This window comes from Chaetodon auriga, chromosome 16 (genome assembly GCF_051107435.1).
Source record: "Chaetodon auriga isolate fChaAug3 chromosome 16, fChaAug3.hap1, whole genome shotgun sequence".
NCBI classification, from domain to species: Eukaryota; Metazoa; Chordata; class Actinopteri; order Chaetodontiformes; family Chaetodontidae; genus Chaetodon; species Chaetodon auriga.
In genome coordinates, this window is record NC_135089.1 from 19,232,423 (window position 1) to 19,338,611 (window position 106,189).

At 43.1% G+C, this 106,189-nt stretch overlaps 10 protein-coding genes across 10 annotated transcripts; 6 read left to right on the forward strand and 4 right to left on the reverse strand.

Annotated features, from left to right (window-relative positions):
- Window positions 1-780: 780 nt before the first annotated feature.
- On the reverse strand, window positions 781-8,376 carry naa60 (N-alpha-acetyltransferase 60, NatF catalytic subunit). The gene is made up of 7 exons (XM_076753194.1): window positions 8,122-8,376; window positions 6,367-6,482; window positions 5,647-5,776; window positions 4,874-4,970; window positions 4,092-4,326; window positions 3,714-3,879; window positions 781-3,601 (listed from the first exon to the last, which is right to left on the reverse strand). Exons 2-6 carry the CDS (start codon window positions 6,474-6,476, stop codon window positions 3,723-3,725), a joined length of 729 nt encoding a protein of 242 aa, XP_076609309.1. The 5' UTR covers window positions 6,477-6,482; window positions 8,122-8,376; the 3' UTR covers window positions 781-3,601; window positions 3,714-3,722.
- Window positions 8,377-12,403: 4,027 nt separating this feature from the next.
- Window positions 12,404-16,159, forward strand: LOC143334328 (deoxyribonuclease-1-like). The gene is made up of 8 exons (XM_076753083.1): window positions 12,404-12,541; window positions 13,165-13,253; window positions 13,415-13,495; window positions 13,963-14,078; window positions 14,497-14,609; window positions 14,768-14,922; window positions 14,992-15,085; window positions 16,112-16,159. Exons 1-8 carry the CDS (start codon window positions 12,404-12,406, stop codon window positions 16,157-16,159), a joined length of 834 nt encoding a protein of 277 aa, XP_076609198.1.
- A 9,394-nt stretch (window positions 16,160-25,553) lies between these two features.
- On the forward strand, window positions 25,554-29,302 carry LOC143334355 (deoxyribonuclease-1-like). The gene is made up of 8 exons (XM_076753124.1): window positions 25,554-25,691; window positions 26,340-26,428; window positions 26,590-26,670; window positions 27,138-27,232; window positions 27,641-27,753; window positions 27,899-28,053; window positions 28,135-28,228; window positions 29,255-29,302. The coding sequence occupies exons 1-8, from the start codon at window positions 25,554-25,556 to the stop codon at window positions 29,300-29,302; spliced, it is 813 nt and encodes a 270-aa protein (XP_076609239.1).
- A 658-nt stretch (window positions 29,303-29,960) lies between these two features.
- On the reverse strand, window positions 29,961-34,140 carry eci1 (enoyl-CoA delta isomerase 1). The gene is made up of 7 exons (XM_076753635.1): window positions 34,044-34,140; window positions 33,073-33,198; window positions 32,826-32,953; window positions 32,566-32,712; window positions 32,359-32,480; window positions 32,095-32,273; window positions 29,961-31,347 (listed from the first exon to the last, which is right to left on the reverse strand). Exons 1-7 carry the CDS (start codon window positions 34,084-34,086, stop codon window positions 31,181-31,183), a joined length of 912 nt encoding a protein of 303 aa, XP_076609750.1. The 5' UTR covers window positions 34,087-34,140; the 3' UTR covers window positions 29,961-31,180.
- A 3,579-nt stretch (window positions 34,141-37,719) lies between these two features.
- On the forward strand, window positions 37,720-49,787 carry LOC143333897 (uncharacterized). The gene is made up of 10 exons (XM_076752271.1): window positions 37,720-37,843; window positions 39,023-39,198; window positions 39,994-40,822; window positions 42,342-42,593; window positions 47,420-47,495; window positions 47,619-47,793; window positions 48,407-48,601; window positions 48,783-48,917; window positions 49,099-49,254; window positions 49,530-49,787. Exons 1-10 carry the CDS (start codon window positions 37,720-37,722, stop codon window positions 49,785-49,787), a joined length of 2,376 nt encoding a protein of 791 aa, XP_076608386.1.
- A 1,794-nt stretch (window positions 49,788-51,581) lies between these two features.
- Window positions 51,582-55,784, reverse strand: clpp (caseinolytic mitochondrial matrix peptidase proteolytic subunit). The gene is made up of 7 exons (XM_076752626.1): window positions 55,691-55,784; window positions 54,620-54,721; window positions 53,825-53,896; window positions 53,626-53,722; window positions 52,760-52,947; window positions 52,538-52,643; window positions 51,582-52,357 (listed from the first exon to the last, which is right to left on the reverse strand). The coding sequence occupies exons 1-7, from the start codon at window positions 55,700-55,702 to the stop codon at window positions 52,131-52,133; spliced, it is 804 nt and encodes a 267-aa protein (XP_076608741.1). The 5' UTR covers window positions 55,703-55,784; the 3' UTR covers window positions 51,582-52,130.
- Window positions 55,785-63,695: 7,911 nt separating this feature from the next.
- On the forward strand, window positions 63,696-67,083 carry LOC143334149 (guanine nucleotide-binding protein G(I)/G(S)/G(O) subunit gamma-5). The gene is made up of 3 exons (XM_076752707.1): window positions 63,696-63,804; window positions 65,765-65,891; window positions 66,062-67,083. The coding sequence occupies exons 1-2, from the start codon at window positions 63,712-63,714 to the stop codon at window positions 65,888-65,890; spliced, it is 219 nt and encodes a 72-aa protein (XP_076608822.1). The 5' UTR covers window positions 63,696-63,711; the 3' UTR covers window position 65,891; window positions 66,062-67,083.
- Window positions 67,084-67,998: 915 nt separating this feature from the next.
- Window positions 67,999-88,137, forward strand: carm1 (coactivator-associated arginine methyltransferase 1). Its single transcript, XM_076752355.1, has 16 exons — window positions 67,999-68,189; window positions 75,464-75,589; window positions 76,221-76,327; window positions 76,933-77,037; window positions 77,474-77,584; window positions 77,719-77,896; window positions 78,181-78,271; window positions 79,819-79,900; window positions 80,199-80,284; window positions 80,408-80,497; window positions 80,607-80,744; window positions 81,126-81,215; window positions 81,329-81,441; window positions 82,702-82,779; window positions 84,490-84,558; window positions 84,695-88,137. The coding sequence occupies exons 1-16, from the start codon at window positions 68,048-68,050 to the stop codon at window positions 84,832-84,834; spliced, it is 1,746 nt and encodes a 581-aa protein (XP_076608470.1). The 5' UTR covers window positions 67,999-68,047; the 3' UTR covers window positions 84,835-88,137.
- Window positions 88,138-93,648: 5,511 nt separating this feature from the next.
- yipf2 (Yip1 domain family, member 2) lies at window positions 93,649-99,319 on the reverse strand. The gene is made up of 9 exons (XM_076753453.1): window positions 99,063-99,319; window positions 98,738-98,853; window positions 98,109-98,287; window positions 97,945-98,025; window positions 97,705-97,792; window positions 97,056-97,172; window positions 96,785-96,951; window positions 95,673-95,855; window positions 93,649-95,582 (listed from the first exon to the last, which is right to left on the reverse strand). The coding sequence occupies exons 2-9, from the start codon at window positions 98,766-98,768 to the stop codon at window positions 95,493-95,495; spliced, it is 936 nt and encodes a 311-aa protein (XP_076609568.1). The 5' UTR covers window positions 98,769-98,853; window positions 99,063-99,319; the 3' UTR covers window positions 93,649-95,492.
- Window positions 99,320-99,575: 256 nt separating this feature from the next.
- Window positions 99,576-101,368, forward strand: timm29 (translocase of inner mitochondrial membrane 29). The gene is made up of 2 exons (XM_076752835.1): window positions 99,576-99,780; window positions 100,396-101,368. The coding sequence occupies exons 1-2, from the start codon at window positions 99,675-99,677 to the stop codon at window positions 101,070-101,072; spliced, it is 783 nt and encodes a 260-aa protein (XP_076608950.1). The 5' UTR covers window positions 99,576-99,674; the 3' UTR covers window positions 101,073-101,368.
- Window positions 101,369-106,189: the final 4,821 nt, after the last annotated feature.

The following is a 106,189-nucleotide window of genomic DNA, read 5'->3' on the forward strand; positions in this document are numbered from 1 at the left end:
CATCATGTTAGCATGCTGATATTAGCATTTAGCTCAAAGCACTAGCTCCCGCGCTTATGAATGGAGCTTCACAGACATGCTTATATGACTGGAGGCTCTTAGCCTTCTTTCCTAAAATATGGTCAGCAAAGAATATTATTATTTGCACCTTTTTTTTTTTTTTTGCATTCAATAATAATAATATAATAATTTGTACCAATCAGGAAGATTACATCTGTCTTCATTTTTTGTCAGTGGCTCTAAAATCCTCATAAGCATGAAGCGGCCTGAGCACGAGGAGTTAAATGGCTCACTGCACACACATTTTCCGGACATTTGGTAGTAAAAGACCGCGGCCGAGAACATACAGTGTGTCGAATGGAATTATCTGATCACCGTCTCCTGTTGTCTCCTTCATCAAACATTGAGCCCAAGGGAGAATTTTAGTGGTGCAGCGTGAAACAGGCTGACTGAAATCGGTACAGTTGGATGCTGGCTAGCAATGTTTTCGTCTGACACAAATTGTAAAATTAGTTAATAAATCTATGATCTGTTTCATCAATTCTATGCTGATTGTGGATTAATGATGATCTTAGATGCTTATGATTGTTGGTCAGCAACAACAGCTACTGCAGTCATGTACTACCAATGATGATGATGAGGAATCTCTTGGCCTGTAAAACAAATTGGTACAGGAAAATGTAAATCCAGTCTGAGCTCTTCATGAATGAAAACAGCTCAGAAAGTCTTAAAGGGCTGTCATCAATGTGTAACTGCTTTGGAAACAAATACCCCACTCCGATGTACAGGTTGGATGATGGACTTTTCCCATACGATAAGACATTTTAATTTTGTGGTTGCACACGTACAAAATATACACAGATTTACCACAAAGTAGAGACCTTCTTTTTATTTCTGTGTAGTAGATGATCAATTTTCTAACTAAATGTGGATCTTTGGGGAATCCGATATTTCAGATTGAAGCATAAACCTAAGTCTGGCTGACGGTCTGTTTTGTCTTTTCAGGGCTGCTAAACATCACAAGTTGACTGCTGCATACAGTTAATGGTGAGCGACATTACAAAAGGCTCAAAGGTTTGAGCCCCACTGGAGAAACAAGTCCTGAATCATCCTTCAGTCACAAACTCTTCTTGCCCCCAACAGCAGCTCAATAACAAAATGTACGACATTGAGTAGAAGACCCAGACAGGTAGTGTACAGGAACATGACCCCGCTGTAGAATCATCACACAAAAACTTTCCTCTTTTTTTAAAAAACCAATTAATGAAACCACATCATGTGCAGAAAAGCTCCAGGACCAAGCAAAGCCACTTTGTATGCACTCAATATTAAAAATGAATGAGGCTTAATGAGAAAATCAACCAATTTTCTTCCGTTCCATTATGATCTTGAGATGCACGGTTTTGGCAGGATGCTAATGCTGCTATTGCACTTGTGTGGCACCAGAAGTTTTAGGTAGTTGGTAGACAGTTGATGCTTTTTTACAATGTATTTAAAGGGGAACTCCATTGCTATTACACATCAAGGTGATGTCATCGGGGTTCTATCTTGGAGATTAGAAAGAGAAAGCCCCAACACTGGGAGTCTGACAGACACACTTAACAGTCAGGGTGGGGCTAACAAAGACGCTATCAAGTTGCATGAGTCATACTTGGTACTAAAAGTGAGGATATCTGAGCCTCTGCTGGTTTTGATCTCTCAAGTCCCACCAAATTAACAGAAGTGCAATAGTAAATCACTGGAGTGCCCCTTTAAGACAAACGATTGATATCATGGCATAGAGTGAATGACAGCAAGGCTCAGGTTTCTAACACCATGAAAATGTTTCAACAATGTGAAACAGTCATACAGCAGGGCTGCTCACACTGACTCAGTCTTTACAATCAATCAAATGAAACAAGTTTATTGCATACACGATGTTTGAAATTGATTTTTGAGCTAGCTGTCCAGGGCGAGTAAACTGAGAAATGTTCACCTGGTAACAATGACTGCACACAAAGGTACCCTTACCCTTACCTTTTTCAGTGCTGTCATGTATAAAATCTAAGAATTGCTCACAGATGCATTGAGACTGATACACTGGATCAGGCTTGTGATTCGTTATGAAGTGCAACAGAATGCAATCAAATTGAGAAACTACAATATTACTCACTGACAAAATGACCAGTCGACATGTTTGAGTGAACTCAATCATTTGTCTTCCACTCACAGATCAGACCAACACTTGGCACTTACTGGGTGCTAAAATCTGACCATGTGTGCATACATACACACACAGAGACACACACGCATGAATGCAGGCAGGTGTATGACGTGTGTGTGTGTGTGTCTGGGAGCATTACTTCCTTTTTCTTATTTCTTCTACAGGCCAACATAAAAATCTAATCTGGGCCATATTTTAAAATCTGGACAAACAAATAGACATTTCTCTACATTAGCAGCAATTTTACAGCCATAGAGCAGACACACAGGGCTGCAGCCATTTAAAAACTCTAAAATAAGGACCTCGAGCACCTCCCCTTCCCCCTGGATGAATTATACATGGGAAACATTTGGAAACAGTGTAGAAAGGCCATGTTGCTTAGAGTTCTGATCATATTTTTATGTAAGACAAACAGCACTGCATCATGTGTGAGGTGTCTGTAAGCTTTGTGTTGCAGTAAGTACTGAGTAACACACTGATGTCACACGTATAATTACTGCAGACAGAAAATCAGACACCCTTTCTGAATGCTACTAAATATATCAGCCATCTACATTGTCTCAAGGTTTCCAGTGTATAATTAGCTTAATTCTACCCTATTAGCCTATTAACAGCTAGATTCACAGTCCAATTCAATTCAACTTGTTTTTGAGTCTCTATTTTACAAACTGGAATTGACTCTGGATTCATTCTATAGTCGAAAACGGGACAGGATGGGTTATCTACCGACAGCATAAAATAGACATACATATTGAGGGAAATTCATATATTAGCATAGTATATATAATATACAAACAGTATACATAGTCTCTGTGACAGTGATGGACAGGATGAAGAGAAAAATAGGCAGGGTTGAACCTTTAGTCTCTGTAGGGTTCCCCGTGTGTGTGAGCTTGTGTATGTGTGTTTCACACCAAAACTATGACCTGTGTTTCTGCCGTCCTCCGCTTTGCTCTGCTGCTTGGGTAGAAACCGGGTCTGATACTGCGTGACTTTGGTATGACTGGTTAAACACAGGTTACTATAGTAAGTATGGGACAGTGAAGTATACATGGGATCGTATAGTAACTGAATAATTCAAAGAAATCCCACGGTTTTACCAGCTCACACCATCCGTCAGTGTAAAAACCAACGCTTTGAGTGACGTCGCAGTGAAAAAAACCCTGTTGAGCGGTGGGCGCAGAACTACAGCCGCAAACCTGGATCTTGGGTGCACGGTGCCAGATGTGTATTGGATCTGGAATGATATTCTAGTGTGTGAACGGTCAAACGCAGGTCGAACCTGAGTCCTGCGTCAAACACAGGGGGGTGGAAAGCCGTACGCGATGGAGAATGTGAGTGTGCGTGTACATCTCGGTGTGTACAGGGGAAGACTGATGAGAAGAGGAAGATGCACTCCTAAAAACAAAAAAGGAGAGAGAGAGAGAGAGAGAGAGAGAGAGAGGAAAAAAAATCAGACATCAAGAAAAAGTGGGAAAAGTATGTTCCTGTCACCACAGCTGCCACCCACCATGTTGTGTCACATTGTTCTGCTGTACTGTATGCCGGTCTTGGAGGCGATGTTGGACCAGGGCAGCAGCGAGCGCAGCAGGGACTGGGCCTGTCGGTACAGCCTCTGAGGGATGGAGCAGGGGCTCAAGCTGGCCAGGGTTGAACCGATGTGCTGGATATAGTCAGTGCGGCAGGAGTTAAGGTGAAAAATACCACATTTATGTTTGGTTTATCTGAAAATACAAAGATCTGAGCATCTCCTCTAATCAAGATGCTGTAGTTTGTACTTATTGGAGCAAGTAAGTTTCTGGTTTAAGAGTGAAATATAAACACACACTCTCCAATAAACAAATAGTGAGTAAGTGTCTTTTTGTTTCCTGCCTCAAATAAAGGATATAATATTGTCCAGGGCGGATGACCCCCATTGATGTAGAGCACGTATGTGAATCCATCTTTGAGGACGCCTCGTATGGAGTAGTAGTAGGGCAGGTAGTGGTGCTGCCTGAAGTCCCTGTTCTCGTAGAAGTGGATGGCAGTGTTGTTGGTGGTGAGGACGTGTAGGTAGATGGCCTTACAATGGTCCTGGGCTGTCGTTGAGATGTGCTCCTTCAAACTGTCCAGCAGTAGGGAGCCTGGATGGTGGAGAGGGGAGAGAGAGCTCAGTGAGCGAGAGGGAGAAATGGTGTCCTCGGTCATGGTTAGATTTGCTTATCTCCTCGGCTCTGCAACAACTGTAGTGATTCAACCGTAATAACATCAATGACACAAACACCATCGTAATATTTTTAGGAGCGTCTTTTTGTTCTACGACTGTCTGTGTGCTCACATTTGACTGAGGTATGACTCAGAGAATGTGTGTGATACTTGACACACAGTGTGGTAATGGTGGGCTCAGCACTTTAAAGTACCTTAATTGCTTCTGTGATCTGTGTGTCACGGCCACTGCTGCAGCAACTGCTGTGTTGATAAGTGGTCCAAACTACAATGACATCAGCATGCATTGTCCCTTTCACCTCACACAGTATCTTTTCCTCACCGCCCTCCCACTGATGCACCCTCCCACCAGGGAATGGACGTGAGCAAAGTGATGTCTTTGAAAGTGACAAAGCCACATTTGTGTGTGTGTGTGTGTGTGTGTGAGTGTGTGTGTGTGAGAGCTACTGCAGAGGAGAGCAGTACCTATGCCATGTTTCCTGAACTCCTTGACCACTCCCAGGCTGAGGATGTAGGCTACCTGTGTGTCCACAGGGAAACTGGAGGCCAGGATGTCTCCATCCTAACACAGACACACAGACACACACACAGATAAAGATGGAGAGAAACTTATGGATTAAGTCACACCAATCTCTAAAAATATAAAATAGATTTTGAGAATTTGGAATAAAAACTACATTTAATTAAGTGCTGCATTAAGAAATGTCACTTAAAATTATCTTTCAGTTTGGTGATTTGAAGTCACTCGAGGGGTTTCGCGGAATAGTCAAAACCGTTAGTCGACACTGTACATTGTTGTATAATAATCATTCATCATGATTGTAGAGCAGTTGGACTAAACCTGCTGGGTGCTTAGTCCAACCAGATCGCAGCTCATTTGTAAACAAATGACACTCTGAACATGGTCTGTATGCTCGCTCTGGGACTCACCCATTACATCGTCTTCATCTTTGTCTAGGCAAATAACCAACTGGAAAATCTCAAGTGCCGCACTAATATGCCTCCAGCATGCTGTTGTCTATTCAAATCATGGCGACTATTGTTGCTAAAATCGTATGGCTCCACCTCCACTATGTTCCACTAAAGACATTTTGAAAAAATCCACTGAGTGACTGGATAAACTGACCTAACAAAACACTCAAGGAGACCATCTCCACAAAATACAAGTGCAAAGAACACACTTTGTAAGAGCCTTGTGCTTCATGCAAGTGGCTGTATAACAGGGCTGAGCGTCACACCTCTTTGTGAACTTTGGTCCGGCCTTTGATCTCAGCCACAATCATTCCCACGATGCCTCCTCTGAAGGTGGCAGCGAGGGAGAAGAACTTTTTGTTGGAGGTGATATCCTGATACCATGAGTCTGGGTACCTGCAGGCAAACAAGATTAGCAATGTACCAGTTAAATCATTCTGCATATATGTGTGTCTCCCCAAATACTGAACTATTCCACAAGCATGGGGGGTTGATTTCAAAATCACAGATTCTGTACAAGATAGAGCGGTACAATCTTTTCTCGGGGGTTCACTGATTTGCTCCCAACCTGGCAGTTCACCGAGCACATGGGTTGGGTGCCTGTGGTCTGTGGTGCCTTGCAAGCCCATGCAGGCCATGTTCATAACACAAAAACAAAAACTTATTTCACTACCAAACACATTTCCAGTGGCCGCTGACTTTGAATGAACTAAAGTGGAATTTTCTGGAATTTCCCCTCGTGGGACAAATAAAGGAATACTGATCTTGTGGATCCATGTTTGTGCAGTGAATGAGGGCTTTATCAATGCAAATCAGAAAAAAATGTTTGATAGCCTCTTTACATGTTTGCCCATTCAAATCATGAACACGTGTTCAATAACAGATTTGAAAGGGTACAAATATAATTCCCAAATTCACAGCTGAATGCATTGTATACAAAATGCTTCAAACCCTGACAGGTGCCACACACTGAGCATGGTCCTTACTCGATTGGGAACCAATCGCCGCAGAGCAGCTTGACATTCTCTATGTCATCGTGGCAGAGGAAGCGGAGCTGGACTTCACTGAGAGCTGTGGGAGGCACCACGTCACTCATTCACACCTGCAGGGACCAACAGAGAGCGCAGACAGGTTTGGTGAGTCACAGTGCCAGTAATGCCCACTTAAACCAACAATGAACGAAACATCGGTTTTTAAAAACAGTGGCAGAGTGACAGTACGTCCTAACCAGTGAGGAGCGGTCATTGTCACTCACACCCAACAGAATCAAATGTAGATAAAACTTCAGACGTTTATTAAATCTTTGTGCACAGTACATACAGGTTGGAGACAATGAGGGCTTTGCAGCACCACCAAGAATTTATTTTACAGCCAATGCCGGAGTTAATGGCGTCTAAGGAATCAGGAGTCACACCTGATAACAAACCTCATGAACAAAACTTTAAACACATCAAAACAGGGTTGACTAGTTTAGATGATTGAGAAAAACCACAACACAAAAGCACCTTGCATCCATTATTGTGTGGGATGAAGGCGGCTGGTCAGTGTGTTTCTGTTTTCAGACTTCTTTTGTTTAAGAACATAAAACTGAATTGAATTCAAGTTTAAAAAAATAAAAAATAAAAAAATAAATGATCAAACCCAGAACCACTTTCATACAGTATGAAAGCTGTGAAATTATTAATTATTAAAAGGCCAAATCATAAATAAATAAAAACAGACATGGAAACTGAATGCTGAAATGATTGAAGGGAAATTAATTGGTCATTCTCCTCATAAAGGATTAATCATTTCTTCTGCAAACTGCATATTCACTGGTTCTAGGCTGTCCAGTATGAATACTGGCTGGTTTTCATGGTCTTCTATGATGGTGAACGGAGTGCGTTTGAGATTTGGACTGCTGGGCAGACAAAACATCTCATCTACAGAGGTCACCTCAGGTTGCAGGGAACTGTGCTGAGCAATTTAACTTGTTAATAATCGCTAGTTGCAGCCTCAATTAAGCTGAGTATCTTGCACATATGTTTTCGATTAATAGATGAATTGTGTGGTCTACAAAACTTCAAAAAGCGACGGCAAAATTCACTATAATACAGGACAAGGACAGTAATGAATTCTCACATTTGACGTACAGAAAAAAACATTTATGGCCTGACATGTTATTTATGCAACAGTTTCACTGAGTAGATGAAGTAAACTACTGACAAGTGCTTGCTGTACAGAACAGACAGCCTCAGGAGCGACGGATCTCCTCTTTACGCTATTAGCTGCACGACAATGAATGAAAGTCTACCGGGATCATATTAAACACAGCTAACGTTACACGTTTTTAGAGATGCAGAGGCTGCACGGTGTACGTCTTGTGTTGATAACTAGCTGACAATTCATTTCATGACAATTTCATTGTTTTTCGATCACATTAATTTTTATACAGCAGCAACACAAGTTATTAATAAACCCATGTGATTGTTAGACGTTAACAGAAATATCTGTTTGTACTCTCTGTGGTTGGTGTTGTTGGACCCTGCTACTGCTTGTATATATATATATAAAAAAACCCTCTTCTCTCAGAAGGTTCTACTAATATTATAAAATACTACTAATACGGTCAAAAGATAACAGACGAAAACGTGGTGAAGTAGGCTCCTCCAAGTATAACAGCTGGTTGCTACTAATTAGCATACAGGCTAACCTTAGCTGCCGCTAGCTAACGTTCTGTTGCTAAGCCGCGTAACAGTTACCTTGTTTCAACACTCAGACCGGAGGAAAGTCAAGGAGAAACGTGTTCCTTTAGTATCAATCGATTCAGTCACTACTCCGGACACAGCATGACAAAACACCAGTCTATTCCCAACTCACAACACCGTTTCATTACTGTGCCAATGCTACACAGGCAGCTAAGCTAGCCAGAGCTCTCTCTGTTCGTTAACAGCTGGATGTTTTCTTCCTGTTTGTGGCTGCTAACGCGATGACGTCACGCTAAAGCGTCTTCTTCTAATGATAGGTCGGCTGGCATCAAATATATTACTACTTTATCGCCACCTACTGGACTGAGGTGTGACTAGAAAGTATAAGAAAAGCGAACCAGCATTGTCACCCTGGTGCCACTCACACTACTCAATAATTTGACGATGAAATAAATGATATCTGATTAAAAGGATCCCTTCAGTAATTGTTTAGGACATTTTCCACAAAAAGCTTAATTACTGTACCTCATTACAATCATTATAAATTCCTCTGAGGTTCTCCTTCTCCATCATTGTGAAATCCAGAATCTGTGAATATACAAGTATCTGTTTCTGAAGTTAAAAATGGCCTTTCATGCTCAACATTCTGAAATAACTTAATAACTTAATAAATGTATGTTTTTCTTTTTTTTTTTTTTTCCTTGCATGCAACATCAACAGCAAAGTAGTGGACCAGACCTCCCCAAGCCATTACAACGACAATGGTAAGTGCTGTGCTTAATAGCACAGGAAAGCACAAAAAAACATTGCTGCAGCAATAAATTCTGTGTATTTTTTCTGACTTCTTCATAATCTTCTTTTTTAACTACTGTTTTTGAACTGGCCACCACGCACAGATATTTCCAACCTGTGATGAGGGATTGCAGGTAGGCAAAGCTTTACTAACAAATATCCCAAGCTAAAATGTTTTGGAGCCAGTGACATAAAGTACTGAGCTGTATTTCAGCTAGAATATTAAAATATTGAAAAAAAATCCAAAAACTTGACTGCACCGAAACTGATTTAAAATGTCATAGAGTTCCATCAGAAGTCTATGCATTTAATTTTGTGAAAATATAATTTGGACTTTCCCTGAAGACATCTTTATGTTTTGAAACTCACGTTTGAATCGGTTCACGGCTGCCTGATTGATGGAGTTGATGAGAACGAAGCCTAACTCCCACACAAACTGCACACACCACAAAGTGATATTACTGCAGAAAACCCACGGTGTGACAAAAAGATTTAATATGTGTGTGATGTTGTGGCAGAGTAGGATTTTTAAAGAATCACACACAAAAAGGAGGAGAAAATGGAACAAAGAGAGAGTTTTATAAACTGCAAATACTGAACTCACGGTCATGTCAATAAAGCAATTTGAATTAACTGAAGAACAATGATACGATTCAATAAGATTACAAAAAAAGCTGAGGTGTGAATTTAATCAGGCTATTGAAGAGTCACTGCATGTGCTCACTGCTTCTTGTTTCCGTCACACACTGGCTTACCTGCACATGCCCTGCAGAGTGTTTGCTGATCCCTCTGCACCACACAGTGCACAAAGCTGCTGTGGGTTTGAAGAAGGCTCATCAGCTGTATTCACATGCAAAAGCAGAACAAGAATGTAAATAATTTATCAGTATTTAATTTAAGGACATTTAATGTGATTCTAAATGACTCGGAAGCAGGAACATCTGGCTGTGGATGTTTTGTGTGTTAATGGTGTTTTTGACATTTTATGATTCTTTGATTTCTTCTTTGTTTTCCTCTTAAATCGTTTTCATTTTATGTCTGCAACTGTCTGATTATTCTGCCTGTCTTGGCTAGGACAATCTTGAAAAGGAGAGTTTTTATCCCAGTGAGAGTTACTCCTAGTTAAAGAAAAACAAGAAGAAACACATACATCATTCAGTCAACATATATGCAGTTTTGTTACTTACTCCTTCTGTCCAAATCGGCTGCGTCTGTCTTTTATATAGATCACAAAAGAAATGAGTTGATAATAAAAAATAAAGTCGAATTTTCCACTTTCTAAATCCATTGTCATCATTGTTTGAGACAAAGTCATGTTACATTTTAGTTTGAAAACCATCTAAGAGGAGATCGGGTTTGCATCCCACATGATCCTAAATGAACTCTCTTTATCTTGTAGTCATGCCAGCTGTTGCCTTCTCATTGCTACTGCAAACACTGCAGGTAAAAATAACCTCGATTAATCAGATTCATTAAGCACACGACTGTGCTTTGATCAAACATATGGAAGAATAAGTAACCAAAGTTAGCATCGTCACACACTGCAATGTTTTTAAGGTGCATGTTTGAAAGTGAATTTCTGTTATATTTTTGGAAATGTGATGCATTTGTCGTTTTTTAAGGCATTACAGGTGTTTCTCAACCTCCAAATATTGTCATTTTACATTGTTTTTATTTCGAAAAGTTAGTTATTTCCAATACAAATCTTACTTTTCTTAACATGTCAGTACACGCTGTAAACGCCACACAGTGCGACTGTCGTTACCCTACAATAAAACACTTGCTGTCTGTGGTCAGTGGATAAATGTGCACATTTGCATCGCAAAGTTGCACTTGAAGTTGTTCCTGACTTCTGGCTCTGAATGGATCTGCTGTTGCCACTGTGGCAGCTCTACATCCAGATCTGGCAGCTCTTCAGTTCTCAGTGGTAGCTTTCATCTCGTTATCAGAATCAGCTTTATTGGCCAAGTATGTGTACACACACACACACACACACACACACACACACACACACACACAAACACACACACCAGGAATGGAACTGGTTTGAAGCTGCTCTCAATGTTGCACAGAGTTCCAGTAGAACCAGAGATACAGCTGAAGGACAAGAACAACAGAACTGAATAAAGAAAGAAACAGAGAACCATCATATACATACAAGAAGAAAAAAAAAGTATATATACACCCACATTATACACATATAAGCATGTCTGTATGCAGTATATACAGCATGCAGGATGTATTTTTGACAGTGACAGACGATATGTGTTGAAAACAGTGTGTAGTACACAGTGAATATATGATCTATAATTTGCAGGCAGGTGGATGTTTTAGTCTTGCAGGGTTATTGGCTCATTTAACGGTTCATCAGTGTGCAAAGAAACTGTTCTCGTGTCTGGTTGTTATGGCGTGCTCTGTGGCGCCCACCAGAGGGTGAGCAACATATTTCCACTGTAAAGACGAAGTGAACACACTGATGCTGACTCTTCTGTCCAGCTGGTGCAGATGGGCACAGTGCAGCCCCTCCATGACACTTCAGATTTCAGCCCGCAAATGACAGTGCAGATGTTTTTCATATACAGGGTGCCACTGAAACAGCTATCAGGAGGATACAGGGTTAACAAATTTACCTGGGAATAAATGACACTTTAAAATACTCAGTGCATATTATATAACTACACAAATTGAAAACCCCACACCCCTGTCACAACACCCCCCCTCTCCTCACCCCTCCCCAGCCTGATCCAGTCACATGCACCTGCAGCAGGTAAATAAAAACCGCACGAGAGACGCCGTCTGCGGTTCTGCTCAGAAGTTGTAGCGGATTCACACAAGCAAGCCTCTGTGCTCTGCTGACAACAGGCCTCCTCCTTCCCCACACAGCCTCACAGAAACAGGTAGATATGCACCTCTGACTCTCACAGCTCAGCGCAACAAAGCTTCCACTGTGAGGCATGATGGATACCTTTGTTGGATGCATTACTCAGTATAATAATGCTACAACCTGTTTGTTGTTGAGAATGACTGTTTTTGCAGGCTGTGTAACACTGTACACAGTAACTAAAGGCAAATATGGTACTTTATGTTACAGTAATACAAGATATGTTTGCACTCTGGCCGACTAACACACAGCAGCAGTGTGGTTTACCATAAGAAAAAGTCACCACACCAGAACTGCTGCTTTCAGCTTCCAAAAGTTACGACCTTTGCCCACTTCCACACCAGTGTCACCAGGGCAACAGGATAATATATTCTATGACTGGAGTATTATTTTACCCAGCGTCCCGACATGAATTCGGCCTCTGCAAACAGCAGCACATCAAATACTAAGTTGCCGACCGGCAGTTAGATAAACTGGAGTAGGGAGCATGTGAGCATGTGTCCAGGTGTCACGGCTGTCTCCCACTCCCACGGTAAGGCTAGGTAATAAAGACGAAGCTTTCAGGGTCCCGCGACGTGAAGCATGAGTGCACTGTAATCTATTACATGATTTGGATTTCTAAAAAGAAGTCTTTTTTTGAATATCTGACCTCTTTAGCCCAGGATGCGTTTGGTGTGTGCTCTGGGGCTCTTTTCGGCCCTGCTGCATCTCTCTGCCTCCCTGCTGCTGGGAGCCTTCAACATCAAGTCATTTGGAGACACGAAAGCCTCCAATCAGGAGGTGATGAACATCATCAGCAAGGTCTGAAACTGCATTATGCATCCACTCTTCCTTTATTCTTGGACGGTATCTCATCACAAATACCCACATGTGAAATATATGTAAAATACCTCAAGGTTCAGCCTGCATCTGGTCTCTATTGTCATAATATGGGAGCATGTTAAGAAGATAAGAAAGTCATTATATTTAGTTTGCATACTATAAAGTTGGAGAAGTCACAAGATACAGATTTTAAAGAGAAAAAAGAAAAAAGTAAGCTGTATATGTTAAGATATTATCAATTTCAGTCCCTAGTACTGCAAGGGTATGGATCCTACATTTCCCATAATGCAATCATTAGCATTTCATCATGTCTTTAAACCCTGGTGAATGCCCATGGCCCTCAGCTTGTAATGCAGGGTTTTGTGCTATAAATTTGTTTTGTCCAATTCAAGCTCATACAACCCTGATGACATCACTATGACATCATTGGGGTTATTTTCACCTCCAGTTACAGAAAAAACCAACCAAGCTTTGTTGGTTCACCTATTGTTTGAATTAGGGGAACCGTATTTTAAAGATCTATAAATCAAAAATATAAAAAAAGCCTCTTTGTCAGCAGCACTTTAAGAGGAAATTTGGCATTTTGTGTTTCTGTTTTTCAGATTATCCACCGCTATGACATCATTCTGATCCAGGAGGTCAGAGACAGCGATCTGTCTGCAACCAAAAAACTCATGGAGCACGTCAACAAGTTAGACCAGCTACACACCTTCCACAGAGCATGCACAGTGTTATTACACAGAATGTGTATGGTTTGTAGTCTGTAGTGAGGTGAACTGCTCTTAAACTCACATTATGATATATGAGAAACAAAATGATGCTCTTCATCTCTGTCTGTGTGTGTTTCCCCAGAGGTTCTCCTCAGTACAAGTACATCGTCAGTGAGCCTCTGGGTCGCAGCACCTACAAGGAGAGATATCTCTTCCTCTACAGGTACACAGACAGGCAAGAAACAAAGCCATCGCAGCTGTAAAATTATCTTGTGTATAAATCATCTGACCTCACATCAGTGAACAGCAACAGGAATATTTCTGTTTTAATGTGTTATTTACTTCAGGCCTGCAGTGTGTGTGTGTGACTCTATGTCTCTGTCTCACCACATTGTATTTTTGGGTGCAAAATGCTCAAAAATGTGTTTGGAAATTAAAATGCTTTTAAAATTTCAGCAGAAAATGTTGATGAATACAAAATGCATATGAGTGACTTTTGGAAATGCTCCAGTCATGCTGTGAATAGCTGATGAGACAGAGCTGATGAGCCTCACCCACTGAAGTTTACCAAAGTAAAGTTTCAGAGGCAACACTTCCACCACGGAAGAAGCTGAACTACTGTGAATCTTAAGGAGCAACTGCACGCTGTCAGAAGGACAAAGCACACAGCACAGTGTCTTTCCTCTGCAGGGAGCAGATGGTGTCCATGGCTAAAAGCTACACCTACGATGACGGCTGTGAGTCCTGTGGCACAGACACCTTCAGCAGGGAGCCCTTCGTCGTCATGTTCTCCTCTCAATACACTGGTAGGCTCTTGTAGAGGGCTGCTGCTTTTTCACCATCTGACACCAGTGATGTAGATTTTCCCATTTGTCGGGTGATCAACTGATAGCTAAACTTGTGTGGGATGAGATCCTGAGGTCCTGTCGTCCTCCAGCAGGTGAATGTGAAAACAGGCTTCAAGAGTCAAACTGTGCACATACATCATTGTGCACAGTGAAGCTCAAACAACCAAGTGCAGGAACAATAAGTAAATCACATTCTTGAGTGGAGGGGGACTTTAAACTTACCTCAGCTGAACTCTGCTTACAACCATAGAGATTTATGTCAGCCAACAGGTTGGTTAGCTCTGTCCTGCCAAATTCAAAAGGCAGTAAGGCTCTTGCCCCTCCTCCTTCAAGCATGTCTCTCTTCACCCACTCCTTCCTCTTTCTTGTCTCCTAGATGTGAAGAGCTTTGCTCTGGTCCCCCAGCACACCTCTCCAGAATCCGCTGTGAAGGAAGTAGACGCTCTCTACGATGTGGTGACTGATGTCCGCAACCGCTGGAACATCAAGGTGAATGATTTCACCAAACACCCACACACAAAGTCAATCATTTAGTGGCATTGTGTAAAAAAAAGAAGAAAAAAAAAAGGTGGAGCGTACAGGCTGATTAATGTGGTTAAAGATGAGATGGGGGTGAGAGTGGTTGAACCATTACAGTCTCCCTGCAGGACGTAGCGCTGCTGGGTGACTTCAACGCAGGCTGCAGTTATGTAAAAGGCTCCGACTGGCAGAAGATCCGCCTCTTCACCGACAAGTACTTCCACTGGCTGATCCCTGATGAGGCAGATTCTACAGTGTCAAGCACTCATTGCCCTTACGACAGGTAGACACAGACATTTGCATGCACACACACACATGCACACCGATTCTTACGTCCTGCCTGTGCTTGCAGGATCGTGGTCACCAATGACATGATGAGGGGAGTGGTGAAGGGCAGCGCCAAGGTCTACAACTTCATGACGGAGCTGAATCTCAGCCAGACTGAGGTAAAAACTTTTGTTCCTCCTCCTCACGGGGGCATCGCTGTTGGTGAAACACTGCTTTTCATAAGGTGTTCCGTTACTTTTTAAAGTACTGGTTTGACATTTTAGGGAATATGCTTCTGCTTTCTGGTGGTGACATAGATGAGAAGATTGATACCACTATTGTGCCCGTTCAGCCAATAGGAAGCTATGCCTGTTAGCTTAGCTTAGCATGAAGACTGGAAACGAGGGGAAACAGGTGGCCTGGCTCTGTCCAGAGGTAGCAGCACCTCTGAAGCTCACAAACTAACATGTTTGTTTAAAGTGTTACGAAGTTTGTGTAAAGTGTAGAGAAGACAATTCATCACTTTACAGAGGGTTACATGCTGGACTATTTCAGCAAGGATGCTCATTACAGAAGATGTTTTTGGTTGGTGGGCTAAAATAAGGAGAACACCAGTATACTGTATGTACAGCTCAGTGTGAGGCCAAAGTGTGTAACTGATCCTATGATCCACCAGAAGATAGCTGTCAGTGTCAGATTTTGCCTCGCCTAGACATGAACAGTACACATGTATGAAGGTGCAGGGGACAATAATGACAGGGGCAAAGGATGAACACAGCAAAAAGAGGGCAAAGCCCACGTATGGAGGAGATTAGGGTGGATGACGATTTTCACGCAGGATGCTGAAGTACATGTGAAACCAATAGCCAGCCTTTACTTTTTTTAAACCTACGTAAGTTAACTGACAACACATCAAATACATGCAAAACTGTACCTACTTTAACCCAAACCATGATCTTTCCCTAAACCTAACCAAGCAGTGTTGGTGCTTAAACCAAAGCAAGCTGCAATCGTCACCTGAAAGATTTCCCATCAAGCTTTATTTTGAAATACTAACTGGGCATTGCCCATTTATTATTGCTAACTTGACCACGTCTATGTTTCACGTCTAGGCCAGGCAAAACATGACACTGACACAGTTGACTGCCTGACACATAATTAGCGATTCCTACTACGGTGAAGTGACAGTATTTGCTCTTTCTCAGGCACTGGACGTCAGCGACCATTTCCCTGTGGAGGTGGAGCTGAGCTAGACTCCTGCTGTCTGAATCCCAGCTCCCACAACTCTTCTACAGGCCTCTGGGCTAAGTCTGAATTCTGACTACTCAGTGCGGGAACTCTCGCCAACCATGTGGTGATGAATTACACGACTGAAATAAAGAAATACTCCACATTATTTCACTGCAAACTTGCTTCTTGGAACCAAAAAATATAAGTCAAGTTTTTTACTTGAACAATTACAATTAGTCATTTGGCAGATGCTTTTATCCAAGGTGACGTACATATGAATTCACACACAGATGGCACAGCATCGGGGGCAGTTTTGGGGTTCAGTATCTTGCCCAAGGATACTTCGGCATGTGGACTGCCAAGACCAGAGATCGAACCACCGACCTCCTGATCGGTGGACTACCACTCTACCTCCTGTGCCACAGCCGCCTAAATAAAAGGAGCCTTAATGAAAAGAAAGCTTCTTGTTAAGATTTACTAATAGATCCATTTTTACAGATGGAACCACTGAACACAGTTTTTGACTAGACAGTGATTCTCAAACCGATAGTACTGCTAGCCAACTTTTTAGAGTTTCTGGATTTCCAAAAGTGAGACTTTATTTCCCAATGAGACCATGAGACTTAAAGACTCCTGAGCAGGGGCGGCTGGCCCATAGTGTGCACCGCCCTCCTTAAGCCACACGAAAAGAGAAAAAGAGTTTATTTTGCCGGTCTAAGTCTTAATATTATTGTCCATTCAACAGCCTGAATATCACGTTCCAACCAAAAGCCCCACCCCCTTGGGGCAATTTCAGTCAGATTCAAAAGCTCTCATTTATTTATTTAAAATTTTGGACGCTACAATTCATTTCCATGGGCTCCGGGAGGGCTTGCCCCAATGTGATTTCGTCATACGTACTGATGTGTGCTCAGACGATACGCACAACCCGCGAAAAAAAAAGAAAAAACATACAGCGCGCACAGGCATCGAGACATGGGAGAATGCACGGACATGGCTAGCAACTGCAACTCCATCATTTCATTAAGGGAACTACCGTTCAGTCGTCGAAGTAATGTTGATAAAGTGGCTACTAAAGAATTGGGACCACCCAGACCAAATTTAAATATCAAGCAGGTGTCAACAAAAGCGGGGAAAACATGTAGTCGCGGATTTTCCCGGAGCTGGTACGAGCAGAAAACATGGCTAGCAGGGTGTGACGTAGCTAACGCTCTGTTCTGCTACCCCTGTGTCCTAATTCACCCCGATGCCAACACGGACACCGCCTGGACAAGGACAGGCGTCACTGATATGCACCATCTCTCGGAAAAGGTGAAGAAACATTAAGCATCGAAGATGCATATGGACAGCTGCTTAAAACCTTCGGCCTTTGGGAGAGTAAACATTGCAACACAGTTGGATGAGAGCTACAGGATCGCTGTGCGTCATCACAATGATGGGGTGAGCAAGAACCGGCATATCCTAGACTGCTTTATTGACTGTGTAAAATTCTGCGGCGTGTTTGAATTAGCTTTGCGAGGCAAGGATGAAAGCGAAGGGTCCAGCAACCCTGGGATTTTTCGTTGACTGGTCGACTTAGTGACGTCGCTGGACAAGGTGTTTGAGGAGCACCTAAGAACGGCCACAGTCTTTAAGGGCACGTCAAAGACAGTGCAGAATGAGCTGCTGGATTGCATGGCATCTGTCAACAGAGAACGTATCGTGGAGGTTAAATCGGCTAGATTCGTGCCAATCCAAGCAGATGAAACCACAGACGTCTCTACACAGACTCAGTTGGTGCTTGTTCTGAGATACATTGACGGAAAACATGCTGTGCAAGAACGGTTCTTTGAATTTGTCCCCATCTTGTCAACAACGGCCGACTTCATTGCCGATGCAATTTTGGAGAGACTGAACAGCATTTTCACTGTAAACTCATTGTGCAAGCTTACGACGGTGCCAGTGTGATGAGAGGAGAGAGGGCCGGTGTGCAGCAAAAGGTACGCGAAGAGTACAAAAATGCCCATTACTTGCATTGTTATGCACACCAGCTGAATATAATCATGCAGCAGGCCACTTTGCACATCCCAGCAGTGAGAGTTTTTTTTTTCTCTGACTTGGGTGGGATTTTCAGTTTTTTTACCCGGTTACCCAAACGCACTGCCTTTTTCGACCAGATTGTTGGACGACGGCTGCCTAGAGCATCATCCGCAAGATGGAACTTCAACAGCAGGATCATGAGTACTGTCTATGAGAACCTGGGTGACCTCATAGAGTGTTTTGAGACAGGTCACACAGCTCATTTGACAGCACCACAGTGAGGGAGGCATCTGGCTTCCTAAGGATGCTGCAGGATGAAGATTTCCGTTTTTTCCTGCAGCTGTTTCATCAAATCATGCCTCATGTTGACATGTATCAACAGCTGCAGATGAGGGACATTGACATGGTGTTCATCAAACATGCCCTGCAGAACTTCACCAGCAGTGTTCAGGCCATCAAGTAAGATAATACAATATAGTAATTATAATAATAATTATGTGCATGCTCATTACTAAATGTCTGCATGCAGGCCTGGAGTGGCTAATCGGGAGGACCGTGACAATTCCCGGTGGGACGGTCTGATGTTTGGGCCACGAGGGCCGGTGTTGACTATTGTTTTTTTTTTGGGCCGGTGTTCAGTCATGGCATTGGGTTGATCATGTATGCTGCTACCGCTGTCCCTGGGCCACCTTCGCCTCCACTGGCAGCTCTTTTTCTTTTTTATTGCAAACGCACCCTGATGTAACATGTCCATGCACTCGGTCAGTGGTGTTTGAAAGATGGACAATAGGAAGAGCAAGGGTGGCGTGGAGAAGGCAAGAATTAAAAAGAGGAAAGTTCTGGAAACGGACGCAGCCAAATGTGTTAAAATGTTAAAATTGGCAACTTTTTCACTAAAACGAGCTTGCGGTTGGAAACGACAAATGAGGATGATGAAACGGGTACGGCAAGATGTTGAACTTTGCCTGCAAACCACCGTTCAAGTTAATTAATTATCATGTCAATGAATTGTGTATCGTTGTGGCATATAACATAACGTTATATAATTTAAATAATACTATGATGCGACGCCACATAACTGGGAAACTTTGTCTTGTAGCCCCTCAGAGTCAGAAGCAAGATCCAGCTCCAAGCACCAGCCATGAGCCCACAAGTCCAGAGTGGGCAGGTAGGATTGCTCGTTGAGTGAATATTATTACAATTAATAGAATGAAGAATATGGTGTAGACCTGCTCTATATGAAAAGTGCCCTGAGATGCTAGATGATTATGAATTATGACCATTTTTAAAATTATAAATGTGATTTAGTGTCGGAGGCAGAGCCAGGAGCCAGTAGTGATGTTGGGATTGCTCCTGTCAGTATGGAAGGAACACTTATTTGAATAGAATATGGATTCGGATATTGTTGAAAAGGATGCGTTGTAAAGAATAATGTTGAGGTTGTGCACTCATGTTGAAATAAATCTACATTGTGAAGCAACCCTTACTTGCACGGAATTGGAAATATCTTAGAAAATACACTGAATTACAAGGCTTTACATAACAGTGCGCTATTGTAAACTGAACATATAAGGTTACAATTACATGATTTTAATAATAATAGGTCATGATCTAAAGTGGGCCGGTCTGAGGCATGAAACTCCAGGGCTGAAAATGAGTCCCACTCCGGCCCTGGGGCGCACTGTGTGTATCATCCGAGCACGCATCAGTGCGTATGACGAAATCACGTTGGGGCAAGCCCTCCCGGACCCCATGGAAATAAATTGTAGGGTCCAAAATTTGAAGGAAAAAAAAAAAAAAAAATCTCAACATGTAAGTCTATGAGAGCGCCTGGGGCGATTTTGAATCTGACTGAAATCGCCCCAAGGGGGCGGGGCTTCTGATTGGAACGTGATATTCAGGCTGCTGATCGGACAGTAAGATTAAGACTTAGACCAGCAAAATAGACTCTTTTCTCTCTCTTTTTCGTGTGGCTTAAGGAGGGCGGTGCCCACTATGGGCCAGCCGCCCCTGCTGTAACAACTCCTAAATTTCTGGTCAGAAGGTGCACACGGTATGCGATTGTAATTTATTTTGAAAAGATGTTTTGTTTAAGTTTGTGGATTTTATTTTGTGCTGACAAAATGCTTGTGTTTGTATTGTTTATTTTTACTTAGTTTTTCATGGTGTTTGCTGGTGAAAGAAGACAATAAATGCTGGTCAAACATCAGTTGGAGTGTGGCTTATCTGCATCAGAAGAAAACTTTGGGAGCAGTTATACAAATTGAAATAACTGAAAAACAATGATAACCTTTAGTTTCATTGTTGGTCTAGTTTCTTTGAGATTACAAAAACAAATAAACAAACAAAAAAACTAAAAGTCACTGTGTGTGCTCACTGCTTCTTGTTTCCTTCACACATACACTGCAGTGCTTGCTGATCCCTCTGCACCACAAAATGCACAAAGCTGCTGTGGGTTTGAAGAAAGCTCATCAACTGTATTCACATGCAAAAGAACATGAATGGAAAAACTAAACAAAAAACAATAACGTAAATCATCAGTATTTATTTTAGGACATTTAATGTGATAAATGTATTAAACATTTTGGCTTGAAAACCATACAAGTGGGGCTCAATATGGCAAAAGTCTGTATCACACATTATCTTAAATCAACTCTCTTTATTTTGCAGTCATGCCAGCTGTTGCTTTCTCATTGCTACTGCAAATACTGCAGATAAAAACAACCTTAATTAATCAAATTCATTAAGCACACAATTGTGCTTTGATCAGTTACAATTCTAAATGGAAAAATAAAAAATAAAATAAAGTTAACATTGTGATTTGGTTGTGAAAGCCTTTTAATTTGTATTTTTAAATGCAAATGTAATATCCTGGTATTACCCGGATCCAATAGCAGCACCATCTGAACCCGGAAGAACGTGAGTCTCTTGATTGGAGCTGGTTTGATGCTCCGTTCAGAGGAAACAATGGCTTTGGGATTTGTTTGGTATGCCAAACAGCAAACAGTCTCACAGAGTCTCAGATTCAGGGAGAGCAAGGCAAAAGACGTAGTCAGAGTCACAAAGCTGAGGTAGTTACCAGGGGTCAGGAGAGGACGTGAGGTCATCTTCTTCATCAGATTCTGACAAGGGGTCTTCTTTGTCTGTGATTCCAAATTCATCTGAGGAAAACTCCTCTTCATTGAGTGGCAATGCACCCTGGTTGTCTGATCCCTCACCTGAAGACCCCGGCGACGTGAACATAGTTGGCGGGGTACAAAGTAGACGGGGCCTCCATCAATGATCTGAGGAGGTGGAGGTGGTGGCTCAGTAGGCATGAGAGGACTCTCTTTTACTGGCTTGATCCAGGAAACATGGAAAGTAGGGTGGACTCTCATAGAGCGGGGAAGGCTCAACCTTACCATGATGGGGCTGATGATTCTCTGGATGAGGGAGGGTCCTATAAACCTGGGTGCCATCTTCCTGGACTCCATCCTGAGGAGGAGGTCCTGAGCCAAACCCTCTGACCCTCATGATATGTTGGGGCTTGGGACTGATGATGGTTGGCAGTGGTGGTGGAGCAACCCATGGTGTGGAGGAGTGAGAGCTCGGGACCAAGTGTAGCGGCATTGGCGGATGAACCTCTGAATGGAGGGACAGGAGACCTCCCTCTCCAGTGCTGGGAAGAGCAGGGGCTGGAAGCCATACGTACACTGGAAGGGTGATAGACCTTCGGCGGAGATGGCGAGTTGTGGTAGTTCTCTCCTTCACTTGAAAATGATAAGAAAGGGCATCGGGTTTGATGATCCAGGCCGGTAGGAGAGAGAGAAGTTGAATCGTGTAAAGAACAACGACCACTGAGCCTGTCTGGAGTTGAGACCTTGGGCTGTACGGATGTAATCCAGATTTTTATGGTTGGTCCAGACCTGGAAAGGTGTCTTGGTCCCCTCTGGCCAGTGTCGCCACTCCAATGCTATCTTGACTGCCAATAGTTCTCGGTTATTAGTTTCTTGCAGGGGACAGATGTCAACTGAGGTGGGCACATGGGTGGAGCTTCTGGTTGTTGGCTGAACATTAGGACAACATGGCCCCCACTCCTATGTCTACTGCATCCATCTCCATGATGAACTGGCGTTCTGGGTCGGGGATTTGGAGGATGGGTACTGACATGAATTGTGCTTTGAGGGTCTTGAAGGCTGTCTCTGCTGTTGGGGTCCACTGGAACGTCACTTTGGAGGATGTGAGACCCATAAGGGGAGCAGTTATAGAACTGTAGTTTCGAATGAAATGTCTGTAGAAGTTGGCGAACCCAAGGAAACGTTGCAACTGTTTGCGTGTCTCAGGAGCAGGCCAGGAGGTGATGGTAGAGACTTTCACTGGATCCATCTGGTGGTGAGGATGATGGTTGGATATTGACTGCCACCCAAGAGTCATTTATGTAACTCTCCATGGCTGTTCACTCAGGTGCGGACAGGGAGTACAGGCGCCCCTTGGGTGGGAACAAACTGGGCTGTATTTCAATGACACCTCTTTGTAGTCGTGGTATTTGGGTGGCACAGAGGACAGTTTGGGGGCAGAGCTTGAGATGGCAGGGTGTTGAGGACTGGTGGCCTGTCTGAGGCAAACCTGGTGGCAGGAGGTGCTCCATCCCAGGATGGTTCCAGTTGTCCAGTCTATATAAGGGTTGTGATGTTGAAGCCAAGGGAAGCCCGGGGTGAGGGGTATGCGTGTTGACCTCAGGTTGTGAAACTGGATTGTCTCGTGATCGTGGCCACAGTACATGCAGAGGTTAGCATGCCAGCGTCTCTCCCTTCCCTCTGGTGTCAACTTGGTGCATCCCAGTTGCATAGGCTCTGGACGCTCCTGTTGGGGAGTGCCAAGGGCTGAGGACGAGGTGGAGGTGAGTGTGGCCCGAAGTCGAATCAAAGGCCGACAAACTGGTGTTCCCCAACACCTCTCCTGTCACCGAGTCTGGATGCGGAGGTACACTCGGATAGCCAGTGCGATTACCCCACCCAGGGGTGATGGCAGTTTGTACGAAACCAGTTCATCTTTGATATATTCTGCCAACCCATGCATGATGGCATCATGAGGAGCAGCCGCATTCCAGTCACTTTGTCAGGCCTTGGTGCAGAAGTCAATGGAGTAGTCTACCACAGACTGCTCCCCCTGCTGGAGATTTAGGAGGCCCTGGGCTGTGACAGCCCCCTGTGCCCCCAGGCTGAACACTTTGCGGAGCTCTGCTGCAAGGCAAAAGACGTAGTCAGTCACAAAGCTGAGGGAGTTACCCGGGGACAGGAGAACAGGCAAGGTCAAAGGCAGGCTGGGTCGATACTGGGAAATCCGTCCGAGGATAAATGTTGGAGAGTCTTGCATGAATTGTGCTCATATAGTGATGAGTCCCAGGTGTCTGTCAGGTGATTGAGCAGATGGGTGTGTCTGACTGCTGAAGAGTGCTGGCAGAGCAGGTGAGCAGATGAGAGGGAGAGTGGCAGCAGGTAAGAAGTCAACGGATGTGATAGCAAACATATGTAAGAGTAAGTAACCAATGTTAGCATCCTTGTACAGTGGAATATTTTTAAGATGCATGTTTGAAAGTGAATTTCTATTATGTTTTTGGAAATGCGGTGCATTTGTTATTTTTAAAGCATTACAGATGTTTCTCAAAGCATCAGGTGTACTGCTAAAGCATAAACATCTGTTTTCCTTTCAGAAAGTACACTGCAAATATTGTCATTTTACATTGTTTATTTATTTGAAAAAAGATATTTCAGATACATATTTTTCTCAACACATCATAGCAGTACACTCAGTACTCAGCAGTAAATGTCACACAGTACTACTGTTACCATATTAGTCATTACCACCAGCTACATGTGGTCAGAGGATAAATGTGTACATTTGCATTGCAAACTTGCACTTGAAGTTGTTCCTGACTTCTGGCTCTGAATGGATCTGCTGTTGCCACCGTGGCAGTTCTACATCCAGATCTGGCAGCTCTTCAGTTCTCAGTGATAGCTTTCATCTCATTATCAGAGTCAGCTTTATTGCAGACACACACCAGGAATGGAACTGGTTTGAAGTCGTTCTCAATGTTGCAAAGAGTTCCAGTAGAACCAGAGATACAGCCGACAGGACGACAAAGCTGAATAAAGAAAGGTAAAAGAAACAGAGAACCATCATATACATACAAGAAAGTGAAGAAAAAATAGGTGTGTATATATACATAAAAACCAATAATGAGTCACATTACACAATGCCTATATAAGTCAAGTGTTTCTGTAAATTGTAAACAACATAAATAACACATTATATGCATATAAAACATGTCTGTATGCGGTATATACAACCTGCAGGATGTATTTTTGACAGAGACAGACGATATGTGTTGAAAACAGTGTGTAGTACACAGTGAATATATGATCTATAATTTGTAGGCAGGTGGATGTTTTAGTCTTGCAGGGTTATTGGCTCATTTAACGGTTCATCAGTGTGGAAGGAAACTGCTCTCGTGTCTGGTTGTTATGGCGTGCTCTGTGGCACCCACCAGAGGGTGAGCAACATATTTCCACTGTGAAAACAAAGTGAACACACTGACGCCGACTCCTCTGTCCAGCTGGTGCAGATGGGCACAGTGCAGCCCCTCCATGACACTTCAGATTTCAGCCTGCAAATGACAGTGCAGATGTTTTTCATATACAGGGTGCCACTGAAACAGCTATCAGGAGGATACATGGTTAACAAATTTAACTGAGAATAAATGACACTCTAAAATGTGTTCTAAACTGTGCTCTGCTGACAACAGGCCTCCTCCTTCCCCACACAGCCTCACAGAAACAGGTAGATATGCACCTCTGACTCTCACAGCTCAGCACAACAAAGCTTCCACTGTGAGGCATGATGGATACCTTTGTTGGATGCATTACTCAGTATAATAATGCTACAATCTGTTTGCTGTTTAGAATAATACTTTATGTTACAGTAACGCAAGGTATGGTTGCGCTCTGGCTGATTAACACACAGCAGCAGTGTGGTTTACCATAAGAAAAGGTCACCACACCAGAACTGCTGCTTTCAGCTTCCAGATGTTAGAACCTTTGCCCACTTCCACACCAGTGTTACCAGGGCAACAGGATGATATATTCTGTGACTGGATTGTTATTTTACCCAGCGTCCCGACATGAATTCGGCCTCTGCAAAAAGCAGCACATCAAACACTAAGTTGCCAACTTGCAGTTAGATAAACTGGAGTAGGGAGCATGTGAGCATGTGTCCAGGTGTCATGTCTGACTCCCACGGTAAGGCTAGGTAATAAAGACGAAGCTTTCAGGGTCCCGTGATGTGAAGCATGACTGCACTGTAATCTGTTGCATGATTTCTAAAGTCTTTTTTTTGAATATCTGACCTCTTTAGCCCAGGATGCGTTTGGTGTGTGCTCTGGGGCTCTTTTCGGCCCTGCTGCATCTCTCTGCCTCCCTGCTGCTGGGAGCCTTCAACATCAAGTCATTTGGACGCACAAAAGCCTCCAATCAGGAGGTGATGAACATCATCAGCAAGGTCTGAAACTGCATTATGCATCCACTCTTCCTTTATTCTCGGACGGTATCTCATCACAAATACCCACATGTGAAATATATGTAAAATACCTCAAGGTTCAGCCTGCATCTGGCCTCCATTGTCATAATATGGGAGCATGTTAAGAAGATAAGAAAGTCATTATATTTAGTTTGCATACTGTAAAGTTGGAGAACTCAAAAGATACAGATTTTAAAGAGAAAAAAAATAAGTCCCATAATTCCCATAATGCAATCATTAGCATTTCATCATGTCTTTAAACCCTGGTGAATGCCCATGGCCCTCAGCAGGGTTTTGTGCTATAAATGTGGATTGAACAATTCAAGCCCATGCAACCCTGATGACATCACTATGACATCTTTGTGGTTATTTTCACCTCCAGTTACAGAAAAAACATATACAACCTTGTTTCACAGTATGAGCTGTATTTCACATTGCTACGTAACTTATATGTGTAAAATTAGTGAAGTGACCTTTTCTACCCAGATCAATAACCAACACAGTTTGAGTCACCTGTTGTGTGTTTTAGGGGAACCGTATTTTAAAGATCTACAAATCAAAAATATAAAAAAGCCCCTTGGCAGCAGCAGTTTAAGAGGAAATTTGGCATTTTGTGTTTCTGTTTTTCAGATTATCCACCGCTATGACATCATTCTGATCCAGGAGGTCAGAGACAGCGATCTGTCTGCAACCGAAAAACTCATGGAGCACGTCAACAAGTTAGACCAGCTACACCCCTTCCACAGAGCATGCACAGTGTTATTACACAGAATGTGTATGGTTTGTAGTCTGTAGTGAGGTGAACTGCTCTTAAACTCACATTATGATATATGAGAAACAAAATGATGCTCTTCATCTCTGTCTGTGTGTGTTTCCCCAGAGATTCTCCTCAGTACAAGTACATCGTCAGTGAGCCTCTGGGTCGCAGCACCTACAAGGAGAGATATCTCTTCCTCTACAGGTACACAGACAGGCAAGAAACAAAGCCATCGCAGCTGTAAAATGATCTTGCGTATAAATCATCTGACCTCACATCAGTGAACAGCAACAGGAATATTTCTGTTTTAATGTGTTATTTACTTCAGGCCTGCAGTGTGTGTGTGTGACTCTATGTCTCTGTCTCACCACATTGTATTTTTGGGTGCAAAATGCTCAAAAATGTGTTTGGAAATTAAAATGCTTTTAAAATTTCAGCAGAAAATGTTGATGAATACAAAATGCATATGAGTGACTTCTGGAAATGCTCCAGTCATGCTGTGAATAGCTGATGAGACAGAGCTGATGAGCCTCACCCACTGAAGTTTACCAAAGTAAAGTTTCAGAGGCAACACTTCCACCACGGAAGAAGCTGAACTACTGTGAATCTTAAGGAGCAACTGCACGCTGTCAGAAGGACAAAGCACACAGCACAGTGTCTTTCCTCTCCAGGGAGCAGATGGTGTCCGTGGCTAAAAACTACACCTGTGGTACAGGCACCTTCAGCAGGGAGCCCTTCGTCGTCATGTTCTCCTCTCAATACACTGGTAGGCTCTTGAAGAGGGATCCTGCTTTTTCACCATCTGACACCAGTGATGTAGATTTTCCCATTTGTCGGGTGATCAACTGATAGCTAAACTTGTGTGGGATGAGATCCTGAGGTCCTGTCGTCCTCCAGCAGATGAATGTGAAAACAGGCTTCAAGAGTCAAACTGTGCACATACATCATTGTGCACAGTGAAGCTCAAACAACCAAGCGCAGGAACAATAAGTAAATCAGATTCTTGAGTGGAGGGGGACTTTAAACTTACCTCAGTTGAACTCTGCTTACAACCATAGAGATTTATGTCAGCCAACAGGGTGTCCTGCCAAATTCAAAAGGCAGTAAGGCTCTTGCCCCTCCTCCTTCAAGCATGTCTCTCTTCACCCACTCCTTCCTCTTTCTTGTCTCCTAGCTGTGAAGAGCTTTGCTCTGGTCCCCCAGCACACCTCTCCAGAATTCGCTGTGAGGGAAGTGGACGCTCTCTACGATGTGGTGACTGATGTCCACAACCGCTGGAACATCAACGTGAATGATTTCACCAAACACCCACACACAAAATCAATCATTTAGTGGCATTGTGTAAAAAAAAAGGTGGAGCATACAGGCTGATTAATGTGGTTAAAGATGAGATGGGGGTGAGAGTGGTTGAACCATTACAGTCTCCCTGCAGGACATCGCCCTGCTGGGCGACTTCAACGCAGACTGCAGTTATGTAAAAGGCTCCGACTGGCAGAAGATCCGCCTCTTCACCGACAAGTACTTCCACTGGCTGATCCCTGATGTGGCAGATTCTACAGTGTCAAGCAGGAACTGCCTTTACGACAGGTAGACACACAGACATTTGCATGCATGCACACACACACACGCACACGCACACTGATTCTTACGTCCTGCCTATGCTTGCAGGATCGTGGTCACCAATGACATGATGAGGGGAGTGGTGAAGGGCAGCGCCAAGGTCTACAACTTCAAGATAGAGCTGAATCTCAGCCAGAATCAGGTAAAAATTTTTGTTCCTCCTCCTCATGGGGACATCGCTGTTGGTGAAACACTGCTTTTCATAAGGTATTCAGTTACTTTTTAAAGTACTGGTTTGACATTTTAGGGAATATGCTTCTGCTTTCTGGTGGTGACATAGATGAGAAGATTGATACCACTATTGTGCCCGTTCAGCCAATAGGAAGCTACGCCTGTTAGCTCAGTTAATCATAAAGAGTGGAAACGAGGGGAAACAGGTGGCCTGGCTCTGTCCAGAGGTAGCAGCACCTCTGAAGCTCACAAACTAACATTTTTGTTTAAAGTGTTACAAAGTTTGTGTAAAGTGTAGAGAAGACAATTCATCACTTTACAGAGGGTTACATGCTGGACTATTTCAGCAAGGATGCTCATTACAGAAGATGTTTTTGGTTGGTGGGCTAAAATAAGGAGAACACCAGTATACTGTATGTACAGCTCAGTGTGAGGCTAAAGTGTGTAACTGATCCTATGATCCACCAGAAGATAGCTGTCAGTGTCAGATTTTGCCTCGCCTAGATGTGAACAGTACACATGTATGAAGGTGCAGGGGGCAATAATGACAGGGGCAAAGGATGAACACAGCAAAAAGAGGGCAAAGCCCACGTATGGAGGAGATTAGGGTGGATGACGATTTTCACACAGGGTGCTGAAGTACATGTGAAACCAATAGCCAGCCTTTACTTTTTTTAAACCTACGTAAGTTAACTGACAACACATCAAATACATGCAAAACTGTACCTACTTTAACCCAAACCATGATCTTTCCCTAAACCTAACCAAGCAGTGTTGGTGCTTAAACCAAAGCAAGCTGCAATCGTCACCTGAAAGATTTCCCATCGAGCTTTATTTTGAAATACTAACTGGGCATTGCCCATTTATTATTGCTAACTTGACCACGTCTATGTTTCACGTCTAGGCCAGGCAAAACATGGCACTGACACAGTTGACTGCCTGACACATAATTAGCGATTCCTACTACGGTGAAGTGACAGTATTTGCTCTTTCTCAGGCACTGGCCGTCAGCGACCATTTCCCTGTGGAGGTGGAGCTGAGCTAGACTCCTGCTGTCTGAATCCCAGCTCCCACAACTCTTCTACAGGCCTCTGGGCTAAGTCTGAATTCTAACTACTCAGTGCGGGAACTCTCGCCGACCATGTGGTGATGAATTACACGACTGAAATAAAGAAATATTCCACATTATTTCACTGCAAACTTGCTTCTTGGAAGCAAAAAACATAAGTCAAGTTTTTTACAATTAGTCATTTGGCAGATGCTTTTATCCAAGGTGACGTACATATGAATTCACACACAGATGGCGCAGCATCAGGGGCAGTTTTGGGGTTCAGTATCTTGCCCAAGGATACTTCGGCATGTGGACTGCCAAGGCCAGGGATCGAACCACTGACCTCCTGATCGGTGGACTACCACTCTACCTCCTGAGCCACAGCCGCCCCTAAATAAAAGGAGCCTTAATGAAAGTTAGCCTTATTAAGATTTACTTATAGATCCATTTTTAATTTGGAAACCACTGAAGAAACCACAGTTTTACCTAGGCAGTGATTCTCAAACCGATTGTAGTGCTAGCCAACTTTTTAGAGTTTCTGGATATCCAAAAGTAAGACTTTATTTCCCAGTGAGACCATGAGGTTCACTTAAAGACTCCTGAGACAAAGTACTGTGAAAAAATTAAAATATGAATGAGAACAATGCCAAAATTTTTACATTTCAATTCATTTTTTAATCAATCCATGGACCACATTAATAACTCATTAACTTCTGGTTAAAATGCAATTAAGAGAATCAAACGTGGATAAATCTGTGAGAGAGGACAAAGGCGTCGCCCACTGTGGGCTGTTCAAATGCACCCAAGCTTACTGTCATTCGATGTTATGGCTCTTGAAGGTACAGTAAGGTTAGGCACTTAAATGATGAAGACCTGTCTGTGATGATAACTGACCATTCTCCAAACCCCTCCCCCAAAAGAGCAATCGTCCTATCATGGCTTAGCAACCTAAACTCGGCACGGCAGGTATGTCGAGCTTGGGATTGGATTGTGTGTCTTTCTTTTGCTTTCCCCAAACCAACAACACATGAACAAACGTGGAAAGAACGGATTTAACGGGGAGGCTTATCTGCTTTAAATGTTAGCATCTCCAGCTAACTAGCTTACTAACTGCAGCTGTAAGCTAATGATACCAACATTAATGACGAGGCGAGGAGCGTATCATTAGATGATACGTTATTTTGTGGGGTCACAGGTTACAATAATAATAGTAAAAAAAATGGCTCCGGAGTGGAACATGTACCAATATGCTAACAGAGTGTAAGCTAACAGGCTACGGGTCTTTGTTGGTTTGGGGTGTTAAATACTGTTACTTTTGCTGAACATGGTGGGCATTCCTCATCCTCAAATCAAGTTAACTGACCATCATGTGCACATAAATAACCAATTTATGGGGTGCTCATTTCAAAATGAGTCAGTTTCAATGAACAGTTTTGCCGTTGGCATTAGCTTACTTTAGCTATCCGCAGCTGATAACATCTGCTCGCAACACTTGTCATTTTAAGCCAACATTTTCCACTGTTCTTGGCCAGAAATGAACATGTGTGCCTGTTTACTTCTGTGCCTACTTGGAGACTCACTGTTTTAAAAATTTACTGCAAATTTTAATGTGCCACAGTTGTAGTAAACTGCGTATATGCCGTGTGAGAAAGGAAGCTTGATAGGCTTTGCAGCAGTCGGGGTCAGGGCCTAGTGTACGGTCAATTTAAACAGTTATAGTGTTACAGTTAACAGTCGTATTCAAAGACACTGAAGGCAGATGTGTTTTCAACTGGTGTCATTAAGTCCCTCTGATGTGTGTGTGTGTGTGTGTGTGTGTGTGTGTGTGTGTGTGTGTTAGTGTGTATCATTCTATATGTTTCCCGCTGCCCTCTAGCTCTTTCTTTTCTTGAGCATCTCTAGATACATGCCGAGAGACTTCTGAATGGACTCTTTGGTGATGAAGCTGACAAAGTGGTGAATATCAGCCTCTCTGTTGGACATCAGCTTGTCGATGACTGGCTTCCTCATCATGGACTTGGTGATCTGTCTGGCGTGGTCTGTAAAGAGAACAGGTGCACAGTGAGCTCACCCACAGACCTCCAGTGGCCTTAAAACTAATTCGGTATAGTTCTCAGTGACCTGACTTAAGCTTAAGATAATTTTATAGACAATAATATGCTATGAATTTCATGCCTGCTTGTCAAGCAGCAGCACAACTAACAGTGTGTCTGCGTGTCTTTTCATTCTATTATCTTTACTATTTTGAATCTTTACTGACATGATTTGACTTGTCTACTTTGTTGAGCAAATTTTCACTTTCCCTGAAGCTGACAGCAGCGTGCTGGCCACACTATGGGAGGTCACTCCAGAGTTGTTGGAGAATCACTAAGCCTGTCTACTGGACACAAGGTTTAGGCACTTTTAGGTTTAGGTTTATTTTTCTTTGCCAACACAAGAGTATCTTCGTTTGCTTCCTGGGTTCCTGAAGAGGAGTTTTTGCTGAGACTCACTCTTTGGCAGTTTTGTAAGGAGCACTGACTGCCTCCTTGGTGGAGGACATTTTCTAGTTCAGTATCTAGTTATCATTATGGATTTTCTGTGTATTTCGCCTGTTCACACTGATAAAGACTCTTAAAAATAACATTGAGTGTTATTTGTTTTCGCCAGTTGATCTAGACTTCTGACACTAAACAAAAATCAGATGTGAATTACATTCTTAATGTATCCTTTTCAATGTGATCATGTTATGGTATGCTATAACCTAAACCTCCTATTCTTAAAGAGCTATATAGTGTGTTTTATACCTGGAATACTCAACCACTTGGTCATTGTCTGTGTGGCTGTGGTGAGGACCTGGTCTTCAGGTACCAGCTGGTCCACCAGTCCTACCGTCAGGGCTTCTGAAGGCTTGTAGAGCAGCCCCAACTCCAGAGCGATCTCTGTGGTTCGGTGGCCCACTGTGTTAATCATGGTGTCCTTAAACCTGCAGACAGCAGCAGTAATTGAATCCTACGATCATCATGAACATAACCACAACGACAGTCACAGGCGTTGTCATAACTCCTCACCAAAAGGGCGCTACGATGCCGAGCTGCGTCTCATTAAGGCCGATCGTGTAACGAGGGTTGTCCGCCATTATCCTGTAGTCACACGTCAGAGACATCAGACAGCCACCTGCTGGACTGGAACCCTGTGGAAGCAGTGACGAGGTGGGCTAAGGGCTAATCTGCAAGACGTTTGAGCCTCTTATTTCTCTGTTTGTGTTTAATCCGTACATTGATGGCAGCTATGGTGACCATGTTGGAGCCGTAGAGCTTCAGCCACATCTCCTGAACGGCTTTCCAGAACTCTCCACAGTGCTCTGGACTCTTCCTGTACATCTCCATGATGTCCAGCCCGGCAGAGAACACCTTGGGCTGGCTCTGGATTGAAGCAACATACGCACACACGCAGATTAGAAGCATTTTTATAATACACTTCAACTTATAATAATATAAACAAAGCCAACATCATCTTAATGATCAGGAGACGGCACCGAGGTGATGATGAGGCCTCGGCAGCTCTTATCCATCTCCAGCTTTTCCACAGCGATGCTGATCTCTGTGAGGAAATCTAAGCTGAGGCTGTTGACCGGTGGACTCTGCAGGCACATCACAGCCACACCTACATGGAGACAGACATGATGATCTTTTAGCTGAATGCTCCAGTGTCTGGATTAAAGAACCCTGCGATATAACGGGTTCCAGGAGAGAGAGTGATGGTGACGATGGCTAAATCGTTACCCGTGCTTTGGTCAAAATCCACTTTGAGTTTAGGCGAGGTGGAATTATTCCTCTGCTGAGCGACGAGGACGGGAGACACACACACTCTGCCATGACTGCTGCAGGAGGACCACTGGGAAAGAAGACCTGCATGCACGCACACACACGTGCGCGCACACACACACACACAAACACACACACACACACACACACACACACACACACAAAGTAAAAGTAAATGCACCATCCAGTTTCACTCAGGGACCTCAGGTTAATTACTTTACTTTTGATTGAGCTTATCTGTATTGCCAGCTTCCTGGTTGTTGTTGTTGTAATGAGTCATAAGTGTCCTCCTGTTAATCATTAGTCTGGCACCATTAATATCCCACCCTCCAACCACACACACACACACACACACACACACACACACACACTCAATCAGTTACAACCACTCCGTTCTGTTTTGTACACTTTTGTTCATTTGGGCTGCATCTAACCATTATTTTCATTGTCAATATAATTAGATGACTTAAACCGCTTGATCAACTAGAGTGCTGCTGTGCTATTGATCATGACTGACATTATTTTCAATAACTGCCCCTCGGAGATCTTCTCTAATTCAATCTCTCGTCTTTTAAATAACATTTTAGGTCATTTGAGTGCGGTTTGTCCTTAACGCTGCATCACAGTCAGGGGACATCATTCAAGTTGTGAACTCAGTCAGTAACTTACATCACATTAACTACAACCTGACCTGCTAAGACAATGACAGGTGCCTGTAGGTGTAAAAGCATTTACAGGCTTTTTGTATGACTGATGGTTAAGTTGAAGAGCATCGGTGTCCTGTGACCTTTGCTCCAGTTTCTGCAGACTGCAGCTAACACGGCTAACTCGGCTCTAGCAGGCGAGGTGGCAGTTGTCAATATTATTGAAAAAAACGACGCAGACAATCAAATCACCTCTTCACAATGTCCCTACATAGTCAGACATACCTGACAAGCCGCACTTGTTCCTCAATGAAGCTCTCAAAGCCATTTTGACTCGGTCAGCTGCCTCGATGGAGAGCCGCACTGACAAGACTGGACTAACCCTGAGGTGGTTTCCAGGGCAACAGCGCCCCCTTCTGCTTCGGAGTGTGAAGCGCAGACTGCGCTAATAAAGCTGTTATCAGGAGGCAGCGACACTCCCACCAGGTGTGTATATGCGTGCGTGCGCGCGCGCGTGTGGTTACCACATCATATAACGCCTGCGTTCTTCTTTAATCTGTCATCTTGACTGTTCACATACAGCATGTGATGGTTCATAATTACAATCTGCTGACTCTACTTGGCAATGATCACATAGACCGACTGGATGCCTACTAACAATCTTAAGTGCGCTGTTTAAATTAATGCAACACAGTCTTGTTCTGTTAAATAATACTTCCTCTTTCTGACATCTGCCCATATTTCTGAATGTTTAGTTGACTTTGTTTTGCAAAGAAACCTTCCAGTTGTCCAGTCTTCCACTGCTCTTGCCACTTTCCTCTTGACTTATGCTCTTGATCTGTTTGGCTACTTATTGGAACTTCTAGATCTATTGTGTCACATTACAAAGTCTGTTTAACAAGTCCATCCACCTCTGTGATTGGTAGCATCTAGAAATGTAGATTTAGAGCAGAAGAGCAATGCAGACAGTCATATTATTATAATTCTGTTGATGAATGATATTATTATTTCTTTTTTGCTATGAGGCAGAAGATATTATAGCTTTTCCACCACTACATTTATTTGACAGCTGTAGTTGCTAGTTTATTTTGAGTTTTCCTGTTTGCAAGCTTTGTGCAAAGCTAAACCAACTGGCTGCTAGCTATAGCTTCATATTCACTTCACAAATGTGACAGTGGCATCAGTCTTCTCAACTAACTAACTCTCAGCATGAAAGTGTATTTCCCAATATGTTGAACTATTCCTTTAAATTTTCACGGGCTGACTGGTGCAGTTAACATGGTACGATAAAATTGTGTACATTTGTGAAATACATTGGTGGTTCTGATGAAACATATTAATATTTCATGTGCTAGTGTCTGTGACTGTCATCTGCATTCTACTGATGCTCTTCGGCCTTCTGGGAAATATACTGACAATTCTGGTGGTTTGGCTCCGACCGCACATGAGAAGCTCTACATACCTCTACCTGAGCAGCATGGCTGTGAGTGATCTGCTGATACTGCTGCTGCTGCCTCTGGATCTGTATAAGGTACACACACACACACACACACACACACAGACACACACACACACACACACACACACCCAAGGTGCACCTTTCTACATGCATGCATATACGGTGATATAAATCATACTGATGTTTTGGCTAAAGGTGCATCACACCACAAATTACAGAGCACTGATGTGAATGAAGGCGGGGACATGATGCATTTGCTTCCTTATGAGAACTGTGGTCCAAAAGTGGTTTAAACAAGCCATCGCTGTCTTCCCCTGAGGGGAATCCCTGCTGCCAAATTAAGTTTGCTTCTATTACACTCAAGAGTCATGTCATACCCAGAGTTTTCTGACATGATTCTGTGGTCATTTCCTCTGCACAATGGCAATGGAGGATGAGACTGTACTGTATGTGTGAGAAAATACAAATTATTTTAATAATTATTGTAAAATTTGCAATTCTTTATTCCTCAGCTGTTTTTTATTTTTTATATATTTGTACTTAACCAGTCAGTGTTGACTGATGTACCATTAACATCCTTTGCAGCTGACATAGAAGCTGTGGTAACAGCTGCTTGGAGCAGTTCACTCTTACAGTTGAGAGACTTTTGACTTCTGTGAGGATTTCTGTACATGACTCTGTACAGCTGTGTCAGACACATCAATGCTTGTTGCCATTTCTGGAGTTATTTTTGTGTCTGAAATCAGTGTTCCTGTTCATAGGAAGAACATTTGTGTGAAACCAGCAATTTGGATGGATCTTGAGCAGATGATTTCTGTGAATATTGCATCAGCAATGAGTTTTCCTAATATTTTTTAGTAACATTTTATGCAAATCTCTGGCTGTATTTTGTATTTAAAAAATTTAAAAATCATACATAATTAATAGGCTTCTGTTTTGACAGTTTCACTGTTTTCTTCTCCCTGACACTTTGCCTTTGTTCTGTTAGCTCTTTGGTTGTTTTAACTGCTTGTGTTGAGGTCCTCCAACGTTATTCCAAGTTTTTTATTAGTTTATATGTTAAATAATAATCTAACCTTTAAAAGAAACGGCTTCATTTGGTTTTCTAAGAAAGTAAATAGTGTGGCTATAAAAGGTGTATTATTCAAAATGCTAATGGAAACTAGGCAGTCGTGCTACTTTTATCATCTTGTTCTTATTCATGCTCATTCTCACCTTTGTGGAAATCAGTTTCAGTTGGCAAATGCATCATCAGTCTTTCTCTCTGGTTGACACACATGTAATTTTTCACTTACAGGGGCCATTATTGTGAAGACTGACTGCTTTTACTTTGATACTTTAAGTGCATTTAGCTGAAAATACTGCTTCCTTTGGTGGGAAATTGAATGCAGGACTTTTACTTGTAATGAGGTGTTTTTACATTGTGATCTGACGCTTGTACTTCAATAAAGGATCTTAATACTTCCTGCACCACTGCCTATTGCTATACAGATCATTTTGAGTGTTTCACTATATCCTGGTCTTGAATCTATTATTACATTGAAATTACTCTGCAAGCTATAAAGTACTGAAAATGTCATAATGGGAATATTTTTTATTTTAATTCCTACAGAGTGGCATAATGTAAAACAGCTAAACTGTACAGGGTCGTTCAGACAGTCAAAGATGAGTCAAGAGGAGGAGAGAGGAAGCAATAAGAGCAGAGAATGAGTGAAGGGAGGGATAGATGTGTGTGTGTGAGTGTGTGTGTGCATAAGTCTTGTTCAAAGCACAAGAGAGCGACCGCAGCAGGTGATACACCAGGAACTGAAGCTCCTCTCAGTCAGTGAGTACATCACAATATTTCATCTTAAGTTAAAGGTACATGTTTTGTGTGTGTGTGTGTGTGTGTGTGTGTGTGTGTGTGTGTGAATGACTGTAATTTTCCTGTAGCCATATACACTAATGTAGAGTTTTAGGTACGGGTTGGTTTGTGGGTGGATGCAGAAGTGATACGTTGATTCTTTACCTGGTTCATCTTCACTGTATGGATGACTTCAGTGATAAAAGGATGAGTGTATATGCTGATATTGAAGGTGTGTGTGCCGATGGTCATACAGTAATTTTCTGTGTTAATAAAAGCTGATCTTTTAGGGATTTTGAAGTAATAAGTAACATAAACATAATGTACACAGTGGCATGCAGTGTTGATTTAAACCCTGGGTTGAGCTGTCTCAAAGTGCACATCGTCCATGCATGTGTGTGTTCACATACAGCAACATCACATGATTACTGTGGGCGATTTCTTACAAATGTGGTCATATGTGTTTTTGTTTTGTTTCGTTCAGAATAGACAGCAGTTGTCCACCCTGACCACCACCTTCAGTGTTGGCTGTGATCGAGTGTCATAGGAAATCCATCGGTGTGCGTCACCTCTGCGCCTTGTAACCTGGGGGACACACACCTCTCCCCCGCTGCTTTCTCCGCTTTCACTTTTTCTGTTCAGCCCCATCCTGCGTCATCATGGATCTTTTGGATTTGGGTGGCTGTGAAGATGAAAACTGTAACCTCCCTTCAGGCTTCCCAGAGAACTGCTCGAACCAAGAGTGCCTGTGGGACGAGCCTGTGTTTGGACTGATCGAGTTAGGTGGGTAAAGAACAAAAGCAAAAAAGTGCTACTGCATGATGTTTTAGAAATGGAAATTTAAAGCTACACCAGCCAAGACTTTTTGGGGAAACAAAACAAAATAAAACCAAAAAAAAAAAAAACAATCACAAAGTGGGGCTGCATCTGATATAGTGTCCCATCCTCTTTGGCTTTCATGTTTATCTTGTTTGACTTAAGCAGATGGTGTTATCTGGGTAGCACAATTCTAAACTCGCCCCCATCAGATCAATTCTGTCTTGCCTTTGATATTAGACTAATAGTTCATCGTTTTGGGAAATATGCTCATTTGCTGCTGAGAGTTACATGAGAGATTGCTACCGCTCCCCTGTCTGTGCAGTAAAGCTCCCACCAGCAGCTGGTCAGCTTAGCTTAGCTTAGCATTAAAGGCCCTGAAAACCTTTTTTTTTTTTTTTTAATTAGCTACTCTTAAGTGAAAGGGGTCCCACATGAAGATTCTATTTTAATGGCAATGTTTGGACAATCCCAGTCATTTCACAGATTTCCTGGACTTTTCTGTTTTTCTACCAGGTTTCACACAAGCTCAGCTTAATGGCAACACATACGTCTGTGTACCCATCAGGACTCACTATTGTATATATTATATATTAGTATTCGGCCTTTGACAGTCAATGTCAAAAATATGGAAATATGGCTGAGAGAGAAGGGCATGACACGCAAGAAAGGTTCCCAGCCAGGAGGTGGATGTTGGAGTTATGTGGTATCCACCTTAACTATTAGGCTACAGGAGCACTAAAACGTATCAGTATTTGAAACAAAACGTAATGACAGTTATGGGGTTGTTTGCTTATGTAGCCAGACATGATTTATTGTGAGGAAAATTGTTGTGCAGCAGCTGCAGTGCAGGACTGAAGTTTTTACCCAGTCTTTTGTGCTAAGCTATGCTAATCTGGCAGTAGATTCGTATTTAGTTCACATACATTAGAGTGGTATCAGTCTCCTCATCGAGTAAGAAAGCAAAGCAGATTTTCCAATATGTTGAACTATTCCTTTAAATTTTCACAGGCTGACTGGTGCAGTTCACATGGTACAGTAAAATTCAAAGTATTCCTCATTTTCCGTTCATGTCTGACAGTGTGTACAGTTGTGAAATGAATACAAAGTGGTTCTGATGAAACATGTCAATATTTCATGTTCTAGTGTCTGTGACTGTCATCTGCATTCTACTGATGCTCTTCGGCCTTCTGGGAAATATACTGACAATTCTGGTGGTTTGGCTCCGACCGCACATGAGAAGCTCTACATACCTCTACCTGAGCAGCATGGCTGTGAGTGATCTGCTGATACTGCTGCTGCTGCCTCTGGATCTGTATAAGGTACACACACACACACACACACACACACACACACACACACACACACACACACAAGGTGCACCTTTCTACGTGCATGCATATACGGTGATATAAATCATACTGATGTTTTGGCTAAAGGTGCATCACACCACAAATTACAGAGTACTGATGTGAATGAAGGTGGGGACATGATGCATTTGCTTCCTTATGAGAACTGTGGTCCAAAAGTGGTTTAAACAAGCCATCGCTGTCTTCCCCTGAGGGGAATCCCTGCTGCCAAATTAAGTTTGCTTCTATTACACTCAAGAGTCATGTCATACCCAGAGTTTTCTGACATGATTCTGTGGTCATTTCCTCTGCACAATGGCAATGGAGGATGAGACTGTACTGTATGTGTGAGAAAATACAAATTATTTTAATAATTATTGTAAAATTTGCAATTCTTTATTCCTCAGCTGTTTTTTATTTTTTATATATTTGTACTTAACCAGTCAGTGTTGACTGATGCAATGGAGGATGAGACTGTACTGTATGTTCTCAACTTTGTGGAAATCAGTTACAGTTGGCACGTGTATCATCAGTCTTTCTCTTGCGTTGATACACACATTTTAATTGGTTCTTGGTTAAATCCACTGTCTTGTTGCAAAACATCACTGTTCTTGTCTGAAACATGTTCTTCCTCCCAATAAAGCATTCCAGGCTGTGCCCTTTAAACAAGGCCAGTGCACATCTGAGTGGAACAGCTATGTTGCCATGAAGTGGAGTAAAGGTGAAAATGAAGATGTCAGGGTAAAATCACTGTTCTCTCTCTCCCAGCTGTGGAAGCCCTGGCCCTGGCCCTTTGGAGAGCTAACCTGCAAGCTGACGATGTTCCTCTCAGAGTGCTGCACCTTCTGCACCATCCTCCACATCACCTTTCTTTCCCTGGAGAGGTATGTGGCGGTCTGCTGGCCAATCACCGCCAAGACCCTGGTGACAAGGAGCAGAACCAGGGCTCTCATTGGCTGCCTCTGGCTGGGTGCGGCCGTCAGTGCAGCACCGGTGTTGGTCATGGTTGGAGTGGTGGAAGTTGGGGGAGAGGAGCCAGGGGTCAGCCAATGGAGGGAGGGTGGAGGGTGGACAGGCAGGGAAGGAGAAAAAGGAGGGTTCATGATAGGTGGAAGGGAACAAGGAAGTGGACATATAACCTTGATGGATGGAGGGCTAGAGGGGATAAACTGGGAAGAAAAAGATAAAAAGGAACTGAGTGAAAGACTCATGGAGCTAAAATGGTTTGGAGATAAAGAAGAGAGAAATCTGGCAATAGGCGAAAAAGATGAGAGGATACATGGAGATCAGGTAGGAGGTGAAGGACACGGGAAGAATGAAGTTGAGGGAGAACGGCAAAATAAGATGAAAGAAGATGAGGGAGGAGGAAGGGAAGAAGGACGCTACAGAGGAGAGACCGACAAGAGAGAATGCCGCTGCACGCACTACGCCATCTCCTCTGGACTGCTGTCGGCCATGACGATTCTTTCCAACTTGTACTTCCTGGTTCCCTTCTGCATCCTGGGCCTGGTCTACAGCCTGATTGGACGGACGCTGTGGCTCCGTCCACAGAGCAGCCGTAGAGAGCAGAGTCACCGGCACACTGTCAAAATGCTGGGTGAGAAACAGTCACTCGCCACCACACACCCTTTGGCACTTCCTTTACTGTAACAAGTGCTTAAGCAGAGATTCATTTTGACCAAATTTTTACACTTATTACACTAACTGAACTCACTGACCACCAGCAGTGGCTGATGGTTATTGACCTGGGTGCGACTACAAGCATTGAGAGACATGCAAACCTCTAAATTCAAGAGAAATGCTGAATGTGCATTAATTCCTGTTTCTCAGCCTCCCTTGTCTGGGCTGTTGATTGGCTACTCAGCCATTCACTCATGAATGCCAACGTTTAATGGTTTCATTGCACCCTACACGTCTTCACTCATATTGGATGGAGGCAGGATCAGGAGGAAGTCAGTGCTGAATTAGTGCGACTGCACAGCTGGGACAGCTCCCGTTAGAATAACAGGGCGTGATTCATGCACCCTGCGGACCAACCACGACTGCTGACAGAGCTAACGTTAGCCTGCTAACACATGAAGTGTCTAAACTGAAGTGTGGAAGAGTCGACACAGCTGACCTGACACTTTCAAAATGTTTTTTTAATAACGATGTGAACAGGGAAATACGGAGCCCGGGACCTGACACGGGGAAAAAAATAAATAAATTGTGGCCACGATATAGCTATAACGTGGGCACGAAATATTAATTCGTTCCCACGAAACACTAATTTGTTCCCACGAAGTACTAATTCGTTCCCACGAAATACTAATTTGTGGCCACGAAATAAACATAACGTGCGCACGAAATACTTATTTGTGGCCACGAAATAGGTATAACGTGCGCACGAAATATTGAATGATAAAAATATTATTCCTGGACAGCTGGGTAAGCAAATCGAGCGGACCTTCTCTGACAGAGGCGCTAAACAACGATGGACAGGGATACAGCGATTGAGTTTTACTTTAGGCTGGGGATGAGCATAGTAACAGGATGATACAAAGTCGGGTGAGACGGCAGCTACCCATTGTAGTAGATAAAATAACTGTCTAAATGTGGGACATATCGACAAGATATTAACAAAAACATAATAAGAAACTTACCTTGAAGATATCCCGTAGGCTACTGAAGTTTAGGTGCGCTCGATTTGCTTACCCAGCTGTCCAAGAATAATATTATTATCATTTAATATTTCGTGCGCACGTTATACCTATTTCGTGGCCACAAATAAGTATTTCGTGCGCACGTTATGTTTATTTCGTGGCCACAAATTAGTATTTCGTGGGAACGAATTAGTACTTCGTGGGAACAAATTAGTGTTTCGTGGGAACAAATTAATATTTCGTGCGCACGTTATAGCTATATCGTGGCCACAATTTATTTATTTTTTCCCCGTGTCAGGTCCCGGGCTCCGTAGTAAAATGTTTGACACAGCTTAAAAATAAAGTTGGTTAGGTTAGCATGATTGGGTATTTCAGAGATATCTTCTACCACCTTTGCTTCAGGCATTAATGGTTCTGATGTCTTCCCCCTGTGCTTTCTCCCTCCCTGCCCGTCTGTCCCCTCACCCTCTCCAGGAGTGATTGTCTTGGCGTTTGTCCTGTGCTGGCTGCCCTTCCATGTGGGTCGGACCATTTTCTCCTTCACTCTGGGTTCGGACAGACAGGACGCAAACACAGACGCAAGCTCACACTTAGGCGTTAGCTCTCTCCCTGATATGAACAGACACACTGTTGCTACACCCGTTAGCCACTCAGACTCAGACATGGACGTCAAGACTGGGAAGACGAGCGCGCAGGTTCACACAGAGAGAGATGAAATACGCTGTGGTATCTGTGCAAAACCCAGACTCAAAAGCAACACACACGCTCACGTAGACACAGAAACTGAGACACACACTGACGTGGACACACAGTCGGATGACATCAGCGCAGACAAACACTCTCTTCACACTGGCACTAGCACACATCATCTGGATCCTGGCATTCAATTAGATACACATAAGACTACACTGACTGAAACACACAGTGATGCAGCACATGATGACGTGAAACTTGACACTAGTTTCCATAGTGGCACAAACACCAACACACACGGCAACAGGAAGTGCTGCAGAGACGTACACACACTCAGTAGCGTGCAAAACTGGGCATCACAAAACACACCGAATCACACACCTCCCACCGCAAACGTATATGCTGTGACACCATCCGAACTGTACAATGGTAATACACACAATGACAGACCCTTCAACGACACGTACCCACACCCCGACACACACTTACACCATGTTTTATACTATCTCTCTCAGTATTTCAACCTGGTGTCCTCTGTCCTCTTCTACCTCAGCGCTGCCGTCAATCCTTTACTGTACAACTTGATGTCTGCGCGATACAGACACGCCGTACACACCCTCATACACACACACTCTCACACACGATCTCACCGCCTGCACACAGTCACGGCACGCCACTCCACAACCACTTTATAAGGGCAAATAGAGTATACGGAGAGGAAAGGACGCACACGCTGCATGCAAAAAAAGGGGAAACAATCAAGCAAACACACTGCAGCCTCTCTTTAACCTTAACTGTGTTCTAATTAAAAATGTCTTGGTGTGAGTAAATAATGTATTGTCGTCATTAGTTTTACAGAAAGAGTTTGATGTATAGATATAAAGGGCATTTTTGTGTTTGTCTTAATTGATGTTTTACTGCCGTGTTTACCAATGTTACTGATCTGAAGTAAGATACAGTCACTCAGTTTATCACAAGAATGATGTGTAACCTGAGATCTAACAGCTGGTTTAAATTTTCCACTTTGAGATTTGATATCAGAGCTACCCTGTTATATATTTTTGGACCAAAGATTGTGCCTTTAAAGCACAGCAACTGTTTTGACCTGTAAAAAGTCGGCTGTGGTGTCCCAGTGCCAGGGTCCTGGTGTCATGAAGCCGGACACTGGCATCAATGAATGGAACATTCATTGTGCATTAATGTTATTCTGTTGCTTTTCCTGCAACGACTGCTCAAAATGACAATGAAAAGCTGAAAGTATTTGCTAACTTAAAGGATATGTTTTGCATTTTTAGGTCTGGTCTGTATATTTCTGTAATCATTCTTTCTGGCTATGAAAATGTGCCTTTTCATTGAAGACATTTTGACATGTCACAGTCGGAAAAGCACTGGTTTAAAGGACCAGTGTGTAGGATTTGGGAGGATCTATCAGCAAAAATGGAATAAAAAAAATAATTGTTATGTTTTCATTAGTGTAAACTCACCTGAAAATAAGAATTGTTGTTTTTTCACACATAGACTGAGATCTTCATAACTACAGAGGGAGCGGGAGTGGGACACTAAGAGAAATAGACATAGAGAATGGATCAGTTAATTAACGCTCGTGCTTTTCCTGCTAAGACAAGTCAAAATGTCCGTTAGGCGTAGCCCTTTATAATGTCACTCCACTGTAAAGGGTGGGGGACAATATGTAGTCCTTGTTTGTGCAAAAATGCATTCTGAAGTTCAGCAAAACTAATATGAGGCTTTAAGAGTCTGAGTTAAACAAATCAAGAAGGTGTCTTCGAAAATGAAATTCTTTTCTGTATGAAATGCCTTCTTTTTGTTTCCTTGCTGAGACACAGCTGTAAGAATATGTCATGGTACTAAAACTTAACATTTGCAATACACCTACAGTACATGACATGCTGGGACAAATCCAGACTAACATCAGTCTGGTATATAACAAAATCTACCAACTCATAGGCATGTGGTATCATGAAAGTAGCAGAAATAAGTATGTGGAGTATTTAAGTCAAAATGTTAAACACTAGGTTGTCTATCAATCAAACTGCAGCAGCGGGTCTTAAAGTCTGCAGGTAGCCATGCAGGACTAACATCCACAGGCCAGCGAGCACTGAGCGTGCTGTCTGACTGCTGCATGAACAAATCTGCCGAACCTCGAAGCTCCCAAGAAGCCTCTTCGGTATTCTTTGGCATGTTGACTGTCATTCTGCTTGTCCAGGAGTGACAAAGACAGCGAGTAAGAGAGAGAGCTGGTATCAGCTGCAGCATCACTAACTGAAGAAGTCTCATGTTAGATTTAGTTGAACTTAATAATGGATTTTTGCAGAACAAGGAATGGGAGGTTTGTCGCTCATTTCCTGCACTGTAGTTGCACCAGGAAAGGATTGCTTCACAGTCAGTATAGACAGGAGGGATGACTGCAGCAGCCAGTGACTCTGTCAGTCTATACACAGCATCTATACTGTCCTCGGAATTAAAGGACATACGAAATCGAACCAAACGTGAGCTAAAAATGAACAGTTTCTATAAACATACAGCATCTCAGCAAGAATCTTACTGTTTTTTTTTTTTTTTAAAGTAGGGCTAACTGACTTTAAAAGCATTTTAAATGAGCTACTTGTATATATGTATATTTTCACAGAGGAAATTTGATGTGCACGTAAGTTTAATTACGGTAACTGTGGCCCGCTCAAAATATGCTCTCCCATCCGCAGATGCACACGCACAGCGCAGGGCTATCATTGTGATTCATGGAGTTTCATACAGGCTGGCGTGCTTTGATGTAATATATATTGCATTACGTGTCCTGATGTGTCAGATACTGATATAAATGCTTTTATTTGAGGCACAGTTGAGGTTTTATCACCTCTGTGAAGGACGTTATATTTTCGCCCGTGTTCGTCTCTCTGTGTGTCAGCGGGGAACACTTCAGAATGGATTTCCTGAAGTTTGGTGGACAGATTGGCCTCGGGCTTAGGGACAATTGATTAGACTGTCGGTAAGCCGGGCCATTTCTCCCATGAGATCAGTTCTTTCTTTCAGAACGCTGCATGTATGAAGTAGAGACTTGATTCTAAATTAGTATGAGAAAATCTGTTGTTTACTCAGACTGTATAATATAAAGAATCAATACCTTCCACTCAGTAATTTTCTTTCTAGTTATGTCTCACATCTTGGTCATTTATTTCTGCTTGTATCTGGCACACAAGGCATTCCCTGGCATCAATATCAGTACAGTTATCTTTAAGAACTGTTTCATATGAGATGTAAAACTGTTTCTGTTCAGTTTTTGTTATGCTGGTTTATTCAAGGCCTTGCTTGCTATGTATTAATGTAAAATATTACCACCTTACCAACTGTTTTGTACAGCCTCACGTCTTCTGTTAAAAGTTGCACTTGAACACACCGCAAAAGCTGCAGCTGACAGCCCACAGATCACTGACGTGTGTGTGTGTGTGTGTGTGTGTGTGTGTGTGTGTGTGTGCTGAAAGAGTGACAGATGGGAGCATGACAGTGTTTTCTGGTTAAAGTCTGGAGACAGATTGATGCGTTTCTTCTTCCTAACAAAAAAATCATAAACACATGAGTCATAAGTCGTGTTTTGATAGCAGCCCTTCATATTTCAAACATTTTAAAATAAGTTCAGCATCTGTCACTATTTCATGTTCTGAGAGACACCGGCTGAAACCATTGTCTGATTCATATCCTCCTGACTACCAGGAAGAAAATATTATCCAATCACATTTTTTTTTTTTTTTAATTCCCCAATCTTTGTAAGGTAATTTAGAATACTGAAAACATTAAAAAAAAAATAATTAAACACTGAAATACTATGCTAAAGTTCGAATAATTCAGACAATGTTTTAATGTGTTGTTAAGAGACTTATACAAAATATGCCAACAACAAGCCAAAATGTGCTCAATATAAAGTATTATGCGCTTACTTTTCCTCTTCCCATAAAATGCACTTGCACTGATGGCGACATTTCTTTAATGAGAAAGAGAAAGGTACCAAAGCCCCACCCCCTTCACATTTGGTATCATTGAAAAGCCCTAAATATTTTCTGTAGATAGCAAAAGGAGTCAATTCAATAGTATGCAGTGGGTGGGAGATGTTCAGGTCCTCCACAGAGGACAAATTTGACCTACTGGTAGTCAGGAGGATGTGCAGATATCTCCATTCTTGCATCTCAAGCTGCTAATCGGACTATGAACAATGCTAAGTGGAAGTCTTGCTCCGGATATCTGCTGTCTACACCGAAAGCCCAGAAACACTGACCGCTGACCTCAGAGGATAAACTGTCTCAAGATGATGCTGATGGGTTCTGAGATTGGCGCTCAAGTAAAGTGTTTTGTTGTTTCATTGCAGAAGCAACAATGCAATGTTCCAGCTGCTTTGTTGCTCTAACACCAATATTTTGGAGCAATTTCAATCTCCACGTTCCCTCTCTGCCTGGTTCTGAGTTTACACCAGGACCTGTGTATCTGCCATCATTAAAAAAAAAACCTACAACATGATGAAAGTTGTGATAAGCACAATATATGCTTTCTACCTGCACATTTATTATCATAGCCGAGCTAACATTTCAGATATTTAGACATTATAAAGACTTAGTGTCTCATTAATGTCCCAGTAAACCTTATGGACTGAACAGAATTCTTCTCTAAACCTAAAACCTATGATCTGTGGTGTATTTGATCAGTGTGTTTGCTGTGTGCGTGTGTGTGCACGCGCTCAGACTTTGTACCCAGTGGCTGAAGCTTGTACACAAACTGTTGACTTCCTGCTGAATGATCAGCGACACTGCTGAGGTTTTACATTGTCACATCGGTTTCTGTGTGGTTGTTTCCAGTCACTCTGGATGCTGAGATGGGAATAAACTGCAGTACTACTCCAAAGACCCTAGACTGTCTATACGACACCGCCAGGTATGCAAAGAGCCAGCAGAGTCAAATGAATTTAAACTGTCCACATACAGACAGCTGAGTCACAACATAATGTTCTGAAAATTTGACTGTATCAGTCCCACCCAGAATGATATAACTCTCCAGCCATGCAGGCCTGTTTCCTGATGCTTCCATGGACGCCTCGCTGGCCTCTTTGCTGTCTCTGAACTCCTCTTGGGCTCTGGAGCAGCAGTACTCCACCTTGCAGAGTGGCATGACCCAGCAACAGAGGTTTGCCTTCAACCGTGACCTCTTCACCCTCTTCAGAGGAAACAGCAAGGTCAGATCACACTGCTGTTTGCTTTTACAGTTATGCAGGTTCCCAACCATTCAGTACAGTGCATTTAGCTCGGTACGCCACCTCCATAGTCAAAATAGTCTTTCATGTCAGTGTACTCACACAAGAGCAAAGGGACATGCTTTTTAGCTGCAGAATCAATTTGATATCTAACAGTGAGCCAGCGTAGGGATTCAAGCACAGAGGGTAATTAACTAATAAAACACAGGTGATGCAGAGAACAGGAGAGGAAACACACATACAAAACATGACACATGAAGAGAGTATCCTTCAAAATAAAACAGGAAACAGCCTAAGCAAAACTCCAAATACATAAGACTTGAAATACTGTGGAAATTTGGAGGGTTTGCTACCAAACTATAAAATCAGGAAAGTGTATTATTTATCTGGACAAAGTCTGAGAATACCAGGATTCTTTGCAATAGAAATGAAAGTCTAGACCAGAGAGCAATAAAAGTCTATACAATGCTAAATACTAAATAAATGATAATGGATTTAGCATTTAGATTAGCAACTGCCATATTCTACATGCAGAGTGTGTCTAACTGTAATTTTCTTTGTGTTCTGTGTTTGTGTGTGTGTGTTACTTCTGTAGGTGAGTTATGGAGGTGTGGGTGTTGTTGCTCTTGCCCTCTCAGTCCTGTTTGAGATGCTGGCCCATCATCAGACTACTCAGTTGGGCTCATCTAGCCCTGGAGCCCACCCCCCACCTCCAGACCCCATTCACAGAATGTTCGGGGCTGACACCTGGTCGGACATCAGCTCGATTGCCAGCGAGTTTCTCAAAAAGGTGGCTGGATTTTAGATAGAATAATAATATTTTATCATAAGAGCCTCAAAGCAAGACTACGTTAAGTTCTAACATATGAAGTGGAGAAGAATCACAAAGCCTAACCCAATCCAGTATATTTCATAATGAACTAAAGTCTGAAGACATGATGACTCAATGTAAAAATCATCCACCATGGCAGATTCCTGGTGCAGCCAATGACCAGCACAAGATGGCGGCACTGCTGGAGAGCTACGAGAGACAGCTGCGAGCCGAGCTGACGGAGCTCTACGAGAGGATGGTGTTGGAGGAGAGGAGCGCTCTCAGCTCTACTGGGGTTGGCTTTGTCACTGACACAAAATACAGAATGAAATAATATGAACAGTGGTGCTCGTACATCTCTTATTACCGCTTCTTTCACAACTGCTAGCATGATTGCTGTCAGTCCTCAAGGGGCTAAAAAGAGCGAGCATTAGATTGAGGGTGCATCATGACATCCTTGTACCTTTCATGTTCAGGTGAAGCAATGGATGAACGGAGCTGCTCTCCATGTCCACACCTTCCTCCACTGGAAGCGTCTGACCAACTCATCGGGAGGAGAAGCCTTAAGCCTGGACTACCTGCATCGTGTCGACCCTCTGCTGAAGATCTACAGAGAGTATCTGCTCAAAATGGTACTGATCTCCTCTGAGAACAACCGGGGGAGAATTAAGGATTCTATTATCACTGTGCAGAGATTTACTACCTACTAGACAAGGGAAAAGCTGTAAATATTGCAGGGTTGTGGTACTGAACTGCATTATTTTTTTTTTAGCATCATTAACAGCATACACATTCTTATTTTGTTCAGGTTTTGTTTTAAGGTCTTCAGACTTTTTCTGGTTAATTTCTGATCCTGGAAACATATCAAACATGAGCATCAGCCCGCGATCTCTCCCTCTGTCAACAGGTTAAAGTGTTTCCGGCCTCAAGCCCCGGCCCCAGCGGGATGCTGATAGTGGAGCCTCTGAGAAACGTGAGCCACGGGATTCGCTTCAGGGTCTGTGAGCGTAAGGCCATACAACAGACTCTGGCGGAGCGCTTCCTGTCAGACCAGAACCTGCAGATGGGGAAGGAGTTCTTCCAGAGCTCCCACAAGCACCATGATGCTCTGATGGCACAGCTCGGACACTTTCAGCTGAGCGTGGTTGGAGAACAAAAAGACTGACTGGCTGATGGCCTGGGCCCAGATGTTGAGAGAATACATTCTCATACATAACCTTACTGGGTTATGTCAGTGTTCACCAACTTTTGTTTATCTTCTGTCTGAATCAAGGAACCAAAATTTGCTTTAAATCTTTCAAAATATGACAATATTCCAAATTTTATAATGTAAACAACCAGGTCTTATTCCCAATTCAGCATTTTGAGATTAGGACACGCGGGATGTGATGATGTTATTCAGGTTTCAGGAGCATTCTTTGGACGTGTATACAGTGCATTCAGAATATGTTTTACCTGAGGTTTTTACTGCAGTTACAGGGCCTCTTGCCTGTTCATGGTCAGCTCTGTGCATTAAGTAGACAACAGTTTGCAAGGCAAAGTTTTGATTGACAGTAGCATCATCATTGAGGGTCTTTGGGGCAAAAGCTCAGTCAAGAAGGTATGTGGTTTTTCACTTTCACCTGAAAAATGTAGTATTTTCCAAGTACATTCAATCCAAAAATTGAACCTGAGTGATTGAGAAATGTACATTAATGGTGAGAAATGATTTATTACAGGAATCCTTCTTTTTGTATTGATGTTCTTGCTGTGCTGCTCCTTTTTGAATGAGAGGTGACAGTGACAGTTAAGATGGGATGAAAACATAGACACTCTGGTAAAATAGATCCAAGCAAGTGGGAAAAAATGCTTCCAATAACAAAGGATATTAAAGCAGGCAATATCCTTCTATACAAGTATTTATACTGAAGAGTGAAAAGGGTGTTTGCAGCATAACTGGAGAATTTGGAAGATGACTTGCTCTGTAGCTGACCTCGAAATCCTGACCTCCCACTGGATGAGGACAACTGGGATAAATCAGTGGTGTCATTATTTCTGTTCTAGGTTTCTTAAAGTGGCTGGAGCTACGGCTCTACACAGTCCAGTTTTGAACTTTCATGAATTCCCTGACCTGTTTTTCAGTGGCTTATTAAGTCCACTAGATGGAGCTCTTGAGCCAAGATCATTTGACTGAGGACTTTTCTTACTTTTTGAAGACTAACAGTACAGTAAAACATGGACAGTCTTAGTTTTCAAATGTAGAGTTAAAAGATGAAGAGACCTTGTCCTGTACTTCATCCCCTTTGAAACAGACACGTCTCCCTACAACAAAACACAACACTGAATCCTGTAAGAGGAAAATACTTTCAGGATAATGTTTGTATTTCTTCTTCTGTAGCCTCTCACTCATTCATATTGCAGTGATGCAGATAGACAGTATGATTCATTTGATGCTAAATTTCCCTCAGAAACTGTGAGAAGACAATTCTGCTTTCCTCTCCTGCTGTCATGTAACGTGGTCTTTGGGGGTGCCCCAGATTTCTGTTGTATAAGTACACACGTCCTTTTTTTTGCAGTGATGTACAAAGTGTGTTGTTGTACTGAAGGTTAAATTGTTCTTGTTCTAAAATTAATTTAGGAAATTGTTGCAACATTTTGCCGTGGCTTTTCTGTCTTTTTTTAAACTCTGCACAGTGAGTAGAGCAATAGCAATACTGCTGTTATACCCAATCATTGCATGGCAACAGAGCTCTCTGCAGGCTGAATATGGTGCCTGAGTTCCACCAGTTTAAAGTCAGTGCAGGAGTCTGTCGGGGTGCTGGTGTCTGTAATGGAGGCAGGAGTTCAGGATGAAAGGTACTGCATGTAGTGTGGAAGTGTAACTACAGCAATTCAGATACTGTGGATGTGAAGATCTTTACATAACAGGATGAAACTGAGACAATTATGGATGAAGAACAAGACGTCCATGTTCGTGAACTGTGGTCAAAGTGATCATATTTATTACAAAGATGCATATTGAATACAGGTCATACATGTCCTCTCTGCTCTTCATCTCTGCAGCAAGGAAGAACACAACAAGATGGTTCCACGGTCTTAACAGGCCTCCCCCTCCCCTGAATAAACTCACAGTACAGCATCTTATCTATCTGTGCTGTCACTCTGCGAGCACAAAGATGAGCTTAATACTACCGTTTCCTTCACAGCTGAGTAATGAACAACTTGTGTGGGAGTCAAAAAGATGACTGCCCACTGCTGACGACTTTTCAGCCATCACTTCTTTGACTTATATTTTATAAACCAGGATCAACTAAATAATTTAAAAGGACCTGTACCAGACATCGGATTCACTCTACATGAAGACGTTACTTTCTGCTCACTGAACATGATGCCTGCGCCGGTGGAGACTGCAGAGTGTTGGTTAAGGGGAAGAAAGAGGCCACTTAAAGACAAGACAAGCAAACCACAGAGGCTCGGCCTTGTTCTCAGGAACTGTCGGGTATCACATCCAGACAGCTCTGTGCTGGGTTCATGGCTCAGGTTTGTATGAGGAGGGGGGATTCGTCCCCGTGGAGGTCTGCTCGGGGGCCTGGGTCTCCGGCTGTGGAGGGGGACTGGCTGCCGCTGGTGGCTCTTTCTGCACCAGCTCAGGCTCATCCTGGCCTGCCTGGGGCGGATGGACCAGGACCCGGTCGATGAGACCAAAGTCCTGCGCCTCCATAGGGCTCATGTAGCGGTCCCTTTCCATCACACCCTCTGAGACAGGCAGGAAAGGTGGAGAGGAATGAGCATCTATTCAGGAAAGGTCAATCTTTGTTTCTGATTGGCTGCTCTTTAGGAAAACCACTACTGACAGCACTGGACCATCTGTCGCTGACGTTTACTGTGCAGGAAAACGTGTGTGTGGGAAAAATACAAAGAGCTGGCCAAACCTACCGATGGTTTCCAGTGGCTGCCCAGTGTGTTTGGCATAGATGTTATTGATCTGCCTCTTCAGCTTCAGGATCTCCTCAGCCTGGATGGCGATGTCTGTGGCCTGACCCTGAACACACAGCACTGATTAGTACTTCCCTGCTTCAGGGAACATTCAGACTTTGTAATCACCCCCCCATGCTTGATTTCGGATCAGCAATAAAGGACCTGGAGAGACCACCTTACCCTGGCGCCTCCTGAAGGCTGGTGAACCATGATGCGGGCATTGGGCAGTGAATGCCTCATGCCTGACGTCCCCGCTGCCAGGAGCAGGCTGCCCATACTGGCAGCCTGGCCAACACACCAGGTGGAGATGGGATTAAGGATGTACTGCATGGTGTCGTAAATGGCCAGGCCTGCTGTCACCACACCACCTGAGGGACAGGAAGGATTGAAAAAATAAAAAAATGTGGGATTTGTTTTGTTTTGTTTTTTTTGTTTTTCACCCAGAATCAAAATTAAAAGGGAATTTGATCATCAGCAGACAGACTGTTATTGTATTGTTCTACTCAGGATAATTAGATCAGGATTAAATACTAAAAGAAAATGGAGATTTAAAAATGGAATGGGAAATTCCACCTCATGAAATGAAAAGTACAAAAGCTTAAATATAAAATCTTCAATTGAAATGTTGAAGGAAAACAAACACATATAAGATAAGTGAAAAGGGAAAGTGATTATTTCGATTTGAAATGACCTTTTGCTTCCTCTCCTTCATGCATTTGCCCCATTCAATTTAATGAATGTGGGGCTAAATGGAAAAACTAAAAGAGAACTTTATGTCTTAATAGTTCATTTCACTATCCAATTTTCTTTTTTTTTTTAATGTTTTGCATTACAAAAAGATATTCAGTTTACAACCAGAAAAGAAAAGAAAAGAAAATCAGCAGATCTGCACGTTTGATTTGTTTTGGTTATAGACTTCATGACTGCACATCTTTCCATGGAAGCCACAGGTTGTGACAACCAATCAAAGAGCGGACATGGCTGTTCTTTATCTCATCAAAAAAACAGTAAATGACAGAATGAGCAAAATACACTGAGGGTCCTACCAGGACTGTTGATGTACATGTGGATGGGTTTGTTGTTGCTTTCTGACTGCAGGAAGAGCAGCTGGGCAATAACCAGACTGGCTACAGAGTCATCAATCTGAGAAGAGCAGAAAGAGCAAGAATATGAATCACCTTGAAAACACACAGGAATGAAAAACAGTCACTCAGTCTGAGTCTGATCATCCTGGGAGACACTTACAGGACCCATTACACAAATGATTCTCTCTCTGAGGAGGCGAGAATAGATGTCATAGGCTCTCTCTCCTCTCCCCTGGAAAAAAAAAAAACACACAAAAAAAGGCAGAATTGTTTTTAAGTTAAAGAATACGAACAAAACAATTTAACAATCAACTGCTGTGACAGATAATTTTAGTTAAATTATGATCTAGTGATGACGCACACGTGAGCAGTGACTTTAAAAGTTTGAAAACTGTCTGTTTTTCCCGAGCTGTGAGAAGCTCTTCCTTGTCTTTCATACACAGCTTTGTGAGGCAATGAAGTTCATTGAAAGCACACTCAAAAACCACGCGGTTTTCAGTCTGTTACTGACAGTTTGAGTACACACTGGTCATTTATATGAAGACATATAATCAAAACCTGATTCACTAGACGATTCTGCGGGAGGTGTTCTTTTCATTATTCTTTCCCTCACTCTTCTTTCTTTGTAACTCATCAGTCCTTCCTCTGTTTGTTCCAAGCAAACACCAGAGCTCGTTTCCCAGTACAAATCTACTTCAGACCAGCATCATGTAAAAAGCCTGCCGGGATTTGCAGACATTATTGTTTGTTTAAGAAAACAGAGCTGTGTTTTTTTGAGTTGTGAAAGGGCTCTTCTTGTGTGTTCATTCCCCACCAGGAATATATTATCAGCAAACCTGACCGACAGACCGACTTCATGAGGGTGTGCGTCTGCAGAGAGAAGCCATTCACGGTGCAGCATTGACACACACAGCAGCTTTGAACACAGCTCAGCACGCAAAGTCATCTCACTCACCGTCTGCTCCACGACGATGGGTATGAGAGGACTCCTCCATACAGGACTGTGGTGGATGGACCTGCTGTGTTTCAGCGTCAAGCCTCCGATGTGCAACACTCGCTGAAAGACACGCAGAAAATACACAATACTAATAGTAAATACTAAAATATGCAGACACGGATGGGAATGATATGCACATCAAAAAGCAGACTACAGCTAATTCCATAAATAAATAAAAGGGGTGGTGGACTGGGATGTGTTTGCCTCAAACAGCAATCAACATTACAAGCAAAAGCACGACATTAAGAACGTACAGCCTAAATTAAATAGGTTATTTCTAAAAGTTGGTAATAAAAAAATTAAGTTTAGCACTGTTCTACATATTTGTGTACATTTTGATATGCTGGTTCATAATAGCTATTCAGGTCAGGGACTGGCCATATGTTTCTTTACACCCATCTGAATAAAACAAGCATTTATGTGAAATGTGTGAAATATATCAAATGTTCAATGTTGAGTCTTATGACAACTTGTGATACAACAGAATTTGCGTATGGGCTTCCGACAATGTGATGGGGAGATTAACATGATGAAATGTCAAACTTCTGGTGTCAAACCCACCAGATTAACTGAACGTTTCATGGAACATAGTATCGTTTCAGCTGATTCACTTTTAGTGTTCATTTTAAACAATAAAGGAAAATACAATGGATTCTCTGACGTCAGGTCACTCTTCTGTCTACATTAACAGCACTACACTCAGCTACAGGCTTCACTGTTATGTCATCCCAAAACCAACAGAGAGTGAAAAAGACACGGATTTATTTTTGACTGGTTTGCTGTTTGCTGTCTTTTGAGGAAGAAACCCTGACACTTCATGTCTTCGTTGCGGAAAGCATATCGTTAAAGTTACAGTATGGAGCTGACAGGTTTGGAGGTGATGCCATGAAGCAGCGTTGCACAAGCTGTTAGCTAACAGGCTCAACACGACGAGCGGCGGTAACGACACTCACCGCCGATTTTACACACGAATGATTTACGCTATGACACACGCTGAGAGGAAGGTTTACCAAAACTTATTCTACTCACTCGTAACAGCATTTTGAAGTCTTTATGTTTCACTCCCCCTCTGTGTGACCCCCAGCTACACCGGAACCAGTTTCAGCTTGACCCTTGAACCGCTTTCTTCTTCTTCGTTGGATTAACAGGCGCTTGGTATCTCGTTTGACTCATTAGCTCCCTCTACAGGACGGTGCCTTTTCACTCACGATCAAACTGCCCTACAAATCATTACCATTCTACTATGTCTAAATGCACGGATAGTTATACTACTACACATCATTAACCAGGCAATTATCCCTTGAGTTACGCAATTTACACACCATTGTCTTTACTTTTGTGTTTGCCAGGACTGAGTTTGAAAATAAAATGTGCTGGTGAAAGATAAATGGAGCTGTACATTAAATTAAGTTTCATGAATTTTACCAAGGTATTGGAGTTTAAAGGACAAGTATAATACTTTGCATTTCTTTTTACACTCCATTTTAAGTAATTGGCCTTTGACTAGCAGTATTATATATTGATGTTCTCAGTTTTATGCTTTGTTTGATATCTTGTACTTCATATTATCAGCTTCAGGAATGCGCATGTTCACTCCTATTATACTTTACTATTTAAATGAGCTTTAAAAAAAATGTATGGTGTGGTTAAAAGTACATTTTAAGAGTAAAAAAAATGGGGATCTCACCATAGAAAATGTTTCTATACTCTCAAACAAAACAGCACAGGCACAGTTATATAGATTCAGACATGTTTTTTGTATAAATTGGACAGAATTTTTCACAGTATCTGATCCCCTCCTGCTGCTTTTCATCAGTTTAAACAGTTTAAACATGGACGTATAACAGGATATTTGTTTCAGAGAGATTTCAGAGAGAGCCAAACAGTGTTGTTTCGCACAGACAAGAAAATGTTAGATTTGGATCATTTTATTTCAGCCAACTTGTTTCCGACAGTTACAAACTACAATTCTGCACACATACGGAAGCTCAACATAATGTCTATACAATAACCATACACTAACAATTAAACATGAGTCCAATCACAACATAGTCAGTACTCATAACCATTATTAGTCATTCACATTAATCCAAATTTGATTTCGCATTTGATAATTTAATCTCATTCTTGTTTCATCTCCTTGAAGTACTTCTTCAATGCCTGCCTTATTGTTTATATAAGGCTCTAAAATGACTAAACAAAGCAAATACAAAAGTAATGTTTCTTTTAAAAATTGTGTAAATGATAATATGGCACTCAAAATTTGCACCCATTGTCTGATTACATTAATTACTGTTCTGAACATCTGCAATTTGCCCATTGATTTATTTACATATTTATTTTAATAAAGCCAGGTTACTGTTTTGGGTGCAAACTATACGGTATTATATACTATATTAAATGGTTTGGTTAGTATATCCATGTCATTCTACTTTATTCTCGTACTCCACTACAGCTCAGAGGGAAATTTCGTCCTATTTACTACAATACAATTATGTAACAGGTATAGTTACTTGTTAATTTATAGACTAAAATTTAGAACACATACAATGATCTTATAAAACATGATGCACAATTATGTCTTTAACTACCCAGAATAGTTAGCTCCATCTCAAGTACAACAGTAAAAGTCTAGTCATACATCAATGCATCACTAATAATAATTGTGGGTTGCGGGTGGAGGAAGTAAAACAAAGTGAGTTAAAGGGCTTTTTATTTCGAAGAATCTCACCAGATAATTTGCTTTCATTACAGCAGACTCCGTAAATGTGACATACTTGGTCCCCAGTGCAGTAGGGTCTCTTGGGCCTCCAGGCAAGAAATCCCTGGGGCCCATACACCACCCTATCACGCCGCAAAAATTTGGTTGTTGCACACATAAATACATAATTTCCGGGACATTTGAGATGAATACTGAACAAAATAGATTAGTGCTTCTCAAAGTGGGGTCCAGGGACGAACAGAGGTCCCTGAGAGCCCAGGCCTATCAATAATCGTTGTTGTATATACGTGGCCGGGGCCCCCCTAGTGGCCGGGGGCTCCAAGCAACTGCCTGGCGTGCCTGTCCACGAGCCCCGCCCCTACCTGTCTCATACCATGTATGCGGAACCCATGTTTGACATACATATGGTGCTTGACTGGCGAGGAGGAACGCGGCGGGCTCCCCTGTGTCCTCATGCTCCCCGAGGCTTCCGCCGTGGAGACACAAACTCTCGATCGCTCTCATGTCGCCTATGTCCTCGTCGCGGACAACGACGGAATGCTCTGTGTGAGCAGTCTGCCTGTGGCTGGCTGTCTGAACCTGAGACTGCGACAACCAGTCCGTTCTGCCAGCCACAGGCAGCCAGCCCTAACCCAAATCGACAGAAAACCCCGTCAGACAAAACACATGAGAACTGGGAGGGAAAGAAGTTCGGGAGCATGTCTGAAGAGAGGTGTGCCAGTGTAAAGTCAACCACCACCAGTGTGCCAGGCGGCAGAGCTGTGACATTCTCCCGTTGATTAACACGCTGGAAAACACCTGCGCGTAAATCCGCAGCGCCTACTTTTACGCACGGTCCACAGGATGTCTGATAGGGCGAGTTAGGAACGAAGGTCCAAACACAAGAGAGAATGCAACGCAATCTCAGGCCAACACACCAGATAACACAGCATTTCATCTGCTAGTCGTTTGTGGAATTTGTTGTTTTGCTTGTTTGGCGCCGTGCGCCTCTGTGCCATCCAGAGCGCGCACAGACTCACATTCCGTCATGTGCTGGAGACGCTGTCGGAGGAGAGTTTCCTCTGTCACTGCAGCGTTTTCTCTCTTGTAAAAACTTACGATTTTAACGGTAAAAAAAACAACATTAACGTATTAATAATTGATTTAGTATTTATTTCTTTCGTAAGTGACCATGGTAAAAGCGGGATAATGCCCTTCGAGGTGTCCATTATCAGAAATGAATGGAAGACGCGGAGGCGTGAACCGTCCGACACGAAGCTGTGAAGATATTCACATCAGGTCAATTTGTAAGTTGTATAATAGGCTACATTTCGCGCCTCTTACAAGCGATAGGAGCTGTACGGGCGCATCTCCGCACCCCGTACGTGTGTTTTTCCCGGGTTAGGAGGGAAGAAGTTATGACGTCGTGACGCAATCACTAAATGCTCCGAAGACTAGACCGTCCCATTTAACGATGGTTGATACGGCCGACGGAGGATCCTCCGAAGGACCCAGCCTCCGGAGACCGCGTAGGCTGGGTCCTCCGAAGGATGCAGCCGCTGAATTGGGACACAGCTGTAGTGTATTAAAGAAAAAATAAATAAAATAAAAAAAAATAAAATAATATATATATATATAAATAAAATCGACAGAAAACCCCGTCAGACAAAACACATGAGAACTGGGAGGGAAAGAAGTTCGGGAACATGTCTGAAGAGAAATGTGCCAATGGAAAATCAACCATCAATGTGCCAAGCGGCACACCTGTGACATTCTCCCGTTGATTCAGCCGAAATTTAAGATCTTTATTAACGCGGCGCTCAACACTCATTTATTCCAAAACCCCATCTGATCTTTAATTATGGGTGCAGTCAGCGGAAGAATGATGGAGACGCTGCGTCACAGACTGATGCCTCTCCGATGCGTCATCTCTCGCTTTGATATGCGAATCAGTTACGAGGAACACCGCGGGACGGTACTTGCCATCGACTTTGACGGGCAGGGGCTTGCTTCGATATCCCTCCCTACAGTACTGGCGATTATATCAGCGACGCTGAACTTCAACGTAGCAGAGTGTGGTCACAGCGCTCGGTCCGTGCGGGCTGCGAGAGCCGCCCTTCAGCAAAACGAAACTCAGCGGAGTCGAGGGACGAAACAATCACCGTGTTGGAATGGAAGAACCCGGAGGACTGGCCAAGCTCATAGACACACACAGAAGAAGCACAAGTCAAAGCGCAGTGGACATGGGCCACGGAGAAGCCTCGGCAAGCATGAAGACACAGGGGAGAGCGACGCGCTCCTCCTCGTCAGTCAAAATGGGTTCCGCACTGCCGCACCTGCCCTATAACACAGAACGGACTGGCTGGACCACAATAAGACCAAACCGTTTCAGTGCTGCGGATGACCCCAAGAAATGAAGACAACTCAAATACATAAATAAATTCTGTCGCTCTTTCAGTGAAAGCATTAAACCATTGTTGCTCCGTTGTCTCTCTTTTTTCTTGCTTTTAAAATGTTGTATTTTACTTGATTTTATGCATTCTATGTATGCGGAACCCATGTTTGACATACGTACGGTGCTTGACTGCCGAGGAGGAGCGCGACGGGCTCCCCAGTGTCGTTATGCTCTCCGTGGCTTCTGCCGTGGAGACTCTCGATCGCTCTCATGTCGCCTATGTCCTCGTCGCGGACAACGACGGAATGCTCGACGACATGCTCTGGCTGTGGCTGGCCGTCTGAACCACTGCGACAACCAGTCCGTTCTGTGGGATAGCATGTAGTGCAGACAGTGTAGACAATTGGTATTCATTCATTCATCTTCTATACCGACTATCCCTTTCGGGGTTGCGGGGGGGCTGGAGCCTATCACAGCTGCCAAGGGGCAAGAGGCGGGCTGCACCCTGAACCGGTCGCCATTCGATTGCAGGGCAACATATAGAGACAGACAAACAAACTTTCCTGAAGAGAGTCTTCAAGCACCTGTATTATAATGCTGGCTGTCTGAACCTGAGACTGCGACAACCAGTCCGTTCTGTGGGATAGCATGCGTACTGTAGTGCAGAACCGATGTTTGACAGACAATTAGTGTATTAAAGAAAATATATATACATAAAAAAAAATCGACAGAAAACCCCGTCAGACAAAACACATGAGAACTGGGAGGGAAAGAAGTTCGGGAGCATGTCTGAAGAGAAATGTGCCAATGGAAAATCAACCATCAATGTGCCAAGCGGCAGAGCTGCGACATTCTCCCGTTGATTCACACGCTGGAAAACACCTGCGCGTAAATCCGCAGCGCCTACTTTTACGCACGGTCCACAGGATGTTTGATAGGGCGAGTTAGGAACGAAGGTCCCAACACAAGAGAGAATGCAACGCAATCTCAGGCCAACACACCAGATAACACAGCATTTCATCTGCTAGTCGTTTGTGGAATTTGTTGTTTTGCTTGTTTGGCGCTGTGCGCCTCTGTGCCATCCAGAGCGCACACAGACTCACATTCAGAATCAGAATCAGAATCAGATGCCTTTATTAGTCTCCCGAAGGAGAAATTCCATTTCAGTTACATCCCGTCCAAGAAACACAAAAAAAGACAGTGACACAACAGGGGAGGACAGGAGCGGGAGAACTGTGGGTCGCACACATGGAGAGCGCCCCGTTTACTTAGATGTGACATTCCGTCATGTGCTGGAGACGCTGTCGGAGGAGAGTTTCCTCTGTCACTGCAGCGTTTTCTCTCTTGTCAGTCATTTTATTCTGAATGAATATGGACGACACTTAAAAATCAAACACGACTCTTTCACTACACTTTCAGGTTTTAGAAGCCGGTTGTCATTCAGTAAGATAAAGTTAAAGGGCTGACAGTGGCTTCTCTCATCTACTGGGATTCCAGCAAATCACGGCCCACTACTGAAGTGACTGCTTAAATCACACACAGTCCAGAGTTTCCAGTGAAGAGAACTTCATTTCTGAACCGACGCAACAGGGTGTGTTTTGTTTACTGTGTACAATCAAATTCCAGCTATGTGCCTCACAAGTGACATCAAGTATGTGAACAAACTAGAAATACAGCCAGTGCTGACAGTGTGCTCAGATTCAATGTGAACATATAACTGCAGCAAGCTTTCATATATGAAATAATAAACATAATGGACATAAAACCAAAATCAAAAATAAATTTAAAATAAGATAGAGAGAAGGTTGACAATGATGAGAAAAGACAATGCATAAAACTCACACAACAAAATATTAAAATCTAGAAAAAATAGAGTAGAATGAGAATAAAAATCTGAAAAAGACTATTAAGACGACGCTCTGAAAGAACTTTTTGTCTGGTGTCTCTGCTTTCTGTGGTTCTCAGACACAACAGAATCTTTTCCTTCTCTACAGACACTGATTCACCCCAGGTCTTGATTACACTGAAGCAGGCATTTCACAGCCGCCTCAGGACGTCTTCTCATGGATGTAATCTCACTGTGGGTCTTATCTGCCAATAGGGCACAACCCAGTATTGCCCCAGACATCACCGTTCAACAGAATGGACATAAAACAGATTAAAAAATGAATTATGATTAAAATGAAAATAAAGACAATGCATAAAACCACACAATAAAGTCTAAAAAAGTCAAGGTAAAAATAGAGTAAGGCAAATCACAGGTTAAAACCATAAAATGCAGGTTGAAGTACATTACATAGAAGGCATAAAATCAAGTAAAGCGCGCCGGTCTCCCCTGTGTCCAGTGGCGTTGCTAGGGTCTCTGGGGCTCCAAGCAAGAAATCCCTGGGACCCCCACCCCACCTGTTCACGCCGCAAAAATTTATTTTTTTGCATCCATAAATACACAAAAATCATGAAAAGCTTTGAGCACCTGGTCATGGACTACATAAAGGACACCGTAGGCAGCAATATGGACCCTCATCAGTATGCATACAGGAAGAACAGGTCTGTGTCTGATACAGTATCAGCTGCTGTCCACTCTGCTCTCACCCACCTGGAGAACAGGGACACCTATGCCAGACTGCTCTTCCTTGACTTCAGTTCTGTGTGCAACACCATCATTCCGCAGACACTGGCAATAAACTGCTGCTCCTGGGACTCAGACTGTCTCTTTGCAAAAGGGTCCTTGACTTCCTGACAAACAGGCCGCAGTCTGTTAAGGTCCATGGCATCTCATCATCCACCATTGCGCTCAACATCGGCTAACGTCAGGGGTGCGTACTGAGCCCCCTCCCCTACACGCTCCTTACACATGACTGCAGTGCCAGATATCAGGGCAGTCATATGGTAAAGTTTGCTGATGACACGGCCATCTTTGGGCTAATCTCCAAAGGCGACAAGTCTGTGTATAGGCAGAAGTTGAGTGACCTGGTGGACTGGTGCAGAGGAAATAACATTTGTATCAATGTGGATAAGACTAAAGAGATAGTTGTGGATTTTAGGAGGGGGAGGCATACCCCACCGCCTCTCATCATCGGAGGAGCTGAGGTGGAGATGGTGTCTTCACTTAAGTACCTGGGGATTCACATCTCCAGCAACCTGACATGGAGAACTAACACATCCGACATCCTCAAGAAGGCTCACCAGCGCCTGTACTTCTTGAGGAGGCTGAAGCAGGCTGGCCTTAGTCCTGCTGTCCTCACCTCCTTTTACAGGTGTGTGGTGGAAAGCACAATGACATCCCCCATCTCTGTCTGCTATGGGAACTGCTCTGCAGCAGATAAGGCAGCCCTGCAGAGAGTAGTTAAATCTGCTCAAAGAATTACAAACTGCAGTCTCCCTTCCCTGGACGACATCTACATCAGCAGATGCAGGAGCTGTGCCTCTAACATCATGAGAGATCCCTCTCACCCACCACACAACCTGCTTAACCCCCTCCCCTCGGGCAAAAGGCTGGGCAGCCTCAATGCTAGGACCACAAGACTGCCACATGAATGCCTTGGTATACTTACTGCTTTGATAGCTTTTAAAGAACTGATTCTTTGATTTTATTATCCTATTTATATATATTACTTATTATTATTCTTCTTTGTTTAAATCTTATTTTTCTAAATGAGGTTACTGCCACTGTCTTATTGCTTGTCCTGAGAGCGAATTTCAAAAATGAACTTGAACTTGAATTTCCGGGACATTTGAGATGAATACTGAACAAATATATTCGTGGTTCTCAAAGTGAGGACCAGGGACCAACAGAGGTCCCTGAAAGCCCAGGCTTATCAATAATCGTTGTTGTAAATAAGTGGCTGGGGCCCCCTAGTGGCCGGAGGCTCCAAGCAACTGTCTGGCTTGCCTGTCCGCGAGCCCCGCCCCTGCCTGTGTTGGTCCCTCGCTCTGTTCAACTTCAACTCAGTCATGTCAAACAACAGCGCCGCCAACAGCAGTCTAGCCATCGCCCAGAAGGCCGTAAAACAGCTTCGTCTAGAGGCCAGTGTCCGTCGGATAAAGGTATGTCCAACAGCTCAAAAGCGCCATTAACTACACCGCAGCCCTGTCCTGCGCGCGTGACTCCAGACGCGCATCACCAGCTTTAATTTTCCCTGCAACTAATTACCGGCTCAATTAAGTGTCGCATTTTACACGAATCTATTAACGAAAACTCATTGCTATTTCATAAACAGCATACTGTCATATTTCCTTAAATAGAATATGTTGTGATGCCTATCAAAAGAATTAACTGTGGTTGTGTAGTAGCTCTGTGATTGGCTCAACAGCTGTTCAGTTGAGGGAAAATGCTCCCTTTAAGTTTCTTTTTCTGTGGTTATTGCAAACTTATTTTAAACCTTCATACTGAGGGAATATTTTCCCCTTCAGGTTCATGTTAGCAGTCACTCAGGGGCCATGTGAGTGTGATTTCCTGCCGGGCAGTGTACAGTGACATGGTAGCAAACAGACAGTGATAGCTTTGTTGACTGTGCTGCTGTGTGACTGCTGTGATTGTTGGGAGGCTGCTTATTATAGAACACAAGTCAGGCTACATTCAAGTGAAGTGCCGGGGGAGAATAAAGAAGTCAGAGAGTTTCACTCGGTTAGTTTCAGTCCAAGCAGCAGTGTTTTTAAACCAAAAAAGGTCAAACTTTATCAATCCCATGCTGGGGAGTTTAAGTTGTTACAGACAAGGAGAATAAAAGGAGCCTGAGAAAAAGAAGGAAATAAACAATAGGAATAGATACAGAATAAAATCAACTGTAAATATGTACATTATATGCAAGGAAAGTGTAAAAGTCACATTGCTTCAAGAGGGATGGTTCAGTTCCTCAATGGAAACATTTTTAATTGGACATGAGTAAGATATGGATAATAGATACAGTGTTTTGTAGTGTTGCAAAGGTAAAAAAAAAAGTATAACTTTAAAATAAAATGTAATATTGCACAAGATATTTGCACAGATGTAATGAAAGCAGTGTCTGTGTCGTAGAGTCTGTGGTGCTCTCCTTTCCTGATCGATCATATTGAAACAGCATTAAGGGGAGGCTGTGTCACGCAGTCTTCCTCTTACAAATGAAAAGTCAAATTCATAAAACAAACCCTTGATCGGATCAGTCCACCCAGAGATTTTGTTGCTGCAAACCTAACCCAGAATTATGTGGGCATACTGTTGGACAGATTGTGAGAATTGCACTTCATACATATCACAACAATCAGTGCTTTGAATCAGTGATGTCACAAACGCACTGCTTTGCCATCAAGGTCACAGACAGCAGCACAGTAGTTGTGGAACCCATTAGATTTCACACTTTGACGTATGTAGTTGTGAAATTGGACTCACCAACAATCACTTAAAGCAGTCCTCCAGGGATACAGTGAAGCATTTTCTTAAAGTGATTAAAAGATTAAGAAAAGAATGGTCAAACTGGAAGTCAGCAAAGGCTGAAACAGCCTGACTTTTAGTCTCTAATGTTGGTCAAACCCTGAAAACACTTTGGCTGCATAGGGTACAATATGGGATCCTACGCTTCCCACAATGCAACTGGATGAGATCTGTCATAGACCTACACTTCTTCGTAAGCTGCTCCTTTCTTTCAAACACCACGCTCACAGTTTGTAATGCATGCCTTCTATTATAAATGTACAGTCTCCAAGCCAAGATAACAAGACTTTAGTCCAGAGTGTGGAGCAAGCTCCAAAAACACTGCATCCTACACTTCCCATAATGCAACCCGACAGTGTCTGGAAGTGGAGGAAACTGTGCCGTCGCTTTGAAGATCAGGATTTTAGGATTCTCTGTAGGATATTCTGAGTTAATGGCCATGACAATACTGGGGTCTTAGCACTATGAACAGTGTAATGCAGCTGGCTTTAGTTCTCTATCTGAAATGCAAATATATGTGCTGCGACTTGGAGGAAGACTGACCATGAACACCGTCCTTGCTCAAACCAATGATATGATATATGGAATATTATACAGGTTTCTCAGGCTGCTGCAGAACTGAAGACCTTCTGTTTGCAAAATGCTCACAAAGACCCTCTCCTCACCGGGGTGCCCTCCAGTGATAACCCATTCAGGCCTCCCAAGTCATGTGTCCTCCTCTGAGGTGTGAGTGCAGCTCTTCTTCTCTGTGCCTCAACTGATCAGTTGTTTTTAAGTTCTTAAATTCTTTTCTCCTCCTCTCCTCTAATACTTCCTATATTGTGCCTCTTTGAGCTGTTATCTTTTAGAGCACAAGACACATCCCTCCAAGCTAAATCTTTCTTTTCCTTTTAGGGCCATGAAGGAGAGCAAAGCACTGAAACAGACGCCTGATCATTCCAGTGTGGACCTCTGTCATGTGCCCCTCTGCTTCTGAAGATAAAGAAGACCGCACACAAACACCCACAGGTGTACTTAGGCCACTTCTGAGGACATTACACAGATTTGCATTCATTTCCTGGAGACTGTCCCGAACCATAACATTGATCTAGCCTGAACCACTCTCCCAAAAATCAGCTTTTTCCTAACTGGGGATGCAACTTTCGTCCCCGCTTGGACAAGCTGTGCCCCAGGTACCTGGCCTTTTTGTCCCTGAACGTTGCCTGTGTGGGAAACACACACACACAGACTCACAGGAGCAGCTTACAGAATGATGCTGACAGCTTCAGCTGAGAAATGTAGTAAATGCTCTGTTTTCACTGGATGTGTGTTTATTATGTTTTGCTCTTTTCAAGGCTCCTAAGTCTTAGCTTTACACAGCAGGCCTTAAGACCAATCCTGTCTTTATGAGCATGTCCAATATTTTGAACACTTGTTAACGCCTACTTTTACAGTAGAACTGCACTTTTTGACAGTGGTTGTTATTGGATAACAACAACCCTGGAGCTGATGACAACATGAGGAGAAAAAAGCATGAAAGTCACATTAGCAGACACCAGATTCCTATCTGATTTGTTTCTATTTATGAACAGGTCTGAACCCCTCCCCCCCTCCCCCACTGCAGTGGGATGTCCTAACATACAGTGAGCAAGAGACAATTTAAAAGGACTTTATTTACCAAGAGCTGTTTTTGAGCTGTTGATTCCTGTCATTTATTTTGGAGCCTTTAAAACTCTAGAACCATTCTGCACCTGTACGTCATTTATAAAACAAAAGAAACCTTTGTTTGAATCAAGGGGAATTCTGGAACCCTGATAAAATGGGTGTGAAGTGATGGGTATTTGCTGATCTTGGACGGTTCATACAGTTCAAAAATCTCCCTCATGGTGTGTGCACTGTCATTATTATTTGCCATTAAAATTCACCTTTCACCCATTACCATGTGTTTGTTTTTGTCATCCAGCTGTGTCCAGCATGAATTGTGCATCCTATAGTTTTTAACTATACTGAACTTCATGGATGAAAAACTATTGCACAATAAAGTGCAGAGGAATTGGACATAAATAATGTGTTTCTCACTTTCTGGTAACATCAGATAACATAAATCATGATTTTTGTTGGAATTGCAGGACTTTCAATCACTCACTTTTCATTATCTGATGTCACAGAAACATAGCAGCATACTTTGAGCTTCGTGTTTGAAACATAATGCTGCACTTATAACTGGTAAGCTGACCTTGCCAAGTACCAAAATCTTCAGGATGTCCATGTTCTTTGAGTGGCATGGAGCATAAATAAATATACAGTTACTGTAGGCTGTGTTGTCTTACAATCACATGCTGAAAAGTGGATAGTTAGGAGCAGATACAAGTGAAAGACTAACATATTCTCTTAACAGAAAACCTGCATTGCTGTCATGAATGCACATAATACAATGTAAAGAATTCAGCATATGTTTTATGATGGATAGTTTATAATGTCATGTTATAAAAACTGCCAAGACATAGCTTTTCTTACTTACTGTTGTTTAAATTACCACAGTAAATTTATTGCGGTTCTGATGTTTGCTTGGGGCAGTGATTCTATAGTATATGTAAATATGATGGATCCATTACACTAACAGAATTTATTCTTATTTTTTATGTTTTCTGAATTTTGTATTGCACTAATGTAACAATCGTTTATTTGTCAAAGGTTTTCTGTAAAATGAAATCTTTAAGAGCTGCAGGACTATATGAAGTCATGACGTATGCCATCTTGTGTTTACGCAATGCCCGCTTTAATCCGCCAGGTGGCACCGTTGGGCCGTCTTATCATGTGGATGCCCAGTCTGCCTCCAGCAGAGAGCAGTGCGTAGTTGGATGTGAGCGCCACCGACCTGTCTCTACTTCCAGATCGAAGATGGCGGTCTCGGTGTTCCCCGGCGTGCGGCTCCTCTCCATCGGAGACGCGAATGGAGACATACAGCGACACTCAGAGCAGCAGCCCCTGCGGTTAGAAGTCAAAAGCACACAAGATGCTGCCCTCATCAATCTCTCCAATGGTGAGTTGACCTTTTGCGGAGCTGCTCCTCCGATGTTCGGCCTGTCTTAACTGCCAATGCTAATGCTATGCAGTGCTAATGCTTATACAGCTAATCTGGCAATATGTAGCATTAGCCACCACGAAGCTAACGCGTCTTGAGAGACCACGTCGCCTCCCCCTGCTTATCACGAGGGAGCCCTTAAAAGTCCAAATTTTTCGTCGTCCTGTGGGGTCTTAAGGCTTGATAACCTCAGGCTTTCAGCTTCCAAACAAGTTCACGGCTCTGGAGACCTGGACAAAAATACAGCGCAACACATGCAGCGTAGCTTAGTTAGTGCCATCAATAAGCGGGCAGCTAAGTGTGTAACGTTAGTTTAATGCTAGTTAAACAATGCCACTAGCCAGGTTCCAGCGGGGATGCGCTAACGTGCAGCTGACCCTCCAACATATTTTGCCCTTGATGTTTCACCATTTTGTCACGTAAATATGCTCAATGGGTTTTTTAAAGACCCTTTATGTCCCCTGGAGAACCAGGTAGTGTGATTTGTCCGTTTAGCTTGTGAATTAGCTTGTGTGGATTGTTTCGGAGCCGAGAGCAGAGGGCATCGGTTCTGACCCGCCGCTGTGCTTCGCGGTCCAGGCGGCTGCCGCTGCCGCCATAGCACCGCGTGTAGCCACCGGCCCGTTCACCAACACGGCGGTAACCACGTAAACTTTTGAAGCTTTTACTTTTGGGGGAAATCGGTCTTGGCGTTTTGGGTGGCGAAGCGAGACCGGGCCCTCATTACTTATGCAGTCATCTTTGTTCTCATTGGAACAATAGCCGGGTCCCCGCCGCCTCCTTCCCTCAGCGTCGGAGCCGCTCTCTCCTCCACTGCTTTTCTCATTCAATGGGATGTCCCGCTGAAAAGAAACAGACGCTCAGGCCTCCCTTTACTGTGATGCTCTAGTGAAAGAAAAGCACCCAGAAATCTATTGTAGACCTTTGAGCAGCTCTGCATCCACACATCTTGCAACAAGATTAAGTTTAATGTGTCCTTTTGGGAATTTAGGTCCCAAATTAAGTAAAAGTAATATGATTCAGACAGGTAAAACAATGTAGAGGATGAGCATGCAAATGTAGTCGAAAGTAACCACTAACAAGTACATATACATGACAAAGAGGCTATGTGAAGGGTTTGGACATGTCTTCTGAATGCCATTGAAAACGATGTTAATATGAAGGTGAAGATGTCTGCTTTCCATTGAGTTAAATATATTGATGGATAAACAGTGTAAATGAACAACATTCAAAATCAATTATAGGATTGTTATTACAAAACATGTAGTATACAAAGTCACTAAGTATAGTAAACAACTTGGTGTTTTACACATCAAAGTGTGTTTACAGGGCTTGAAAGGAATCATCCACGTGTGAAGAAAGCTGAAGCCTTTGTGGTTCCAGGAGCTTTGTGAAGTCTGATAAATTGCGTTGGTCAGAGCCAGAGATGTCGACAGTCAAGTGTTAATCGGTTAACCACCGTTAATATTTTTGACGGGTTCTGTGTATTGGTCTGTAGGTTAATACACGCACATAGTGTGATTCACAGCGAGCTGAGGCTGTCACCTAGTTGGTGTGCTCAGTGATTGAGACCATTATGCTGCCATTCACTGTGTGAGGGCAGACGAGCTAACTCTGACCTCCGCCTGCTGGACAGCTCCCTGGTTCAGTTACCCGACAATTTTTACCAGGAGAATCCATTAAAGTCCAGCATATCTAAGTGTCTCTCGTCATAACCGCCTAGCTAGATGTGAAAATACTCTGGCTGTACGGGCTGTTCACCGCCGCTGCTTTGCTCATGTCTGCCCTCTCAGAGATGTCTGGCTTTGGTGAGAGCAATATAGTGGCTGTTTTTGGTGAAATAAAAAGGATACTCTTTAACAAAACGGTCTGTCTCTGTAGGCATCCTTTCCATAATGTTGTCAGATCCTTAGAATAACATTGGCAAAAACAAACCCATTTAGGGGACAGATGCCTGTTTGACGACTGCTGGCTGCGGCGCTCTCGCTCAATACTTAACCGATTTCAAAAAATGTTTTCTCTGTCAGTCACTTGGACACAAAAACATGGGAAAATAGGGTTCATGAACATGAATCACATTTGAGTGGAATTTCTCCCATTTATCCAGGACATGTGGACCGACCGGTACCAATTATTTCTAACGGAAACCCTGACAGGGAGATGCTGTTCAGTGTGCTCGTCGGCTCAAAATTAACTGCTTCCTTACCGGTTGTTGGCCTATCAAAGGTGAAATTAACTGAAACTGACATTCCAAGTCAGGGCTGAAGACTCGCTCTTGATCATCGGACATAAAAACAGACAGATATCTGGTGATCAGTGATTTACCACAAATCCAGCTTTGGTCAGTCTCTTTCAAACGTCGGGTGAGTTTGTCAGGCAGATGGTTTTGTGAGCTCAGGCTGACGGCCAAATAGCGCTGGAGTCGCCTTTTGTTTTGATGGCTACTTTTTATGCCATGGTGAAGTCACATCTTGAGGGAGGTGCAGGGGAGTCCAAATGTTGACAGAACATGATGTTAATCAGTGCAGGCCATTTTGAATAGTTTAACCAAGTTTAATTAATCAATCCTGGAAGTGTGCTATGTGCAAACAAAAGCTACCAAGTCAGACTTCTGCGCACTGAATGAAGTTAACAGTATAGACAATCACTGGTTCTGCTTATATAACATGAAATTCCTACACGACTCTAAATAATTTATCATGTCGCTGTCATTTCACAGTCTATTTAGGGCTGCCCTGCATGTACTGAGAGTCACTGTGGGCTCAAATCCAGGGTGTCTCAGAGTGGGTGCCATGGTACGCTGGGGTGCCCTGAGGTTGGCCCAAGGGTGCAGTGAGATTTATTCACTTTCATTCTCTATTGTACATTAGTAATGTTTCACCACATAAAAGACAAGGTGACATTTGTTTGACCTGCGTTTGACTTTTAGAAACATTTGGAGCTGGAAGAAGTAAACAGTGAAGTCACCACACTAAAACCTCTTGTAAACTTACGCCACAGCGAAGCTCAGAGACATGACAGCTCATAGTTGCCAGTTGTTATAGTAACATAAGAAGCTTTCCAGATTCACAGCAGTCACGAATACTGACTGTCAGAGCAAGTGATGGAAAGATTTGTCACTAAATAGAGCTTGAAGAAATGATTATTCATCTCATCCCTCAATTCAATTCAAGATGACCGTTGTTTATTTTAAACCTATTATTTATCACTTGTCTGTCGACACAGCAACATAGCTTTTTGACCAGAGGTCTGTATCATTTTGCATTTAACATTCATGTCATATATGACTCATAAATAACATCAATCTTATTTGTTTTGTCAGGTTGTTAAAATAAATTCTTTATCCATCGTCACAGCAGCTCCTGCCTCCAGCACTCTGCCATGTTCAGGTCATTATTTCTTCCATTAAAGCACAAACCTACAGCTGTCTGTTCAGACCATTGTTAAGCTTTCAGCAGCAGGCTAGCACGCAGTCACTCTTGTTGCATCCTGTCCAATCATGCACATGTATATTGATGATGTAGAGCCGCAGAACCAATCACAGCATCTGTCTGTCTGTCTGTGTGACTGATGAGCTGTGCCAGTCACAGTTTGGTTGAGACGACAAGAGAAGCAGTAATGACAAAACAGCTTAGTGAAAAATAAGCGAAGCCGATCCTGTTCAAACACAAACAGCTGCACCAACTCATTGAGTCACGGTTCAAAATATTGTCAGGACAGACGGCTTCTGTCTCTCACTGAATTGCAGAAGTGAGAGGAGGAAGAGAGAAATGTCAGCAGTGTGTGTGAAAGCTGCACAACTTTTCCTCTTTTTATTCACCGGTGGTGTTTTGATCAGAACTGGATCCACCTGAAGAGAAAATAGGACTGCATGTCATTCAAAAAATGTTGATAACTGGTACTGATTTGACTTCATTACTATATTAACTATACATTTTTCGATACTAGATTTATAAAATCCAAGTTGCTAGCCCATGTCTGAAAACCATCTGCTGTGTCACTGTAAGGTGAATTTCTCTCCTTTTACCTGCTGGTCTGTAAGCAACACTGTGTTTACTATCAGAAATGCTCTCCGCCTCGAGTCCTGGTTATCCATCCCTGCAGTGGTGAGCAGAGGACACATACCCACCACCAATTAGCATTTTGGTGGTGTAACTGCAAAGCAATGCAGAGACACCAGCGCACAAGTATGAATGCTTACATCGGTGTAGGCCACTTGCTTTGGCTTTGGCATATGCTCTGTTGATTTAGGGTATAAATCAGACTTAAGCTGCACTGGCTAGTTAACAAGTAGCACAAAGTTCACGTAGTAACCTGTGCAGATAAGCAACTGGCACTAAAACAAAAACAGTGAGCCGCATTTCTGGACGTAACTTAGTGTTTTTCCTGCATGCCTCTTAGATATGTAACATTAGACAGCCAATCTTGGTACAAGAATGCCGCATACCTGTTGGCTCAGTGACGCTGATGAGATTTACTCATTGGTATCCAAGTTTGGTACAGAATGAATGTTGCATTTTGCATTTTGGTACAGAATGATGTTGCATTTTTTGATACTTGATAGGATTGAAGCAATTTGGTCTGTGCCATGAAGGTATTGAAGTTCAGTACCCAGCCTAAGAGAAAATATCCTGTATAGTCATCAGAGGGGAAGTCTGCTGATTTTCCACATATAGGTCAGTCTTGTCACTGTTCTACTCAGCCTGTGAAAGCTGTTGGGTAATATATTGTGTGGCCCTGAGAAAATAACCCGGATGATGTCATCTGAGTTGTCTGGGATTGAGTACTGCAGGCTTATGACAGAAAGCCTGTGTTACACAAAGGATGGCTGGAGTAAGAAGATGTGGGCATTTTACAGGCAGGGAGGCTCTAAGGAAAATATTTAATGGTTTCATTATAGGATATGTAGGATCCAGCATTTGTTTCATCTTGACACACTAGTTTGATTTGAACCATCCTATTTTCGCCCGTCTGTTGTGATACCCCAACTTCATGGGCTGCTGTACATAATAACTGGAGTAGCTGTTTATTGTGTCGTGTTTTGGCTGTAGCCTACTGACTTACACCAATACTGGCAACAGTATTTTTAGAATCTGTACATAATGTACATATACATAGTTGATTTTTTTTTCCGTTCTGTATCCTTTTATCTTGAGCCTTCTATGCCACTGTTTTTGCCTTCATCTTTTGATACTTTGCTGGCTTATTATTATCTTCTGAGTTTCTTTCTATTCATGTAAGTTTATGTTATGTTGACTATCTTGTTTTGAGATTTAGTTTCTGCCTCATGCAACATGAACACCAGCATCTACCCAAAAATTGGTGGTCCTTTATTGTCATTGTTTGGGTTGTAGTGTTTCTCACATTGTCACCAAGTGTCACTTGGTCAGCAGTACAAGTGGTTGGTAGGAGAACTGAGGTGGCTGGCTCCTTTCCCAGAAGATGCATCTCTCTAAATCTGAAGTGCTGCTCTTAATCCCTTAATAGATGCTGGATTAGTCCAGGCTGCTTTGTGAGTTACTCGGCCTGTTGCACGACCAGGAGTTTTTTCCAGCCTGGTGAAGCATTGGCTTTCTTGTTAAATAGTAGGAACCAACTTCCAAAGCGTGCAGTATGCCATCTCACTAAACCCTCAAACATTCAGCTTTATCACTGTGTCACTGCGAGGGAGGTGTGTGCGTTATTATCAACCGCTGATTTACATAACAGTGTTATTTACCTGCCAGACAGGTAACTGACAGTTTCCAGGGAGGAAAGAAAGTCCTCTGCAGGAAATGAGTCAACACGTTGCTTTACGAACTGTTTTGTCACGTCAGTGACTCGTTATTTAGGCTACCTCTGTAAAGCAGATCACAGAATCCCAGGCTTTCAAGACAGGTTTGGTGAAATGAATGTTATGTAAAGAAGTGTTAATGTTAAATGCCTCATTATATCTTCTTCCTCTGTGCCATGGAGCCTTGTTGGTGTCCAAAAACCATTAAAAACACATCAGTAAAGCCACACTGTTGCACTGGGTGACATGTTCCCTCATTACCATGAACACACACACTGTAGTTTATCTGGACTCAATCCCACATACACAGCCTGCTGCCAGAAATACTCATTAGAGCACCAAATGTGGATTAATCCACAGCTGAAAATAGTCCCCAACAAATGCACTATTTCCTCCTAATTTAGTACCATTTACTAAAAACTAAAGAGATCAGTTGTATCAGGAAATTGTTGAGCCTTGTTAAAAATCAAAACATTTCTAAATGTTAGTTAGTAACATGATGTTGAGAGAGCGAAGAAGGTGGAACTCAGCTGTGAAGGCAGTGCAGCACCAGGACAATATGAAGCATGCAGACATCAGAGTTATCTCTTAATTCATCATTCTTTGATTTAATGGCTAATTAATCACCTTTGTGAGACAAAACTGAAGTATATTTTGAACTTTCTATGCCGTCAGAGATGAGCGCTAGTGGAACAGACCAGCGATCAGCAGTAACAAACAAAAAGCATGAAACAACCTAAACCAACTGGGGTGACTAAAACACCTCGATGCTCAGCCTGTTTCACCTCAAAAACCCTGCACTCGCTCTTGTTTTGTACGATGGCTTTCCCTGAAGCTGTCGGCGCAGCAGAGAGCCTGCTCCCCACTGCAGGAGATATACTGGAACGTTAAGAACACACTCCCCCTCATTTTGATCTTCACGTACAGGCAGGAGCCTGTAAGATGTTTTCAAATGGATTCATTAATTCATGCTGTTAACGTTTTAGAATGAAAGGCTGCAGATCATTTATCTTAATCTCCAGTTTCATTTGTTCATCAGTCTGACTGAGGACATCAGTGACATCAATCTTTCAGTTGAAGTTTGATGAAAATAAATATCTGACAGTCCAGTAGTTGTATTGTGATTCTTATTCCGGTGTGTTGAATCAGAAATTGGAAAATTAAAATGTCAGGCCAAAACTTGTGAGCTGTAGCAAGAAGCCCATCTCTTTAGATGAAAATGCATGTTTTTTAATTAGTTATGCTTGTTGTTTGTGCGGTTTTATTCAAACTTGGCTACTTATGGCTCGTCTTTGGTGTTTTATTTACAAGTCAGTGAAATGTTGCCTCTCATCACATTTATCCAATAAAAAGTCACGTTTAAGCAGCATTTTGGTTCAGCATCTATCTATCCATTTTTTCTTCCCAAAAATGTCTCATGCTGTTCCTAACTCTTTGCATCCTCTCCCTTTCTTTTCAGGAGAGGAGGCGAGTGTGTTCAAGTGTTCGGTTTCCAGGGAGACAGAGTGCAGCCGCGTGGGAAAGCAGTCATTCATCATTACACTGGGCTGCAACAGCGTCCTGCTGCAGTTCTCCTCACCTGCAGGTACACACAAACACCCCAGCACAATAAGGCTGTTACATGGTTTCCTCAAGCGACACACACATCCCATGTACAAGCCAGAGTTGGTTCTGCTTTTAGAATGTCAGTCGAGAAAAATGCTGCCAAACGAACTACCAGTGAAGGAATCATTTCAAGTCAATTGACCGTTTGCTTAAGCCCTCCCCTGAACAATAATTGTCCAGTCATAACTTAGAATTTGTAACTAGACCTGCCAGGCCAGTCAAGCTTTAGATTTCTCCATATGTTGTGTAAGTGGTGTACATGAGGCTGTGGCAACACACACACACACACACACACACACACACTCCATATATGAAGAGTCTGGATAACTGGATAACTGTGAGCTCAAGGAGTAAACGTGTGTAAAGAACAGATTAAAATACGTGCTTATCTGTTCTAACATAAGCTGCAAATGTTAGCTTGTTCTGCTAAGTAGCTTCCTACCTACAGTAGCAAGTCCGCATTAGCTCCAGAGGTAAAGGAGCATTGTATTCATTAATAATACTTTATGCCTGCACTGTCTGTATATATTGATGTCTTTTGTTGAATGTAGGGGCCAGTGTTAAGTATGACCTGTAATTGTTGCTGTTTGTGTGTTTATGTTCTGCTTCAGACTTTCAGTCCTTTTATAACGTCCTGAAGAACAGTCGTGGGCACAGCAGTGAGCGCTCAGCCTTCAGTGAAAGAACAGAGGAGTCCTCTGCTGTACAGTACTTCCAGGTGAGAGGAGTGTGCTTACACACACACACACACACACACACACACACACACACAAACACACACACACACACACACACACCAGCTCTCTCTGGGGCTCTCAGAAGGGTTGGTGAAACAATGGAAGTGTACAGCAGACTTACTCACACATGAGATTGTTTTATGTTTTGTCAATTTTTTCCCAGTAACAGGTTTGAATCCAGTCTGCTGTTTCAAACACAGAACAGTTGTCCCTTAGTGATAACCACCATGCTGTTTTTGTTCTTGGCTGACTATTTATAGTTTCACAACCTTCAATGGGAATATTCATTAAAACAGTGAACCTTTTGAATTCAGTTCCACGAATCATTAAAAATGTCCAAATAAGCTCCAACTGAAATTAGATTGTGGCACAGCATGCAGATCTGCTCTGTAAATGACATATCCTGTGTGTTTGAGTTATAGGTATATGCGATGTTGGTCTCATTTCCTGTCTGTGCATACCAGTGGGCATGTGCTTTTCCTCATAGAAGGGATTCTTAGTTTCGATTTAGTTTTGTTTTTTTATTGAAACAGACAGATATATTTGTATGTATATCGTCTGAATGTTTCTGCTCTTGTTTCTGCAGTTTTATGGCTACCTCTCCCAGCAACAGAACATGATGCAGGACTATGTTCGGACAGGAACTTACCAACGGGCTATTCTCCAGAACCACACCGACTTCAAGGATAAGGTAACCTCAGTCTACTGTACAGATTTTAAATTTAGTATTGAACTAGACTCAGGTTTAGACTCTGACCCCAATCTGTAGCTGATGATGTTTTGTTTTCATCTCCTCCACTCTATGGGAATTCAGTGGAAGTTTAGGTTAACATTTGCGCCTCTGTCCTGCTGTTTATTTGATTTTTCCACTCCAGCAACCACAGTCTACATTACCCAAGATTCAGTTACATTCACCAAACACATCAGTTAATCTTCCCCCTCCTTTAAAAAGTCTTTTAAAAAATGAAAAGATACTGTTTGAAAATATGAAATACTGAGTATGTAAGATAAACAGGCAGACTGGGTTATGTTAGAATGAAAAATCAATAACAGTTTTCCTTCCAACACTCATAATACCAGGATCACTTTGAGGGCTGACGGCATGTCTCTTGTTCTCTCTTCATTAGGTGGTCCTCGATGTCGGCTGTGGCTCAGGGATCCTCTCGTTCTTTGCAGCCCAGGCTGGAGCCAGGAAGGTCTACGCTGTGGAGGCCAGCACCATGGCACAGCACGCTGAGGTAAACACACACTCAGATTGATGCTAATATTAGTTCCCCGGCAGATAATGTCTTGAATGAAACTCCGTGTCACTCTACTCTGACCAATCCAAAGCCGTATTTCCAGCCTTAGTAATGGTGTGCTTTCCTGGCAGGTGCTGGTGAACAGCAACCGTCTCGGGGAGCGTGTGGTTGTTATCCCAGGGAAGGTGGAGGAGGTGACGCTGCCTGAGCAGGTGGACATCATTATCTCGGAGCCCATGGGCTACATGCTGTTCAATGAGCGGATGCTGGAGAGCTACCTGCATGCCAAGAAGTTCCTCAAACCCAACGGTGAGGAGGTTTGGGGCGCAGAAGAAAAACATGTTAAATTGTAGAATGCATGGTGAAAGAGTGCCTTAGCAAAGCAGCAGCACAAACAACCTTTGGCAAGCACTGCACCTCTGACAGCTGCTACAGTTAGTCTCAGATATCACTTGGTTAACACGATGAGGCCACAGTGAGTATACACGAATACATACGCGGCCATCTGTGTTGGTCATGGTCACTCTGTGTTGCAGATTGCCAGCAGCGCACCCGCCTGTTTTTGACTGGCCGCCTCTGTTTGTATGTTTCAGGTAAAATGTTCCCAACTATTGGTGACGTCCACCTGGCCCCCTTCACAGATGAGCAGCTCTACATGGAGCAGTTCACCAAGGCCAACTTCTGGTGAGGAGGGAACGAGGCTGGGAGGGGGGATGGGAACAGAGGGGCCGCCAAAGACAAGCTCCATAGTCTACATCAAAGGAATCATGTAAATGCCCTTTTAAAACCAGACGGAGGTGTCCATATGAATGCTCAAACAGGTTTTTGCTGTAGTCATTCCTCCTGTTTTGACAGTCCCCAGCCTGAGCAAGAAACAATACAGACTTCAGCTGGAGGTAATATGAGGCTTCAGCAGTCTTAAGTCAAATCAAGTGCGTTTCCTCCAGAATTACAGTCTTTGTGTTACTATTCCTGCACTGCAGCTCTGCATAGAACCAGACAAGAGGAAGTTTTCTACTAAAAAAAACTGCAACGTTGGATGATACCCACTTAATCTATCCTTTATGAACCCTTTGAGGTTCTTTCTTGCGTTAACAAACTGGGATGTTTTGGATATACAGCACATGGTTGAAAAGGCAGCAGAGGGAGCAGCTATACTACAGCTACAGCTATACTACAGCTACGTCATCTTCAGCTTCAGTCATGCTAGCAGCATGGCTCTGGGGATGGCAGTGTTGGTCCAGATTGAAATATCACAACAGCTGTGCTCCCCAGATGATGTATCATAATGACTAATGGCTGATCCTCTGATTCCTCCTCTTGTGCCACCAGGAGGTTGAAGATATTTTGTGAAACTTCTTGACCGATTGGATTCCCCCAGGAGAAATTTTAATACTTTTTTGAGCCCTTAATTTTCCATCTAGCACCATCATCAGGTCAAAATATGTGCAAAACGAATGACATTCCCATTTGCCATTACCCACTGACATTACCCATCAGGGTACTAAACTAAGATGCATTAGCATTTAGCCCAGTGCACCAACACCACTATTAGATTGCATTTTGACACAAATTTTGGGCATATTAACGGCAAAGTGGCTAGTAAGTTCATTTATTTGACAAGGTGGGAACATAGGTTTGGTTTGGAAAGAGTTTGTATACATAGCAAATTGACAAGAAAGGGCACAAATGAGCAGTCCGAAAGCTGTCATGATGCAGTGAGCTCTATAAGTCAGGACTTAAATTTTTCTGGTGCACTTCTTATAACACCATCCTTGGCAGCCTCCGTTGTTATTGTCCAAACTCAGCAGGAACACAGTGTGATCGTGAAAATGAGTTGTGAGGTGTTTTTGCTGAAGGGGGAAAGCTACCCTCAAGCAAATCTGCTGAGTCTGACAAACCTGTCTTTCAATAGACAAGTCACAAACATACACTACATTTTAACATGAGCTAGTTGATTGACTGAAGCACGTATATGGGTACCAATGTGTAACGTCACTTTGACCATATGTGGCACAAACAACGGATAAATATAACCCAAGCACAGCGGCCTACCAGCGTGGAGACTCCATCTAAAATAAGGAAATTTCTTTGATTGGCTAAAAATGTTTTGTTGTTTGCATCCAAAAACATTATTCAGAGATTGTGACAAAAATACGGTTGTAGTTGTCATTGTCAACACTTCAATCGTGTTGAATAGTCTAATTGTGATTTTCCTCTGTGGCCCTCAGGTACCAGCCCTCCTTCCACGGTGTAGACCTCTCTGCCCTGCGGGGGGCAGCAGTGGACGAGTATTTCCGTCAGCCAATTGTGGTATGCGCTACACACACTGTTTTAAGCACCTGAAGCAAATGAACATGTGTTCGCAAATATGCATCAGAATGAAATAAATTCATCTGGCGCCGTTTCATCATACTGTATAATTATTCTGCGTTCTTTGCCTTGACATCATGTAAACCTAAGGGGATAGGCCATCTCTGACAAATGCATGCTGGGTAGTGATAGCAGCCTGCTGGGTCAAAGCAGAGAAGTCCCCTCTGATTGCATTGGAATTGTGTGAAACTGGATGTGTTGTTTGTTTTGTCTGATGAGCTCTGATGTCTGTCCACAGGACACATTTGACATCCGTATCCTGATGGCCAAGTCGGTCAAACACACAGTCAACTTCCTGGAGACCAAAGAGGAGGATCTCTACAGGTGTGTGTGTGTGTGTGTGTGTGTATGTGTGTGTTGGGTGGGTGGGTGTACTGTAAATAGGTATATTAAATGTGTGTCGTACCCAGTGTAATTAACATGTCTGCCTTGTCCTTTGGGTCCCAGGATAGAGATTCCCTTTAAGTTCCACATGATGCACTCAGGCCTGGTGCACGGCCTGGCTTTCTGGTTTGACGTGGCATTCATGGGATCAGTGTAAGTCAGCCATGATACCTTCATTTTGGGAAGCGTTGAAATGCCTTTAATGAGTCCAACATGGTCTTCTTGGCCTCACATTTGCACTCTTCCTACACCCTCTCTGCAGGGTGACAGTATGGCTGTCCACAGCACCCACAGAGCCTCTCACCCACTGGTACCAGGTGCGCTGTCTGCTGCAGTCTCCCCTCTTCACCAAGGCTGGGGATACACTGTCTGGCACTGCGCTGCTGGTTGCCAACAAGAGGTATGATGCTTCTACGCGTACTTCTCTGTAACACGGTGGTCCACGTTGCACTGGCTTCATTTTGTGGTCTTTGGTCATTCATAATAATATCCCTAACACTGAAGGTAAAGAGCACTAAATGTTAAGTGATGTCTTTGTGTGCTAAGCTATGCTAATGGCTGCTGGCTGTAACCCTCTATCTATCTAATGGACGCACATGAGAGTGGTAACAATCTCCTCGTCTAACGCTGAATGAGAAAATGAATAAGCGCATTTCCTGAAACGTCAAGCTCCTCTTTCAAGGCCTTGAAAAAAAAAAAACCCACCTCACAATAGTAATTATATGTTGTGCATTTTATATGCATTGGTCAGTTGATACAAATCTGATCTCCTTCTCAACAGACAAAGCTACGACATCAGTATTGTTGCCCAGGTGGATCAGACAGGATCAAAGTCCAGCAATCTCCTGGACTTGAAGAACCCTTTTTTCAGGTGAGTTAGTGTCTGGACCCCAGCAGTACACCTGGATCTGTGCGGCGCCATGTAACCACTGAGGTGGCTATTATCGTCTCTCCTATGTTGAACATGTGTGTATGTATTTGCAGGTACACAGGCTCCACCCCAAACCCCCCTCCTGGCTCACACTACACCTCCCCATCTGAGAACATGTGGAACACGGGTTCGGCCTACAGCATGAGTCAGGGGATGGCTGTATCAGGTGAACACACACATAAACACTGGTAGATGCGAAACATCCTCCATGTGTTTAGAAGGGGCACCCGGCTTCACATTTCAGTTATGTCATGGAAGTCTAAAACACAGGGCTCACATTGTAGAAGAGCAGTGTGGTTGTTGTTTCTGACTGGCTTCATACATTAGTTGTATTAGATTACATTTTTAACCGTAAACAACAGCATTGATACACCAGAAGGGAAGGATATATTCAGGTAAGAACTTTTGGTTCTGTTTTTAACCCATCAATAAACTTGATCCATTGGCAGAGACTTTAACTGAAGACAGGTGGTGACCAGGGCTTAGAGTCTGAGTCTGGAACTGTGGAAGGGACTGACAGCCCACAGTCTGTATCTACGAGCGTTTTCTCTCCAGAGAGGGAGAAACAGCACTGCTAAAGCTATGATCTCTGTTTAAAATCATACTGGCCAATATCTGACCCCCCCCCGAGCTTCCCATAACTCGGCCTTGTAAAATCCTCCAAGGTTCTGCTTTGTTTTCCCACTGTGTTTTATGGCTCAGGACATTTTAGATATAAGTCATTGAAAATACAACACTATGGCGTCACTGGGACATACGTCGTCCTTTTGTGTGTTGTGGAGAATGTGCACAATGTGCGAACAGTCTACAGTGTACACCGACAAATGTGTAACAATGAAGCAAAATGCATGCCAGGTATTCTGAATCAGAGTATCGTTTTAATATTGAAACGATTGCAGTGCTCACCCTGATTTATTAATTTGCTTTGCGATCCAGTTGGCTCATGCTATCCCCCTATAACTTAGATTTAGTATCACCTGCCAAGCAGTGCTGAAATTTACCATCAGGAACTCACCCCCAGAGCCGAGGGAGAACAGCGTACCGTACACATCTGGGACCTCATTTATAACCGTTGCATGCACACAAAACAGGGCTTGAACGATGCACACCTCACAGAGAAGTTGTGAGTAAGAACAGCAAAACTGATGTCAGGATGTGAACCACTGTACTGAAGATGACCTCAGCCTGCGAATATTTGCCTTTACACTATATTCACTCTGAACATCCAGTGGAGGTTGCCCTCCAATTTTCTGTCTGGACTGCTCGACTCCTTCCTTGTCACTTCTAACCCTGCTGTTGACCCAAGTCACATGGTGTCACCATGCCCTGTGCTGTCCAGAATGAGACAGCTGAATGTAATGAAATTCGTGACATTTGTCTTTGTAGTAAATGTAGATTGGTGTGTTTTCCTGTCCTTCTCTTCCAGGGATGCCTGCAGCCTATGACCTCAGTACAGTCATCGGCAGCGGTTCATCAGTGTCTCACAACAACCTCATCCCACTGGGTACGAATCGCAACTCCACTGACTTTTCAACATCTAGAGGAAGTTAGTAGTGGGCAACAAATAGGAGAGTGACAGAGAAATTCTGTAGTGCAGCATGAAATTACAGGCATGAATGAAATAAAACTGAAGTTTGAAGAGAAATGTTCATGTTGTGGTCTCAACTGAGCACTGCAGCACTGTATGACATGGAGAAAAAAAGACAGCATTACTGTAGTCACACCACACTTTCACGCTGTTCTCTTCAACTGACCTTTGAACTCCTTTCGGTGCTTAGGGATGTAACTATACCAAAAACTCTCTGCACGGTAATACGTCAGTATTAAGGCCACGATACGATATTTCCGTGATCCCTCTCTGTTTGGTGGTCAGATCAGCTGTTGCAGTTGAACTGCAGTGAAAAGACGCTGTTTCATGCCTCACTAGACCAAGCAGACGGCTGGTGAAGCAATGTTTAAAGTGTGTGTAAAACACTTCATGTGGGCACAGTCTGACCTCTATCATCCATATTTCCTTTGTTGTCTGTAACGACAGCAAGACCATGATGATTGTTGTTCTTCATGTCGAGCTCCCATTCAAAAACAGCAAATTTCCAGTGTGTGATTGGAAAAGAGTCTGTCCGACAAATGTTTCATTTCCCATTCGGTGCTCATAACATGAGCTGTGACTGAAATCTAGATCTGAGCAGCTCGTCACGTCCACCCATCTGTGGTCATTGAGATGCACTCTGCTTCTTTGAGGCTCTGTGTCACTTTAGCTTTTGTCTCTTGGTGCAGAGCTGCTATCACTGTGCGACTGAAGTGTGGCCTCGATGGAACTGTATACTTTGGCTCCAGCGTGTTTACTAACCCCTACTAGCCTTAAGTCTTTGGCTGTATATTCACCAATGCATCTTATTATTTCAAGGCTCCAAATGCTTCTTCCAGGCTCATTTGGCTTGGCTGAAGCTTCCTTGTTGAGATTTGAGTTTTTCTGGGTGGCGATGTGCAAATTGGCTTCTCCTGTTTGATGTGATTCCTGTAGCGTAGGTGACCGTCGTCCAGCAGTATTTGCAACTTGTTCTGCATTTGTCAGTGTCCTTTTCACCATTTTCAGTTCTTGAAATGGAAAAACTGAAATGTTGCCACACATCGGCTCTAAAAGCTGATCGTTCACCTTCAATCTCATTTTTGTTATCAGCACGTTCATCCGTAATTTTCTCGTTGGGTTTATTTTTAGCAGCGCTTGGCTTGCATGTAAAGGAGTCTGTCCTCTTGATGATGACTGTGATTGCGCCCTCTGCTGTTCAAAAACAATACAATTTTTGACAATGAGAGATAAATGAACATTTAACATCACAGTAGATAGTGTCACAGTCCCACAACGGCACAGAGCCATATTTCTATCCCAATATCACGAGACTCGATATATCGTTACATCCCTGAGCTTACACTTCAAATGTTGGCACTCCTACACTTAGGCAACACTTCAGCACTCAGTGCATTCAGTGGAACTGGATCGAAAGATAGGTCTGGCAATAGCAGCACTGCAGCAACGCTGTCTGTGTGGACACCACACGTGTGACCCGCAGCAGGTTGGCAAGGTGGCTATCTCGCACAGGTCGATGTTGGCAGTGTGTCCCCGGATCGGCTTGTGTTTTGGAGGAAACAGGCTAATGTCTGTTGTGCTGCTGCACAAATCATTAACTGTGCTTTGTTCTCTGATTGTCCACAGTGAACACAGGAATTGTAAACCACACCCACTCTAGGATGGGCTCCATCATGAGCACAGGAATTGTCCAGGGTACGTCCACTTGTCTGTTTCTAAAAATACCACAGTACAGAAACACAAAGAAATCAATTTGTGCTGCTTCGCAGAAATTCGCCATGCACGTGTCTTCAGTGGGAATGTAAAGGTAACGCTTTGTCCTTCCTTCCAGGAGCCACTACCGGCCAGTCAGGCCTCAGCAGCAGCGGTACTTACTATCCTGTCACCAACCAGTTCACCATGGGTGGCGCTGCCATCTCCATGGCCTCACCTATGGTCATCCCCAGCAACACCATGCATTACGGCAGTTAAGACGAAGAACTCACAGAGACCTCTTCGTCCTCCCCGCCCCTGCATGATGAGAACCCCAACCCCTCCCTGTGGAGCCCCTCAGCCCGCCCCCACCCTTCAACCCTGACTGACCCACCAACTGCAGCCAAAACCAATATACCAAATCCTGTGCTGTGCTGGCACTCCCCTCCTTGTTTGTCACCCTCATTCTACTCGGTTCAGTCCATATGACTATATGAACGGTCGAACGCTCTCATATCCGTCCAGATGTCCGTCTTGCAACGGACACAACCATCCTGTCCCCCCCTCCCCCGGATTCATTGGGATTGTACGTGCACAGCCGAGGTGCACTGCGGTTATCATCTTATCTCTTTCCTGGGTTTCCACCCTCCTCCCTCAACATGTATCTCAATCCCTCCTCTGCCCTTCCTGTCTATTTTTTTTAAGGTGTCATGATGTCCCCCAAAGTGTTTCTTAAAACCCCTCTTTCCCTAAGAATCAACTCGTTGCCAGATACCAGCATCAGTCCGTTCCTACAGTTCTCCTCACCTCCTTAGCAGACCTACACTGAAGCTTTTCAGTAGTGCAGTTGGACACTATCATCATCAACACTCATCTCTGGGCTGCCGTCTTGGCTTTGCATATCTAATCCAAGGCCCCTCTGCACTTCTCTTAAGAGACTCAAGCAAGACAAAACAGTTCCTTCAGATCACAAAACAACATATTTTCCCCGCTGCTCAGTCTACTCATGCAGATAGTTTTAGTTTGCGGATTTATCAGAAAACTGAAAGTGTCTACACGCCTTGGCACCCTAAGGAGTTTGTGGAAAATATGCTTTTTGTGACTTGGACATAACTGCTCATTACCCAAATGTGTGGTTCTTACTTAAAAGCAGTGGGGTTGATACTTTCCACGAAGATCGATCCACCGAAATATCACATTTTGGGCGAATGGCACATTGGTCACCTTCCATGCTGAGTAATGAGATAAATATGCACTGTCTTCATCTGTGTGTCTGCTGGAGATTGCAGTCTCCAGTCCTGTTGGCCAATGCTTCAGCGTACACTGCATTGACTGGAAGCTGGCTCCATGCTAGCTTGTTAGGTTAGGGTACATCACATCCAATGATAGCTAGCCTCACGGTTACATATGGTGATATTCTGCCGCCTGAACCAACAGTTCTGATGTTTTTACTGCTTTGGGTCAGGAGAAGAAACTGTAAACACAGCACTGATACATCATGTTTTTTTTTTAAGTTGTTATGGTGACGGCGCTGAGAGTGAACTGAAACAGTCAGTTTGTTTCACAATGAAAAACAATGAGCTGGAAGATTTTACAAAGCTGCATAGAGCTGAAGGAAGCTGCAGAGTACTGACACCTATGACGTTACGTGTAGTCATTTGATCCATTGTTGAAATTAGATAATGATTCATGCCTCTTTAAATATGCTTGCGCGTCTTACCCTTGTCCATGATATTGCTTAGCTTAGCTTAGCTTGATGGCTAGAAGCAGGCAGAAACTGCCACCATATATGTATCGAATATGCACCTCCCAGAAGCTCCACAGCTGTCCAAGTTCAACTTTATATATTATTTATTTAATATGTAAAAATCAAACTGTAAAAGACGTTTACGGCTCAGTGCGCCGGAGACATTTCTTTGACAAACAGCTAGGTGCTGTGTCTGCACGCAGCGTCTGGAAAGTCCTGTCCTCATAGTGGGGTTGCCAGGTTTGAGCACCGTCCAAAGTGAACAAAAAGCCAGGTGACTCTTTTAACCTTCTCTTGCAAACAGTTCATAAAGGAGTTGTCGGAGGGCATATTTTGACTAGGCTAGCTCTTTGTCTCCTAGCACTGAGATATATCTCCGCATTAGACTAGAAACTGAATTCATACGTGTTTTCATCCAGCTCTCGCTTGAGGTTGGGTCAAGGCCTCATTGCTTCAACAAGGTCACATGACATATGGTGTCGGAGGACTGTTTAAAGCTGTGACGGCCTCCCAGTGCCTCCCTGATCTCCGTGTAGTCTGAACGTGATGAATTGTACAACTCTTCAGTCTCTCTGTGAAAGAGTTCTTGGTGTTGCACTTGGTTGTACACACAAATAGTATTTGTGTGAATACTTTTAAAAAAGAGAGCTCGATAAAGACGTTCCAACTCTGCTTTCTCACGGCCAGCAGATTGCTATTTTGAGAAGGCGAGCTTGTCGGGTTTGTGTTTGGAAAAAGTTGGCAGGTCTGACGAGCACTTTGTGTAAAGCATACAGATTCCTTCAGTGTTCGGCGTTCCCGTGAGACGCCAGTCCGTCAGGGATCCGGGGATGATTTTGGTGTGTTCCTGATACCCAACACAGAAGGTGACCAATGGCACAATCAGCCAAAAACGTTTGTGTCTTTGTTAAAGCTTGTCCTGTAAACCTGAAACACCCCCTGTGCTGCTCCCATCAGCCGCTCTCTTCACCCACATAGGCAGTTTTTAGGCTGAGAGGACATTGCAGCAGCTCCTCCCCAGCCTGTCATTTGCTGAGCCAGATTGCTCCAGCACAGTCGGAGGAGGAAGATTCGAAAACACACCAGTAAGGACCAATGACCCAGGTGGCAGCCAGCTGGCTGCCGGAATGAGAAAAGCTGTGCTGGATCGGCAGCATCCTAGTTTACATCCTCGCTTCCTTCCCCTGCTTCTCCTCCCAACCTCCTCTGAGACTGAGAAACTGTCACAAAGAGACTTCAGTGTCGAGGCGTGGGAGACAGGGCCACCTCCCCCCTCGTCTGTTCACTATGTATGACCTCCAACATATCATGCCCCCCCAACGCACCTGACGCCCTCGTCCCCTTTTATCACTCAAGAAGAGAAAGACTGACACGTATGCATCGCTTCCAGTGTCACACCTGTTGGACTCGGTTTATTTGGAATTTATGAGTTAGCAAGTTTTAAGAGAGCTGAGAAAAAATGTCTTTGTAGGATTGACCTTTTTGTTGTCTTTATTTTTGTTTTTGTTTTTTTCTTTCACAAAAAACAACAGTGAAAAAAAAAAAGAGGGCAAATTAAATGTGGTGGAGCTGTTCCAAAACCATCTTTGAGCTGGGTGTTGTAGTACTTTAATTTGTTCCCTCTAGTTTGTTAAATAGACTGTGGACACACCAGATGTTTACCATGTGGTAGCTTGCCGATAGCGATCATGTCCCTTTTGTCATGGAATCATTGCTCTGTGTAGTCAGTAGTGACCTCCACTTTTATCATGGAAAAGTGTATGAGGAAGACTGTCATGTCATGTTTTGTCATTTCTGTGTGTTGACCGACCAGTAATAACACCTTTCTCACTGTCTGACATCGACTCTTCTGCTCCAGACTCGGCCAGAGAGCACCTCTGTCTGTGCCTGATGATGATGATGGTGGTATATGAGAAGTCAGGGGGCACTACTGAAGTTATTCCAGTTCATCCTGTGGGGAAAATGAATGGCTGAACCACAGATCATGAGATCGTTCAGCTAGAATCATATACAACAAAGATCCCAACAGTTCAGGGAAAAAACACATGAATTTAGATAATAGAAAATAAGGGATTACAGTGTGTGTGCTGAGGTAAACTAAAAAAAAAAAAAACTACCGGCCACAGCAGGGACATGGAGTCTCAGTTGGTGTTCATGTAAATGTGAAAGAAAATCACACATCAGCCTCCTTATTAAATGCTGTAGATGACTGTAATAGACACGTTAATCATATCTACTGCAGTTAATGACCAAAGCATGTTTAACTCCATCCAAACTCTAAAGACTTCCTGCATGGATAAATGGTTTTCAGTCATGAATCCAAAATCAATGGCCTGTCAGCCCAGCAGCTCACGAAGGCAGTGCTGTACGCTCACACACAGTTTACTGACGGAGCCGATCTCGGTGTATGTGAGCCGCGGGATTTATTTCTCAGCTGTTAGTGTTGAGTCCCCCAGGAAATCACTGCCATCGCAGTCTACAGTACGGAGCATGAGCTACAGTTGCTTACACTAAGAATAACGTGACAGGTGAGTTCAAATTGGACTCGATTGCTGTACTCGAACATGCAAACTGGTTTCAATTCTGGTTGGGATTGATGTTTCATACAGGCTAAATCAGTCTGCAGGATTACAGATCTGACATATTGTACATTCAGTGCCAGTTTTCAGTGTTTCACAGTTTTTGGTGCTCGGTGCAGCGGGTCCCTAAAATCCTCACGGTAATGTTTAAACTCTGTGTTTTTAATGGTGATTGGCAGCTGCTTACAGCTGCCTCTGTTGCTTGCTGGTTAAAGTGACAGTGTGTTTGGTGATGAGTCACTCTGATTGGATAGAGCTGAAGAAGGTGCATCCAAAATCATGGAATTAGCTCCACAGATGACTCAAAAACCAGTTCAGGATGTCTGTTCCTTTGGGCAGCATTTTATTTTTTAACTTGGTTCACTTTCCATATTATCTACCAACATTCCTACTTTATGACCATTCACTGCTAGGAGCAAGGTTTATTTATGTATTGCTTTGTCCGACAGCCTTATATGCACAGTGGCATGTACAGATCCGTATACACTCACAATAAGCTTGCAATATGTATTTGCAAGTATAACTTGGCCAAAAACTACCTCGACTCTCCCGAGAAAAGCATGAATGACCTTCAGAAACAAGCACCTGGACAAGGGTTGGCTAGTTTTCACATGACTAATGACCGACAGTGATAACTAAGCTCATCCACTCAGGAACAAGGGGAGACCTGGGACGGATGCTGTTCTTTACACTTTAGGCGTCTTTGCCTGCAGATTTAAAGCTGCATGAGACACACTTGAAATCTAAATCAATGACAGATGTTAGCTAAATATATACCTGTTATCAGATCTGTGCTGTTTGACCTAAACTATGCCCCAAATGTTAACCACTCCAACAACCAATTCATTCAGCTGGAGTCACCACTGGGTGGTTCATTTTGATCTTTAAACATCACTGAATTAATGGCACAAGTAGGCACTGGGTTGTTATAAGCTCCAGATCTGTATGGCTCCTTCACTCATTAAAAGCTGACTTTCTGTAGAAGCCAGCCTCGGGGGCTCTGGAGCTGCCTCTTCTCTGCTGCTGGAGGCCTGGAATGAGCATCTACCAGCCACTGCAGAGGGACGCCTCCACCCCACCTCTCCGCTCCATCGCCGCTTGAGGAGGAAACCAGGTTTGCTCAGAGCGCAGCGACAGGCGCTCGGTGCAGGAGCCCTGCTCAGCCCTCACACAAAAGGTGCTTATGACTAATATAATATTCCTCCCTTACTGTCACTATTGTAGTTCCTCTTCCAATCTCCTTAGATATAAAAAAGGCTGCTAAGAGTCCCAACATGTCCAGAAGCTGCAACAACAATTCTCTCAGAGGTTTGAATTGGTAGAAAAGCAACAACTGAAGCCCCTGTCTGAGCCCCCGGAGGGGAAGTCAGGTCTGATTCTGCCAGCAGCTGCTCCCTCGGGCGGGTCGGGCTTGTGGGTAATGAGGCCTCGGCTGGATTGCAGTGCTTGAAAGCTTTTTTTTCAATCTCTGTGAGGATTTCTTTGTTCAGAGTGGCACAGGGTCCCCCAGCAACCAATGATCTCTCTTTGCTTTTCTATCGGTTTTTATATCTCTAACTCCCCCAATGTGGACGTCGTACATTAGCTAACTAACCGGGTGGATCATCAGGTGACGTTATCATTAAATGATTAAACTCCCACTTTGATCTGAAATCACTAATAATTCAAACATTTACTTTAGCATTCATCTTGAATCTAGGAATATGTCTCATTTATCACTGCACAACAACCATATAGTAAATCAATATCATGGATATGTGCTGACTGACTGCACACACAGTAAATCATAGCCTCATGGTTATATGCTGATTTAATAAACATTAGACTTCTCCTCTTATTGTTTCCTTGGTGGTGTTCCTGCTCTCCTGGAGGTGCCTCAGGTGAGGGAGAGAGGTGCCGATTGGGTGATCAACAACCAGTACTGGATCGCCTCGTTTTTCTCTCCTCTGTGGTCTAATGATCCTGCTGAGGCTTCACTTCTTCTTCCTGTGGAGCGCTGCCCTCACTCTGCCTCTGTGGCCTGCTCGCCCTGTGGCTCGGCAGGCCTCTCATGCTGAGGCCTACAGGTCCTTTATCAAATGATCAACACTTTGGTGATCAGTGTGTTCAGAGTTGCAGTGTGTGACGGCAGCTCACCTCTAAACGACTGAAGAACACATATTAAATCCTGCACTGACACAGTTTCAGTGAAGTTTTCCCTGCTTACGCTGCAATCCTGTAATAGAGGATTTTCCACTAACACATATACAGTCTGTCTATCTGCTATATTCTGAGGGAGCTGCAGGACTTTCGCACATGCTGACATTATTCATATGTCTTTGCTCTGAACTTGTCCAACAGGCAAGCAGGAGGAATTTGAAGCAGCATATGCTGAAGATATTTTCTTAATACTTGTGTGGGGACAGGGCTCAGGGTGTGAAGTATTTGTTGGCATTATCACTGCTACCATGTTTCATGGTATGTTAGCTAGCCAGAGTTGACGGGTTAAGAGGCGTGTGGAAAAAAGTTTTGACTGCTTGCTTAAATACTGAAAATGTACATATTTAAGATATTCAATGGGTTTTTTTTCGACCACCATGCTGCAAACTGGGTTGTTTGCAGGGAGGGAACCCGTCTATAGCTCAGGTCTCTGTCATGGCCTACACTTCCCTTCTCACAACATCAAGTGCACACACACACATCTCAGACTTCTCATGAATACCATCATAGTTTAAGGGCAGCACACGCACAGATCTTCAGATTAAAGCTGACTAATCATTATTTCGCCGGTTTATTTATTGTTGACGTGTCCAAATAGTATGTAGTTTGTCAGAAGTTTATGAGTTATTGTAAGTTCCACCAAAGAGACCTTTACCTTTAAACTTCTCACATGGTTTCATAAAGAACTGTCTGAAGTCCAAAGAGGTAAAGTGATCCAATATTTCACTAAAAAAAGGGCAGAGATTAGAAAAAAGTACAAAAACTGAAAACAGATTTGTGGAAATGAGTCCATTTGTCAAGCCAGACTCTGTAGAGGGACAGAATGCCATCAGGCCACTTTAGACACACAGCTGCCCTGTGGGGCACAGCAGCTACTTTGTCAGAAACATAATACAAGAAGCAGCAGCTGCCCCTTCCTGTTCCATTCCACACTACGTTTAGAGCTGACGCGGTGTCAGTAAAAAGACAGCTGTCAGTGTTTTGTAACTGCTTCACAATAAAAGCCACGCAGTGCTTCAACAGTTGAACCCTTTTAATGTGAAGCAGCAGCAATCGGAAATGTTTGGTTAGTATTAGCAGTGCCTTCATCTGCCTCTGACACTCTGAATGCTGTGAACTGCTTTTTATTTGTTCTTACCACTAGATGTTAAATGCATGTTTTGTTGTTATGCATGCTAAAGCTAGTTTTGCTAAAACAGCATGTTTTAATTAATTGGTAGTATGCAATGCCAGCTACTAATTTACTAATGTAACTTGTTATGTTGTTATATTTGCTGATGCATGTTGTGGATAACTGATATGTGGGAGCAGCTGTGCTTTTTCTGGGTGATTTATTTATTCCAAACAGCTGTTTGGAATGATGTCATGTATCCACCAAGCAAAGAGATTGAACTTGACCTGGTGAATCTGTGCCCACTGATAGGAGCTGTGTTGCAGTCAATATTAATCATACAGCTAAGCTCATGTAAGGATCTGAATCACTGATCCTTTATCTGACTGTTTGTACAGTTTGAATCTCTGTCCTCAACTGCCGCTCTGAAACATTAGTAGCCTAACTGAGCCATGCATCCATAACTCTATGGTGCTGAAGTTTGTAATTGCACATTTTTGTCTCAGCCCTGCTCTTCTTTTGGCTTCCTCTTGGATCGATAATGTTCTCTAAACTATATGTTATACATACTCAATTTTATACTATACTGTTAACCTGTTGCTCTGCAGAATAGAGTCACCTTCATGATCAGAGTGATGAGTAGCAGCATGTTTTCAAAGAGGAGTGAGAGGGTCATAGAGACACACTGCTGCCTGTAGTATGCCTATAATATTTCTGATTGTTCAGTTGCGTCTGTGCTGGCTTCCTGGGAAAGTGAGTCCCCTCCAGTAAGAAATATGTGAGCCCTCTTAATTAATTAATTAAGAGCCTTTCTTTCATTATATGTTGTATTGTTCCAGGTCAAGTCTCAAGATTTAACCTAATGTTTGTGGCTCTGCTAAGTCTGATTTGAGTCTACAGCCCTGCAATGAAGCACAAAGCACCAAATAAGCCTTCCTCCACAGTGCCATCATTGCTGGACCAGGCTGTTTCATTTGAGAGTACAGCTATTGCCCTCAGTCATAGCTGTCTCATGAGCGGAGTTATTTTTTCTCTTAAAGTGGGAAGGCTCCTGACTCTGACTCACATGTAGTAGGATGATGTTCACGAGGCTGACTGAGGCAGCAAAAGCCTCTTCTTGTGTGGCCGTCGTGCGTTACAAAGAGAGAACAGGCAGAGAAAGCCAGGATGGACAAACGAGGAGTTCAGCTCATTCAAACTGACTTAAAAACTTAAAACGTAATGAAAGAACAAAAACTGCAGCTTTGTAGTGACAGGCTGAAAGGTGGCCTCTGAATGGTGATGATAGAGACCCTCAATATTTACTCCTCTGCAGCTGGACATACTTCTTGGCTGTAATATGATTACAATGCTTGACATCACACTGGAAATACCATAGAGCTCTGGCACACACTCATTGCTGATAATAGCTCTTCAATACCTGATGAAATACTGGATGTTAGTAATTGCGGACAAACAATAATGAATAGGACTTTATTAATAAAAAACAGCATCACAGTAGGGAATAAATAGTTCTGCAGACATAAACCTACTCTTCAACTTTCAAGAAATCATAAATGCAATTAGATGAAGTCATTTTTATCAGTGAGGGCTCAGAGGCTGAGCTCTTCATGTTTCTCATGGGGAGGAGAAGTGGTGTGGTGCATCAGCAGGGGTCCCGTTCCAGTCTGAGCTCACTGGAACACATTCGTAATCCTGCACTACCATCTGGAATGGCTTCCTATCCCACATCTGCGACTGAAGCGAGCTGCTTCATGGGAACAAATTCACAGAATCTAATGTTTTGAGCAGTGAACAAAACATCTGGGAACTCTTGAAATGTTGCATGATTTGCTGAAAGGTGAAGGGAGAGAGCAACCCCGCTTTACAGCATTCAAATGTGGCTGATGTGCAATCCTGATGAAGTTTCACGTAGTGCTGAAATGATGAGTCAGAAAATGATTAATCAGCATGTCATTCATCGAGCAACAAGACTGAGAGTCTACAGCCACAGCAGCTGCACCCAGCAGCTCTGTGAGGCCATGCTAAGGCAGCTGAGCTAATGCTAACGTCACCCAAAATAAATCAAAATGACAGTGCTAACATGCCGTTTAGCAGGTATAATGTTGACCATGTTTGTCATCTCAGCATAGCATGCTAACACTCGCTAACTAGCACTAATCGCAAAGTACAGCTGAGGCTGATGGGAATATTGCTGTTGCAGGTATTGGGCATAAACAAATGTATTAGACAAACTGAAATTTCAACACAATGGCTGTGCTTGACCAGAATTCAGGGACTCCCCTTTAGGGGATCGTGACTTTTTGCAGCAAAATCAATGACAATTGGTCTAATACATTTTAGCATGTCACAGTAGGAAATTGCTGCATTCAGACAATGTTCACATAATGGGGGAAAAAAAGCTAAAGAGAGTTCACGCATTACTGCAAGTTTTGTACTAACATAAGTTAAACAACCTGACTTTCTTAAATTAAAAATTCGTAGACACATGAAACCAGATACAAACTAGGTAAAGATCTGTTTAAGCTGGTTGAATCGACTGTCAGTGACGGTGGCTTTGAAGCCATTTCACCAGTTTTGTTTGTTGACACTTCTGCGGTTCCTCTCATCACATTACTGTCAGAAATTCCCAACATCTACAACTGGGAATTACAACTCAAGAGTGTGATGTGAGTGGTTTGTCCAACTTGATTGCCTGTAAATATGAATTGAACTATATGATGAGAATGCAGCAAAAAGCAAAAGCAAAGTGTAAATAATGCTTTATTACGACTTTGATGGATGAGCACCTTTTGCTGCATTGCATCATCAGTTACTGATCCTGACATGATGCCACAGCCTCTCTAAGCCGAAGAACTCTGCTGTTGACCACCCGATATCTTGTGAGAAGGAATGATTGAGTAGCAGCGTGGTTTTCTAACTGTATTTGGTTTAGAAGTCCTACTGTTTTTCTCTTCTATTGATTGTTAATGTCTTCTTCTTTCAAGTCTTGCTGATGAAATGAGGGGTACTGCGGTGTTAAGGAAGCCATGCTGGACTAATCAGATGCACCACATCTTGAAACATCACAGTAAAAATGTACGATTATTGCAGTGAAGAAAGTGCTACAGTCACAGTAGAAACACCTCAGGATAACTTAGACAAACGACCCACACGCCCAATCCCAGCACTTCATCCAGGGAGCACTGAACAAATCACAATGGCAATAATCAACATTGCCTCAACAAGACTCTATACATAGTTTTATATCTGCGACAGAGACATCCGTCACGCCCCCTCTCCCTGCCGACACTCCTATTGGTCAGTGGGACTGGGTGGCCAGTGTTATGTGGATCGGGGGGGTTGTAGGGGCCGGTGTTGGTACATGGATTGCAGTCTGGAAGAAGTACATCTGAAAGAAAAGAGAAGAAAAATGAAATATTCTGTCAAGGTTAAATGTGCAGCACTGACATCAGGCTACATCCACATTCAGCTCACTGACCTTACAGCCGACAGCCAGCAGTGTGTGCAGGACCACTATGCTCGCAACTGTAGCCACTGCCATCACCTTGGTGTCGTCACGGACGACGGGCCAGAAGGTGAGGACCAGGACGGAGCCAGAGATCACCATGGCAACCAGGATCAGTGTCCAGCGCAACCACTCAAACGGGATGATCCACAAAACCTGGAGATGACAGGGCTGCATGTGGGTTACTGATGTCTGCGGGTCTCAACGCATTTGATTAATGAACTCTATTGCTTTTGTCTGGTTAGTCTGGTTCGTTTAGGCAGACATGAAAGCTGTCAATCAAACCAGGCCAAGACCGCCTGAAAAGAGGACTCTGGATGTATCATAGGAGCTGGATACTGGTGTTCACTGAGCACCAGCCACAGGTTTTCTAGCTTCCAGATCTGCTGCTGTGTTGCTCATTAGTGTTTCTCCCACTGGGGACACCCGCACATTCACACTCGGCCCAGTGACTTTACATTGGGATCATGTCATGAAAATAAAAATAGCTTTTCTAGGCTCTGGGGAGGTTTAGCAAGTAAAGCTTAATAGATTAGAACTTCAGACTACAAAGAGCGATAACTGAACTCGTTTGCAGTTGGTAGGATGCTGTCAACAGGTCAAAAGTCTGGTTGCAGCCTTGACTGATAATGCTCATATTCAATTTCTTGTCTGCTCTTTGAGACTCCAGGGAAGATAAACAAACACATCAGGTCCAGTGAAGTGCAGCATGAGTTGCTGTTAATCACCAGAAACTGATTCCCCCATGTGCGTTCATGTAGCTGTGATGATGCAGGATGACATCACTACAACGATCCAATCACTGAGTTACCTGTAAGATCCATTTAATAAGTGTTCTGGGGCTTTCCATCAGATATGTACAGATGGAGTTCTTTTCCCAGTTTTCCTGGCTGTTAGCTAGGCTCTTTACTGAAACAAAACACCCATAAAACCCCCTTTTTCCAGGTAGAGAGATAGAAATCTTTACACTGAAGCATAAACTAAAACGTATGAGACTCTCCACTGGGATAGTTTGTCTGCGTAATGCCAGCATTTTATGACCCTGACATCCATTAGTAAAACTCAGGAGAGAGCGATGCACTCACCGAGGTGGGGATATAGATGAAGAGGGAGTAACCGTAGACACACACAGTCTCCAGGAAGGAATAGCCACCAATCTGCCTCTCTGCCCCTTGTCGCCAGGTCAGGAAACCCCACAAACCAATGGGCACCAGCCAGGCATATGTGAAGATCACTACAGCAGCTATCGTCACTGTTGGTTGAAAGCAGGACGGAGAAACGGAGCTGACTCAGCATGACTCTGTAAAACACATGCAAACTCTTTCTGGTTCATCAAAGACCCTGAGGAGGACTGACCTCTGTGGAACTGTGGTCTGTAGTGGTAGGCAGGGTTTCCCATCTCACTGAGGAAGGTGGACAAGTTCCCACTGATGGCTACTGAGAACACCAGTGTCACACAGATCCAGAATGGACCTACACACACACACAGGACACAGGAAGAGTTTCAGTGACTGCTTTCATTTCCTAATTTGACCTCCTACCAATCTACCTTTCAAACTAACCTTCAGCCCCAAATTTGCTACTATAACAGTTTCCCTGTTACTAAATCAAAGATGTCCTCTTCTTATTAATGCTGCCACACAACTGACGCAGCTAAATACAGAAGTAAGACCTTGAAGTGCTGTTATTACATTAATAGTTGATCAACTTTTCAGCTTACTTTTCATGCTAAAATGGCAGCTCGCATTTCAGCTGCGTGGAAAAATACGTTTTAGAATGTGTATGAAAGAGGCAAAATCTGTCATCTACACTACGCTGACAGTTCAACGCGTGACTTACACAGACAGACAGGCCTTGCATCACAAACACAGCAGCAGATGGCTGTACTGCGTGTGATCTGTGTTAAAATCACATTAAATGTCTACACGTAGGCTCTTTAAATAAAGAGAAAATGAAGGATAAAAAAAGAGGCAGTGTAAAATTTAACACCTCTTCACTGGCTTACCATACAGATCTGGGTTAGTCCTAAGGTGGTGTTTGATAAAGTTCCTTCCAGGTAATGGCATCAGTGACCCCTTAACTCTGTCCAGAACCTGCATCATATGATGAATTGTCAAGCAAAAGACCTAAAATATGACATTTATTTCACTTAGCTCTGAACAAAAAACAAAACACACGCATCCATTGTTGAATTACAGCTGCAGCGGTGTAAAGAGTATATTTGTAGAGAGGGAGTGTTTCATACCTGCACTGTGTCCACATTGAAGAAAGACTGATAGTACTCAAAGGTCCAGAAGCCACCAGTTGCCTTCTGCCCTCCTAACAGCTGGAAGCACAGACATCTTTCAGCTGCTGCCAACTCAAAGCATCTTAACCTGTGTCATGGTGACACACAGACTGTTTACACACCTCTGAGCTCTCTTGCTGACCCTCCTCATCCTCTGAAAGGTCTAGTTTCACATCCTCTCCTGCTGCTCCTGCTCCTCCTCCTCCCCCTGCTGCTGCTGCAGTGGCAGTGTTTGAGACAGACATACTGAGTGTGGAGGCTCCTGGGTCTGCAGACAACAGCTCTGCTGCTTCCTCAAACTCTACAGACATCAAGAAAAACAGAGAGTTATGAACACAAACAACAGTTCTGCTCCAGAAGCTAGTTCCACTTAGTCTGCCTCTCTCTGGGCTCCCTGCTTCTCTGAGCCCAGCACTTGTGGTCCTAGTGAACTGTGATCCTGTAGAAATAATGACTGCATTTCCTGTGATCTGATTGGTCAGTCTTTGGCTGTTGGCAGGTTGGATCTGACCTTGTGCTCTGGAGCAGGTTAGCCATGCAGATAGCTGGATAACCACAAATGTTAGCTTTAAAAACCTTCCCTGGTGCAGCTTCACCATGTATCCATCAATTAAGGACTGACAGACCAAGACATGGAACATAGGATTTGATGAGGGAATGAAAGAAGCAAAGCCAGACACCTGACGGAGTTAAACAGAGGGTGGGAAGAGAAAACAAACACACACTTGGGTTTGACTGACATGGTCTTCACCTTGAAACTGTAGATCATTTGGACTGGCCATTGCTCCAGCAACCAAACAGCAACCTCATGCAACACCTGGGAGAAGATGATCCCTGAGGTAAGATATGTTCCCACACTCCAGCTGCCTGTAGGCCAGGAACAGTTTATTAGTCAGTGTGTCAACATCTGTTAGTTTAGCAAGCAGCAAGCTAACCCACCAATAAGCTCTTTTATGTACACATTTAAACATACATAAATTCACGTCATTCTCAATGGCACCAAGACAAGTCACAGTTCTGCCGTGACTCTGTAGTCTACCTGTTTCGTGACCAGAAAAGCACGTTTTAACACCGACCTGTCCGCAGCAGGATGTCCCCGATGATGATGGCGTGACAGTGGCCAGAGAGCTGTGACAGCTAATACTAGCTAGGTTAAATGCACACTAGCCCTGGTTTGTCATTTGTTTGAAGGTGTGAATGTAAGTAATGCAAACATATGACGATACAGCCCATGTAAGTTTGAAAAACTGATAAAAAATGATAATACACTGCTAACGCCTGTCTCTCATACCTAGCGTAACTGCTGTCAGACGGTCTCGTTGATATGTGTTCCGGTACACGTCACCACGTAAACAAAGCTGTCACGTGACCAATCTTCTTTTAAAAGGTGGTTTGTTGATTAATATATAGCGCACAGCGTTATGTACAATTTTGCGACACGCTGCGCTACATTGTATTTCTTATTAACATAATAATTACAGCAAAAACATGTATTGTCATTTTGTAACCTATACACTGCGAGTATCAGTGACAGCAAACGGAACGCTTGCGAGGTAGAGCTTTCTGTCGGAAGATTAAAAGCGATTCACCTTCTGGGCGCCATCTTGGCTCCATGTGAGGGTCTTCTTGACAAGTAGGATGTTTCTTCTGCGTGAAGGTGACCGTACAAGTGCATAAAATCTGTTAAAATGGCTTCGTTGCGTGTCGTTAGGAGGATGCTCTGTGCGGCGGCAGAAACAGCAGCGGCCCCGACGTCAACCAGTCGATGGGAAAGACTGAAAAAGAGCAAAGCGGGTGAGAAACCGAGCACACGAATTAGGCACATCAGCTAATGTTAGTTTGTGGAATAGTTCAGATTACATGGACGCCACTGAAAAGGATTTGATATAAATGTTGGTAAACGTTACTTTATCCAGCTGCTCAGTTCAATTCAATTCACTGTAGAAAGCAAACATGATGAGAGAGGTGTCCTCACTTAATTGCATCATTGTAATCGGCTAACATTAGTTAACGTCAGATGTAAATGGTGATGGCGCATGCTAACTAAAATAGGTCTGCTTTACAGTGTTGCTGCAGATTGGTAGCTTGATAGAAACTTGTCATGGCTATACCAGCTGAAGTTGTAAAATATTTGTTTACTCATTATGTAAACAAGTATTTACATGCAGTAACTGTCAGGTAGCAAAAGTAATGTCAGCCTGCTAATGTGATCCGTTCAGACTGAACAGGTGACACAACAGGTGCAGTGGGTTACATACATGACCTGCTGTTCAATAATGATGGAAAGTGGAGAGGTTTTAAGTAACAACTATCAGCTTTGGCATTTATGTGACAGCTTGTGATGCTACAGTGACTTCATGTTGAGATGATAGTTGATTTCTTGTGCTGCATCCTTCCTTCTGTCTACAGGTGTGTGGTGTCGCAGCCTGTTCTCTGACTACAAAGAGGCATGTCGGGAGATGGTGGTTGGTGCGTGGGAGCGACCAGTCAAAGCCTCTGTGTATATGACTCTGCTGGGTGGGACCTGGGCCTGTTTCCACACAAAACCTGACCAGTCATCCTTTGAAGCCGTCGTGCTGGAGTGCTCCAGCCAGCTGGGCCTTCTGTCACCGTGGATCCGCAATGCCACCTCTGACGGCCATGTGCAGAGTCTAATGAAGCTACGTAATGAGGGCCGGCTCCGCCACGTCGGCCTGGGTCTTCTCTCTCTAGTTTACCGCGCAGACTATGACCCAGACGCCACACTGTACGAAGCCCAGTGCTCCAATCTGTCTGTGCCCTGGAGGGAGCTCCCTCAGCGGGTGCTAGATGTGGGTTTCGTTGGCCGCTGGTGGATCCTGGACTCAAAGATGAAGGACTATGATGTGAATGAGGAAGAGTTCAAGCACCTGCCAGCACACATGCAGGTAACATCGCCACCCAGTGTTCAGGAGGTGGAAAGGAGCGAGAGGTTGCATAAAGAGTCCTGGTTAGCACTGACTGTTGAGGATGAGGAGAAAGACACAAATGTGGCGGACAGAAAACAGGAGAGTGTTAGTGAAGAGAGCCCAGTCAAAGCACTGAAGCAGGAACAGACTCAAGCCTGAGGGCTGAGCGGTCGAGACGTTTCACACTGCAGGGCAAAAACATGCTGGATACAAAGTGTACCTTGGTAGTTCTCGTTTTTCATGCAGCGTTGGATTCTGCAAACTGCTTTTAGCTTACAGTTGTAAGCAACGGACTGTCCAGACTGCTTGAGGAAACACTTGCAACTTCATCTCGTCAAAGTAAAAGCAGCTCTACAAAATTAGTTCTAATTTATTCCAGCCTGCATTTTCTTTCACAGATGATATAGCGAATCATTTATACCTTGAACCACATGTCAATAAATCTGTCAGTCATATCCAGATGTCTCACTGTTTATTTATCTTACTCATGTCACAACTCTCGTACCACATTTATACAGGCCTTTGGCTTTTTTAGGAATGTTAAGATGTAGACATGAGTTAGACATTTTTCTTTTTTCCCATTTTCCTTTAAACAGCCTTGCTCTCCTCTTCTTAATTTAGTGTTTTCCCACATTTCCTTGCCTTTTGCTCTGTTCTCTGCACCTGTCAGTGTGAAAATATGATAACTAACTAAAAGGCTTTATGCGATTACAGTGAACTCCATTTGTAGCTGCAGTCATCATCATTAACATCAACATGTCACATTGAGTGTGTTTGCCTGAGTGTTAGTATTTTATTTCTAACCTGGTTTTTGGAGGAAGCCAGTTTTGTGTTTGGGCATGTAAACATCATATCCTGCTTTCATAAACCCGGATAAGGCTTTATCCTGAAGTAGTGAGATAGAAACCAGAATTCACTTTTGTTTCAGCACCTAAATGAAAATTACATTGTTTATCATCATGTTTTTACAGGATACATTTTATTGTCGCTCCTGTCTTGCATCACGAATGAAAGGCAGTCAGGAGCTAAACACTGCTCAGGCTGAGATGTTGAGAAATCAAACACACACCTGGATGCTACAAAATCTAACACTGACTGCAAGTTCAGTCCATTAACTCCTTCCACTGAGGCCATGAGAGCAAAAACAGTGTAAACATGCACCGTTACAACTAACTAGAGTGATAACAGTGTAAAAAAATTGCCAACCCCCACTATTACCAGCCTGGATATTTGCATGTTTGCATGTATAAAGAGTTTTTCCTTTCCATATAAACACATTCCAAATATGATCAAAACATGCAGTGGAAGAAGTACTTTGCTTAAAATTTAGCAAAGTAAAAGTAACAATACAACAATGTAAAAATACTCCAATGCAAGAAAAGGCCCTCAATTCAAAAATCTGCTTTAACAAAAGTAGAGAAATATAATTAGAGTGTTCTGCTGTAAAATATCCTCTGTGACTGATTTATTATTAATATTATTACCTTACTCAATGAAGGTATATACATTTAAATATTATTATTACGATATAGAAATATAAAATGTAGTGGAGTTGAACAGAGGTATAAAGTAACGTAAAGTACTAGAGTAAATGTACTTAATGACTTTATGCAGTACTGATAGTATTCATTGGCTGGATTTACCTTTTACATTATAGGTTAATCTGAAAGTGTGTAAGCTTGTAAATCATTACAGCGCACAGCAGAAACACACACCACTGCTGCCTTCACTGTCACAGCGTTCCACTTTAACCTCATTGTAAATTCATAAACCGGCCGTTCGGAGAGGGAGTCTCACAGTGACACTCACCCCTCGGACATTAAACCATAATGGGGTCAAAGGTGACTCCTGATGTCACTGCATTGACTTGCTGGCAGTGGCTATCAGATGTCACCTGGAGGAAGTCATAGGTCAGAGGCCAGCCTGTGGTTTTCAATCGTTGCTCGTGTCCACTCTGCCAAAGTACTGCTGGTGTTTTAGTATATGGCCACTAGATGGAGCTCCATTGCAAAGCAATTTACGAGCTCAGCCCGAGCAACTTCATTGTGCTGGATGTTCATTAATAACCACAGTTTCACATCTCATAAGGCAGGATGGGTCAAGTGAGTGTCGCTATCTGACGATGGACCTGTAGAATCGCTCAAAGATCTGAAGAGGAAGAGGCTGATCATTTGACAAAATAATCTCACCTCATTGTCCATTCAGTGGCTGTTCGGAGCTTTTGGTTGTATTAACCAATATTCAGCAGACGGAGTTTGCCCAATTATCACTGAATTGATATTCAAATCTCCACTTTTTAGAGAGCTTTATAGTTTGACATTTGGGAAATACACTTATTACCTTTCTAGGAAGGCTTAGATGAGAAGATCAATACCACACTCATGTTTATATGATGAATATGAAGCTTAAGTGAGCAGGCAATTATCTTACCACAAAGACTGGAAAGAGAAGGAAACAGGTAGCATGGCTCCATCCAAAGGTTGGCTAGTCTGACACACAACGCCCTGGAAAACCTTCTTCTGTCTGATAATGCAGGATAACCACAGCTCCACCCAGATAAATCTCTGCTGTGAGTTGGAAGCAACAACAGGTTCAAACTGATACAAGAAACTCAGATCTATGCCGTATGTGCAGGTCAGTCAGACCTTCATCAGAGCATACAGTACATGATAGACTCGAAGCTCAAACTGCCAGGTGAGTGTTGCAGTGAGATGAGCTTGAAACGAATCTGAACTTTGAATCAGAATATAACATTTTGTAATACTAAAGCTTTTTAGAAATAGTGGAGGTGGAGAGACATCATTGTTTGGGAGAATTTGCTGCTCTTTGTCTCCTGTGATGATAAATTGGCTCAATGGATTTTGGAGGGTTTGTTGGACAAAACAAGCAGTTTGATTAACTCACCTTGGACTTGGACTTAGACTTAAGAGCTTTTGTGGCAGGCATTTCTTACATTGTATAGACCAAATGACATGAATTAATCATGAAAATAATCTGCAGATTAAAGGATAATTGAATAATTGTCACTTCCAGCCTTAGTTTTGATACATACTATATAACTGCAACATCCCTGGTTTGATTCCAGCCTGGGACCTTTGTCGCAGGTCATATACCAGACTATGTTTCTGCTTATGCTATGTTTCTCCGTCAGGCAGATTTTTCAGACCATCCACACGAGCTACACAGGTCTCACTTTGTAACAGCTGCTGTAAACCAACCTATCTCAAACACTCCACACGTTAAAGCACAGCTTGGCACATGCAGATGGACGCTACAAGCTGGTGTCAGTTTGGAAAAACACTCAGAGTCTACAACCGTTCTGTGCCACTCTGTGAGACTGTACATCAGTGCTTTGAACTAAATGCTAACTAAAGCAAGCTAACATGCTGAAGTTTAGTTTATAATATTTACTATGTTAACTGCTTTGGTGTGTTAGCGTGCTAACATTTTCTAATTAGTGCAAAGTACAGTCGAGGCTGGAATGCCTTCAGGTTTGCAGGTATTTTGTCCATTGGACATTGAAGTTGTGACCTGATGATGGCGCTTGAAGAGAAGTCATTACCAAAAGTGATTACAAATCCTGCATGGAACATGACTTTCTGTACTAATTTTGAAGTCACAGAATCACCAAAGTCAGCAGGATTCATCCTCTGATCCACTGAGTATCCACAGAGCCATGCTGCAGGCATGGCCAAAAAGCATTATGGACTCAGCTGGGCTCTTTGTTGCTGTGCGACATAAAACCATCATTTAGAATTAATGTCTTGAAATATGAATAAAACATAAAATTTGCTGCTGTATTTGCCAGTTTGATGATGAAGTATATAAAAATCCACACAGAGCTGAACATACTGGATGGTGACGCTGCTTTGTCTCTCGCGCCTTCCTCTTGTGTTGCATCCTTTCAGGGCTTCCTCTGCATCTGCATCTCCCTCCATCTTTGCCTTATGACCTCTATCGACCCCTGCGCTCCCATCCATCCTGCCCCCTCCTCCACACAGACAGCAAGTCTGTCGGCCGTAGGGGTCAGTGAGGGCGGTCACTGTCAGGTGGTGTTTGAAAAACACACTTCTTCTTCTTTTTTTTTTTTTCTTTCAAAGCAAAGACAATATCAGCGAGGCGATGGCGATCACCTGAACGTCTTCAGAGAATAATCTGCAGCATTTCTACATGTAGAATTGCCTCTTTTTTTGACGACTCTGATCTTTAAACGTCCTTCCACATAATGGTTTGGAAACTCGATTCTTAACTGTGTTGACTTTCCTGGCAGGAAATTTGGGGATTTGGACGGTTGAACTGTGCATTCAGGATGTATATCTCAAAAACATGGCACCTTTAATATTCGTCTGAGTGCTAAAACTGTCAGATCTCCCTTCTTGCCACATGAACAGCTCATGATGTGATGCTGTAGTACACATTGCAAGCCAGTGCATTCATTTTCTGTCAGCTGCTATCAACTGAGCTGTTAGGTCAGTTCATGGAGGATGCTGACGTTATCGCTCAACGCTTCCTTTACCTCGTCTACACTCACTAACCCTGAGAAGGGAGAGCAGGAGGTGATGGAGGAGGCAGGGGGGGAAAAAACGAAGGGGGTGGGGATGTCTGTCTGGCCACCATGTTGACCTCATTGACCACAGCAGGATCAGGCTCGTATGCACACACGCACACATGCACACAATGACACACACACTGAGCGACTAATCAATATGTAACTAAGGCAGGAGGGAGAAGGGTGATGGAGAGAGTGGGGGAGAAGTTGCAGAAGATGGAGAAAGGTAAAGGAACGACGTTATGAGAATACAAGAAGAGCAAAATGCTGCCATTTGTAAGTAGTTTAACTGGATTTAAGTGGATTTTTGGAATGTGCTGATTACTACACATACTTGTTTTAAGAAGAAATGTAACAAAGTCACATGATGCTCTTGATTTTCAAATATTTCACACATGAAATGTAAGACATCACATGTCAACATATCAATGTGAAAATAACAACTTCACTTATAATATCATGTGGTTCACAATGGATAAACTAACACGGTGTATGTTCTTGACGGTTTCTTGTACTTAATCTCATCTTTAATAAAAAGACACTTGAAACACAGTTCACATGTGATAAATGTACATGATACGCATAGATTTTCAGAGATTTCACGTTTAAATGCGATTCTACACATGAAATCACATGTGATAAATCCTCATATTGGTACATGTGGGTTTTGGATATTTGACATTAAAAAAAAAATCATATTTCCCAGAAGAAAATCTGAATTTACATG

Bases quoted from the DNA above. Each gene is read 5' to 3' on its own strand.
- naa60 (XM_076753194.1), bottom strand. From the start codon at position 6,476: ATGAGTGACGTGGTGCCTCCCACAGCTCTCAGTGAAGTCCAGCTCCGC. The intron at 4,971-5,646 runs GTGTGACGCTCA...TGTCTGTGTTAG, and splicing joins GGACCAAAGTTCACAAAGAG to GATGGAGACATCCTGGCCTC. The intron at 4,327-4,873 runs GTACTGCTCTCC...TCCACCATCCAG, and splicing joins GTTCAGGAAACATGGCATAG to GCTCCCTACTGCTGGACAGT.
- LOC143334328 (XM_076753083.1), top strand. From the start codon at position 12,404: ATGCGTTTGGTGTGTGCTCTGGGGCTCTTTTCGGCCCTGCTGCATCTC. The intron at 12,542-13,164 runs GTCTGAAACTGC...TCTGTTTTTCAG, and splicing joins TGATGAACATCATCAGCAAG to ATTATCCACCGCTATGACAT. The intron at 13,254-13,414 runs GTTAGACCAGCT...GTGTTTCCCCAG, and splicing joins CTCATGGAGCACGTCAACAA to AGGTTCTCCTCAGTACAAGT.
- LOC143334355 (XM_076753124.1), top strand. From the start codon at position 25,554: ATGCGTTTGGTGTGTGCTCTGGGGCTCTTTTCGGCCCTGCTGCATCTC. The intron at 26,429-26,589 runs GTTAGACCAGCT...GTGTTTCCCCAG, and splicing joins CTCATGGAGCACGTCAACAA to AGATTCTCCTCAGTACAAGT. The intron at 27,754-27,898 runs GTGAATGATTTC...GTCTCCCTGCAG, and splicing joins ACAACCGCTGGAACATCAAC to GACATCGCCCTGCTGGGCGA.
- eci1 (XM_076753635.1), bottom strand. From the start codon at position 34,086: ATGGCTTTGAGAGCTTCATTGAGGAACAAGTGCGGCTTGTCAG. The intron at 32,481-32,565 runs GTACGGATTAAA...CTGCTTCCACAG, and splicing joins TCACCATAGCTGCCATCAAT to GGTTCCAGTCCAGCAGGTGG. The intron at 31,348-32,094 runs GTATAAAACACA...TTCTCTTTACAG, and splicing joins CAAGTGGTTGAGTATTCCAG to ACCACGCCAGACAGATCACC.
- LOC143333897 (XM_076752271.1), top strand. From the start codon at position 37,720: ATGGATCTTTTGGATTTGGGTGGCTGTGAAGATGAAAACTGTAACCTC. The intron at 42,594-47,419 runs GTATCTGTGCAA...GGTTGTTTCCAG, and splicing joins GAGAGATGAAATACGCTGTG to TCACTCTGGATGCTGAGATG. The intron at 47,496-47,618 runs GTATGCAAAGAG...ATAACTCTCCAG, and splicing joins TGTCTATACGACACCGCCAG to CCATGCAGGCCTGTTTCCTG.
- clpp (XM_076752626.1), bottom strand. The intron at 53,723-53,824 runs GTAAGTGTCTCC...TGCTCTTCTCAG, and splicing joins TCATTTGTGTAATGGGTCCT to ATTGATGACTCTGTAGCCAG. The intron at 52,358-52,537 runs GTAGGTTTGGCC...TGCCTGTCTCAG, and splicing joins GCAGCCACTGGAAACCATCG to AGGGTGTGATGGAAAGGGAC.
- LOC143334149 (XM_076752707.1), top strand. From the start codon at position 63,712: ATGTCAAACAACAGCGCCGCCAACAGCAGTCTAGCCATCGCCCAGAAG. The intron at 63,805-65,764 runs GTATGTCCAACA...AATATTATACAG, and splicing joins CCAGTGTCCGTCGGATAAAG to GTTTCTCAGGCTGCTGCAGA.
- carm1 (XM_076752355.1), top strand. From the start codon at position 68,048: ATGGCGGTCTCGGTGTTCCCCGGCGTGCGGCTCCTCTCCATCGGAGAC. The intron at 68,190-75,463 runs GTGAGTTGACCT...CTTTCTTTTCAG, and splicing joins CCTCATCAATCTCTCCAATG to GAGAGGAGGCGAGTGTGTTC. The intron at 81,442-82,701 runs GTGAACACACAC...CTTCTCTTCCAG, and splicing joins TCAGGGGATGGCTGTATCAG to GGATGCCTGCAGCCTATGAC.
- yipf2 (XM_076753453.1), bottom strand. From the start codon at position 98,768: ATGGCCAGTCCAAATGATCTACAGTTTCAAG. The intron at 96,952-97,055 runs GTCAGTCCTCCT...TTCAACCAACAG, and splicing joins CAGACCACAGTTCCACAGAG to TGACGATAGCTGCTGTAGTG. The intron at 95,856-96,784 runs GTGAGTGCATCG...TGTCATCTCCAG, and splicing joins TCATCTATATCCCCACCTCG to GTTTTGTGGATCATCCCGTT.
- timm29 (XM_076752835.1), top strand. From the start codon at position 99,675: ATGGCTTCGTTGCGTGTCGTTAGGAGGATGCTCTGTGCGGCGGCAGAA. The intron at 99,781-100,395 runs GTGAGAAACCGA...TTCTGTCTACAG, and splicing joins ACTGAAAAAGAGCAAAGCGG to GTGTGTGGTGTCGCAGCCTG.